The following is a 144179-nucleotide window of genomic DNA, read 5'->3' as shown; positions in this document are numbered from 1 at the left end:
ATGATGCCATCTTCTTTTCTTGCTCTTTATTTCTCCCTAGCCAATAGAGGCATTCTAAATAATTGTATTGGCTGTAAAGTTGCTTTACGTTTCTGTATACATTAACACTTTGTCAACAAAGTGTCAAAACTTTCAGAACAATGGACATTTCTCCACAAAGCCTTGGAAATGTTTACCACAACTTTGACATAGTCTTTTAAAGAGAAATTTCCGTTTCTTTTGCAGGATTGCTAAGAAGTACCTAGATTATATAAGCTCTTTTGCCTTCCTAACATTAATTAGAATTGTGGCAATTTATGTGTTAGCCAATGGATTTACTGTTAATGGTTACTTAGTAGATTCGTCCACAAACAGCTTCTGGAACAGGTTTGTCTCTCCTGAAGGTGCTTGGAATGTTTGGCTAATAGGTAGTCAAGAAGATGGCTTGCAGCACTTAGGATTTCAGCGAATGAACAGTGTCTTGATGTGAGGTCAATTGGGCTTCATCCTTACTCCTTGTATATATGCCCTGTGAAACAGGGGGAAAGTTAGGAGACATTTTCCCAGATTTCCTTATCTAAAGTGTTCCAGTTAGATTCTGTTGATGGGAAGCACTAGGAAACAATTTGCAAGTCGAAAGTTAAGGAGAAATAATTATTTTCTAGCAGCAACTGTGAGTAGGTGTACAATAAACAGAAGTGAGGCTTGTGGTAGCTTCTTGGAGAGGCCTGTGATGGGGCATGTCTTAATTTCATGCACTCTATCAGCAGTTTCCTTGAATTTTGTTCCCCCAGTCCTTCCTGTAGTCTTATAACCCCCTTCCTACTTGATACCTATAGGTTTTATATTTTTCTGATAAAATCTTGGAGTGATAACCACAAAACTTTAAAAATCAGGCATTGTTTCAACAAATGAAATCAGAATTTGGCTAAAAAGTACTTAGAAGTCTGTGTGATAGAGAGACTGCATTGATGCGCATTCCTTTTCTCTCACCATTGTCTTTGGTTGTGTTCCCCCAGAAGCACACTCTGAAACTAAGATTTAGTATAAGTAGTTTATTTGGAGGATAATTCCAGAAAACACTGGTAAAGGAATCAGGAAGTAACATGTAAGGGAAGGAAACTAATACAGGGTAAGTTTAATTAGCATGTTATTGTGGTTGGCTATTGTGGCTCAGTCATACTGGGGATCCCTATGTGTGGGTGTAGAGCATGCCTCAGAATTGTCCTACCCAAGGTGCAAGAAAGCTGGTGTATTAGTCACCAACTCCCATCTATCTTTGGTTGAGGGCTACTCCTGGGGGCATTAATTTCCCAGTATTTATGATCTGCTCTTCATGCTGATGGGTCAAACAGGCTTCAGCAGCCAGAGATAGATCTCAAGTAGAGAGAATCCAAGTTCTAGCAGTAAGACACCATTGACATGTATAAGAAATTGTGAGTGTTAAAGAGCTATGGATTCTGAAAAACGTCTGTTACAACCATTTTTATCTAAAAAACAAAAAAAGTACATACATGGCTACATTTGAAAGCTCAAATAGAAATTATTGATAAATAAGAGTTTGTAAGTAATCCCTGAGAAACTAAAAGCAGACAGGATCCAATTAAAAAATGGAAGTCAAGAACCTATGCAGGAACTCTTGCAGGATAATATTGGCATAAAAAGGGGGTGATATTGTGGCACTCTACCTACAGAATTAGTGGTAGCAGAGAACAGGGGGTATCCCAGGAGAAAGCATCAGAGGAATTAAGTAGGAACCACAGTGTTCTGACCCCTGTGGATTCCTTTCTGATCAGCCAAGAACCAGGCATCAGTGATGGAGCTGTCTATCTTCAGGCAGAAGCAGTGTTTGAAGAAAGTAGACAGTGGTACCCAGTGTGGCTAGTGATGCCCAAGGGAACTGGGATCAGCCAAACTCAGAAGACTAGATAGAGAGGTACTCTGCCTGCTATAGAATTTCTACCTCTTGGAGGTGGCTGATTGCTTCCTTGGAGATAGTATTTGGCTTGTTCTTCTATCCCCTATATTTTCTGTAAAGTAGAAATTAGATCTAAAGCCTTGACTAGATTCAAGTTAAACAGTTTTGACTAGGATCAATAATATCCCCAATGTATTAAGCGCCTAACCCACATGAAAGAGAGAAAAAAGTCAGCAAAGAACTTATACACACAAAAACTTACATACACCTCAGGGACGAGTTAATAGAGAAACCAGAACACTAAAAACAATGTATTTCATATTCTCAGATACAAAAGGCAAAATATAACATTTATGAAACAGGAAAAGAAGTTACAGAAATAAATTAATCATAGATTTAGGAAATAAAAATACCATTATTGACATAAAAACTAAAGATGGTCTGAAAAGCTGAATGAATACACCTAAAGATTGAATTAATGAGCTAGAAAATAGAGGCAAGGAATTCTTCAAAAGTAGAACAGAGAAATAAAGTTTTGAAAGGATAAAAGATATATCAAGTGATACAGAAATTCAAATCTGAAATTGCCAACTTTTTATTTATTTATTTCCATTACTCTAGGAGATCCAAAAAAACTTGTTGCAATTTATGTCAGAGTGTTCTGCCCATGTTTTCCTCTAGAAGTTTTATAGTATCCAGTCTTACATTTAGGTCTTTAATCCATTTTGAGTTTATTTTTGTATATGGTATTAGAGAATTTCTAATTTCATTCTTTTACATGTAGCAGTCCAGCTTTCCAGGTCCACTTGTTGAAGAGACTGTCTTGTCTCCATTGTATATTCTTGCCTCTTTTGTTGTAGTTAATTCACCATAAGTGCATGGGTTTATTTCTGTGCTTTCTATTCGGTTCCTTTGATCTATATTTCTTTTTTTGTGCCAGTACCATACTGTTTCAATGACTAGAGCTTTGAATTATAGTCTGAAGTCAGGTAGCCTGAGTCTTCCAGCTCCTTTTTTTTTTTTTTCCTCAAGATTGCTTTGGCTATTCGGGGTCTTTTATGTCTCCATACAAATTTTAAGACTTTTTGTTCTAGTTCTGTGAAAAATGCCATTGGTAATTTGATAGGGATTGCATTGAATCTATAGATGGCCTTGGGTAGTACAGTCATTTTAACAATATTGATTCTTCCAATCCAAAAACATGATATATCTTTTCATTTGTTTGTGTCAACTTTGATTTCTTTCATCAGTGTCTAATAGTTTTCAGAGTACAGTCTTTTGTCTCTTTAGGTAGGTTTATTCGTTGGTATTTTTTACTATTTTTGATGCGAAGGTAAATGGGATGTTACCTTAATTTCTCTTTCTGGTCTTTTGTTAGTGTATAGGAATGTAAGAGATTTCTCTGTATTAATTTTGTATACCAAATTCATTGATGAGGTCTAGTAGTTTACTGGTAACATCTATAGGATTTTCTATGTATAGTATCATGTCATCTGCAAACAGTGACAGTTTTACTTCTTTTCCAACTTGGATTCCTTTTATTTCTTTTTCTTCTCTGATTACTGTGGCTAGGACTACCAAAACTATGTTGAATAAAAGTGGCTAGAGTGGGCATCCTTGTCTTATTCCTGAGCTTACAAGAAATGCTTTCAGGTTTTTACCACCAAATATGATGAAACCATATAACTGACAAGGGATTAATTTCAAAACTATACAAACAGCTTATACAGCTCAATATCAAAAAAACAAACAAAACAAACAAATCAAAAAATGAGCAGGTGATCTGAATAAACATTTCCCCAAAGAAGACATACAGATGGCCAAAAGGCACATGAAAAAATGCTCAACATCACTAACTATTAGAGAAGTGTAAATAAAAACTCACTGGTCAGAATGGCCATCATCAAAGAGTCTACAAATAATAAATGCTGAAGGGGGTATGGAGAAAATGGAACCTTCCTTTACTGTTGGGAGGAATGTAAATTGGTACAGCCACTATGGAGAACAGTATGGAGGTTCCTTAAAAAAACTACAAATATTGTTACCATATGATCCATTGATCACACTCCTGGGCATATATCTAAAGAAAATGCTAATTTGAAAAGATAGATGCACCCCAGTGTTCATAGCAACATTATTTACAATAGCCAAGACATGGAAGCAATCTAAGTGTCCATTGACAGATGAATGGCTAAAGAATATGTGGTATATATACACAGTGGAATATTACTCAGCCATGAGAAAGAATGAAATAATACCATTTGCAGCAACATGGATGAACCCAGAACTCATCATACTAAGTGAAGTAAGCCAGACAGAGGAAGACAAACATATGATGTTGCTTATATGTGGAATCTAAAAAAATGATGCAAGTGAACTTATTTACAAAACAGAAATAGACTCACAGGTATAGAGAACAAACTTATGGTTATCAAAGAGGAGAGGAGGTGGAGGAATAAATTAGGAGTTTGGTATTAAATATTCACACTACTATATGTAAAAAACATAACCAATAAAGACCTACTGTATAACACAGGGAGCTATATTCAGTACCTTGTAACAACCTATAATGGCAAAAAATCTAAAAAAGTACACATATGTATATAAATTGAATCACTTTGCTGTACATCTGAAACTAACACAACATTGTAAATCAACTATATTTCAATAAAATTTTAAAAAAGAAAAAGTGAGTGAGTAGCACAATAGTAATGACTTGACCTTTTCATGAAGCCCTAGAAGAGGAATAGCTATTGAAAGACATAGAGAGATGCTGACCCACATATAATGATAGCTGCAAATATACTCAATGATTAAAAAAAGAAAGTGTTCACATTCTCTCAGATCCAGGTGGACTTGGAAAGAGAACTAAACCATAAAGCTTACCATACCAGGTTAGTTTGACCTTATTATTGATTATTAGCTGCCATATATATATATATATATAAATATATATATATATATTTATATATATATAAACTCTTATTTCACTTAATTCTTACATTTTTGCCACGCTGGCTGGCTGGTACATTTAACTAATCCAGCATATTCTCCAGTGGCCTTTGAAAGTTTGTCTTCTTACTTACTTTTTTTCAAAAAGGATGTTAAATAAGTTCTACACATTTTTTAAAACTACTAAGACAGTTGTTACTAATAAAGACAAACAAACATTATAGTAAAAGATAGTGATTTGACATCATATACGTGTAAATTAAACACAAAATATACCAGCCCAAGAATCCCCAAAATATATGGGTTTGCACAGAGATGAGAAGCATAGCCTTAGCATGAGCCTTCCCTGGATTCCTACTATTGACCTGGAGCAAAAGAGTGTGGAGACGGGTTCTGGAGGAGCTGAGCACTTTGGGGTAATGGAGAGAAAGAAGTATATGTCTGTTTTTAGATAGCTTTGTTCTGAATTTTGAGGATAGTGTGACCATTGCAATCCAAAGCAAAAATTAGTGAAATGAAGTTGTCAAAAGATTTGAAGAATAAAACAACTTCCACTCAGTATTTGATTAGGTTTTTAAATATTTGGGATCAGAAAGGCAGAACTGTGCATATACTTGCATATGCTATCACCAAGTGTTGACCTTTTATTTAATAAACAACTTTGCCAAGAGATTAACTTTTCCTCATTATTCTCTCTTAAGACAAGGAGAAGTAGAAGGTGTGAAAATACATGCTGTTGAAGCCAACACAAACTATGTCATTACGTATATATCTTTCAGGTTCTCAACAAGGAATAAATTGTGTTTTATTGTCCCACTTTTATAAAAGGGGACCATGTGGCTTAGAAATTTCTTTAGAAACTTGATTAAGATCATGCATCTAAAATATGGTAGAGTTAAGATTCAAATCCAGGTCTATATCACTGATTCATTCATCCAAAAGTATTTATTGACTATGTGCCAGGAACTGTGTTAGATGTTACAGACCCAAGAGTGAACAAAGCCAGGCATTGTCTCTGCCCGCAAGGAACTTACAGTCTGGTTGGGGAGATTAGCCTTAATCAAAGGATGACACAAATTATGTACATTGCTATGGTAATAAGTGTTCCAAAGGAAAGTTAAAGGATGCTGCAAGAGCTTATAATGGGGAGTTTGATTTCATCAGTGGGGGATAGGAAAGGCTGTTGTGAGGAAGTGGTGGCTGAGTTCACTCTGACAGTGAGTGCAGAGGCCAGTGAAGTCTGGTCCACGCAGATGCATCAACTTGCCCAGGGAAAGCTCTTGGGCTGAGGGAGCCTGAGGTTAAAGGAGAGGAGCCTTGTTGGCTTTTGGTCATTTGGTTAGGATTTTGGTCTTTATCTCAAGAGTAATTAGAAGCTATTGAAAGTTTCAAAGTTGATTTATGTTTTGAAAAGGCGCCTCTTTCTGCTTGTAAAACACTCAATTGGCCACATTTTCACTTACTTTTCAACTGGGAACTGTAGGCACGCTTGGGGAAAAAGAAGTTAGCTTACGTTTTTACCCCTCTCAATGTTTCTAATTTTCAGTTTGTAAGAAATAAAAAAAAATGAATTATAAAATTTCACCTCAACTCTTGAAAGGGAGATTCCATAATTTCAGACCTTGGATGAGAAGACAAAACACTAACAACGCGATGTTGATCAAGATCTTTCTTTGGCATTTCCTGTCGGCCTCCACATAGTCGTCAGACATTTGATCCTAGTTTTCATACAATGGGCATTACTAATTTCCTCTAGTTCCTCTATGTGCTTGCACGAAAGAGGAAAAACATGTCTGAAAGGCTAATAAAAAAAATAGTGAAACACATAGTTGAATGGTTAAAATATTAAATATTTCAAAATGGTAAAATGTGAAACTCTGAGTAAGAGACTGAGTATGAATGATTTAAAAAAATGAATACATTTCGATTTGTTTCTGAAAAAAAGAAATGGAAGCATTCTGCTTAAATATTTAGTTTCTCTTTTTTTCAAAATTTTGATATTTCATTGCTGAGTTATTTTTATTTTATTAGATAACATTTGATATTTCATTAACATTGAATATATTTTTTAAACATAAAATTTGTCTTTAAAAGAGTCTTCTGTGATACTGAAATGATGTAGCAATCAGTTGACCTTAAGTTCAAATGTAGACCAGAATATTAATTTTCAAGTTACAGAATTCCTAGCACAGAGGGGTGCGGTTATAGCTATGAAAACACTCCAAATATATGATAAACAGAAAGAAACAGTAAATATCAGCAGTAACAAGCTTATGAATTACTTTCATTCTATAGTTTTATGGTCAAATTTCCTGTTTTCTAAGAGGACCAAAAATATGTTAAAACATGACATGAACAGAACATTTACTAGTTAGTGAAAGTTATAATTTATATTTTGTAGAATTGCACAAAGAAACATGAATGGCAATGCAGACAAGCGGGTGATTTTGGGGAAACGATTAGACTTAGAATAAAGTGCTTGCAACACCGGGCTAACAGCATGAAGTTAGTTACTGTTAAAATACAAAAAAAAAAAAAAAAAAAAATTGCTTTCCTGAGGCTAGCTAAGTGACTAGAAGTGAGGAAACAGCTTGAGCCAAATCCAGATTAAAATCTTTGTGTCCAGACAATCTGAAAGCTTCCTTTTTCCTTTATTGCATATTTCATGAAAGAATAAGCTATATCATATGTTAAAATATCTGCTATTCCCTCTTTAAGAAGTCAGATTCAAAACCATCCATTGTCCACTTCCACTCAGAAATATTTAAACATATTTAGTTCACACCATTGCTCAGGTTTGTGTTCAAAAGTAGGTAATGAAGAAGCAAGGAGAAAAGAGTTCACTTGAGTTGATAACTATCACTAAGAAAAATTTGAGACGTATTCAAATTTATATGTAAGTTTCATTAATTTTTATTTGAATTTTAAATGTAAAAAATTCTGCTATTCAAAAATATTTCACCTCTAGAGTAAATAACATTCAAAGATTAAAAAATATTTACACTTTGAACTCTACAAATATTAGTCCCTTGAAAGATTTTTTCAGTTACAAAATATTTCTGTTACTAGTAGCAGATGTGCAGACTCTACAACAGTTGGGAACTCAGGAAATTAATTATTCGTGTACAAATTCCCCCTCATAAATTTTGGCTGCCTTCACGGAAGGCTTTCACCAAAGTGCTATCCAATTTTCACCTCTCCTTCATTCTCATGCTCTCTTATGAAAACAAAAGGAAGAAGAAAAAATAAATCTAAGATTAAATGACTCTTCCACAAATTCACACTCAAAGTTAAAAAAGAACATTTGGGGACCCCATAATACACCTATCTTCCCCCAAAAAAGTATCAAGAAAATTGGAAACAATTATTGTTAAACATAAAACATAGACCTAATTTCCTATACCTTTGCTGAAACACAACTGGTCTTTTAAGAGAGTGAAAATATAACTGAAAAATACAGTATTTGTCTTTCTCTTATTTCACTAAGCATAATAAAACAAACCAGTGAATATAACAAACTGAAGCACACTCAGAGATACAGAGAACAAACTAGTGGTTACCAGTGGGGAGAGGGGTGGGAGAAGGGGCAGGATTAGGGAAGGGGATTAAGTGATACAGACTGCTACATATAAAATAAATAGGATACAAGGATGTAATGTACAGCACAGGGAATATTACCAATATTTTATAATAACTTTATATGGAATATAATCTATAAAAATATTGAATCACTGTGTTATACACCTGAAACTAATATAGTATTGTAAATCAATTATACTTCAATTGAGAAAAAAAAAGAGAGTGAAAATAAATAGTTTATATTATTACAGGCTTTTGGGGGAGCATCAAGCATCACCTGTGGTTTTGCTCTGGTAGCAAAATGAAATGGCAAGTTTTTATTAACGCATGTGGGACTCTCTCACCCCCTGCCAGAATGCTTCAATCACCCCTCCACTTGCCTGGTGGATATTTATGATCACAATGTGTGATTCTTCTGGTGACGATTTCTGGAGATTTGTGATGGAAAACGGAACATTGAGGGAGTTTTTACCATGTTCTTAGAGATGAACAGGTCAGTACAAAAATTAAAGTATTGTTGAGGAGAAAGTCCTTGCCTATGGAAACCAGTTGCAAAAGACCTAATCATTCATTTCCTTCATCTGTTATTTTCAAACAGTTGTTTTACTTAACTAATAACATTGTTGTTGCAATGTTAATTTTAAAATTTAATGTTCAGCTTTCAACAAGATCAAAATAGCCTGGCAGAGTTCAGTGGAAGAAGAGAAATGCTATATGCATCATCAAGGCATTTATATGTTTAGAGCAAGTTACCAGCGACACATACAGTCACCATGTCTAACAGGTGTTCCAAGGGGATGCTTTTACCTGCTGCATTTTATTTGTCCTATAGAACTTGCTTTGTGTTAACAGATTTAAGAAAATAGACGTCTAAGGAAAACACAAGTAAATTTAGACCCCTTCTCTCTAGCGTGATTAAAATGTTTCCTTTACAACCGTAGGTTTTTACTTATTAGGACTATGACCGATATTCTTACTTTCTCCAGGAAGCTAGTTGAAAGTGTTTAAATATCTAAAGTTAGAACAATAAAAAAATTATCCAAGTATAAAATAATACTTCAATGGATATATTATAGCAAAACAAATTACAGTCTCCAGTGAGATTGGATACCATGACCTGAAAAATTATATACTGCATTCTAACAGTGAGAAAAAATTTTAATTAAATATTCACATTTTAATAAAAATATATCAAGCTACTTCAAACCTTTTCCTCAGCAACACTTCAGTATGTATACTGAGCTGGTCATCTTAAGATCATGGTAAGAAATCTTCTAATGCTCTGCTTTAATCACAGAAAGATTAAATAAATTTCACATAATTCATTTTTCTAATAAACTTAAATCAGAAAACAGAAAATTTCTTGAAAGTTTTTGTTATTTTTTAGATTATCTGATAATTCTTTCAAGTTAAGACCTCTGTATCTTTTTTTTTTTTTAATTTTTATTTATTTATTTATGGCTGTGTTGGGTCTTCGTTTCTGTGCGAGGGCTTTCCGTAGTTGTGGCGAGCGGGGGCCACTCTTCATCGCGGTGTGCGGGCCTCTCACTATCGCGGCCTCTCTTGCTGCGGAGCACAGGCTCCAGACGCGCAGGCTCAGTAGTTGTGGCTCACGGGCCCAGTTGCTCCGCGGCATGTGGGATCTTCCCAGACCAGGGCTCGAACCCTTGTCCCCTGCATTGGCAGGCAGATTCTCAACCACTGCGCCACCAGGGAAGCCCCAAGACCTCTGTATCTTTAAATTTATTCTTCACTGGAATATTCTATGCTGTTCAAATTATTGCTTATGGGTCTCAGGTGCCTTAATAACATACAATTGTATAAGATAGAAGATTGTTGATCATGGTATCTCATAGTTCTAGAGGGAATTTATTTTAATTGAAAAATGTGTTTACCCAGAATTAGCAAAATATAGGAAATTGAGCCCTGCCATCTACTAACTCTTTGATATGTTGTTTAATCTCTTTGATCTCCAAATTTCTCACCAAATGAGTGGAAATTGTAATAAGCAACATCATAAAGATGTTGTTAAAATTATGAGACTTATAAAGTACAATGTCTGCTACATGATTTATTATTGTAGTTGTTATTTTCACTTTTTGACAGTATAAATATAATATGGTATTTCATTTTGTTAATTTGCCTGACATATAAGAAACAAATAAATTTCTGGTACTATTTATAACCAAAATTTATGGAAAAACAGTTGTCTTGAAGTACATAAAGTTGAAAGACAGCCTTCATAACAAAACTGCATATTATCATTTCAGGAATAGTGAAAGCACATGGCTGGCAATAGAACACTAAAAAATGTCTGGTATTGTCTCATTCAGAAATAGAGGTAATTTTTCATAGTTCTGAAAACATCAAAGAATGGATGGAGTTAGGAGTAATATAACATATCCATTTCTATAATGTGTAGTTATAGACCAGTAAAAGTGAGTCTATACGATGAGGCAATTACATGGACATTTAAAAAAAATAAAAACTAATTTAATACCAAGGTCTTCTCTTTTTTTATCTAGATATTTTGACTAAAAGACTACCTCAGCAATGAATTATCTAATGTAAGTACATTATTTATTCCATTTTCTTTGCTAATATAGTATTTACCTATTGTTTATTATGATTGTTGAGTTACTGTTGAGATAATAGACAATATATATACCTTGATGTATAATATATTTCAAAGAAAAATACAAATTATTGAAAAATTTTGTTTTCTTCATGTAGTTTCTTAATCATGTATTTTGACTATTCCCCAAAGGAAATAATAATTTTAAAAACACACCTCAGATTTTCAGTTTCTATTTTTCAGTTTTTCCTTTGCTTATTTAGAACTGACCCTGAGCAAAAAACAAAAAACAAAAAAACCCAAAAAACAAAAAACTGTGGAGTGGATTTGTTCTGTTTTCCTCCTAGTTTCCTTTCCCATATTTGACACTCTTTATCCACAGGCGCCAGAGCATGTCCTTGGAGTTGTTTTTCCAGTAGTGGTGATGGATTTACATTGATTCATCCACACTCTTTGGCTCAGTCTCTTGTGGACACCATCCTGCCCCCGTTGGACACCAGGTCAACATCAGTGTTCTGGTTTTGCCTTGGAGCTGAGTAAAATGAACTGTCCCACATGTAGACTTCACTCAGCTCATCCCAGGTAAAACAAAAGTAGGGTTGCCCTTTTCCCAACCATCCTTCCTAACTCTTCTAACAAACTACCAATGTGCCTGAGCTCTAAGGATTCTAGGGAAGTTGTCTGTATTTAATCCTGTTCTCTTCTTTACAGGTAGGACTTGGAGGCCAAAACTTACGAGAAAAACCTCCAAGTGATGTGCATTTTAAAAAGAAAGCCCAGAAATTACAACTCCATACAAGTGAGTAAGATATCTTTTTAATGTTCTCTAGGTAACTGTTTACTTCAGCTGTTCACTGTTCTACTAAAGGTAGTGATGTCTTCAGTGTTATGCAAGAGTCCCCCTCACCTCATGTTGCCTTGTGTCATTTGCCTTTAAGAAATTCATATTCTTGCGTTCAGTTGCTTAACTTTTACATTTCCAGACAACCTAGTCATTGGAGAACTCATATTTCTGAGTTCCTTGCTTAAACAATATTTAGCCGGCTGAAGGGTCCAATTATCAGACTTTATATTAGCTTTAGGTGAAGAATTCCTAAAACAATAGAAGTATTATCAAATAATTCACTTCCTGTCTCTACAAAAGATATTGATTGTCCTTCCTAAAAACATAGACTGTTGTAATGTGTTCATCTTTGTATTTTCCTAATGTTTACATGTAGCCCATTCTTCATTCCAGAAGATGAAATCTCTTGATTCCATGATTAGGAAATAAGTTTTCTCATTTTCCCCTGAGTACATTTTACACTGTGTATATTTAATGCTGCTTGTAGAAAAGAAAGACCTAATTTTTTCATCAATTGGTAAAATAAAGAAAAAAATAGGTAATAATCTAAACACACTATGCTATCCCAGGCAAAATAATATAGGAATGCCACACTAGTCTAATCCATAGTTTGTCTAGCATAATGCTCAATTTCTTAGAGAGGAAATTTCTAACATAAATGAGTGGCATAGATGCATTTGATCTTTTAATTTTACTTTTATTTACTTTACTGGTAACATTATAACAATATAAAGAATAATCAAAATGGAGTATGCTTATCCAGGGTCTTTAATTCTAAATGATTAAAATGTATTTCACCTTTTACGTTTTAATTGTTATATTTGCTAATCTTTTAGTTGACAAGTAAAATCATTTAAATTAGCCAAAGACAGAAAATTAAGAGAATTTTTGATGAAATTTTTGATGAATTTTTGATGAAAACATTTAAAGAAATTTGAAACAATCTCAAACTTACAGAAATTTGTAAGTATAATACAAAACTTTTTTTTTGTCCTGAATCATTCGAGAATTGGTTGCTGATATGATATTATATCACACCCCAAATACTTTAGTGCAGCCATCCCCAGTCTTTTTGGCACCAGGGACCAGTTTCGTGGAAGACAATTTTTCCACGGACGGGGCGGGTGTGGGGCGAGGTCCAGGCGGTAACACGAGCGATAGGGAGGATGGTTCAGGAGGTAATGAGAGCGACGGGGAATGATGGGGAACGGCAGGTGAAGCTTCGCTCGCTAGCCTGCAGTTCACCTCCTGCTCTGTGGCCTGGTTCCTAACAGGCCGCGGACTGGGGAATGGGGACCCCTGCTTTAGTGTATATTTCCTACAAGTAGGGATATTCTCCTACACAACCACAATGCAGTCATCTAAGTCTGGACATTGACTTTGATAGTTTACTACCATCTAATCCTTAGACTTCACTCAAGTTTCCCAATTATCCCAATGTTCTTCATAGAAAAAAGACAGTTTACCAATACGTTGTATATTTAGTTGTGTCTCATATTATCCTTCAATTTGAAAGAATCTCCCAGTTGTTCTTTGTCTCTTATGACTTTGTTATGTTTGAATTTTGTTGTTACTTTGTAGAACGTCCCTCAACTTGGATTTAGCTAATGGTTCTTTCTGATTAGATTCAACTTCTGTGCATTTGGCAGGAATATGGCAGAAGTTATGCTGTGTTATTTTAATTGCCTCCTATAAGGTGGCACACATTTTAAAATTTTTCCTATTACTGGTAATATTTACTTTTATCACTGGAATGATGTGGTATCTGCTAGGCTGCTCCACTGTAAAATGACTCCTTTTCTCTTTGTATAAATAAATATTTTGTAGGAAGGTAGCATGTAACTATGTAATTATCCTGTTCTTTAGAAAACTTTCAATTTATTTAATTATATTAGTTGAATTCCTAGTTCCTATTTTGCTCAATGAGTTATAATCTATTACTCTAAATGTTTATTTTCATGCTCAAATTACCTCCAGTTTAGTCAATGGCTTCCATGAAATTTAGGCTTGCTTCTGGGTTCTTTTAAAAAAGTGCCCTTTGAGCCAAGAATGGTAAGTGAGGAAAAATAGTCTTTTCAATAAACAGTGTTGGGAAAACTGTATATTCACAAGCAAAAGAATGAAATTGGACTCCTACCTTACTAACTTCAAAAATTAACTTGAAATAGATTAAAGACTTAAATGAAAGTCTTGAAACCATAAAACTCCTAGAAGAAAACACAAGGAAAAAGTCTCTTGACAAGGGTCTTAGTAATGATTTTTTTTGGATATGACATCAAAAGCACAAAGGGAAAAAAGCAAAAATAAATAAGTGGGGTTACATCAAACTAAAAAGCTTCTGTCCAGGAAAGGAACCAATCAATAAAATGAAGGGGCAGCCTACAGAACAGAAGAAAATATTTGAAAACCATACATAAGATAGTGGGTTAATATCCAAAATACATCATGTACTCTTACAACTCAATAACAAAAAAAATAAACAAAAACAAGTCATCTGATTAAAAAGTGGGCGGAGAACCTGAATAGACATTTTTCTAAAGAAGACATACAAATGACTGGCAGGTACATGAAAAGGTGCTCAACATCACTAATCATCAGGGAAATGCAAATCAAAACTACAGGGAGATATCACCTCACCCATGTTAGAATAGCTATCATCAAAAAGACAGGAGGATGTTGGGGAAGATATGGAGAAAAGGGAAACTTTGTGCACTGTTGGTGGGAATGTAAATTGGTACAGCCATATGAAAAACAGTATGGAGATTCTTCAAAAAATTAAAAATAGAACGACTATACGACCCAGCAATTCCACATTTGGGTATATATCTGAAGGAAATAAAATCACTATCTCAAAGATCTATCTATACCCCCATATTCATAGCAGCATTATTCACAGTAGCCAAGGTATGGAAGCAACCAAAGTGTCATCAACAGATGAATGGATAAAGAAAATATGAGAGAGAGAGATAGACAGACAATGGAATTTCATTCAACCATAAAAATAAGGAAATTCTGCTATTTGTCACACATGGAAGGACCTTGAGGACATTATGCTCAGTGAAATAAGTCAGTTAGAGAAAGACAAATACTGAATGATCTCACTTGTATGTGGAATCTAAAAAAAGCTGAACCCATGGAAACAGAGTAGAAAGGGGGTTGCCAGGGGCTGGGGGTCAGGGGAAATAGGGTGATATTGGTCAAAGGATACAAACTTCCAGTTATAAGATGAATAAGTTCTCTGATCTAATGTACAGCATGGTGACTCTAGTTAACAATACTCTATTATATACTTGAAAGTTGCTAACAGAGTAGATCTTAAATGTTGCCGAAATATGCAGAAACAAAATTATAGTTATATGAGGTGATGGCTGTGTTGACAAATCTTATTGTGGTAGTCATGTCACCATATGTATATGTATCAAATCATCATGTTTTATACCTTAAACTTACACAATGTTATAAGTTAATTATATCTCAATAAAGCTATAAAAAAATAAAAAGTCCTCTTCATTCTTTGGGTATTTTCTTATTTTCTACCACCACAAAATGTTCGTTCTTAAATTTTCTGGCACAACATGGTCCATTCTGTATTTTCCCTGCCCCAGCTGTCAAGTTGGCTATTTCTCCAATGCTCCTTTGGTTGAAGAATGACAATTAGAAGTAGCAATCTGAGGGTTACATTTGCCTACTGTTATTGGGTGTTGCTGCTCCCAGGCCATTTTGGGGGACAAAGCTATATTAGCTTTGACATCTACCTATATAAGTATTGAAATGCATGAGTTTACATTGCAATATTCAATTTCAAACCAATGCTGCAGGGTCCGTCCTAGTTTTCTCACTTTCCATATTGTTCACCCACCATGAGAAATCTGACTACCATTAGCCTTAATGTATTGATTATTTAACCAGTCTCCTGCCTGTTAACCAACCTCCCCTTGCCAGTGCTTCCCCTCCCCTGCATAGATGCCCTCCCCACCTGCTCTGGGCTCCAACACAACCAACATGGGCACTTTTCTCACCACACTGGCCCCGACACCCACACTGGGCAGCCCTCCTTACCCTGCTCAGGCTTTGATACCCACCTCTGTAGCACTGCAGCTCCCCTGGCTTGCTTGATGCTCCCTGATGATTTGGGGTCTAAATTGCCTGTAAAAGAAAGGGAACAGGAAGAGGAAGAGTCATCTTTGTATTTTAAAAATCTAATTTAATAAAAGAACTTACTGTTTGACATTCTGTGGCACCCTTTGGGATGCCTTGTTCATCTTGATCTCACTACTACTGGACAGCTTAAACGTGTTTCCTCTTACTTCTCTCTTGAAACACTTTTCTCTCTTGTTTTGTAAGGCAACATCTTAGATAATTTTTCTTTATTATTATTGACCACTTTCCCCCAATTGCCTGCATTTATTTCTTTTCTTGTACTCATTCATTAAATAATAATGTTCTCCAGAGTCCTGTCTTCAGGTCTTTTATCCATGGGAGAGCTACTTGATAGGGTTCAGCAATGACCTATACTATTTAAGTGCAAAAACCTAATTGCAATAAAAAAAAAAAAAACCTAATTACTGGGCCAGACTCATACACCTCATAGCCTGGAGCCCAGGTGAGGCTCCTACTTTAGCAGCATAGCCCCATAATAACATGCATGGCCCCTGAACACTGTGTGCCCTTGGAAAGTAAGCTGCAAGTTTATCGGTGGTACAATGAGGTAACCCAAGTTCTCATGAGCATCGTTGTGGGTCTCAAGTACAGGCATAAGGTCAGAGCAGCACAAAGTTCTGGTAAGGTGTTGGCAAGGACTTAGTTGTATGGGCACTGAGTTTCAAAGTTGGTAATGTGTAGCCTGTGAGATGAGATGGCTCTTACCATAGGTTACCTAGCTCTTTGCAGAATTAAGAGAGTGGGTAGTAATCAAAGTTGTGTGAAAAGGGTGTGAGACCCTGATCAGGAGAGCCAAAGACAAATTCGGGGGTGCTGGCTGGCACTAGGAGTGTCCGAGAGGTGCTAAGCAAGATGGTGCTGGAATCCTGGAAGACAAGGCATGAAGACAGGGCATGTATGAGTGCCAGGGGTGAGAAAAAGTGATTATTTCACCCAGGCTGGCAGTTTGAGGTAAGAACGCACTTTGCCATCATGAGCTGGTCCCTGTTTCTCTTTACTATTTGGTGATGTTCTCTTTGTCTATCTAAAAAGGAAAAAAAAAAAAAAAAATTCCAAAGTAACTTTTAGAAATATTTGTGCAAAAGTTAAAATTGAGATGAAAGTAAGGAATTCCAGCAATATTACAAATTAATGTGTTAATCTCAACACAAATAAGAATATAACATTTCTATGTCTTGCATCAACTTTGTCATTGTTTTTGATGAATCAATTTTAGATTGTTTATTTACTCTCAAAGGAATAACATGTGATCTATTTCTTTTTTATTTGTTGGTTTTAAGAAAATATGCTTATAGAACCACTTAGCAATTTCAGGGAAAAATTTCTTCTTTTCACTATGAGGTAACTTATTTGTAGCTTTACAACTACATTAATGGGACTAAATAGCATATTTTAAAAGAGGTTGAACCAATCAAAGAAAGGACTTGCAAATTATTCTGGTCTTGTCCTCATTTCTTCTCCCTTTGGATGTAATCTCATTGATAGTGGAGTAAGGACAGAGTAAAAAGCCGATGTAGAGGAAATAATAAAAAGAAAAACAAAAAAGGCTGAGCTCATCTTCAGCCTGGGCTGCATCTCATGCGTCTCAGCACTGGTCATGTTTATCAGAGTTCCCAAGTGTGGCAGTGACAAACCCTTTTTCCTGGCTTCTTGCCTTACACAGGATTAATAAGTAATGAGTTCATTATCTTAGGAAAGAGTGGTTCCATTATCGTATCTTTTTAAAATCATTTACTTTGGTTACTAGCCATTATTGATTCATATTTGAGACACAATATTATGACAGATATCTATATTTATATCTATGAATCTCAAATCGAAGACAACATGGCACAGCACACACACACACATGCATAACATATGTCTATGTATGTAAATATATTGTTATTATGCAAATGAATGATAATCATTTTCTAATGAGAGCTTACCATTTTATTCTTTAAAATATTTATTTGATTTCATGGCTTGATTTGGAAAAGACCCATTGAAGGACGTCAACTGTAGAGGCTTTTTAGAAAGTTAAGTTTTCTGATTTCTCACATCCAATAAGTAGAAAGCATCATGTATGGGGTGGAGGCAGGGAGAGGAGTGGACAGAATGATGGAAGCTGAAAGCTGCTCATGGTCTGCTTGCCTTGAAAGGTAGCTCACAGAGAGGAACACTGGTTTCATAGCCATCTTTTCAAATCAGTCCTCCTCAGAGAACAACTGCCACCATTTAAAAATCTGCTATCTCTTTGCTGATTATCTGGGATAAAATCATCACAATTCTCTTCCTAATGAGCAGCATTTTTTTTTTTTAATGTCGAAGGAGCAGAATTAGCCACAGCATAGATGAAGGCATTTGTGTAATATCTGGTAAATATACCACCGTGCCTCATAAATATTAAGTTCAGGACAACTTTCATCCAAAAGTGGGATTAGTTTGATCCAAACCAGATGAATGAAGAAAGCAGCTACCGTGTAAATAGTTCACTTGTTACTTTTCCAGATAGAAAACCAGCTAACTATAAATAATTTGGGGGCTATTTAAAAGGCTTTCATAGTTTTGTCAGGATAACATTAATTTTTGGAATCTTTAGAATGTAATATTTTCCAGAGGTAAACTCTACAGGGTTAGATGAGCATATAGACACATCAAAATATTTAAAGTGATACAACGGCAGATTTCTTCCCTACATGTTTTCAGTTTTAGTTGGGGACTGGTTTTTCTAGGTAATGTTTTTAAGACATAATGTTTAAACAGGTATAAAGAAGGTACTTTGTTTGTAGACCTAGTGGACCATGACATGTCCATAACGGAAGAAGGAACGTCTTTGTGGTGTTTGCTTCAGACCACCGTTCCCTGGCTATGTATCCATTGTCTACTTCAGCAAAAAACAAGCAGTGATGTTTTCAGTGAAGAATGCCATTATATAACCATCCACCAATATGTGAATGGTCAGAGTGCTCTATCAAGTCCTACTGCCTGCCTTTCCGCCCTTACCTTACCATTCCGTTACACCTGTGATGAGAAAGAGAAAAGAAAAGAAAGGAGCAGAGCAATGCTTTAGACAAAGCTTGAATCCCTTCCTCTCCAAAAACAAAATTCATTTTGCAATTTGAATCCCAACATCTCATTTTTCTTCTTCTTCCTATTTTTTTTTTTTTTGTACTAACCCTCTTCTCTTTTAGGTTCAGAGCCTGTGCTGAATTTTCAACTCTCTCTACTTTCTCTTCCTGTCCACCCTTGCATTCTGAAGGCTGAGATCCTTTCAGTAAATGATAGTTTGAATTAGTTCTGTTTTTTAATCTTGAATCTTCATATCCACATGCCTTGGGATCCACATGTTTTATTGAACATTAGAATGAGGTATTATCTTGAGACTAGGTTCTGTTTTATTTATTTGTATCCTTCCCTCTCTGATGAATGGAGCAGCTAGCACAGTGCTTGGCACATAATAAAAGGTGCTCAATAAATAATTGCTGGAAAAGGGAGTCACATACCTGAGTTCTAGTGCTGGCCTTCCGTAATTAAGCCACAGGGAACTTTAGTTTTTTTCTGCTATAAAACTGGATGTGGACATTATGTAGTTGTTATCTTAACTAAATGAGATAACTTATCTAAAAAGTGACCTGCAGAGTTCCAAGGACACAGTAAGTCCTCAATAAATATTACTTCCAGTCTCTGTAGGCTAGTCATTTAATTTTCATGAACTGTACTCTCCTCTTTTGCACAAGAGGATTATAGTATTCCCTGGAACTTCCTGACAGGCGTGTTCTGAGGATTAAATAAGTTTAGGTTTGTGGAACTCCTTTTGCAATATTAAAAAAAAATGATATAAATTTTTATTAAGGTATTGAACATGTTTATCAAACAGATTCAAAAACTGATGGCTTAAGGAATTTAAGAACAAGACTGCTGTTGAGTGATTCTTCTCTTTCAAGGACAAATCAGTATTTATACTTTTTTAAAAGGTGTTTATGATTACTTGTGGTCCGTTTGTCTAAAATGCATAATGTGGTGACTAATTGCAGAGTTGTGAGGCAGTTCTGCTTGGGTTTCAGTTCTGGCTTTAGCACTTTCCAGATATATAATCTTAGGCCACATCTCAATGCTTTAGTTTCCCCACTTGTGAGATGGCCACAGTAAGAGTGCTGACATTATGGAGTTGGCATGACTAAATGAGATAACGTGTAGAACTTGCTTTGAGCAGAGACTGAGGTGTACTAAGTACTCAGTATATGTCAGCTCTTGCTTTAAATAGAATCATCACTTTTTCTTATGTTTTCATGTAACCCTGACAACTTTAAATTTTTGGTCAATTCCTTCACTTTATGCTCCAGCATGGAAGAAATATCACACTGCATTTTGATCCATACTGAAGAAGCATAAATAAAAATATATGGGGGCAAGGGGGATCTTTCACTTCAGTAAACTGACATTTTACATAAAAGATGAGATTTTGTAATAAAAAAATTTTAAGTGATTAAGACTCTCCATTTTAACTATCGATGATCCTAATAATATCGACGATCATTCTGCTGGGGAAAATGATTATGTCTTGGTCAATGTCCTCTTAGTTGAAATGAACAGGAACACACATCAAATTGTGTAAGCTACAAAGGGGCTTTTGTGGACAAATACTAGGTATTTCACAGAATCCAAGATCAGCTAGGCCATGGGAGAACTTATTCCAGGAGTACGTAGTACTCTCAGTTCTTTATTTCTACTTTTCTCTCTGTGCTCTGTAGTCATGTTTCCACTGAACTTGGTCCCCCTTGACGGGCCAGTACATGGTGTCAGGGAGGAAAGCATGGTTGCCGAGAGACCACCCTAACCCGCGGGGCAGAGCTTGGAGAGAAGGGCTGGCTGTGCGCTGAGCAACCCGGAAGGTCTCTACTGCAGATTTCCACCTAAAATAAATGTATACTATAATGTTGAACCAGGAAAACTTTCAGTGTCATACCTTTAAAAGAAAAGCACATTTTGATTTAAAAATATACCCAGAAGAGAAATAATAATGCTATCCTGCAATCCACTGCATATATTGTTCCCAAATGGGAAGGATTAATTTGTTTACTAACTGAAAATGTATGAGATTCAATGTGTTTCTGATAAGTCTGTTTTGAATGGAATGCTCAGTACTTTTTAATATTCATTTTTAAAGCCAAATAAAGTATAAAAATTATTTGAATTTTAACCGTGGGCCAGGAAAAGGTAAGTGGCAAAATTCCTATAAATTTATAAACCCTCTATATTTCAAGTTGATCATTTAGTCTTTCAAGTAGAATTTGTGCTCCTGGAATAGCTATAATAACTCACACATGTAAATTACCGTTTGGTCACATCTTTAATCTGCCCCCAAATTGTTTTTGGAGGCATCTTAATTTCTTCTGGCTTCATAGAAGTTGGCAGACAAGGCAGCAGGGAGCTATTGTGCATTTGTCTGTTGATATAAGGCCAGAGCTTCTGCTCCTGTCCTGAATTAGGTTCATTGACAATATTCCCCTCACCACCCCACTCTTTCCTAGACTTTATTTGAAGATTTTTACGGTTCCGTTGGATGCAAAGAACAGAGATTTGGGAAATGAGTAGAAAAAGCAAGATCTGGGAGAATGAGTGAGAGGAAGACAAAGGAAAAGATTGTTAAAGTTTAGGACTTTAGATAAATTTTCATTGGCCTGATAGCATCTTAGCACTTTAGTTCATAACCCAGAAATATGTATTATATGTATATATTTGGTAAAGATGTGTGTGTGTTCTATATATAATAAAACACATGGCATTATACCTTCGGTTTTTTTTAGTAACACTTATAGTTTGCAAAGAAATAATAATATATACTGTCTCTGGCTAAAATTACTAATATGGGTTTAGCAATAATTATTAGAACATGCAGTCCTTTGGCAAGCACACCATTAAACAAATTAGCAGACAGAGTCTCTACAATGGCTTATTTTCCATATTGATTTGATGGTTCATAACAAGTAGCACAAATAATTGATGATGTTGGTAAAATAAGCTGCCAGGGCCAAATTCATGAAGAATCTTTCATCAGGCATTTTAAAAGAGAGGTGATCATTTAGAAATATTTAGGCAGCCTTGGAGGAAACTTGCATTGGATAATTAGATCTGACACTTTTATTTATTTATTTGGTTGCGCCGTGTCTTAGTGGTAGCAGGCAGGCTCCTTAGTTGTTGCTTGCCAGCTCCTTAGTTGTGACACGTGGGTTCCTTAGTTGTGCCAGGCAGGCTCCTTTAGTTGTCGCTTGCGGGCTCCTTAGTTGTAGCATGCGAACTCTTGGTTGTGGCATGCATGTGGGACTGACCTCACAATTCTGCCCAGGATTATAAAAAATAAATAAATAGTCATAAAACAAAGCAGATATTTTTAATATTAAAGTTTAATTTCTTCCAACGTACATTAGTTTTACATGTTGCAAACAAAATGCCTATATGATGCTTCCTTAGTCTTTAAAAAAGCCCACTTTCCCATTTTGATTATTTCCTGTTTGAATCATTCAAAGTTTTCCAAAGATACAAATATCTTGTCAGAATAGAAGTTACTAGCCATTATATGTTTTATGGAGAAGTACTCTAATTTCATACATTTAAAATTACTATTTAGGAAGATTGTATGGTGGTTCCTAAACTCCAGAAAGATATTAAATTTAGAGAATAATAAGCTTAAATGACAAAGTTTCCAAGCTACTTTATAAATAGAACGATAACAAATACTTTCCTTGGCATCAACTCACTACTTTTGTAATAAATCAATTGTAAGTGAGTAAATCCATCGTTGGTTGGAAAGAAAGATTAGCATATCACTTTCTACAGTTCTTTTCAGTAAACAGGTGGATGGAAACAAAGAGGAAGGAATAGATGTGAGTGGGAGATAAGAAATGACAGTTCCTCCAGGATGAGAGAAGAGATATGGAGTATGTCCTTAGGTGCCCTGAAGACTTAGTTTAACCAGGTTCTTCCTCTCGCAGCAGGCTCATACCTACACAACCCATCATCTTCCCAGGAGCTCAATAACCACCTGGGTCTCACTTGATGAGAAGGATGAAGAAGAGAATCCAGTTCCTGTGGAGACCATCAGCAGGATAATGGCTTGTCATTGAATTCATCAGTCAGAGAGTCGGGGCTCCACCTATGATCATCCATAAGATATTCTTTCATGACAGATGAGATGAGAATTCAGCACCTAAGACTCCAATCATAGCAAATTCTGTGGAGGAACACAGCATAACTCTTTTTTTCCATGCCACCCTCTGAGGCTAGATAGGAAATATCATTTGCTCTCTTAGTAGAAATCCACTTTAATTAAGAGTCTATCTTCCTCAAACAGTCTTCCCTTGGGTTTCATGACACCTCATTTTCTTCATTTTTCTCTTAGTATTCTTTATGATTTATAAATACATTCATTATCTAGCTTATATTAATTTTTATTTCATATGGTTCAGTGGTCATTCATTAAGATACTTTTTTTCTCCATCAGATATTTGATGAACTTCATTTATGTTAAATTAATTCAAGGATACAGAAGACAATGGGATGAAGGAAATAAAACTAGTGTTGGGTGGGGCTGGGGGTCCAGAAGTGGTTCAAGTTGATGCTGATGAAAACTAAGTACTTCAATGAAATAAAAATTGAAGTTTTATTTGAGGCCTATGAAATCTTCCTTAATATAGTGCTGTCTGTTTTTGAAAGAGGAAAATGTTTCAAAGGGAAAACATTTAGAAAGAAAACAGTGTGTTTTCACATGCTGATGTCATCCTAGGAAAGTAAAATGCAAATGACTACAAAGGATTAAAATTTGGAGATCGGATACAGCATTTATCTGTTTGGACTAGGTAAACATGAGCCAAAGAGCAATATTTCTACATGATTTTGCCTGGGAGTGATTAAATTAGAGTGCTCTGTGACTTCTGAATTATGATTATTTTCTTGGTCTTTATTTTTGCCTGCAGAGTGCCAGGTTGCTATTCCCTTTCTTGGTGAATTACTCAAATACTCTGAGATCTTTCTAGACCTCTTTCTTGCTCCATAATAAAAACTGTTGTTCTTACACAAATTACAGCTTTAAGGAACAGATATATTGGAATAAAAGAGATGGATGTAGCTTGCAGAAGAGACTTATTAGATGGAGCAACACTTAAATATTTGAATGGTTGTAATTTGAGAGATTTATAATGCAGTTAGCATTCATTATGTGGTTATTATGTGGCAGGTGTTGTGCTCAGGCCTCCACACAAATTGCCCCATTTAAATTCAAATCAATATTATGATGTAGACACTATTGATTATATTATCATATTATCTCTGTTTTTCAGATGGAGAAGTCCAGCACACAGCAGTTCAGTAATTTTCCTGAGGACACACAGATACTGAAACATGAGTCCAGGATATGAACCTGGTATTCTGACCCAGGGCACTGATGAAAACACTCCAGCTCATTAATTCTTTGCTTTGTATACCTTTGGCCAAGACAAGAAACACTGACCAATGGAAGCCACAGCAAGGCAGATGCAAGCTGAATAAAAAGAACTTTCTAATGATGAGATCTGTGCAAAGTAGAATGGAGTGCTTTGGAAATGATTGCTGCCTCCTTGGTTTTGTTTAACTGGAGATGGAATGAAGGCTTTGTGGCAATGGATATTTTTACTTCATGACAAAGTTAAACTATTTTTCTTTTTTTTTTTCCTTCTTGTCCTAGAGTCTATGATACTATGAAAAAATTTCATGCGGATATGTCTATTCCTAACTTGCCAGCAAGAGAAGCTGTCTCTGTCTCTTAAGTTTCCTTTCACAAAATGCCTCCTCTGCTCACGTTGACTGGATCTTTTCCTCAATTTCCTTTACAAAGATCTGTATTAGATTAGAAATGGAGTCTGAGCATGGAAGAGGAATGCTAATGAAATTCAAAGTATGAAAAGAAGATGGAGAAAAAGAAGACCAAATGCAGAAAAATAAAAGAAAGAATGGCTAAGCCTCTCCTCTTTCTAAGTTAGTGGTTGAAAATTTCTTCTGAATTTCTTAATGAAAATGGGGTATGTAAGTACAGATACTCCTTAGTTTATAAACATATTAGCTTTCAAAAAGCTCCTTCTTAAGTCCGTTTTGTTTTTAAGCTCAAATGGACTTAAGAAACTGATTAAGTCAGGTTCAAGTCCAGAATATATTTTTATAAAATTGGATAGTAAATGAGTTCAAAGTTTTACAATTTGCATATTCCATCCCAATGATGTCTTTCTTGTTAGGGATCCTTTTACAAAACTGGTCATTATTGGGCATTTTCCTGCTAACAATAATCTACACACACTACTTGAACCCTTGATACCAGATGCCAATTATACTTGTGATAAAATTTTTATCAATAGTATTTTACCTGATCAGGCTTTAATTTCTCAAACTCCTATATTTCATCTGATTTAACAGTAGGTTTTTCCTTTTGTGAATTGCTATCTCTTGCTCGTTATCAATTGCCTGGACACAATTTTTCATAAGTGATATGATTTTCTTTATATCCTTTAGAAATATTCTTACAGTTGAAACACTCAACCAACATGTCTGTAAAATAGTTTCATTTCCTTATCACTTTCATTTAAAAATACGTCTATTTTTATTTTTATCATAATTATACATCACTTTTTACTGGCATTTTTAAGTCTCCCATTTTTTTTTTTTTTTTTACTTTATTGGAAAAGATGGTGTATAAGTCAAGATAGTTTATGCTGAGGTAACAAAAAATACCAAAATCTCAATGCCTTAACACAACTAAAGTTTATTTAGGTGCTTGCGTTGCATGTCCATTTTGGGTCAGTGGTGGAGCTGGGCGTTCTGCCCCAGCAAGTCATTCCTCGCTATCCTGAAATGCTAGCGCCTTTTCAGTGTGCTACTTCAGAGTTTTTGAAATGGAACAGGATCCTATGGGGACTTCCCAGGACAGACACCACACACACACACCCCATTTCCTCTGCTTGCCTTTTACCTGTAGAGAAATTTTAGCTGAAGATTAAACTTAATCAGAGAAGTGAGAAAATGCAGAAGCAAAGGAAAACAGTCAAACAAGACCAAATAAATAATAGTTTAGTCATTAAACAAAGTCAAGGACCTTTAGTTCCTCCTCAAGGGTTATAGATAATATTCTGAGCCATATTGTTTTAGCTGTTTTGTAGATGCTGAAACCCTCACTGGGTGGAAGAAGTTAACTACATGATGACCAGGCTGTAGCCATGACATAAGTTTCCACAATTCTGAGAACTGGCCTCAAGGAAATGGGAACAAACTGACCCCGGAACTGAAGATTAACTGTATTTAAAACAATCAAGATGACACTGATCAGACCATAGCATGACCAATTTCAAGATGATTGTCAGAGCTGACTGTGCTGTTCTGCTTGTAGCCCCCTTCCTCCACCTATACACCCCTGAAACTCTGCTTTAAAAACTTTTGCCCACTGGTCAGCAGCGGGGAATTGACCTTTGGACATGAATCCATCTTATCCCCTGGTTCCTGAATAAAGCAACCTTTCCTTTCTAACAACACTTACCTCTCGAGTATTGGCTTTTGAGCAGCAAGCAGCTGGACCTGAGTTCAGTAACATTTTCAGCTTCAGAGGAAAAGGGGGCAAGAGCAAAGCATTGAAAATTAAATGCTTCCTCCCAAAATGGCATGAGTTACTTCCACTCACATTTTATTGGCCAAATCAGGGCACATCATCTCTCTTAACTTCCAGGAGGTGGGGAAGCACAACCTTTTGTGTACTTATAAATAAAGAAGAACAGGCTATTGGTGAACATTGGTGGTAGCCTACCATACACTGGGATTTTAGTTTTCTTAAGCACTCTTAAATCTAAATCATGTAACATATACCCTAACAGGTTTGTATGCAAGGCTACAGCTGAGATTAAAATGACCACCCTTGCAATCTGTCGATGTGGGCAGAGTTGATGTACTTCGTTCTAGATGGAGACTTTGTGTATCTGTGAGGGTGCTTTAGTTGAAAATACATTGATTTCAGTAACACAAGGCTGGCATGAACTCCTCTGCCTGACCTTCAGGGGTTTCCTATGATGCAGGCCTCTTTCAGTAGAGCTGGTTGGGTCAGCAGTATTTCAGAGAAATTTCTGAGCTGCTTGCTGGGTTCCAAGGACTATGAATTGAGACCCCTCTGTAAAGGTGCTAGGGAAGCAATGAAGAAGATATTACTAATTTTACTAAAATAAGAATTATTTTTATAAAAGACATTAGCCCATGACATAACGTTACATTCTTGGCCATAGTCTCCACATTAAAAACAATCCAGAAATGGCACAATCTTACAAACCATTGTCCAGGGTTGGGTCAAAATGGTGTTTACAGAGCCTTCAAGGTCTCAGAAACCTTTCTGTAAATGAGTTTATTTCAGAAACTTAAATTTAGACATTAGTTATAGCCCTTCACCCTTTTCCCAAGAATTCAGATGCTCTCTTTGTACAATTTCAAACCTCTAACTAGCTGAAGATTGTTAAAAGTGAACAAGTGTTGTCTTAGAGTCAAGATAGTGGTGTGGGGAGATGCAGAGTTTGTGTCTCCCCACAACTAATGCAACTGTCAGACACTGGTGGGGAGCCCCAATGCCCAAGGAGATGGGAAGAACCCCCAAGTGAACTGGTAGGAGGTGGGGGAACTGAGGGGGGAGGAGAAGTGGACACCAGACAGGACTGGCACCCCTGAGGGGTGGCTAAGAAGGGAGAGGGGTTCCCACACCTGGAGAGACCCTCGGGGGCTCAGATCAGGGGGGAGCAGACCCAGCGTTTCCCCTGCCCAATCGGCCAAGGAAGTCTGCCCAGCTCTCAGGCTGGGTCCTATGCCATCAGAGGTCCCCTCTGGGCTGGGTTTGTCCTGGGGGTGAAGGAGGGAGGCCGGGAGAGAACAGGAGAGGCAGACAAGAGGGACCTTCCAGTACTAGAGGAGGGGGAAAGGAGCGGAGAGCATTTGCCTTTCCCAATCGGGCACTGGGAGCCTGCTGAACTCGAAGGCTAGTCCTCTGCCCTCCAAAGCCCCCTACAGGCCACATGGACCCTGAGGTCATAGGAGGGAGGCTGGGGAAATCAAGAGAGACAGGTGGGAGGGGACCTCCAGGACCAGAGGAGCACAGGGCATTTGCCCCGCCCACTAGAGCCCAGAAAGCCTGCTGGGGTCCCAGGTGGGGTCCCCCATAGTCTGAGACCAGAGGCAGAAGGCACACCTGGGCCCCTTCTGTTCTGTTGAGCCTAAGCCCCACCCCCCACAACCCCCTGACCTTTTCCAGCCCTGTGGGTCCTAAGCATTGGCCCCACCCACTGCCCAAACATCACCCCTGCTTAGGTCCTGCCCTCCACAGCCAAGGGCTTTTCCACCTTTTTTTTTTCTCCTCCTCTTTTTTATTATTGTGGTCTGTTTACCTTCTGGCTGTTGTTTCATCTACATTTTTATTTGTATATTTTTTCTAACATAGCTGCTAGTTTCCTAGTTTAATTTTATTTTTTACTTTACTATTGTTCTCCTTTTTTTTTTTTTTTTTTTGTTTTTGCCACTCTGCATGGCTTGCAGGATCTTGGTTCACGAGCCAGGGGTCAGGCCAAAGCTCCTGCAGTGGGAGCTCCAAGTCCAAACCACTGGACTAACAGAGAACCTCAGACCCCAGGGAATATTCGTCAGAGTGAGGTCTCCCAGAAGTCCTCATCTCAGCACCAAGACCCAGGTCTACCCAACAGCTTACAACCTCCAGTGTTGGAAGTCTCAGGCCAAACAACTAGTAAGACAGGAACACAATCCCCAAAATAAAAAAAAATTTAAAAATTGAGAGAGCAAAAAGATATGTCACAGATGAAGGAGCAAGGTAAAAACCGACAAGACCAAATATATGAAGAGGAAATAGATAATCTACCTGAAAAAGAATGCAGAGTAATGATAGTAAAGTTGATCCAGAATCTCGGAAATAGAATGGAGGCATGCATTGAGAAAATACAAGAAATGTTTAACAAAGATCTAGAAGAACTAAAGAACAAACAAACAGAGATGAACAACACAATAACTGAAATGAAAAATATACTAAAAGGAATCAATAACAGAGTAACTGAGGCAGAAGGACAAATAAGTGAGCTGGAAGACAAAATGGTGGAAATAACTGTTGAGGAGCAGAATAAAGAAAAAAGAATTGAAGACAATCTCAGAGATCTCTGGGACAACACTAAATGCATCAACATTCGAGTTATAGGGGTCCCAGAAGAATAAGAGAAAAAGAAAGAGTCTGAGAAAATATTTGAAGAAATTATAGTGGAAAACTTCCCTAACATGGGAAAGGAAGTAGTCACCCAAGTTCAAGAAGATCAGACTCCTATACAGGATAAAACCTAGGAGAAACACACCAAGACACATATTAATCAAACTAACAAAAATTAAATTTAAAGAAAAAATATTAAAAGCAGCGAGGGAAAAACAAAAAATAACATGCAAAGGAGTCCCCATAAGGTTATCAGCTGATTTTTCAGCAGAAACTCTGCAGGCCAGAAGGGGTTGGCAGGATATAATTAAAGTGATGAAAGAGAAAGACCTACAACCAAGATTACTGTACCCAGCAAGGATCTCCTGTGGATTTGATGGAGAAATCAAAAGCTTTTAGACAAGCAAAAGCTAAGAGAATTCAGCACCACCAAACCAGCTCTACCACAAATGCTAAAGGAACTTCTCTAGGCGGGAAACACAAGAAGAAAATGACCCACAAAAACAAACCCAAAACAATTAAGAAAATGGTAATAGGAACATACATATCAAAAATAACCTTGAATGTAAATGGATTAAATGCTCCAACCAAAAGACAGAGACTAGATGAATGGATACAAAACAAGACCCATATATATGCTGTCTACAAGAGACCCACTTCAGACCTAGGGACACATACAGACTGAAAGTGAAGGGATGGAGAAAGGTGTTCCATGAAAATGGACATCAAAAGCTGGAGTAGCAACACTCGTATCAGATAAAATAGAATTTAAAATAAAGACTGTTACAAGAGACAAGGAAGGACACTACATAATGATCAAGGGATCAATCCAAGAAGAAGATATAACAATTATAAATGTTTATGCACGCACCATAGGAGCACCTCAATACATAAGGCAAATGCTAACAACCATGAAAGGGGAAATCAACCGTAACACAGAAATAGGGGAATTTAACATCCCACTTACACCAATGGACAGATCATCCAAACAGAAAATAAATAAGGAAACACAAGCTTTAAATGACACAATAGACCAGATAGATATAATTGATATTATAGAACATTCCACACAAAAGTGGGAAAACACACTTTCTTCTCAAGTGCACACAGAACATTATCCAGGATAGATCACATCTTGGGTCACAAATCAAGCCTTGGAAAATTTAAGAAAATTGAAATCATAACAAATATCTTTTCTGACCACAACACTATGAGATTGGAAATCAGTTACAGGAAAAAAACTGTAAAAACCACAAGTAATGGAGGCTAAACAGTGCACTACTAAATAAGCAAGAGATCACTGAAGAACTCAAAGAAGAAATAAAAAAATACACAGAAACAAATGACAATGAAAACACAATGACCCAAAACCTATGGGACTCAGCAAAACAATTCTAAGAGGAAAGTTTATAGCAATTCAACCTCACCTCAAGAAACATGAAAAATCTCAAATAAACAATCTAACCATACACCTAAAGCAACTAGAGAAAGAAGAACAAAGAAAACCAAAAGTCAGTAGAAGGAAAGAAATCATAAAGATCCGAGCAGAAATAAGTGAAATAGAAACAAAGAAAACAATAGCAAAGATCAATAAAACTAAAAGCTGGCTCTTTGAGAAGACAAACAAAATTGATAAACCCTTCACCAGACACATCAAGAAAAAAAGGAAGAGGACACAAATCAATTAAATTAGAAATGAAAAAGGAGAAATCACAATTAACACCACAGAAATACAAAGGACTCTAAGAGACTACTACGAAACAATTATATGCCAATTAAATGGACAACCACAAAGAAAAGGACAAATTCTTGGAAGGTACAATTTTCCAAGACTGAACAAGGAAGAATTAGAAAATATAAACAGACCTGTCGTAAGTAATGAAATTGAAACTGTTATTAAAAATCTTTCAACAAGCAAAAGTCCAGACAAGATGGCTTTACAGGCGAATACTATCAAACATTTAGAGAAGAGCTAACAGTGATCCTTCTCAAATTCTTCCAAAAAATTGCAGAGGGAGGAACACTCCCAAATTCATTCTATGAAGCCACCATCACCCTGATACCAAAATCAGAAAAAGATATCACAAAAAAAGAAAATTATAGACCAATATCACTGATGAACATAGATGCAAAAATCATAAACAAAACACTAACAAACAGAATCCAACAACATACTAAAAGGATCATACACCATGATCAAGTGGGATTTATCCCAGGGATGCAAGGATTCTTCAATATATGGAAATCAATCAATGTGATACACCATATTAACAAATTAAAGAATAAAAACCATATGATCATCTCAATAGATTCAGAAAAAGCTTTTGACAAAATTCAACACCGATTTATGATAAAAAAACTGTCTAGAAAATGGACATAGAGGGAACATACCTCAACATGATAAAAGCCATACATGACAAACCCACAGCAAACATCATTCTCAATGGTGAAAAACTGAAAGCATTTCCACTAAGATCAGGAACAAGACAAGGAGGTCCACTCTCACCACTCTTATTCAACATAGTTTTGGAAGTCCTAGCCACGGCGATCAGAGAAGAAAAAGAAATAAAAGCAATACAAATTGGAAAGGAAGAAGTAGAACTGTCACTGTTTGCAGATGACATGATACTATACATAGAAAATCCTAAAGATGCCACCAGAAAACTACTAGAACTAATCAATTAATTTGGCAAGGTTGCAGGATACAAAATTAATGCACAGAAATCCCTGGCATTCCTATACACTAACAACTAAAATCAGAAAGAGATATTAAGTGAACAATCCCATTTACCATCACAACAAAAAGAATGAAATACCTAGGAACAAATCTACCTAAGGTGACCAAAGACTTGTACTCAGAAAATTATAAAACACTGATGAAAGAAATCGAAGGTGACATAAACACCTGGCGAGATATACCATGTACTTGGATTGGAAGAATCAACATTGTGAAAATAACTATACTACCCAAAGCAATCTACAGATTCAATGCAATCCCTATCAAACTACCACTGGCATTCTTCACAGAATTAGAACAAAAAATTTCACAATTCGTATGGCAACACAAGAGACCCTGAATAGCCAAAGCAATCTTGAGAAAGAAAAACGGAGCTGGAGGAATCAGGCTCCCTGGCTTCAGACTATACTACAAAGCTACAGTAATCAAGACAGTATGGTACTGGCACAAAAACAGAAATATAGATCAATGGTACAGGATAGAAAGCCCAGAGATAAACCCATGCACATACAGCCACCTAATTTGTGACAAAGGAGGCAAGAACGTATGATGGAGAAAAGACAGTCTCTTCAATAAGTGGTGCTGGGAAAACTGGACAGTACATGTAAAAGAATGAAATTAGAACACTCCCTAACACCATACACAAAAATAAACTCAAAATGGATTAAAGACCTCAATGTAAGATTGGACACTATAAAACTCCTAGAGAAAAACATAGAAAGAACACTCTTTGACATAATCACAGCAAGATCTCTTTTGACCCACCTCCTAGAGTAATGGAAATAAAAACAAAAATAAACAAATGGGACCTAATGAAACTTAAAAGCTTTTGCACAGCAAAAGATACCATAAACAAGATGAAAAGACAATCTTCAGAGTGGGAGAAAATATTTGCAAATGAAACAAGGGACAAAGGATTAATCTCCAAAATATACAAACAAACAGCTCATGGAGCTCAATATCAAAAAAAACCAAACAATTCAATTAAAAAATGGCTGGAAGACCTAAATAGACATTTCTCCAAAGAAGACATACAGATGGCCAAGAGGCACATGAAAAGATGCTCAACATCACTAATTATTAGAGAACTGAAACAAAACTACAATGAGGTATCACCTCACACCAGTCAGAATGGCCATTATCAAAAATTCTAGAAACAATAAATGCTGGAAAGGGTGTGGTGAAAAGGGAACTCTCCTGCACTGTTGGTGGGAATGTAAATTGATACAACCACTATGGAGAACAGTATGGAGATTCCTTAATAAACTAAAAATAGAACTACCATATGACCCAGCAATCCCACTAGTGGGCTTGTACCCTGAGAAAACCATAATTCAAAAAGAGACATGTACCACAGTGTTCATTGCAGCACTATTTACAGTAGCCAGGACATGGAACCAACTTAAATGTCCATCGACAGATGAATGGATAAAGAAGATGTGGCACATATATACAATGGAATATTACTCAGCCATAAAAAGAAACAAAACTGAGTTATTTGTAGTGAGGTGGATGGACCTAGAGTCTGTCATACAGAGTGAATTAAGTTAGAAAGAGAAAAACAAATATTGTATGCTAACACATACATATGGAATCTAAAAAAAAAAAAAATGGTACTGGTGAACCTCGTGGCAGGGCAGGAATAAAGACATAGACATAGAGAATGGACTTGAGGAGACGGGGGGAGGGGGAAGCTGTGGGGAAGTGAGAGTGGCATGGACATCTATACACTACCACATGTAAAATAGGTAGTGGGAAGCAGCCGCATAGCACAGGGAGATGAGCTCGGTGACCCCAAGAGGGGTGGGATAGGGAGGGTGAGAGGGAGGCTCAAGAGGGAGGGGATATGGAGACATACGTATGCATATGGCTGATTCTCTTTGTTGTACAACAGAAACTAACACAGTATTGTGAAGGAATTATACTCAAATAAAGATCTATTAAAAAAAAAAGTTAACAAGTATTGACCCTTAGAAAGAAGCTACCTGACTTTTATTTCTGCAGAGATTTGAATATTGCTTCCAAAGTCTTTAAACAACAACAGGGTTGACTAATCAGGATCAACCTCGCCTCCTGTCTTCCCTCTCTTCCTTTTTCTCACTTCCTCTTTTTCTCTCTCTCATTTGCTTGCTCTCACTTTCTGCCTCTCTTTCCCTCAGGTGACCTTTCTCTCTCTTTTTATTTATGTTGTCTTCTCTTTATTTTTTCTTTCATTCTCTGAATTAAAAAGAGATAAATAGTTCTCTCTGAAATGTTTTACTTAGCAGCCTAGCCCCTGGCCTGGTGTGATCTGACTAATCTCTTGGAGGATGGTTTAAGCAGTACAGAAGTATATGGAAGGCACTCAAATGAAACTGGTCCTTTCTTTAGATAATGATTAAATGTTTTGTCATTTGGAAAAAAGTGGAAATGTAAGCAATAATTCATTAACGTTCAATGTTTCTTTTTTCTTCCTTTAAAATTCCTTATTTCTTGGGAAGAATACAAGACATAATTTTGTACTGTTGAATAAATCCTGGTCGGAGGAACACTTAGAATGATGGCAATCATCTATGTTAATCGGATGAAACTTTGTAAACTCCTCCAACCAGGTTATTGTGGCATCTTTTCTGACTTAGGGAGCCCTTTTCTATGACATAACTTCATTCTCAACATAGCCCTCTAAACTTCCTAATCTTTCTGTCATAAAATAGATCTCACTGAAGCTTAACTATATAATTTCCTAAAACATTTTTTTTTCTGAAGTCATAGAAATAATTTCTGTTCACTGACAGGAAGTAAGTACATTTTTAAAGAGAAAAGATGTACAGCTACTAAACGGCCCAACTGTATTCAAAATAATTCTAGCACTTTTCCACCAGATGGCACCCCCTTTTTGAACTTTGGCAAGAGATTCTGAAGGCTGAGGAAAGCCTCTCTCATTTTAGAAATGGGGTTGGTTCTGGAAAAGATTTTCAGTCAGCGAAATTGAATTAATAAAAAATAATACTTAGACTTTTCTAAGATGCTTCCAAATAAAATGCATGATTAAATAATATGTTTAATTTGGTAAAATTAAATCTATGTAAATAAAGCCAATCCCAGTTTAACCTGAACTCCCCAGGACTTAAGTTCCATTAAGTTTTAATTTTCATATGATCTTTCTAAATGACTCTCATTTTGAGTGCCTCCTTTAACTTTTAAAAAAGCACAGCAACCGAGTATATTTAGCAATTGAGTGTCCCAAATGAAGACTTGACTTAATTTATAAATCAACCATCCACCTGCCCATCAAAATTCCTAGGTAAACACTTTAACATTTTGTTCAAAACCATGGGATTGGTAGTGGGATCTTCCAAGTTAAACAATATGGGGCCAAGTCTACTGGCTGCACACTTCTTCTCCATGTATGTGGCTCTGTCTGAATCTCTGACTAAAGCCTAACACTATCTTTGCTGCTCTTCTGTGGTGACCTTTTCAAGTGGATCAGGGCATGAGATACCTTCCCAGATGTCACCCCAACACAATGTCAGTGGAAAAGCATCTTATTTCACAGTCTTGTATTCACTAAAGACATTACATTTTACTGAATAGGATCCAAATTGGATGACGTCCTTTGTTTTTATTGGAGTTTTGCTCATTGATGATAAACAATCCCGCTGAGAACTCAGGAACAGATCTTCGTCATTTAGAGGGAAAAAGAGCCAGTGGGAGAGATCTATCTAAAAATACACATCTGAGGCTTCAAGGCCAGGCTTCTTGTCCCTCTTGCTTCTCACATGTGTTACATAGCCTATGTCTTGAGGCTGGTAAATTCAGTAAAGTTAATGAAGACTGTCAGGGAGGTGGGAGGGGGCCCAGCACAAGATAAACTGACTTAGATGGAACTAGAAAGGATTATCAGAACTGGTTTCTACGTCACTGGCTTTACACTTGCTTTAAAATGAGACGTTCACATCTTCCCACACTCCCCTACATACGGATGCTCAGCTTGATAATAATATTTTTCTCATCTCTGAATTTGCTCAAGATCAAGGTAAAATTAGTATCTCACCTTATGAGATGAAATTTCAAAAAAGAGAAATGTTAGGTTTTTATCGTGGTATTCTTTCACTAACTATTAAGTTATTTATTTCTTCTAGTATAGTTCATATTTTAGACAAATGTCACATTATTTGATTCCTATAATGAAACTATCAATTGTAATATTTGATAGGTTCAGGGAAGATGTATTTTTGATAAGGTATCTAAAATAATTCTTTAGGAACTTTTATTTGCTTCTGATATGATTGAGCATCTTAATCTGTCCACATGGTTGTCAGATTTAACAAATAAAAGTACAAGATGCCCAGCTAAGTTTGAATTTCAAATAAATAATACATAAGTTTTTAGTATAAGTATACTTCATGCAATATTTGGGACATACTTATATTTTTAAAAACTGTAGTTTATCTGAAATTCAAATTAACTGCGAAATTCAAAATTTCCTATCTTTTGTGTGTCATCTCCACCTAGTAAGTGACTCTTCTAGTGCAGCCTTCCTCCACAGTTTCCACAGCAAGGACTGTGGAAAACCTTCCCCATAGACCCACCCCTCAGGACCTCTCAACCTTTTTACCAGTATCTTACTTTCCAAGTATGGGCTCCTAGTTTTAAGAAATGAACCACTGCAGTTTACTATTCTTGGGAAAATTCCATGCCAACTTCATATGAAATTGAAGAGCCAGTACGATAGAAAGTTGTCAGAGAGGTTCCCGGATTCTCTGAAGGGAGTCTCCTGAAGAAGAGCTTTGCTTTTAGTAGTTTTCCGAACTTCCCTTCACAGTGTTATATTAAACTACCCAGGAACCCCTGGGTTGTGAGTAACCAGACTAACTTTCATTCTGACCATTCATGATCTAGCATGATGGGCATCATATTTTACCTTTGCCTTCTACACCCCATGCCTTGCAATGAGGAATGGCTGTGGAGAATATCAATTCATCACGCAAGTCACAGAGAGTTTGTCTGGGAAGAGTTCTGAAACCAGCTCTGTATTGTTCCTTTTCCTCATTCATGGAGGAGGTAGCATGGGACTTAGGCGTGTATTCAAGGTACATCCTGGTTCTCACAATTGTTTATCTCACTCAGGGTCACCTATAAGCCTTTAAAGAAGTCTTAAAATATAAACCTTTCTTGAGAAACAAGAAAAGAAAACTTGCAGCATTAAAAACCTCCCATATAAGTATATAACTTTGCTTTAGTACATACTAAAAAAATCTGATAGTCAGTTAAGTGTATAGCATTATGTTAGTAGGTATAACTGGGTACACAAACACAGAAAATGAGAATTCTTATCTCACCGAAGTTATAATCTCACAGGAGAGGCTGATATAGGCATATGAATCAGTTAAGCAATGATGCAAAGTCGTATATGAACAAGCGCCAAAGTTGACCGAAGAAAGAACAAATGCACAGCAGTTCATTGAAGTGGGAGATCCATGTAGGCTTGAGTGGACCTTGAGGGATGGGTACCACGAGGATTAAGGAAGGAGGTTAGGAAACAGCATGAAGGAAGGCTGAAAAGGAGCAGGAGCACTTGAGGGCCAAGGAGAACCAGGTATAGATGGAGGAGTGGATCCCTATGGAGGCAAATGTGGAGGTAAATTTACACGCGGAGAATGATGCAATATCAGAGCAGGATGTGGAGTTGGCACTTGGTCCCATAGGTGATGGGGAGCTACTGGAGATTTTTGAATCATGGAATGATATCATGAAAGTGCTTTGGCAACAGTGTAAGCTGGAAAAGAGGGAAAAAATATGGATTTTACACAGTGTTGGTTTGAGGTGCTTGTGCACTTTACCCAGCATTAGTCTAAAAGCGAACAAAAAGATTTCTTAATGCCTGTAAATCAGTAAAGGTAAAAACACAAATGTACACAGAGATGCATATAACATGCATGTAAAGTATAGTCTCTGCTCTCTGCTTCCCAAAGAATTACTCTTCTCTGTGGTACGCAATCCCCAGGAGAAGTTTGTGGAAAGTGGAGTGAATTTCTTTCGTTACCTTTGTTCTTTGACTTAACTGCATGTAGGTTGAGGTGTACATTGTGTTCATTCTGTTTCTTGGTATTCCGTCATCACTATATTGCAAAGGGGGAGAGGTGGGGAACTATAGTCCTTCTTGTGTAGGAATAGTCTTTGATTTTTTTTTGCAGATTCTTCAAGGCTTCATGATCATAGAAAAATTAAAACCAGAAAGAGTGGTGTCCCTTTGTCACATAATTAAAAATAGTCTTTCAAGTGACAAAATTAAATGTTAAAGGAAATTCTAGCCACAGTCAATTCCAGAAAAATTCCTAACGACCTTAGAAATGCAAAACCCATTTGTTGTATGCAAATAGAAAACAAGTTGTCTTTTTTTAAAAAAAACACGCATTTTAGAGAGAAACAAGTAAATCTAACACGGTGAGATGATTTCAACATAAAAAGGAAGTGTCCTGTAAATACCACACAGATTTAAAACTTGGTTCTAACTAGTTTTTCCTGTGTTGTAAGATATAGTTACAGAATCCTGGGAGAAAACAGAATGGGAATAATGTTACTCTTAAAAGGCTTTGATGTTCCAAAACAGATTTCCTGTTACTTTAGTACCTATAACCTGTTTTTATTACTGCTTGCAAGTTAATCTTGATTTTTATTGTCTAAATTCTAAAGTCCTTTGGGCTGTGTCTCTACATGAAATCAAAAATAGAGGATGAAACTGGATTAATTCACATACTTGCCTCAAGTCTCTGATGGACTTTGCTTAATCAAGAAGTCAATCTCTGTATTAGACAGGGTTCTTCAGAGAAGCAGAACCAATAAGATATATTGGTACCAGGGAAACCAACAGTATAAGTCCCAGTCTGAGTCCAGAAGCTGAGAGCCAGGAGCTTTGATGTTGGGAGGGCACAAGATGGATATCTCAGCTCAGGCAGAGAGAGCGGAATTTGCTCTTTTTCTGCCTTTTTGTTCTATTTAGGCCCTCAAGGGATTGGGTGGCACCCACCTGCATTGGTGAGGACTATCTTCTTTACTCAGTCTATTGATTCAAATGCTAATCTCTTCTAGAAACACCCTCATGGACACACCCAGAGATGATGTTTTACCAGCACTCTGGGCATCTCAGTCAAGTCAATACATAAAATTAACCATCACTATCTCTGTGGCCTTAGTGTGTAAGTAGCTAATTAAAATATGGCTCAAATGGTGACCTTTCAGGAGAAATTTAAACATCTCTTCTGCCCCCCAAAAGCATTCAGCTTTATTCAAGATTATATTTGGAAGTGGTGAGGAAGACATTAAAGAGAATCAATTAGTCCAATTTTAATGTACTTACTATTCTGGTAAGTGCTATTGAGACAGGAGATAGATGGGCTCCAGGCTAGGTATTTACAAGTGGCCTCCTGTTTACATTTCTTGGAGCAGGAAAAAGGTGGGCTTCAGGCTGGACACTTACAACTAGCCTCCTGTTTGCATTTCCTGAGACAGGAGGTAGGTGGGCTCCAGGTTCAGCCTTTACAACCAGCCTTCTGTTTGCACTTTGAAATAGAAATAACAACACAAAGAGGATAAATAGCCAGGCTTTGTCTCCTGAGGACACTTTAAGATAACAGTCACAGTCACGGCAGGAACAGAGAGGGGCTAAACCCTGTTTGAGGAAAAGATAAGAGGTCATAGACTTCCCATCCTTGGGGCAAGGGAGACATTGAACATGTGCGGAAAGGCTCCTGGGGGTCCAAAAGGAGGGGGCACCACCCCAGAATAGGTGATGGCAAGGCCCCCCTCATAGGACTCTGGGCTGGAATCCATCTTGGAAAAAAGTTGCACACGCAAGTTGGGGAGGGCCCTAGGGCAGGTCAGGTGTGGGAAAAGAAACCAGATAATTGGCCAAAGGTAAACAAAGACCCGGAAGCACTGCCCTATATACCTGATCTAACCACCTCTTTACTGCGCCCCTCCTCGTTAGGGAGGACGCCCACACCCTTCTCTCTGGGTGTGTATTTCTGCCTTGCTTCTGTCTTAAATAAACAAACTGCTTCTCTGTGTGCTCTCCCACTTGTTGTGTTGTGCCTCTAATAATAAACTTGGTACCTGTTTTTACAGTTTTTGCCTGCTTGAAACATTCTTGCTTTCAAATGGGGGTAAGAGCCAGGGGAATTTTGCTTCTAGCCTCTAGCCCCTGGTGGTCTAGTGGCTAGGATTCCTGGTTTTCATCTGGGCTACCCAGGTCCAATTCCTGGGCAGGGAACTAAGATCTCACTTCAAGCCACCACTCACTGCTGCTGCCTCTCCGAGATCACTATGAAGGAAAATGGTAGCATGCTATTAGACAACCTAAATAGGAGAAAATATATATATGTTTGGGGATTCCCTGAGGAAGTGGTATTTAAGCTGAAACGGAAAGATGGTTAAGGGAAGGAAGATGAGCGAGCAGAAAAGAGAGTATCCCCACAGAGGAAAGTGATTACTGGAGGACCTAAAAAGCAAGATAAAGATGGCACAGGAAGAGAAAGAATGACAGACGAGTGTTGTGGGAGCTCAGAGTATGGTGAGTGATATATTTTTTCGCAATTATTCATTCTCTATCTGCTCTTGGATGCCTCTTCCCCACTGACTTTGGAACTTGGCTATATGACATTCTTTGGGCAATGAGTATTTTTCACGTATAAGTTAAAGCTTTCAATGCACTGGTATGACTTAGCTGGACCTTTTTTTCCCCCCTTCTTTCTGCCTGGATAGATCAGCATGCACTGGATAGGAGCTGACTCCTTTGGCCTTCATCCCCAAACATAAAGACAGGGGTGAGGATCACATTTCTCCCACAGCCCAGACCAGAAATTTAGATGGTCACAGTTGACATGTAACTTAAGTGACAAATTACCCTGTGGGGTTATAAGCCACTGAGACCTTGGGGATTTGTTTGTTAGGCATCATTAATTCAATGAAAGCTGAATGATATTAAGGAAGGAAAACCCAGAGATATATAAAAAGGTCAGACCACGCAGGGACTTTTAGGCAATATTAAGGACTGCTTAATCACAAGAAGTCACTGAAGCAAGGTATTGACATAATCAGAATTTTATTAAAAATAAGAGAGAGAGAGAGAGAGAGAGAAGAAGAATACAAGAAACCTTTGTAGTTTACTGCACTAAGGAAGATTATCTAAAAATTTAAGTACTTAACATTGCCAGACTTTCATTTAAACACTTTACCTGTAATAGCTAATGAAATTCAAATGTATTAACCTTGGCTGAGCCAGGAATCAAACTTCAACAGTCTGGTTTCACTGCCACAGTCAGAGGGATCCAGAGGAGACAGGATGGTGGTTTGAACCAGGGTTGAGCAGAAAGATGGAGAGATTGCGATGGAAGTTGAGAGATACGCACAAAGTAGAAATATCAGGGCTTGATTTTTTGTCTGGCTGTAGGAGATTTCAAAGATGGCTTCCAGATTTGTGAAATGCGTAATACACCAGGAGAGGAGGTACTGGGAGAGGGTGAGTTGGGAGAATCTTAATTCAGATTGTAAGCTGCTTAAGGGTAGAAACTATGTGTTATCAAGATTTTGCCTGTGTGTTATAAAGCCTCAGTGATGACTTAGAAAATAAATGAAACATAGATTTACAAAAGTCTATTTTAAAGTATCACAGGACTTTAGTATAACATTTTCTTAGATGAAGATGAGTTTTTCTTAAGAGTTTCTGTTGATAGAATTCACAAATTTGAATCAGAGAGAACATTCATGTTTGGCATGAGTATTTCTTCCATACACTCAAGGTTAGTGCTTGTGTTGTAATTTTGCATTCCATTGTTACCTCTTTTTATTAGTGGAAAATGCTAATTCCTCAGGTGTAGCCACATGCTATTCAGAAACTTTATTGTCATATTAGAGCAAATTTAATGTGATTCACAGTTTTAACATAGAACAGCATTTGTATTGTAAATTCAGTAGTGAAGAAACAAGCATTTATTCTAAGACTGCTTTGTGCCAACACTGTTTCATTTATTTATTTATTTTTGGCTGCATTGAGTCTTTGTTGCTGCATGCAGTCTTTCTCTAGTTGCGGTGTGCAGGCTTCTCATTGCAGTGGCTTCTCTTTGTTGCGGAGCACGGGCTCTAGGCACGTGAGCTTCAGTAGTTGTGGCATGTGGCCTCAGTAGTTATGGCTCACAGGCTCTAGAGGGCAAGCTCAGTAGTTGTGGTGCATGGGCTTAGTTGCTCCGCGGCATGTGGGGTCTTCCCAGACCAGGGCTTGAACCCGTGTCCCCTGCATTGGCAGGCGGATTCTCAACCACTGCGCCACCAGGGAAGTCACGTGTGCCAACACTATGTTAACAGGTTATAACAAGATTATTTCATTTAGTCCTCACAGCTGTTCTGTCACAAATTATAAGTGTTTTTGCCTTGGCTACAGTTTCTTCCTATTGCATTACATTTCTGGATTTTAACAGTAATTAATTGTGTTTTTTTTTTGAGAAGTCTTTAGTATTTTGTAGCATTTATTATTAAGCATGAATAGTAACTAAAAACTTTCCTTAAATGCATAGATATTAATACAAATACTCTATGCCACACTCCTTTACAGGAGTCCATTAGGAAAGCTGGTGTCTTTCAGAATCAGCACTGCCAAGTTACGCCTTACATTGCAGGGCTCAAGAGACTTGCTGTTCTTACTTTTTAATGACACATACAATCCCTTTGTCTGTCTCTTTCCCCTTCTTGGCTGGAGTTAGGGTCACCTAATTGTCTTCTGCTGAGACACTTAAGCACAGTCTTCAAGCAACATAAGGGCTGTGCAAAGAAAGCCAGAGCCATGGTGCAGTCAGGCCAAAAGGAAATGGAGAATGGAGTAAGACTGATGTAGGAATGTCAGGAAAGAGATACAGTAAGTCCCCTACATACGAACCTTTGAAAGTTGTAAACTTTCAAAGATGCGAACGTGCATTCCATCATCAGGCATGAGTGAAATTGCAGCTTGCCCTCCGTCTCCTGTCTCCTATTGCTGATGATACTCCAGCTCTACCACCTCCCACCTCCTCTCCCTCCTCCAGTCAGTAAGTCTTCTTGCCTGTTCACTCGATGCCAGCCCCTGTATGCCAGCTGTTGTACTGTACTACTGTACTATTCAAGGTACTGTACTGTAAGATTAAAAATGTTTTCTTTATTTGTGGTGTTTGTTTTTTATGTATTATTTGTGTGAAAAGTATTATAAACCTATTACAGTACAGTACTATATAGCTGATTGTGTTGGTTGGGTACCTAGGCTAACTTTGTTGGACTTAACGAACAAATTGGACTCACAAATGCGCTCTCAGACGGAACTCATTCATATGTAGGGGACTTACTGTAGTGATTTGTGTATCCTCTTCTGTCTGAGGTAACTATGTGTGGCTAAGGTGACATATAAAATGTCCAACAACCAGTGTGGTCTAGTTACCTACAATCAGAACAGATGCATCACAAATTAGAACAGAAATCAATCACCAATCACCAAAAAGATATCAATCACAAATAGTCTTTAGGGCCTGCAGGTAACTTCTAGCTGAACATCAGTCTTGGCAGTAATTTTCTAAGTGTGGTGAGCATGAGTTGTTGGGTTTTTTTTAGATTTTTTATTTAATTTTAATTTAATTTAATTTTATTTTTTTGGCCACCCATGTGGCATGTGTGATCTTAGTTTCCCTACCAGGGATCGAACCTGTGACCCCTGCATTGGAAGCATGGAGTCTTAACCACTGGACCGCTAGGGAAGTCCCGAGCATGAATTTTAAGAAGGCTTGGGCTGCCTGTACTATATAAAATTATGTACTTATTTGTCTCGATAATAGGAAGTAATTGATTTGAAAAGGAATACAGTGGTATGTTTTAACAGTCAAATGTTTTACCCTCAATAAAGGTATTTATTAATAAAAATTAATATTTGCATTATCCCAGGAACTTGTGTGTATTTATTTAGTACCCTGTGATTTATAAAGCACTTCCAAGTCTGCAGTCTTACAAGACTCCTGAGAGGTGGATGGAGAAGGTGGGAGATGAATAGAGAAGTTAAATATTTGTCCAAGACCAGATGGCTAATATGCAGAGTAGTCATAATGAGACATGACTTTTAGAAACATGTGAAATTGTGAAAATTAACTATTGTATTTCTTATAAAAACATTGAATGGCTTCTGAACTGCCTAAGGAAGCTCAAAATTATAATGAAAATAAGTAGTAACTAATTTTTTTCTTGGGAAATAGTGAAATAAGGTAAGTTCTGGCATTGTTGTGTTTGTGCTTATGAAAATAAACAGAAGAGCACATATTTATTAGCCTCTCAAGACAATTGATCTTAATTCTGTGAAAAATCTATTTCTATCTATTGTCCAGCTGTTGATTTCTAAATATCGTTCTCCAGTAAAATGAACCAGGTATCCTTGGAGAAATCACCTATTCTAGAGCTAAGACAGAAAAAATACAAGATCAGTCTGGGCCATTTCACAGTGCCAGAAAGAAAAGAATTGGGGGAAAAAACTCAGAAAACAACAACAATAAGAAAGAAAAAAACAGAAACAACAGGATGGGGGCATGTTCAAGGGACACCAGGAACAATCTGAAAGCGTTCCTAATGGTCAAAGCTGGAACAATTCAAGAAACAGAAGTAGAATTAGATTATAATAGAAAATAGAAAATAATATCCACAAGTCCATATTAAATAACCCATTATTGAATAAATAAATTAGAACAAAAAGACAAATCTTCCTTACATAAAAATTCCAAATAATATATGTGCATAATCCTCTCTCCAGGAGAAGGAATTTACCACCCCTTCCCCGGTTTGAGTGTGGGCTAGAGTTAGTGGCTTACTTCCAAAGAACAGTGTATGAAAAGGGGAAAAATAGTAACTTTACAGTGAAGAAAACTGGCAAACACCATTTTAATCAAGTGATCAGGGTTAACCTCACTGGTGTTAAGCCATGTTCATATCATGGACCCCCCGATACCTTTTGATAAAAAAGCACTTTATCTTTTATTAAATCTTTCTAAAAACTTATAATCTCAGTCTAATTATGAGAAAAACATTATACAGACCCAAACTGAACTGCATTCTATAAAATATCTGACAGAATTCCTCAAAACAGTTGAGGTCATGAAAAACAAAGATCAAGAATCTGTCGTAGATCACAGGAGCCTAATTTGAGACATGACAAATAAATGTATTATGGGATCCTAGACTGGATCAGAACTGGAACAGAACTTGGACATTAAGGGAAAAACTGGTGAAACCTGTATACATTCTGAAGTTGAGATAATAATTTTAAAAATGTAAAAATGTTGGTTTCTTAGTTTTGCCAAATGTGCCATGGTAAAATAAGGTGATACATTAGGAGAAACTGAAACCCGGGCGTATGGGAACTCTGTGCTATCTTTGCAACCCTTCCATAAATCTAAAATTATTCCAAAATAAAAAAGCTTATTGAAAATAAACTACTCAGAACGTCCTTGTGTACACGTGGGTCTACGTATGTATCTGTATATGTAGGTACGCATAAATGTCAATCAGTAGAGCTGAGCACTTTACTGACAATTCTATAATATTGAGTAATAGTGACAACTATTTTTATCTTAGCGCTTGTATTACACTTTGGCTATTTTTGGTATGTGTTCATAAGCCAACATGGCATGGCTTGTGTGTGCATGCTGTCATGCTCACACATATCTTTACGTATGTTTTTTTTCATTCAGCTCTGAAATGAAAGTGTGGAAAATGACCAATTTTTTGAACATTAAGGAACCTTCTATCCAGGGACAAGAGCCAATGGGCAGCCAGAGCACATACTTGCTTTTATTTACTGTGATGATTAAAGGGATTCATTTTTCTAAAAGATCAGCCTCTGTATCCAGTGCTCATTCTGGTGGGAATCAAAAGTCTTCTGGGAGTCATAATGGATAGGACAGGATTACTGTCTTTCAGCAGCAGTGAAGCATCAGATCAAAGTTTTTACACTCCTCTAGAGCCCTCAAACCTCATCCAGTTTTGTCTCTGGTGATGGTCAAATAGTGAAGTCATTATAATGGCAAAGAGTATCTCTTGCTCAATGTAAAATAGCTTGGCATGTATCACCTTTCTGTAGTGATGTTAATGGGATGAATAAAAAAAAATTGTGAAAGTAGAACTGGCTATTTAGTGAAATAAGAAGAGAAATGTGGAAGACCAGTATTTTCTGCACAGCTTTGTTGTTCATCAAATTCAATTTGGTATCCTTGGAGGCAAGAGCAAGAAAGATGTACAGGTTTTCCCTGCTATCTGAAAGTAGAGCATTCCTATAAAGCCTTTTGTAAGCTGAGAAGGCATAAAGTGAAGAAGCAATTACCTTAACATACATCTTGCTAATGGACACACAGAATAAATCAAGATAAAGCACAGACGCTCACAGACACAGTTCAAAGCTCTGGCGGCTTGATGCTGAGATGCTGTATGTATTGATGGCTCCTGGGGAAGGAACTTGGCGGTGCCATTCTGGCTACTGGGCTGTGTGCGGCTCAGTGCAGAGCAAACGATGAATGTGATTTTCCCTTTTCACCTTTTTTTTTTTTTGGTTTTACTTGTTTATTACTTTTATTATTTTTTTAACGTTTTTATTGGAGTATAATTGCCTTACAATGGTGTGTTAGTTTCTGCTTTATAACAAAGTGAATCAGTTATACATATACATATGTTCCCATATCTCTTCCCTCTTGCATCTCCCTCCCTCCCATCCTCCCTATCCCACCCCTCTAGCTGGTCACAAAGCACCGAGCTGATCTCCCTGTGCTATGTGACTGCTTCCCACTAGCTATCTGTTTTACATTTGGTAGTGTATATATGTTCATGCCACTCTCTCACTTTGTCCCAGCTTACCCTTCCCCTTCCCCATGTCCTCAAGTCCATTCTCTAGTATGTCTGCATCTTTATTCCCATCTTGCCCCTAGGTTCTTCATGACCATTTTTTTTTTTTTTTAGATTCCATATATATGTGTTAGCATACTGTATTTGTTTTTCTCTTTCTGACTTACTTCACTCTGTATGACAGAATCTAGGTCCATCCACCTCACTATAAATAACTCAATTTTGTTTCTTTTTATGGCTGAGTAATATTCCATTGTATATATGAGTCACATCTTCTTTATCCATTCATCTGTTGATGGACACTTAGGTTGCTTCCACAGCCACTATGAAGAACAGTATGGAGGTTCCTTAAAAAACTAAAAATAGAACTACCTTTTCACCTTTTTAAGTAAAAGTGAAAATCCTCTTCAGATTTCTTTTGGTTAGTGAAAACAGGCGCCACTGTAGGTTTTCATAAAAGTGAAGGGGCATAAAGCAAACTTTTGAAAACCGAAGGATACCTATATTCATTCCTTAATGTTGAACTTATCAGTTTGGTTTTTTTTTTAATATTTATTTACTTTCCTTTTTTTTTTTTTTTTGGCCGCGTTTTTTTGTCTTAGCTGAAGCACATGGGACCTTTGTTGAGGCATGCGGGATCTTTTCATTACAGCGCATGGTCCACTCGGGCTTCTCTCTAGTTGTGGCATGCAGGATTTCTCTCTCTCTAGTTATGGTGCGTGGGCTTAGTTATCCCCTGGCATGTGGGATCATAATTCCCCGACCAGGGATCGAACCCACGTCTCCTGCATTGGAAGGCGGATTTTTTACTGCTGAACCACCAGGGAAGTCCCTATCAGTTTATTAATAACATCATCAGTGCAGGGCTTTTATAGCTCTACACTAAGCTGGCCTGATATGAGGAAGCTATTCATCCATTTTTCATGTATAAATAATTTCAAAATGACTTAATCTTTTGGTTTATATTCCCAGATTTTCTCAGTCAATTCCCCTGTCTTTCAGGCTGTGTTCCTAATATGCCAAATAAAATAGTAAATTCAGTGAAAAAAAACCACCAAAACTCCAACATATTCATCCTGTTGTTGGGTGTTGTTTTGACAATATGACTTGATGGATGATGGGTCTTATTCCAATCTGAGTAGTTGTGTAGACATAGCCTCTTATCCTGCCAAAAGACAGTTTGGGGAATTTTTTCTTGACTCAAATGATTTGCCAGTATCTGCAATGTAGATATAGACAACATCTTCATAATGCCAGGCTTCTAGATAACGATTGAAAAATCCACTCTAAGCATCCTAGAATTTGGAAATTTCCTGACAGTAAGTTGCCTTTTTTCAGTTTATATTCAATAATTTTGTATTGATTAAATGTTCACACATATTTATGTAAACTTTTAGGCAAAATAAAACTGTGAAATAACCTTACTTTCTTAAAATGGAATAACCAATGTTTTTAATATATAGAAATTAAAGTATTAAAATCCATCATCACATCTAAAATACTTTTCAAGTGGTAAATCTATCCCTAAACCATGAAGGGATGTATTCCTAATTGTGAATTATTAGGTCTAAATAGGTTACTAACAAAAATATTAAGATTAGTAGCTTTTGATTTCTGGTTTTACATATTTTTACATATTTCCTCAAATTTTACAGTATTTTACATATTTGCTCAGAAAATTATAAAATCAAATACAATAAGATCTCTTCAATTTTTTAAGAAAAACTATTATTTGGTAAGAAATAACTTCTCTGAAGAATATTAACTTATTTCCTGAGGATATGTTAGGCAGTTCTTAGTGCTTTTTTCATTTCCTCCTGTTGGGCTATGGACTTTCAAACCTGATCCTTGACCCTTGAAATTGAAAGCTGTTTCTTATCCACGTTGCCTGAACTTAGTACCTGCTGAGATTTGTGGGACAATGTTTTAGTGAGGAAACTGTGCACAGGTTGGGGTCTTCCACACAGAACTCTGGGGAAAGTGCCCACTCTCCTTAGCTGAGTGGAACCACAGCAATAAACCTTCGGGGGTAAGAATAATGGAGAAGGGATAGAATGGAAATTTCCAAGACTTTGCTAGCAATAAAATGTTTTAACAAGGACGTTTTCCAGAGTTATCTGATTCTTGGGTGTAATAAATCCTCTGCTAGGAGTCTGTGGAAAATGGTCTACAGTAGTAAGGGTTTGCGTTAATGGGTTCTGGAACAGAGGTGACAAAATGTTCTCTCTTTCTGTCTCTCTCTCTCTTTTTTGTTTGTCCCAAGTGTAATCTTTGGTCAGAATTCCTGCTCCCAACTTCACCTCTGAGTCTGTTTTGAGAGTGGGCTTAGTAAAAAATGTAATTTTTTTTTTGGCTTGCCTTTTTGTCTGATAGAGAGATCTTAAGGTGAATAATTTTTGGGCAGTTTCACTTGAGCAAGGTAATGTTTCTTTCACTTTTTTCAGGTATTATTCTTTACTACCTCAAAATCCATGTGATTCTTTTTCTAGAAATTGTTTTTCAAAAATAAAAAGAGATCATGCCAAGAATCTTGTAAAGTCATGTCTGAGGAATTCAAATGCAAGTGTCTTGATTCCAGCTCCTTGGGAATATGAGTAAGAGGAAGAAAAAAGGATGAGTCAATTCTGCCACCCAAAAAACTGAAAACTACTGAATATTTTGCAAAACAGCAGACGTCATTAAAATTTCTGAGAATATGTAATAGAATATACATGCTCTGGTTTTCAAAGTAATATGCATTCATTGTATTTATTTAGAAAATAAAGGATAAGAAAAAGAAGAAACTATTCAATCAAAACCTCACAGAGATAAAGAATATTAATATGTTAGACCTTTAAAAAACTTTTTTCCATGAAATTCTTTAATAGTTTCTGAAAATTCTTTTTCTTTTAGAAAATCTTTTGGTTCCTTTTGAACATTACATTAATTTTTTTTCACAAAATTCTTTCCATACTTAAATCTTTAAAATCCTAGAAGAAAAATAATCTTAAGGTAATTTTATGTATTTTGCTTTTTAAAAGTAAATCAAATGCTCTTTTTTTTTTCTTTTTGTACTGTTATCTTTGGTTTAGTGCTTCTTTGTGAGTGATACTTGATTTATTTCTCTTAAAGGTCAACTTCTTAAGGAGGAAGTCTACCTAAATTTTTCTAAATCATGCTATTTCTTTAGACATAGGATTTTAAATCTCAACCCAATCTTCATAATCTCAACCCAATCTTTATAATAAACTCAGAGTTAAGAAGTCAAGATTCTGTGGCATTTGTCTTTTTAAAAGGGAGACAATGATGGATCAAGTTAACACTGATTAAAATAAAATGGGAACTCTTTGAATTCTGCACGTTCTTAGTCAAGATTATTCCATGGGCTTCAGTATGTTTTGTAAAATCATCCTGAATCTTAGACTTAGTTGGAGTTTTTCTCATCAGTATGAAGAATCATTGATCGAAGACATCTACTCATTTTTCTCTTGGGTAAGGGGAGGGGCAAAGTGCTCTTGAGTCCAGTGTTTTGGTCCAGTTATCATTAGTTTTTTCAGTGACCACATATTGAACTTCTAATTGCAGCCAACTCTCTCAAAATAGTTGTTTTGGGTTACAAAGGGAAATAAAATGAGGGTACATGAGTCATTCTACATTCTTTCAAATGACTAGCACAACAATTTTCCTAAGGAAGGGCAGTAGGGTCATGTTCATCTTGAAAGGATACACCTTAAATAATTGAATAATACAGTGAAACTACAATAAAAGATGATGCATACATTTCCATTTAAACAGGGATTCTACCTGTGTCCTCTTTTATAGCTAAGATCCACCAGCCAAGCAGCAGAAGTTCTGGAGTTTACTGGACACCCCTGAGAAATACAGCTGTCATCAACAGCTTGAGGCTTCTGTACCTGAAATACAGCTGCTAGCTGTCATCTAGAAGCAGGAGTTTTTAGGGTGGAATTAGGTGAAAGAAGACAGTGCTTATGAAGAGGGCCAGAAAGAGGTTCCCCTTGAAAAAGATGTGAAAAATTTGGGTCCAGGAGTAATCAGATTTATTGGAAATGCTTATTCAGGAGCCTGGTGAACCAAGCCAGAGCCTGCCCCCTTCAAGTCTCTGAAGAACTAGCCCTTAAGGGAGAGGCAATCTTGAGCTCAAGAAGTTCTCTTTCTACACAGGCTCAAAATATGCTGTGCAGGGCAGCCAATGGGTAGCTTCATATTAATAATTATCAGCCTCAGTTGATGTTGTTACTTATGTGAATTATAATTGGATATAGCAATTACAAAAGAGCAATAAAATTTCAGAGTCATGAATTGATTAGAAAAAAGAAGTAAAAAAAAACCCAAAATAATGAAGCCCATTTTATATTGTTTCCCTACAAAAGAAATGCAATCAAAAGAAAGGAAGTGTGGTTGAAAAGTGCCTTGTTTAAGTATATACAGACTAGGTGTTTCCTATATTAGATGAAAATAGGTGTATATTCCACTTTCTATTACCCGAGAAAAATCAGACACATCTTTTCCCAAAGAAAGAAAAGGTTAGACAATGGGATAGGCTAAAACCCATAGTATTATAAATTAGATTTTTATTTTGATATCAGTAATTTTTTTAAAAGGAAAAGGGAGAGCAATAAGGCTGATCTTTTCTCCTATGTATGAAATAAGCTTTCCCGTGCAATTCGTCATAGCTTTGAAAAGTTGAAAACTTTTTGTTTTTAAATATACTTGGCAAAATTCTGCTCAAACCTAATAATAATAAGAAACCATCTTTTTTCCTACTGGACAGCTGTTAGCCATTAAAATAATGGACTTTGAACTTTAATCTTTAAATCATGTGCAAATATTTATATATCTGCAAATTAGGAAAAATATTTTCCCAACACTGCTTAACAAAAACGTTTAATCTCTGCGTTATTCTTATATTATTGTAACATTTCAGGTGTCTCTTAAGAGACAGTTTAAGCTTCCAGCTTACAGTAATATTAACTGTGTCCAGCCAAAATCTGAAGTAGCTTAGTGGCTACCGATTACTTAGTCAAAGCTGAATACTATGCATTTAACTGTTCATCTTTTAGGGCATGTTCTTATTATAGCTTCATTTATTACCAAGTAATTATGAAATATTATATCATCAATTGAAAAAAAGGGCATTTTAACTTGAAATAGGAATTTTTAAATCACATAATAATCTTGATTTCACGAGAGAGTCAAGAGAGATAGCCCATTAGAATTACATTTTGTATCACGCAGTGCTTAGGGTCTATCACTTTACTCATTTATTACACATTCTGGAGTGTCCACAAGAGGCCAGACACTAGGTTAAGAGGTAAGCTTACAGAGAAAACATGAAATAGTCCTTGTCCCTAAGCAATTGAGAATAAATTATAGTAATATTGTATTATAAGTGCTATAATAAGTGTCTGCAGAGGACATCATTGGAATAAAGTAGGAGTCAGAACAAGGGTATTTGGTGCTACCTGGGTATAGAGGTAAGGACACAAGTCTAAGAAAAGGTGACATAATCTGATATTTGAAATCTGAGTGTAACAATTTGTTATGGCTAAAGGTCAAACTGAAGTTAATCTTCTCCATGCTGGAAGAGGCATTTACACGTGTGTTTTGTGTAGATCTGGGTGCCTGTCCTCTAGACTCACTCTCCTCATTGATAAGTCTTCCTGCTTACCTTTGATCATATAATTACCTAATTTCAAAATTGACAGGCCTCTTATTCATCATCTATCCCAATGGTTCTCAAATATGTTGTGCATCAGGATTACCTGGAGGGATTGTTAAAACATAGATTGCTGGGCCCTACTCAGTGTTTTTGACTCAGTAGGTCTGGGGTGGAGATCGGCAATTTGCATTTTTACGTTCCCAGATGACTCAGACGCTGCTAAGCCATGGACCATACTTGTCCTATTATCAGAATCATCTGAGAATGTTTTAAAAATACATGGGGTCCATTTCTAGAGATTCAAATTTAGTCGAACTTGGGTGAGAACGAGGAATCTGTGTTTTTAATATATCTCCCCAGTTGATTCTGATCATCAGTGAAGTTTGGGATCCACTGACACAGTCCAGTTCTCTCATTTTACAAATGATAAAATTGAGATGTTGAAAAGTAATGACAATTCACCAAAACATACACAACTAACAAGGATCAGAGAAAGCTCTTGTCCCCACTGTACCTCCATTTCCTTTCCCTTCAAGAAATCATAATGAGAATTTGTTCTTTACTGAATCAAGTCAATACTCTTATTGTAATATTCAGTGATTTCCAAAATCTCTTCCTTTTAACTTATAGTCCCAATAGTTAGTCTTGGATACAATTAGGCTGGCCCCAAATCAATGAGCAGGAGAAAAGTGTCTACTATATTCTATGGGAGGGGTTGGGGTGGGCTCAGATTAGAATATAACTCAGTCACCTCTTTCAAGGAACTTCCAGATAAGTAGCAGACACCACATTCCCAAACATGCACAAATACACACCCTTGCATAATGGTAATAAAAGACAGATTTATAGTAAATACTATTGAAGAAGTACAATGTATCAGAAGAGCCTCAGCATGATGAAACAAATATTTATAAAGATCTACTTGCCAGACACTATGCCAGCTTCTTAGGGTTGCAAAAAGTGTTAAGGCTTAGTTTTCTACTGAATGAAATCATAATAAAACTAGGCAAAACACAATTGACTCTATACTGAAACATAGTTAAACTATAAAAATGGCATGAGTAAAATGCTATCAGAAAATAGAAGTGGGAGTGATTAATTCAGCTGAAATATGTGGAAATGTCCACAGAAAGGGTTATAGAAAAGGCATTTACACGTTTTGTTTAGATTTGGGTACTTTTCCTTTAGTTTCTCCTCTTGATTCATTTTTACTTGGCCGGGTGAAGGAGAGGGCAGAGCAAAAGCACAAAGGTGAACTTGTAACATGGATTTTTTCAAAAATAGGTAATGGACAGAGAAGGCTAGAACACAAAGCATGTGGACACAGAATAATATTCATGAAGGTGAATTTAAGCTAGGCTTTGAAAGATACATAGAATTTGGTAAATAATACTAATTTTTGCACACATTAATTATATTATTTTTTTAGAATTCGTCCCCATTTATTTCCAAACTACCAAAAGTTTTACCCATTCCCTGGGTTCAAATCAAGGCCCTTAAAATTTACTACTTTGGTGCTTGTGAACCCTTTCTGAGAATCACAGTTACCTCTGATGTTTAAAAAAAATACAGAAGGTCTGGCTCCACTTGAGAGGTTTTGATCCTGAAGATTTCAATTCAGGGTGCCTGATGGTTGAACCCTGGTATTTCTAGTAGGTAGTTTTTTAAGCTAATTTTGATCTGAACCACTGGCTTACCGAATGCCAAAACCTAAGATGGGTTCAGTGGATAATTGCTAAACTGAATGTTTCTCTGCAATCTAAATGCTTAGATAAGTTCTCTTCACAATTTTATTATCTTTGTCCCAGGAAGATAGTTTTAAAGTATATACCCTGAGATCCTAAGAGATCAAATCAGGGACGAATAAGCTATGCAAATATTTTGGGAATAAGGAAACTCAATATGTCTAGTTATCTGCTCATGTTCACACACATGCTTCCATAAAGAAATACCATCCCGCTGGACTAGTTTGTTCTGTAACCAAACAAAGATTCTAAATGTACACGAATTTAAAGTCAAGAATATTCATACTTAACTCTAAAATGAATTTTAATTCACTATCCAAATTGAACCAAATTGTTCAAATTGCATAAGTGTTACAGAAAACCTCAGGAAATAAAAATGTCTAATTGATCCCTATTGGATATTGAAGAATTAGTCATCACTGAGTAGTGCTGCATTTCTAGAGTCTGCTTTCGATGCTCACTCCCATTAGTCATAGAGCCTTGTGTGGGTGGATATATTGTGGTTAGAGCAGTTGCTGATGACTTGTTTTTCTTAGACCATTTAGTAAGCATTTTTATTGAATAAGGTTTGAATTATTTGTATGTCCTCACAGGTCATAGTGAATGTGTCGCTTCAAAATATAAATAAAATATTTTTTACTTCTGAGACATGATGTTCTGAAGAGTCAAATCCCATAGCTGTCCATTTAATTAGATCTTGCTGGATTGGGATTTTATTATTAGGCATTCCATTAGCTCAATACTCAAGGTCAGTGTTGTTAGGACTAAAAAAATGTGTTTTCTCATGGACAAAGGATGTGACCTTGGAAGGCAAAGCAAAGATATTTAACATATGATGACATTGTAAAATATTTTATAATTTTTTTCTGAGTACTACAGATACTATACTCTCCCCCCTTCCAGTCCCTCAGTGAGAGAAAATTTGAGCATATATGATACATAAGGACTTACATTTTGAGATTTATTTTAAAATAGTAAAAAAAATGCTATTCCAAAGTATAGTATTTGTAAGCTGTATCATATGTGATATCATTTCTTCTCTCTTCATAGTACGTAACTTTTCATCTGTGTGAAAAACTTATGCACATCAGGTATAATATTTCAATATCATGTTTTTTAAAATGAGATTTAGTATGGCATTTACATTTTAAAATCAACATGGGTACAAATTAGTAGAACCTAAGGTATTTTATAAAGTGACAGTAAAATAGGCAATATTGTTGCATGTAAACTTTAAATACTACTTGATAATGTGTGTGGTGATGAGGACTGAAAAATAAAGGAAGAAGCCTGTTCTGACCCAGCGCAGGTAATTTATTAGGAACAGCTAATTTGATATTTATCACCACTTTAAAGTAGATATTATTACACTACAAATGAAGAACTTGAAGTGAAGTGTTTAAGTAGTTTAACTCATAGTTGAATAAGTGGAAGAACTGATATTTGAACCTAGGTGATCTACTCCAGGATTTCTGATCTTAATCACTGCACTATACTGAGAGAAGAATTTGCATATATAACTCTTAACATTATGATTCATGCTGGGAAGAAAGCCCCTTAAAAGGTGAAAGAGAAAAATTCAGCAGCTATGTAACACACAAATTATTTTTATACTCTGCCTGATACATAAGAAACTTCATTTGCTAAAGTAGAAAAAAAAATGTTTAAAAATTTGAAAAGAAACAAAATATATTGCCCATGAATTTTTAATATAGTGGAGAGAACATTGGACTTAGAATTAGGGATTTTGAACTCTAGATTCATCCCTATCTTGGTCTAGACCCATGGTTCTCTAACTGCACCAAAGCACCCTGGGATACAGGCAGTGAACTCACAGAGTACCATGAGGTACTTTAACAGTGACACTTGACATATGTTGGGCACTGCACAAACTACTAGCTCAAGATAGTTCATGGTTTTGATATTATTTCACACTACAGTCCTTCAATTACATAATATTTTTGTGAAGCTCATGTTTCAACAATCACTGTGATAAAAAGCAAGTAGCACTTGAACGTCAATATGGAACAGGAAAGGTGATGGCAATATACAACCTGATTCCAAGGTCTGAGAAATCAGGCAGTGCCTAGAGGGAGCATATATCCCATCAATAAGTAACTAAGTAACTAACTGTGGTTAAGAATGAAGTAAAGGTGCTATTTTTTCTTTCAATTAGCATGCATGATTTTGTTTAAATGGCTGCTGAGTTGTTAGAGTGCAAATAATTTATTAATTTGTTTGCATTAATTACTTAATAAATGGGACTGATAAGTATTTATTTTGTACTAAGAGCATCATAAAAAATTTGCTGGGGACCTAAGGGCTTCATGAACTAAGAGACTTTAAGAAACTCTGGAGTAGAAGTTTGGTATATTGAAGTTTTGTATGTTGAAGTTTTTGTTCTAGCTTCAGTTTGCTTTTCTGAAAAAGTCTCAAATTCTAGTCTAATTCTAAGCAATGATTCTATGGCAAGACAGAGGGTAATTTAGGCAACTCTGAGAATTCCATACCCCATTCACCTACAGTACTTAAGTATTACACTAAATTGGGAACATTTAATGATTTTCTAATGCATTTTAAACCAGATCTTTTAAAATAAGTTAACTGTTAGGTATAAATGAGTTAATTATTTTACAAACATATCTCACCTACCTCTTTAATCCATAGAGCTTGTGGTTTGGGGGGTTTTTTGTGTTTTGTTTTGTTTTGTTTTTTGGCATTCAGGTGTTTTCTCCATCTGTTAACACGTTGAATTAGAAAATTCCCAGATTAAGTGAAAATCTGTACTTTGTAAATATTAGAAAATCTAGAGTGTCTGAACTACCTAAGAAAATATTGTTACGTGAAAATTTCAAATCAAAAACAAATAGCCCACTGTTTTCAATAAAAATTCTAGTTAATAACCACACCAGAATTGCAGTCTTTTATATTGCCAACTTACACAAGGAAATGCCCATTTAGAAAATATTTAAATATGTGTCTATAAAAAAATAATATTTTTGTTACATGGAAAAGTATTAATCATATTAGGATGCTTGATTCTTTATTTGAGGTACAATAGGTTTGTATTTACTTGGTTGGTATTTTGGGGGGCTGTTTTTGGCTAAAAAAATGGGCCAAAATAGGTGTTATGTTACAGCCAGACGATTAACACATTTGATTTTATTGGCAATACCTGAAAGAAAGAAAATTGCAAAATATTTGTGAGAGACTCGTATCCTTGGGTTAGTGAATTTAGAAATACAGAAAGAAATCTTTTATTTTGGACAACTGGGTAGTGACAGAATGGTTCTGTGAATGGAGTGTGAGCTCTTGGATAGTACTTGCTTAATGAGTGTTTATTGAATTAAAACAACACCCTAAAATGCCCCCAACTGCCACCCATTGTTTTAATTCTATAGTAAAGTGCATATATGGAAACAAGTAACTCAAATCCTTTGTTGGTCATATGGCCACAGAGACAGTTCATAGTTAGTCTGAATAAAGTTGTGGAATATTTCAACAAATATTGTCAGGGTTCATTTCCTTTTTTAATAGGAATAAAGATTTCCTCAACGAATGGATATAGAAAATGTAGTATACATATACAATAGAATATTATGTAGCCTTAAGAAAGAGGGAAATCCTTTCATTTTTGGCAACGTGAGTGAACCTGGAGGGCATTATGTTAAGTGAAATAAGCCAGGCATAGAAGGAAAATACTGCCTATATGAGGAGTCTAAAATAGTCAAATTCATAGAAGCAGAAAATAGAATGCTGGTTAGAAAGCAGAGCATAGGGGCTGGAAGGTGGAGGAAATGGGGAGGTATTAGTCAGAGGGTACAAATCGTGAGTCGTATAAGATGAATAAGTCCTAGAGAGCTACTGTATAGCTCAGTGCCTACAGTTAACAATATCATATTGTATGCTTAAAAATTTGCTAAGAAAGAAGATCTTATGTTAAAAGTGTTTGTATCACAAAATAAATAATAAAGAAGGCAGGAGAAAACTTTTCAAAGTGATGTATATGTTAACGGCAAAGATTGTGGTGACAGTTTCATTTATCTCCAAACTCATTAAGTTGTACACATATATACACCTTTTGGTATGTCAATCATACCTCAGTAGAGCGATTTATTTTTTTCAAAGATTTCCTTTAAGTAGCAAAGAGAACACTTGGTGATTTAAAATAAAAATGAAGACTCATAAATATGTAAAAGCTTAGAGGTTATCTACTGTTTCCAAACAAAATTTAGATGCATTATAAGGTCTTGGTTGGATCACAATAAGGGTATCAATCTTGGAAACAAACCAGCAATTGTTATTTTTTTACATGTGAACTGAAGTGGCAGTAACAGTTCTGCCCATTTTTGTGAGCAGCCTATTCAAGTGTTTCTATACATTTGTTTCAAATATTTGCTCTTGGTATATATTGATTTAATTAAGTGTATGCATTTCCTACTGCCGGTGTAACAAATTACCAAAAAGTGGCTTAAACAACACAGATTTATTATCTTCCAGTTTTGGAGGTCAAAATTCTAGTGGACTAATATAAACAAAAAATGGTACAAATGAACTTATTTACAAGACAGAAACAGAGTCACAGATGTAGAAAACAAACTTATGGTTACCAGGGTGGAAAGGGGAAGGATAAATTGGGAGATTGGGATTGACATATACACACTACTGTATATAAAATAAGTAATTAATAAGGATCTACTGTATAGCACAGGGAACTCTACCCAATATTCTGTAATGGCCTATATGGGAAAAGAATTTTAAAAAGAGTGGATATATGTATATGTATAGCTGATTCACTTTGCTGTACACCTGAAACTAACACAACATTGTAAATCAACTATATTCCAATAAAAAAAATTCTAGTGGGCTAAAATGTAGGCGTCAGCAAGGCTGTGTTCCTTCTGAGGCACTAGGGGAGAATCTATTTCCTTGCCTTTTCCAGCTTCTAGAGACTGTTCTCATTCCTTGGCTTGTGGCCCTCTCCATCTTAAAAGTTTCGCTCTGACCTCTGCCTCTGAAGTTACATCTTCTTTGCTTCTCCTGCCTCCTTCTTTCCCCGATAAGGACTCTTGTCATTACATTGGTCCCACCTGGATCTGTGCAGTCCCTTTTCCATGTAAGGTAACATCTTTGGTGGGAAGGAGAGGTAAGGGATGTTATTCTGCCTATCACATTAAGGTATGTTTTGCTTCATTCAACAAAGTATTTTAGGAGACAGTATGAATATTCTATGAAGGCTCTGAATTTAGTGGATTAACTCCCCTTATTTGACACATACAATTCAAGTTAACATTTGATAGAATAATTATAAATCAAAACCAATCAGCTACTAACACATATTTCATTAAATGCAGTTATAAGTTATAGCAAAAAAGTGAAATGATGAGACTTGTAGTATAAAATATTTTCTACAATTTGAAAACAGTTTTTAAATCTAAAATTTATATTAGGTTTCTGTTTACCTGAAATAAACCTAAAGAATATTTACAAATATTTTTATAGTAAATGAGCAGGATAAATAAATGGCCCTGATTAGAAGTTAATTCTTATCTTTAACGATGGAGCACATCTTTCTTGTGTTCCCAGAAGAAAGCTCTTTCACACCAAAAAGGGCATAAAGTAATCCACCTTTTGGCTCCATCTATGTGGAGCTTGTTGATTTCACACAGAGATTTTGGCCGCCAAGAACACAGTACCATTTGAGAGAAACAGCTGTAAAATCATACAGCTATTTACTTGTACAAGAAAAGCAGGCAGCAAGCATTTTTTAGGACAGAGGTTCCCAAACCTTAATATGGATAAATATCACGTGGGGAATCTTATTACACTGTAGATTCCAGTTCAGATCTGGGGAGTCCAAAGATTCTGGGTTTGTTATGAGATGCGAAGTGATGCTGATTGGTCTCTGAACCACATTTTGTATAGCAGGGTTGTAGAACATTCTGGGAAGGAGCAAACGCTACTATGGAAATCATCTTAGAAATACATGGTTCTTAACACATTACCTTGAGTAAGCATTTAAGTGACAACCAAAAACTTTTTGGGAGTACTAATAAGAAACAAGAAATGGACATCTCAGTAAAGGTTGGGTAGGATGTATGATTATCACCATTTCTTTAATGAGGAAGAACTAAAACTGTGTTTTAATTAGAATCCTCTGTATATACTTTCTAGTCAGTTGTGAGTAGGGACATGTGGTAAAAACATTGTTCATATTATAATGTATGAATTTACTTATTCTCACTAAATCAATTTTTTTCATTTAAGTAATACCTTATATTATTGTTCAATATATATATATATACATATATATATATATATATATATATATATATATATGTATATATATATTACTGATACCACTGTTTTTTTCTATTTCTGGTATCAAGTTTTGTTGCTCAGAGTGGGAAAAACTGGGTGAGCCTTAAACTTTAATAATTTCATTCTTATTTTTGTAGGTTAGTATAGAGCTCTGTATTTAAACATATTTGTTTCCCTTAATTGAAAATAATCAGATAATAAACAAGCAAACAAGTAAACAATACAATTTCAGATAGTTAAAATGGTGTAGAGAAAAAGAATGGAGGGTGAGAGACCTGTGGAACAGAGTTTGGATAAAGTCAGACAAAAGTGTGGAGTAAAGATTCTAGGTTGAGAGGAATAACAAATGTAAAGACCTTGATCAACAGAACAGCTAGGCTCATTCAAGGAATGGGAAAGACTGGAGTGAAGTGAGTGACAAAGAGCACAGAGGAAATGCCTTCAAGAGTTTGTTGGGGAAGAGCTCCCTTTGGGAGCTAGGGAGTTAAGACATTTGGATTTTATTGCAAGTGTGATACAATACACTTGCATCAGTAGAAGACAGACAGTGGTGAAAGGAACAGAATAATGACCACAAATCAACACTCTCCTGTGATGTAAGCTCCTATTTTTCTGTTCCCCATCAGGACACCCATCACTCTATTTCTTTCTTATTTATTTATTTAATGTCTGTCTTTCAATACGGAATGTAAGGTCCTTGAATTTTCACATTGCTATCACTGTATCCCTGGGTTACATCGCCTGACTTGGGACAGTATCTTAGTAATTTGTTGTTTTCCGAAGGTATGGGTGGGTAGGACTTCTTGGTTGATGAGTTTGAGGAGAAGATACAAAAAGGAAGAGTCCAAGGTAATGGATATTTTTTCTTTTTCAGAGAAAATGGATACAAAAATGGCACAGTATATGACAGCTGAAAAAAATACTGAAATTAGAAAGATAAATTCAGTTCGGAAAGAAAGAAAAATTGAGTTTAACTCGAAATACATTATTTCTTAGCTTGAAATACCATTATCCTAATGGTGAGCTGTTCAAGGGCAAAATGTTCTGTAGCAATTTGGAGAAGAGAGACTTCTGTAGTGATTCTCATTCCCACAGAACACCAGTTCCATGTGATTTAATAGGTGTTCTGCCAAAGAAAATTTACAAAGTTTGCATCCACCCACTGGATCCTTCTTTCATCTTTTTCTTGGCTTTGGTACTTCTCCAGGTCTTCATTTTAATCTGTTTAGCTGTTTTCAGTATGTCTCTATAGCTGATTTTCTTCATTATAATGATTATTTATTGTAACAATTATCTCAAAATTTATGTATTTCGTATTTATTTTTGTTAATTGTATGCATTTAAATTTAGCATGTTCTGTTAACTAATTTTCTAATTTTATTTAAAATTTGTATTTTAATACCATATGCTAATGCATATATATGGAATCTAAAAAAACAGTACTGATGAACCTAGGGGCAGGGCAGGAATAAAGATGCAGACGTAGAGAATGGCCTTGAGAACACAGGGGGAAGGGGAAGCTGGGACGAAATGAGAGAGTAGCATTGACATATACACACTACCAAGTGTAAAATGGATAGCTAGTGGGAAGCTGCCGCATAGCACAGGGAGATCAGCTCGGTGCTTTGTGTCCACCTAGAGGGGTGGGTTAGGCAGAGTGGGAGGGAGGCTCAAGAGGGAGGGGATATGGGGATATATGTATACATATAGCTGATTCACTTTGTCATACAGCAGAAACTAACACACCATTGTAAATCAACTATACTCCAATAAAGATGTAAAAAAAAATTTGTATTTTATCTTTTATTGTTGTTGTTCTAGAAAAAACAAGCATAGCATGTAGATGTGTGATAGGCATCTGAGAGGAACACCTGAGGAATTATCATGCCCTAAAAAACAGTGTTTTCATATTCAGTCTCCCATTCCTACTATTACTAATTAGAAAGCTTTCCTGGACTCTTAGTTTCAGTCCTGGTGAAATAAATGTGAATTAAAATAACAGTGCTCTTTTTTAGATCTCATGTTTTCTGTTCTAAATAATGCTGGACACTATAGACTCGATTTGTATCCCCTTCAAATATCATTGTTGAAGTCTTAACCCCCAATGTGGCTGGATTTGAAGATAGGGCCTTTAGGGAATAATTAAGGTTAAATGAGGTTTTAAGGTTAGGCCCTAATCCAATATGACTGATGTCTTTAGAAGAAGAGAAAGAGACACCAGGGAGTCAAACACACAGAGCAAAGGCCATGTGAGGACAAAGGGAGAAGGAGACCATCTGCCAGACATGGAGGGAGGCCTTAGGAGAAACCAAACCCACCAATACCTTTATCTTGGACTTCCAGCCTCTACAACCGTGAGAAAATAAACTTCCACTGTTTAAGCCACATGGTCTGTGGTATTTTGTTACAGCAGCCCTCGCAGAGTAGGCTAATACAGCAGGTTCTAAGCTATCACTGCTGTGTATCAAGCTGACAGAGACACACATAGCTTCCTCTCCTATTCCAATGGGCAGAACAAGACACATGGCTCTACCTCACATCAAGGGGCAAGAGTGAGGGGCGTGCACAAAGGAGAGCAGATGTGCACCACACGCCCAGTTGTTGGTTGTTTCTCTGAACAGGTTACACTGATTTCTCACCCTCTTCATATCGCCTAAGACTCGGTGCTCCCATTGACTTGCACTCACATTTGATTTCACTTTTTCCAGTTACAGAAAGTAAGTTGTTCATAACTGGCTATTCAGACCCATTGTTACATAGGTGACCTGCTCTACGAAGCCTATTTCTCATCACAAGATGGCTCATATTCAGGAGATTAAAATTAAAATTACTGTAAGAACACATGCTTAATTAATAAAGATATAAGGAGCTACATTGTGTATATGTAGTGTACACACATACATTTCTCGGTTACGACAACTGAGAGGGCCTAAAAGAAAAGATACTCCATAGCAACAAGCACACCTAGTGCTCAGGTCTTGGTTTCTAATACCATTCTTCAATAAAAGGAACCAGGGATCTTGAGAGAAATAGTTGATTATGGGACTGGGGCGGAATATATACAAGATGAATCTGGAGCAACTAACTTAAAAGAAGGAAATCCACAGTGATGGGGATGACGGGAATATGTCAGAAGAACATAGAAGTCAAGTGAAAGAGCTATCAATGGCCAAAACTGGAACATTTTGAGCAAAAAATAAATAGTATTAGATTATAACCGAAGGTATAAAATGAATATCCAACTACATGAAGAAGAGAAAAGTCTCCTGTGTAGAATTCCAAATAAATTATGTAGTTACTCTTCCCTAATGGAAAGGGAGCATAAGTCCCCATTTCTTAAGTGTGGGGTGTACATAATGACTTTCTTACAAAGAGTACAATATGAAGAGGGGGGAAAAGAGTAATTTAATAATGGAGAAACCTGACAAACACGACTTCAGCCAAGGTCAACATCAACAGTCACAAATTATGTTGATAGCCTTAATATGATGTGATGAAATGATACTCTACCTATACCTGTGTGACATTCCTCCCCCAAAACCCAGAACCCCAGGCTAATAGTGAGAAAAACATGATTTCTATAGAGAGGCGTTCTACAGTGTACCTGACCAATACTTCTCAAAGCTGTCAAGGTCATCAAAAACAGTCACGTGTGCGAAACTGTCAGAGTCAAGAGGAATTGAAGGTAATATGACGACTAAATGTAATGTGGTACACTGGATGGGATCCCAGAACAGAAAAAGGGTATTACATAAAAACTAAGGAAATCTGAATAAATATGGATTTTAGTTGATAATAATATATCAATACTGGTTTATTAATTGGAACAAATATAGTAGCAGTAAGATGGTAATAAAAGGGGAAACATATTTTTACTACCTGTACAAATTTTCTGTAAGTCTAAAACTGCTCTTTAAAAAGTACACTACTAATAAAAAATGATTGGTGGAAAAAATTTCAATTACTGATTACATCCTATGTGCCTTTGTTAATCTTAGCTCAGGGAAACATCTGAATGAATACAGTACAGTCTTCTAAAATGTTGCTAGAGGAGACAGTTATGTTAGAAAACAAAATCCCACATGTTCAAACTTTAGAACCTTTTTTTCTCTTGCCATGCAGCAAACTGATGTTGGCATAGATAAGAATGGCTAAAATAACTTAGTCATATTTAATGTTAAAACTATGATTTTTAATTACCTGGAACATGTAAGAGGAACTTTTTTTCATCTGATGCTGATTTAGCAAACTTCAAAATGAACATGGTACGTCATGGCAATTACATTACTTCTGCCAGGGTGCATGCAAATTTTTTAGATATCTGGTCTCAATTTGACAGTCTTTTGAACTTTACATATCTGCCATGCACCATCAGCTAACATCATAATTCTAAGAGATCTGATAATCAGGTTGACAATGTTTCCACTATCTCACTCATAAAAATAAACCTCAACTAGGGATAAATGTATTCCCTGGGACCATTAATGAGGTATTGTGTAAATCAATTAGGAAAATAAAAACACCTGGCTAAATTAATTTATGAACAGAATCTACTAATGTTGAATGGCAGTCTAGCATTCCTCCTCAAAACACCAGTTCCATGTGATTTAATAGGCATTCTGTGAAAAACCGTTGTCATATAAGTTTGGGAAAAGCTAGGTTTAACTAAATTAGATAGGATATCTTTTCCAAGACTTCTCATAATATACTGGTATTTTATGATTCCTCAAATGTGCATAATTTCCCAAGATTTTTTGAAAAAAAACCCACTTTCAAAGAAAACATGGTTATTCTAAGAAACCACTTTCTATGGAGCTCCAGTTGGGAAAACTTGGTCTTGGTCGATGTTTTTCAAAAGCTGGTTTCGGAATCAACAGCATCTGCATCAGCAGGGAAATTGTTAGAAATGTAAATTCTTGTGCACTACCTTACACATTCTGAATCAGAAACTGGTTGGTTTCTAGAACTCTGTGTTTTAACAGGCCTTCCAGGTGCTTCTGATGCATATTAAAATTTGAGCACAATTAACCTAGAAGAAACTTGCGTCTTGAATTTACAGACCAATGTTGTTGATTGCTTAATATCTACAATATGGTTGTTCTCCTTCAAAGGATTGATGTCTTCAAATAGACTGAAAGCCATTACTTCATCTTGACTTTCAAAGGAGCTGTATATGACTTCTTAGTTCACAGAACTGGATCAGTGGGATGTATTAAGAAGTCTCAGATGAACCAAAAGAGTTCTTCGATTCTTACGTATCTGAATTCTGTTCAGTGTGGAATGAATGAATGAGGAGATCCTACTTCTTTCGGTAGGACTTGAAAGAAGGATGACATTATGGAAAAAGAGACATAAATACTTTATTGTGGACTATGAGAAACAGCTTTTATTTCAAGGTTCAATTACTCAGTAAAGGTAAAGAAAGTGAATTAGATTGGCAATGAAAAATCTGTGCAGTAAGGCATCACATATAGAGTAATTGATAGCCTAGTCTCTGGGTCCAGATTGCTTGGGTTTAAAACCCAGCTCTACATTGGGCAAATAATTTAATCTCTATGCTTTAGTTTTCTTGTCTGTAAAATGGGGATAATAATAGTACTTATCTCATAGGATGCTAAAAAGATGAACTAAATGAGGTAATGTATTTTAGATGGTTTCTTTTTTTCCCAGTTTCCTTAATAAAACTTAATGTACCTTAATATGTGATTGACAAATAAAATTGTATATGTTTAAGTGTCTAATACAATGTTTTAATATACATATAAACTGTGAAATAGTTACCACAATCAACCAGTTAAAATATCCATCACCTCACCTGCTCACATAGTTACCTTGTGTGTGTGTGTGTGTGTGTGTGTGTGTGTGTGTGTGTGTGTGTGTGATGAGAACACCTGAGATCTACTCTCTCAGAAAATTTCAAGTATATGTTATTATTAACTATAGTCATCATATTGTACATTAGGTCTCCAAAACTTATTCATCTTGTAACTAAAAGTATGTACCCATTGACAAGCATCTCCCTATTTTCCCCACCCCATGGCCCCTGGTAACCAACATTCTATTCTCTGTTACTAGGAGTTCAACATTTTTTAGATTCCACATGTAAGTGAGAATAGGAAGTGTTGCCTTTGTGTCTGGTTTATTTCACTTAGCATGATGTCCTCCAGATTCATCTGTGTTGTTGCAAAGAGCAGAGTTTCCTTCTTTTTTAAGGTTGAATTGTGTTCCATTGCATAATTATACCACAATTCTTTATCCATTCATCCACTGACAATTAGGTTGTATATATCTCAACTACTTAATAATATTACAATAAACAAAGGAGTGCAAATATCTCTTTAAAATAGTGTTTTTCCCCTTTGGATAAATACCCAGAAGTGGAATTTCTGGGTCATATGGTAGTTCTATTTTTAATTTGGAGGGGGAGATCCTCCATCCTGTTTTCCATAGTGCTTGAATTAATTTTTCCCACCAACAATGCAGAGTTCCCATTTTTCCACATCCTTGATTTTCTCGTCTTTTTGATAATAGCTGTTCTAACAGGAGTGAGGTAATATATCCTCGTGGGTTTGATTTGCATTTCCCTGATGATTAGTGATGTTGAACATATTTTCATGTACCTGTTGGCCATCTGTATGTTTTCTTTGGAAAAATGTCTATTCAGATTCTCTGCCCATTTTTAAATTGTATTTTGTTTTGCTATTGAGTTGCATGAGTTCTTTATATATTTTGAATGTTAACCCCTTATCAGATATATGATTTGCAAATATTTTCTCCCCTTCAGGATGTTGCTGAAAATGAAAAATTGTGTTGATGATTTCCTTTGCTGTGCAGAAACTTTTTAGTTTGATATATTCCAATTTGTTTATATTTGCTCTTGTTGCCTTTGCTTCTGGTGCCAAATCAAAAAATTATTGCAAAGACCAATGACAAGACTTCCCCCTACAATTGCCTCTGAGAGTTTTAGAGTTTCAGGTCTTACATTTAAGTTTTTTAAAAATAAATTTATTTATTTATTTTTGGCTGCATTGGGTCTTCATTGCTGCGAGTGGAGGCTACTCTTCATTGCGGTGCATGGGCTTCTTATTGCGATGGCTTCTCTTGTTGCAGAGCAAGGGCTCTAGGCACATGGGCTCAGTAGTTGCAGCGCATGGTCTCAGTAGTTGCAGCTCATGGGCTTCAGAGCATGGGCTCAGTAGTTGTGATGCATGGGCTTAGTTGCTCTGTGGCATGTGGGATGTTCCTGGACCAGGGATTGAACCTGTGTCCCCTGAATTGGCAGGTGGATTCTTAACCACTGGACCACCAGGGAAGTCTTACATTTCAGTTTCTAATCCATTTTGAGTTGAACTTCTTGTGAAATAAATGTCCAATTTCATTCTAGTTTGTTCTTTATATCTTTATATCTGTGAGTCTGTTTCTTTTTTATGTTCACTAGTTTGTTTTCTTTTTTATATTCCACATATAAGTGATATAATACAGTATTTATCTTTCTCTGTCTGACTTATTTCACTTAGCATAATACCCTCCAAGTTCAACTATGTTGTTGCAAATGGAAAAATCTCATTTTTTTTTGTGGCTGAGTAGTATTCCATTGTATATATGTAGCACATTTTCTTCATATATTTGTTTGTTGATGGACACTTAGGTTGCTTCCATATCTTGACAATTGTAATTAATGCTGCTATGAATATTGGGATGCATGTTATCTTTTCAAATTAGCATTTTTGTTTTTCTGGATATACATTCAGGAGTGGAATTGCTGGGTCATATGGTAGTTCTATTTTTAATTTTTTGAGAAACCTCCATACTGTTTTCCACAGTGGCTATACCAATTTACATACATACCAACAGTGTGCTAGGGTTCCCTTTTCTCCACATCATTGCCAACATTTGTTATTTGTGGGTTTTTTTGATGATAACCATTCAGACTGGTGTAAGGTGATAGCTTATTGTGATTTTGATTTACATTTCTCTGATGATTGTTGAGATTTTTTTCACGTGCCTGTTGGCCACCTGTATGTCTTCTTTGGAAAAATGATTATTCAGACCTTGGCTTTTTTTTTTTTTTTTTTTTTTGAAGCCCACAACATTGGCAACAGGTCACAGGATTTAAAATGTGAAAGGCATCATCTAGTTCAAACTCCACCTTTTAACCTTGGCTCATTTTTAATTTTTCTTTTTTTTGATACTGAGTGGTAAGAGTTCTTTTTATATTTTGTGTATTAACCCCTATCTGTCATATCATTTATAAATATTCTTTCCTAATCAGTCTTTTCATTTTCTTGGTGGTTTACTTTTCTGTGCAAAAGCTTTCAAGTTTAATTATGTCCCATTTGTTTATTTTTGCTGTTGTTTCCTTTACCTGGAAGACAGATCCAAAAACTATTGCTATGATTCATATCAAAGAGTGTTCTGCCTATTTTTTTCTAGAGCTTTTATTGTCTCTTGTCTTACATTTAGGTCTTTAATCTATTTTGACTTTATTTTTGTATATGGTGTGACGAAATGTTATAATTTTATTGTTTTACATCTAACTGTCCATTTTCCCCAGCACCACTTATTGAGGAGACTGTCTTTACCACATTGAATGTTCTTACCTCCTTCATCATAGATTAAGTGAGCATAAGAGCATGTGTTTATTTCTGGGCTTTTTATTCTGTTCCATTGATTGATGTGTCTGTTTTTGTGCCACCATCATACTATTTTGATGACTGTAGCTTTGTGGTATAGTCTGCAGTCAGAGAGCATGATACCTCCAGCTTTGTTCTTTTATCACAAGATTGTTTTGACTATTTGGGGTCTTTTGTGGTTCCATATAAATTTCAGAATTATTTGTTATAGTTCTATGAAAAATGTCACGTGTATTTAGATAGGGATTGCATTAAATCTTTAGATTGCTTTAGGTAGTATGGACATTATAACAATATTAATAATTCCAATCCATGAACATGGGATATCTTTTCATTTCTTTGTATCACCTTAAATTTCCTTCATAAATGTTTTAGAGAATTCAGAGTATAGTTCTTTCACCTCCTTGGTTAAGTTTATTCCTATGCATTTTGTTCTTCTTGATGTGGTTTTAAACGAGATTGTTTTCTTCATTTCCGTTTCTGATGCTTTAGTATTAGTGTATAGAAAAACAACAGATTTCAGTATATTAATGTTGTTTCCTACAACTTTTTGTAACAGTTTTTAATGGAAATTTTAGAGTTTTCCATATATAGTATCATGTCATTTGCAAATAGTGACAGTTTTACTTCTTCTCTTCTAATTTGACAGTGGCTTTGGTGGGAGAACTCGATCTGAATGAGCATTGGTCATGTCTTCCCCCTGGGTGTGCTTGTAGCTATCATATTTGTGGGTGGTGGAGCTGGAGATGGAGGGGCTAGAGCCAGGGCCAGGTGTGAGCTGTGGCTTCTTTTATGCTCAGTGGCTGTCACCACCCTATTGGGGTTGGAGGTATGTCTCAAGGTGCTGGAGCAGAAGCCCTGACAGCTGGATCTGAGCTGGTTCCATTTCACGTGTGTGCTCTCTTCCCTTCCAGCTTGGCAGCTTTGCCCCAAAGGGAAGCAGCACTGAAGCAAGAGTGTCTGTAACAAGTGCCTGGTGTGGGCTGGATTGTGTACTGCAACAGTTCCAGCATGCCAGTCAGAGCTCCAGACAGCTCCCGATTCACTGTCTCCAAGATTGCCAGCAATGGCTGCCCTCACCCCATTCAGAAGCAATTCCAGGTACAAGCCAGGTCTGTCCCTCCCAAGTGTGCACTCTCTTCAGCAGCAGGCTTTGCCCTACTGAGGAGCTGCCCCAGAGCTAGAGGGGTTAAGGTGTGTGCACAGTGCAGGCCAGGGTACATGCCAGGATGGTAAGATGAAACTGGCCAGAGCTCTGGGCCATTTCAATCTGCCTCCTCTGCTTTGTTCCCAAGAGGAAGCAATCATGTACATGGTCTTCACTAGCAGAGTCTCATTTTTTATGCCCTCTTATACATCCCACTTGTTTTCAGACCAGATGAAGGAAATTGCCTTCCCAGGGTTGGATCCCAGGGCTCGGATGCCCTATATGTGGTTCGGATTTCTTACTCCCCAGGGAGGATCTCCAAGCCCCTGATATTTCCCTTTTCTTTTGTGTTTCCTTCTAGGGGTGCAGGTCTCGACATTTTTGTTTTTCCTTCCTTCCTACCTGACTCCATGTGAATTTTTCTTTGTAGTCTTGGTTGTAGAAGAGTCTTTCTGCCAATGTCCAGTTTGTTTTCAGTGAGAATTACTCTGCATGTAGATGTATTTTTGAAGTGTTCAGGGTGGGAGGTGAGCTCAGCATCCTCCTACTTCACCATCTTCATCTCTTCCCTCTTTGTTCTTTACATAGGCACTTACTGCTATAAATTTCCCTCTTAGAATTTCATTTGCTGCATCCCATAAGTTTTTCTGATAAGTTTCCATTCTGTTGTTTCAAAATATTTTTTTTTACCTTTTGATTTCTTCTTGAACTCATTGGTTTTTCAGGAGCATGATGTTTAATTTAACATATTTGTGAATTTTCTAATTTTTAACTTTTTACTGATTTCTACTTTTATTGTTTTCTTACCACCAAGAGATGTGAGAAATGTCCCCCTCTGCTTTACAAATTTTCAATCTTGACTTTTGACTTCCGTCTTTGTGCAGCTTCAAAATTTACTAAACATCCAACAGTGCACACCAGCTACATGCTTGAGACCCCAAGTTTTTTTTGTTTTTTTTTAACATCTTTATTGGAGTATAATTGCTTTACAATGGTGTGTTACTTTCTGCTTTATAACAAAGTGAATCAGTTATACATATACATATATCCCCATATCTCTTCCCTCTTGTGTCTCCCTCCCTCCCACTCTCCCTATCCCACCCCTCTAGGTGGTCACAAAGCACCGAGCTGATCTCTGTGTGCTATGCGGCTGCTTCCCACTAGTTATCTATTTTACATTTCGTAGTGTACATATGTCCATGCCACTCTCTCACTTTGTCCCAGCTTAACCTTCCCCCTCCCCACATCCTCAAGTCCATTCTCTAGTAGGTCTGTGCCTTTATTCTCATCTTGCCCCTAGGTTCGTCATGACCATTTTCTTTTCTCTTAGATTCCATATATATGTGGTAGCATACGGTATTTGTTTTTGTCTTTCTGACTTACTTCACTTTGTATGACAGACTCTAGGTCCATCCACCTCACTACAAATAACTCAGTTTCATTTCTTTTTATGGCTGAGTAATATTCCATTGTATATACGTGTCACATCTTCTTTATCCATTCATCTATTTTGTCTGACATGAGAGTTGCTCCTCCAGCTTTCTTTTGATTTCCATTTGCATGGAATATCTTTTTCCATCCCCTCACTTTCAGTCTGTTTGTGTACCTAGGTCTGAAGTGGGTCTCTTGTAGACAGCACATATACGGGTCTTGTTTTTGTATCCATTCAGCCAGTGTATGTCTTTTGGTTGGAGCATTTAATCCATTTACATTTAAGGTGATTTTCGATATTTATGTTCCTTATACCATTTTCTTAATTGTTTTGGGTTTGTTATTGTAGGTCTTTTCCTTCTCTTGTGTTTCCTGCCTAGAGAAGTTCCTTTATCATTTGTTGTAAAGCTGGTTTGGTGCTGCTGAATTCTCTTAGCTTTTGCTTGCCTGTAAAGGTTTTAATTTCTCCATCAAATCTGAATGAGAATCTTGCTGGATAGAGTAATCTTCATTGTAGTTTTTTCTCCTTCATCACTTTAAATATGTCCTGCCACTCCCTTCTGGCTTGGAGAGTTTCTGCTGAAAGATCAGTTCTTAACCTTATGGGGATTCCCTTGTATGTTATTTGTTGTTTTTCCCTTGCTGCTTTTAATAGCTTTTCTTTGTATTTAATTTTTGATAGTTTGATTAATATGTGTCTTGGTGTGTTTCTCCTTGGATTTATCCTGTATGGGACTCTCTGTGCTTCCTGGAATTGATTAACTATTTCCTTTCCCATATTAGGGAAGTATTCGACTATAATATCTTCAAATATTTTCTCAGACCCTTTCTTTTTCTCTTCTTCTTCTGGGACCCCTATAATTCGAATGTTGGTGAGTTTAATGTTGTCCCAGAGGTCTCTGAGCCTGTCCTCAATTCTTTTCCTTTTTTTCCCCCTTTATTCTGCTCTGCCGTAGTTATTTCCACTATTTTTTCTTCCAGGTCACTTATCCATTCTTTGGCCTCAGTTATTCTCCTATTGATCCCTTTTAGAGAATTTTTAATTTCATTTATTTTGTTGTTCATCAGTGTTTGTTTGCTCTTTAGTTCTTCTAGGTCCTTGTTAAGCATTTCTTGTATTTTCTCTATTCTATTTCCAAGATTTTGGGTCATCTTTACTATCATTATTCTGAATTCTTTTTCAGGTAGACTGCTTATTTCCTCTTCATTTGTTAGGTCTGGTGTGTTTTGACCCTGCTCCTTCATCTGCTGTGTGTTTTTCTGTCTTCTCATTTTGCTTATCTTACTGTGTTTGGGGTCTCCTTTTCACAGGCTGCAGGTTCGTAGTTCCCGTTGTTTTTGGTATCTGTCCCCAGTGGCTAAGGTTGGTTCAGTGGGTTGTGTAGGCTTCCTGGTGGAGGGGACTAGTGCCTGTGTGCTGGTGGATGAGGCTGGATCTTGTCTGGTCGTCAGGTCCACGTCTGGTGGTGTGTTTTAGGGTTTCTGTGGCTTTATTATGATTTTAGGCAGCCTCTCTACTAATGGGTGGGGTTGTGTTCCTGTCTTGCTAGTTGTTTGGCATAGGGTGTCCAGCACTGGAGCTTGCTGGTCATTGAGTGGAGCTGGGTCTTGGCGTTGAAATGGAGATCTCTGGGAGATTTTTGCAGTTTGATATTATGTGGAGCTGGGAGGTCTCTTGTGGACCAGTGTTCTGAACTTGGTTCTCCCACCTCAGGGGCACAGTTCTGATGCCTGGCTGGAGCACCAAGAGCCTTTCATTCACACAGCTCAGAATAAAAGGGAGGAAAAAGAAAGAAAGAAAGAAAGAAGATAAAATAAAATAAAATAAAGTTATTAAAATAAAAAATAATTATTAAAAAAAATTTTTAAGTAATAAAAAAAAAAAGAAAGAAAGAAGAGGGCAACCAAACCAAAAAGCAAATCCACCAATGACAACAAGTGCTAAAAACTATATTAAAAAAACCCAAAAAGCAAAAAAACGGATGGACAGAACCTTAGGACAAATGGTGAAAGCAAACCTATACAGACAAAATCACACAGAGAAGCATACACATACACACTCACAAAAAAAGAAAAAGGGGAAAAATATATATATATCATTGCTCCCAAAGTCCACCTCCTCAATTTGGGATAATTCGTTGTCTCTTCAGGTAATCCAGAGATGCAGGTTACATCAAGTTGTTTGTGGAGCTTTAATCCGCTGCTCCTGAGGCTGCTGAGAGAGATTTCGCCTTCTCTTCTTTGTTCGCACAGCTCCCGGGGTTCAGCTTTGGATTTGGAACCGCTTCTGCTTGTAGGTAGCCTGAGGGCGTCTGTTCTTCGCTCACACAGAACGGGGTTAAAGGAGCAGCTGATTTGGGGGCTCTGGCTCACTCAGGCCGGGGGGAGGGAGGGGTACGGAGGAGGCGGGGCGAGCCTGCGGCGTCAGAGGCGTCGTGACGTTGCAGCAGCCTGAGGCGCGCCGTGCGTTCTCCCGAGGAAGTTGTCCCTGGATCACAGGACCCTGGCAGTGGCGGGCTGTACCGGCTCCCGGGAGGGGCGGTGTGGAGAGTGACCTGTGCTCGCACACAGGCCTCTTGGTAGTGGCAGCAGCAGCCCTAGCGTCTCATGCCCGTCTCTGGGATCTGCGCTGATAACCGCGGCTCGTGCCCGTCTCTGGAGCTCGTTTGGGCGGCGTTCTGAATCCCTCTCCTCGCGCACCAGGAAACAAAGAGGCAAGAAAAAGTCTCTTGCCTCTTCGGCAGCTGCAGACCTTTTCCCAGACTCCCTCCCGGCCAGCTGTGGCGCACTAGCCCCCTTCAGGCTGTGTTCACGCCGCCAACCCCAGTCCTCTCCCTGCGATCCGACCGAAGCCTGAGCCTCAGCTCCCAGCCCCGCCCGCCCCGGCGGGTGAGCAGACAGGCCTCTCGGGCTGGTGAGTGCTGGTCGGCACCGATCCTCCGTGCAGGAATCTCTCCGCTTTGCCCTCCGCACCCCTGTGGCTGCGCTCTCCTCCGTGGCTCCGAAGCTCCCCCCTCCGCCACCCGCAGTCTACACCCGTGAAGGGGCTTCCTAGTGTGTGGACACCTTTCCTCCTTCACAGCTCCCTCCCAGAGGTGCTGGTCCCATCCCTATTCTTTTGTCTCTGTTGTTTCTTTTTTCTTTTGCCCTACCCAAGTACGGGGGGAGTTTCTTGCCTTTTGGGAAGTCTGAGGTCTTCTGCCAGCGTTCAGTAGGTGTTCTGTAGGAGTTGTTCCACGTGTAGATGTATTTCTGATGTATTTGTGGGGAGGAAGGTGATCTCCACGTCGTACTCTTCTGCCATCTTGAAGCTCCTCCAAGACCTCTGGTGTTGTTACAACCATCCCCATGACTCACAAATGTGTGTTGGTTTCCCTATACCTCACAGCAACCTCCTCCCAGGGGCCAAGCCTTGATTCTCAGAGTCTAGCTACAGCCAGAGTCTGCAAGTAACCCAAGAGGTAAACTGGATGCAGTTGTCAGCAGACTATCCGCCACCCACCCCCTCCATCCAGTACTTTTACATTTCTCTTGCTCTCTTCACAGGGGCCTCTTCTCATGGAGGGTCTTTGTCTCTTCAGAATGAAAAGACTCCTATAGTTTCTGCTTTGATTTTCAGAAGTTTTGCCTTAGCTTTTTATCTTCCATCTTGAACAGCTTCAACTCTGACAAATATTTTGAAGGGGAAAACTGCCTTTGCATGGAGACCCATCAAGCCTCTAATTTTATCACTCTGGCACTGTGGGAGCACAAAAGTTCTACTGGTTTCCTTATTCCCCATCTAAAGTGCTCTACCAGGGGTTAAATTTAAATTCTCAGAGAACATCTTTGCCCCATATTGGCATATGCTTCCTCTCTGAATTTTTAGTTCCCCTAGTCTTCAGTTCTTCCACAGCTCTCAGGTAGCTTTAAACACACTTATTTCACTCAGGCTTTAATTGTTGTCTGTTGTTGAGTGTTGGTCGGCCACAAACTACTCCATATAACTTAGCAGTAGAATTTTTCTTTATTGGACTTTTATCTCCTCTGAGGCAGAAACAAGAAAACAGATTATCTGCTCCCAAAGTACAATAGTGGGACAGGCATAAGATAACAGCTAAAACCATTCACATTTAAAAAAGGAAGAAAGTAGAATGAAAAAAAAGAGTCATATTCCTAAGAAATCTCAAAATCCACTGGGGAAAACTCCATTAGGCTGTCAGGCATGGGAATAACACTCTGTGTCCCACTTTGCTATCTGTTGGGCCCATGGCTCTGTCCACTGGGTCTGCAGCTCTACCTTCAGATTATCTTTCCTTTTTCAAGAAGGGCAATATTTTTTGACTGCTGAGTAGTTTTATCAGCCTGTTTCCTGCCTATAGAATTTGGGAGGTTAACAGCCTTTTTCAATTTTGTCCTTTCTCGATCCTTTTCAGTCTAACTTGGCACTGTTTCTGCTGATATATCTTCTCAAGAATCTTGTAGATCTCCCATGTATATTACAGGGATTTACTCATTAGACAAAGTGATCCTCCTCAGATGTTTCCTGAGTAATCTCATCTTTACTCTTTGATTCTTCTTAGATAGCTGAGGAGGTCCATGGGTCACATGTCTAATCTCTTCATGGAGTCTTCTGTAAGAATGAATATTCTGATCTTTTGACCCTTTTGAAGTCCTGGTAAAAGGGTTCACAGTCTTAGGTTTCTCTTCAGAGGACACTTTCCTAACAATGAATCTCATAATTTTAACATGTTTTGCAATCTAGATAGGCTGAAGATTCCCCAAATTATTAAATTCATATTCCTTTTTGCTTAACAGTTTTTCCCTCAATTTATTTCCTTTCTCTCACATTATATTACAAGCAACAAGGAGAAAGTGGGCTGGACCTTCAATACTTTGCTTGTAACTCTTCTCAGTTAAATATACATGTTCATCCATTACAAGTTTTGCTTTCTGTATAACTGTCAGACATAATTTAACTAAACTTTCTGTCCCTATGTAACAAGGGCCCCCTTCCAGATAGTTTTAAATAACATGTTCATTTCCTTCTGAGCCTTTACCAGCACACTTTTAAAGTTCATATTTCTGACAACAGACTGTTAATGATGATTTGAGTATTCACTAAGATGATATAGGATTTCTCTACATGCTCCTTACTTCATTCTGAACCCTCACCAGCAGTTCCCAGTTCCTTTAACCATATTTCTACCAACAGTGTGTTCAAGGCAATCTAGAGTTTTTCTGTTATGCTCCTCAAAATTCTCCCAGCTTCTACCCAAAACCCAATTTCAAAACTATTCTACACATTTAAGTGTTTGCTCCAGCAGTACCTCACTCTCAGTACCAAAATCTGTATTACTTATTTCTCTTGTAACAAATTACCACAAATTAAACAATACAAGGCTTAGAACAATACAAGTTAATTATCTGGAGGTGAGAAGTGCAAAACAGATTGGCAGGGCCACAATCCTTTTGGAGACTCTAGGGAAGAATCTCCTTGTCTTTTCCAGCTTCTAGAGGCTGCCTGCATTCCTTGGCTCGTGGTGCAATCTTCCATCTTCAAAGCCAAAATCATAATATTTTTCTAGCTCTGGGCCTCTGTCCCATCATAACACCTCTTCTGACTCTAATCCTCCTGCATCCTTAATCACAAGGGCTCTTGTGATTACACTGTGTCCATCAGGATGATACAGGATAATCTTCCTTTCTCAAAATCCTTAGCAGAGTCATATTTGCCTTTTGACATGTGAGGTAACATACTCAGTTTCTCAAGATTAGAAGGTTGATGTCTTTGGGTGGCCTCTGCTCTGATTAACACATGCACCTAATTTGGGGGCATAAATTTCAAGCCCTGAGTCCTACAGGATTTTGAATTTTTAAATTTAAAACTTTCTTTTCCCCGCTTAAGCTATTGTTTATTTCTGAGATGGTAAATCCCATACTGACCATTTTTCTTAGTATTTCTGCTGTGACCTTCCTTCCTTTAGGCAGAAAAGGCAGAATGCCTTAGATTCTTGCAGAGCCATGGAGTACAATGGGAATGGGAATTAGACACAACTCTTGATACCTCCACTGTAATTCCATTTTTTTTTTCATGCTGTAATCTTCTAATCTTCTCTCCAAACGTCCATTCTTTACCATATATAAAGAGAAGTAGAAGTACTTCTCCAGGACAGTGTTAATTAAACTAACAGAATCATAGAGCAGGAGACTTCTGTTACGTATTAAACAAAATGAAGAGAAAGAATGCTTTCCTCAAAAGGTGACATCTGGGGTACAGTATCTGAGAAGAATAAACCTGAAGGGCAACAAAACCTCATTATCTAGCTTTTTCTGATAACATACTTAAACAACTTTATGTTTGAAGCATAACTTTGATAGTTGATGTTCCTACTGATTTGCAGTACTACTGGTTAACAGACTCTTGCTTATGCTTTAGCATGCACAGCTGGTTAAGATGCAATGATTCTTATAATTAATCTAACTATATCTGTAATTCTCCTTTTTAGTGTAAAAGTCACTCTCTGGAAGAATTTTCTTTTTCTTTTTTTTAGTAAAACAAGCTCTTTTGTGCAAAAGTGAAAATAAAAATTTGACACCTTTGCATAATCAAATAGTCTACAAAGATTGCTTTCGAATGCCTTTGGGGGAAATCAACTGTGTAAGACTGTATAGAAAAGACATATTTTAAGCCTGCTGGAGATTGTTGAATTTGGCACAAAGACAGAGAAGTGTAAAGTCGGTGGTTTATTATCCTGTAATCCTTGGAGCTCTGAGGATTTCATGGAAGGGCCCCAGAGACTGCTGCAAAGTGTAAAAGGGCCAAAGAGGCAAGTCTTCAGCCAGAGTGCTCTGTTTTATCTGATTTATGTGTTGGTTCTGGATATCTTTTGATTGAACAAAGGCTTTTATTCGGCTAAACAATTGGATACGAATTGCATCAAATAACATGACCTAAATCCTGGTCAGTGGGAAGCAGGGCCAGGACTAAATCCTACTCATTTCATTCTTTCACTTAAGTCCCTTCAGTGGCTCCCTGTCAACTTCAAGATAAAATATATACTCTTTCACCATGGTATTCATATTCTTACTGACCTGACTCTTGTCTATTTCTTTAGTCTATTTCTTGCTTTGCAGTCTTCTAAATCCCTTAAAGACTCTCCACAAGTTATGTTTTATACCTAGAGTGTCCTAATACCTGGCAATCTTCATAATCTTTGAGATTCTTTACTTCCTACTTCCTTGATTATCACAGTAAGGTTTAGGGCCCTCTTCTATACTCCCATAGAACGCTTTACATACTCTATTATGGGGCTTAAATAATGTAATTCAATTGTTGGTTTGTTTTTCTCACCCAACTAAACTGTTCATAGTATGCTTTCTAAAGATTTCATCTCTGGATGTCTAGTGCGTGGCATAGGTATTGGGCCACTTTGATGATGAAATAGGCAAATCTCAATTTCTTTCTTTCTCCTCTATACCATGCTATGCAGAAATATTCCTGGGGCATGAGGAATTAGGATGGTTACCTGAGCCAGCACTTAGAAATACTCTGCAGCACTGACAGCTGGATTCAGGAGCAATACCAGGGAGGAAAGAAATGATTCCAGCTGGCATTAAATAGACTCTCTAAAGATACTTATTTAAATAATTAAATAATTAAGCTCATATCTGTTAAGTATCCTCTATATAGCCCCAGGCACTATTCTAAGTGAAATACTGTGGATACAGCAGTGAAACATAGAGACAAAATATTTACCTTGAAGCTTCCATTCCAGTGAGGGTGAGATAGGTAATCAGCAATTACATAAAATGTCAGGGAGTAATAAAACTTCTGAAGGAAATTAAAGCAGGGTGAGGGAAATAGAGAGTAAATAAGAAAGGAAATTACTCTTTTATAGAGCAATATTAAGAAAAAGGCCTCCCAAAAAGGTGAGGGGTGAGAACTGAATAAGTTCAGAGGAAAGTAAGATTGAGCCATGCTGGTATTTGTGGGAAGATGCTCCAGCCAGGAGGAGGTCAAGTTCAAAGGCCCTGAGGCAGAAGCATCCTTCTTGTGTTGAAGAAGAGGAAGGAAACAGGGTCAGTGCGGCTGCAACATAGTAGAGAAATGAAGCAAGGAGGAGATGAGGTCAGACAGGCCATAGAATTGATCTGATAAGTCAGGGTAAGAATTTTAGTTCTTATTCTGGGTGTGGTGGAAAAATCATTGTATCATTCTGTCTAGAGTTTTGATCTCATCTGATTTGAGTGTTTAGGGGATCTCTGTATGAGAGTAGAATACAGGGAAACAGAGGTAAGAAGCTATTGAAATAATGCAGGTAAGAGATGTTGGTGATCTAAATCAGAGTAGGAGTCACGGAGGCAGTGAGAAGTGGTTGAATTCTAAATACATTTAGAAGGTATAGCTGACTTGAGGTTGCATTGGATGTAGAGTACGAGAGAAGGGAGGAGACAAGTATGACCCTTGACCAATTGGAAGAATGGGTCATAATTTCCAATACTAAAGTAGGAAGAATTTTAGAGGAGCAGATTTTGGGAGGAAATCAAGATATTCTAGATATGTTGTTTGAGATGAGTATTAGAAATCCAAGTGGAGATGTGAAAAATGCAGTTGAATATTTAACACTTGGATTTAGAGGCACATTCAAGCAGGAGTGATAAAGTTGGAAGTCATCAGAGTATAGAGAGCATTTACTGCCATGACTGGATGAGATCACTCTAAGAGTAAGTGTCAAAAGAAGTTCCAAGGCCTGAGCCCTGGAGGCACTTTATTGTTCAGGAGTCAGGAAGATGAAGAGGAATCAGCAAAAGAGATTGAGAAGAGGCCAGTGGGAAAAAACAGAAACAGTAATGTCCCAGATGGGAAATGAAATACAATTTCTAGAAGGAGGAAGTTGATCAACCATGTTAAAAGTTGTTACATCACATAAAATGAGAACTGAGAATTATTCACTGGGTTTGGCAACTTGAGGTTAATTGGTGAGATAGTAGGGAAAAAGTTTCACTGGAGTGGATTCAAGAGAGAGTTGAAAAGAAATTAGATCCTGAGAAGTTTTTCTATAAAATGTGGTGACTTGAGGGGAACATGGGGTAAAGGGATTTATTTTATTTTATTTTTTTGTAATTTAAGTCAAGAGATACTGTAGCAGATATTTAACTCAGTCTACAGATCCTAATAGGCTGCTGGCTGAAGTCTTTGGAACTGTTAACTGGATCTTTGAGGACATAAGATACTGGATAGCTTTCTAAAGATGCCAACCATTGGCACATGTAAACAACATGCCAAGCTGGGCCAGCAGCAGCTGTAGGTGTTATTGAGGTAGTCCTCAGTACCTGCCACTTTTCAAGAACACCATCAAGCAGGTAATCAGTTTCAATCAATGTCGACAAACACTGGACTCAAAAATTAAATCCCACAGACTTTAAATACAGCACACTGGCAGTCCTTGTAGGATTCCCTGATATCTTTGGGATTTCTATTTTTAATAGAAGATTTAAAAGATGATAGTTTGCTTTTTAAAATTAATCGTAGGGTCCAAAAACCTTTTTGAAAAGAAAAATGTGAAGATTCAACCTTTCCTCTTGGTGAGGAGCACCCGAGGAGAACCTCCTCATTTTAAATGTAGAAAATGGTCAATTCCTGATGTGTCCCTTTGGGCAAATTTTAATTGTAGTCTCAGAGACTTCTTTTTTCAGTTTATTTTTTATTGAGGTAACATTGGTTGATAACATTGTACAAGTTTCATGAGTACAACATTATATTTCTACTTCTGTGTACACTACAGTGTGCTCACCACGAAGAATTTAGTTTCCATCCATCACCATAGAGTTGATCCCCTTTACCCATTTTGCCTTCCCCCTGCCTCTTCCCCTCTGGTAATCACTACTCTGTCCTCTGTTTCTAAGGGTTTGTTTTTGTTTGGTTTGGTTTGTTCTTTTACTTTGATTGTTTTTTTGTTTGTTTATTCTACTTGTGAGTTAAATCATAAGTTCTTTCTCCATCTGAATTATTTCACTTAGCATAATACCCTTCAGGTCCATCCATGTTGTCACAAAGGGCAAGATTTCTTTTTTTTTTTTTTATGGCTGGGGAGTATTTTATTTTGTATGTGTGTGTGTGTGTGTGTGTGTGTGTGCGTGTGTGTGTGTGTGTACCACATTTTCTTTCTCCATTTATCTGTTAATGGGCACTTAGGTGGTTTCCATATCTTGGTTATTGTAAATAATGCTGAGATAAACATAGAAGATCATGTATCTTTTTGAATTAGTGTTCTCGTATTTTTAGGACAAATACCCAGAAATGGGATAGGTGAATCATATGGTAGATCTTTTCTTATTTTTTGAGGAATCTCTGTACTATTTCCCATAGTGGCTGCACCAGTTGACACGTCCAACAATAGTGCATGAGGGTTCCCTTTTCTCCACATCCTCACTAATACTTAGTATTCCTTGCCTTTTTTTTTTTTTTTTTAATTTTTATTTATTTATTTATTTATGGCTGTGTTGGGTCTTCGTTTCTGTGCGAGGGCTTTCTCTAGTTGTGGCAAGTGGGGGCCACTCTTCATCGCGGTGCGCAGGCCTCTCATTATCGCGGCCTCTCTTGTTGTGGAGCACAGGCTCCAGACGCGCAGGCTCAGTAATTGTGGCTCACGGGCCTAATTGCTCCGTGGCATGTGGGATCTTCCCAGACCAGGGCTCGAACCCGTGTCCCCTGCATTGGCAGGCAGACTCTCAACCACTGCGCCACCAGGGAAGCCCCTCCTTGCCTTTTTGATAACAGCCATTTTAATGTGTGTAAAGTGATATATCATTGTGATTTTGATTTGCATTTCCTAATAACTAGTGATTTTGAGTATGTTTTCATGTGCTTGTTGGCCATCAGCATATCTTCTTTGGAAAAATGTCTATTTAGATTCTCTGCCCACTTTTTAATTGGGCTTTTTGTTTTTTTGTTGTTGAATTGTATGAGTTCTTCATATACTTTGGATATTAAACCCTTATTGGATATATCATTTGCAAATATCTCCTCCCATTCAGTAGGTTGTCTTTTCATTTTGTTGACAGTTTCTTTTGTTGTGCAGAAGCTTTTTAGTTTGATGTAGTCCCATTTGTTTATTTTTGCTTTTGTTTCCCTTGCCTGAGGAGACAGATCTGAAAGACATTGCTAAGACCAAAGTCAAAGAGCATACTACTTATGTTTTCTTCTAAGAGTTTTATGGCTTCAGGTTTTACATTTAAGTCTTTAATGCATTTTGAGTTGATTTTTGTGTATGGTGTGAGATAGTCATCTGATTTCTTTTCTTTTCTTCTTTTCCTTTCTTTCCTTTCCTTTCCTTTCCTTTCCTTTCCTTTCCTTTCCTTTCCTTTTCTTTTCTTATGTGGCAGTCCAGTTTTCCCAGCACCATTTACTGAAGAGACTATCCTTTCTCCATTGTATGTTCTTTGCTTCTTTGTCATAAATTACTTGTCCATATATGCATGAGTTTATTTCTGGGCTCTCTATTCTGTTCCATTGATCTACGTAGCTGTTTTTCTGCCAATATCATGCTGTTTTGATTATTATGGCTTTTAATTAATTAATTTATTTATGGCTGTGTTGGGTCTTTGTTGCTGTGCATGGGCTTTCTCTAGTTGTGGCGAGCAGGGGCTACTCTTCATTACTGTGCACGGGTTTCTCATTGCAGTGGCTTCTCTTGTTGTGGAGCACAGGCTCTAGGTGCGAAGGCTTCAGTAGTTGTGGTGCATGGGCTTAGTTGCTCTGCAGCATGTGGGATCTTCCCAGACCAGGGCTTGAACCCATGTCCCCTGCTTTGGCAGGTGGATTCTTAACCACTGTACCACCAGGGAAGCCCTTAATGTATTGTTGTACTCAGTTTGCTAACATTTTGTTGAAGATTTTTGGGTTTATGTTAATTAGAGATATTGGCCTGTAATTTTCTTTTTTTGTGTTCTCTTTGTCTGGTTTTAGTATTAGGGTGATGTTGGCCTTGTAAAATGAGTTAGGAAGCATTCCCTCCTCTTCAGTATTTTTGGAAGAGTTTGAGAAGAACAGGTATTAAATTTTATTTGAATGTGTGGTAGAATTCACCTATGAAGCTGTCTTGTCCTGGACCTTTTTGGAGGGGGGAGGTTTTTGGTTACCATTTCAACCTCTGTACCAGTGATTGGTTTATTCAGGTTTTTTTATTTCTTCATGATTCAGTCTTGGAAGTTTTTATGATTCTAAGAATTTGTCGATTTCTTCCAGGTTATCCAAATAGTTGGCATATAACTGTTCATAATATTCTCTTATAATCCCTTGTATTTCTGTGGTATCCATTATTATTTCTCTTCTTTTGTTTCTGATTTTATCAGAAACATGTCTCTTTTTTTCTGAGTCTAGTGAAAGGTTTATCAATTTTGTTTGTCTTTTCAAAGAACCAGCTTTTAGTTTCATTGATCTTTTCTATTGTCTTTTAGTTTCTATTTTATTTACTTCTACTCTGGTCTTTATTATTTCCTTCTTTCTGCTAACTGTAGGCTTCATTTGTTCTTTTTCTAGTTCTTTTAGATGTAAGGTTAGATTGTTTATTTGAAATTTTTCTTTTTTTCTTGAGTTGGGGCTGTATAACTATAATCTTCCTTCTTAGTAAATCTTTTGCTGACTCCCACAGATTTTGGCATGTCGTATTTTCACTTTCATTTGTCTTCAAGTAAGCTGTGATCTCTCCTTTGATTTCTTCACTGACCTAATAGTTGTTCATTAGCATGTTGTTCAGTCTCCACATTTTTGTGATTTTTCAGCTTTCTTCAAATAGTTTATTTCTAGTTTCATACCATTGTGACCAGAAAAGATGCTTGATATGATTTCAATCTTCTAAAATTTATTGGGACTTGTTTTTTTCCCAACAGATGGTCTATCCTTGAGAAAGTTCCATGTGCACTTGAGAAGAATGCGTATCCTGTTGCATTTGGATGGAATGTTCTGTACAAATCTGTCAAATCCTTCTGGTCTAATATTTTATTTAAGGCCACTCTTTCCTTGTTGACTTTCTGTCTGAATGACCTCTCTGTTAATGTAAATGAGGTGCTAAATTCCCCTACTATTATTTTGTTGTTGTAAATTTCTCCCTTTTGTCCTGTCAGTAATTGTTTACATATTTTGGTGTTCCTATGTTAGGTGCTCCTATGTATATTAATAATTGTTATGTCTTCTTGATTAATTGTCCCCTTTATCATTATATACTGTCCATCTTTGCCTCTTTTACCTTTTTGGCTTCAAGTCTATTTTGTCTGATATGAGTATGGCTACACCCTCTTTATTTTGGCTGCCATTTTCTTGGAGTATCATCTTCCATCCCTTCATTCTGAGCCTATGTTTGTTTTTAGAGCTGAGGTGAGTGTCCTGAAGTCAGAATATAGTTGGGTCTTATTTTTTAATCCATCCAGTCACTCTGTGTCTTCTGATTGATGAATTACATTTATTTAAATTTAGGGTGATTATTGATAAATGAGGACTTAGTATTGCTATTTTATCTTTTGTTTTCTGGTTGCTCTATGTCTCCATTGTTTCTTTTTCCCTGTGTTTCTGTCTACCATTTTGGTTTGGTGGTTTTCTATGATGTCTTTCTCAGTTTCCTCTTTTTCTATGTTTCACATCTCTGCTCTAGATTTATGTTTTGTGGTTACCATTAGGCTTGAAAATAACTTCTCATAGGTAAAATAGTCTTTTTTCTGCTGATTGTGTCTTATCTTTGTTTACCTATATGGATTCCATCCTTTTTCTCTTTCCCTTTTGTGTTTTTCTTGTCTCAAATGATGCATTTTTATGTTTGAGGTCATTACCAAATTGAAGTAGCTATAGTTATTTTTTCTGTTTTTTTTCCCTTTAACCTTTATGTTATAATAAAGTGTTTAAAACCTACTCTAATACGGAGTTTCAATTTTCTTATTCTGTCTGTCTATTTATCACCTTAAAGTTTTGTGTACTTTTGCCTTTTTGTGTTTGGTAGAAGAACTCCTTTCAACATTTCTTGTAAGTCAAGTCTAGTGGTGATGAACTCTCTCATGCTTTGTTTGTCTTGGAATGTCTTTATGTCTCCTTCATATCTGAATGATAATTTTGTTGGATAGAGTGTTTTTGGGTGACAGTTTTTCTCTCAGTATTTTGAGAATGTCTTTCCACTGTCTCCTGGCCTATAGAATTTCTGCTGGGAAATCTGCTGATAGCCTAATGGGAATTCTTTTGTAGGTTACCATCCTTTTTTCCCTGCTGCCTTTAAAATTCTTTGTCATTGACTTTTGACAATTCTAATATAATCTGCCCCAGAGAAGGTCTTTTTGCATCGAGGTAATTAGGTGTTCCTTTAGCTTCATGAATTTGTATACCCAGTTCCTTCTCCAGGTTTGGGAAGTTCTCAGCTATTATTCATTTAAATAAACTCTTTTTTCCCTTCTCCCTCTCTTTTTCCCTAAGATACCCATTACTCAAATGTTGCCCTTCCTAAAAGAGCTGAATAGCTCTCATAGAATTTCCTCACTTTTCTATGTCTTGATTCTGTTTACTCTTCTACTTGTATTATTTCTATTTTTCTATCTTTGATCTTGCTAATTCTCTCTTCTATGAGGTCTTCTCTCTTTATAATGCTTTCTAATGTATTATTGTCTAGGTTATTGAGTTCTTCAGTTCCAGAATTTCTTTTTTTTAAATAAATTTATTATTTTATTTATTTATTTTTGGCTGCTTTGGGTCTTCATTGCTGCACGTGGGCTTTCTTCAGTTGTGGTAAGCAGGGCTACTCTTTGGTGTGGTGCACAGGCTTCTCATTGCCTTGGCTTCTCTCATTGCAGAGCATGGGCTCTAGGTGAGCGGGCTTCAGTAGTTGTGGCACACGGGCTCAGTAGTGACTCGTAGGCTCTAGAGCGCAGGCTCAGTAGTTGTGGCACAAGGGCTTAGTTGCTTCCCAGACCAGGACTCAAACCTGTGTCCCCTGCATTGGCAGGCAGATTCTTAACCACTGCGCACCAGGAAAGCCCCAGAATTTCTGTTTCATTCTTTTTTAGAGTTTCATTCTCTTTGGTAAAGTATTCCTTCTGTTTATTAATTTTATTCCTGAGCTCAAATTCAAAGGCAATTGAATTGCCTTTCTGACTTTTCTTGTACATCATTGTTTCTTTATGACAGCTATTTTGAATTCTCTATCAGTTAGATTTCAATATTCTGTGACTTTAACTTTGGTTTCTGGAGAACAGTCATTTTCTTTTTGTGGTACAGGGTTACTAAGTTTCTTTATGGTGCTTGGTAAGTTGTTTCACTGCTGGCTAACTTGATGTAATGGTCACCTTTCTACTTGATTCTAATGATTTAATGTTAGAAATTAGAGGCCTTTCATTTGTTTTACTCTAGGTGGCGCTGTATCACAAGTTTTTGGTTTCTCTTGCCTAAGCTGCCTCTGGGTATATTTGAGAGTCAGCACTTTCCACTCTCCGCTGCCTCTGTCAAAGCTGTTGCCCTGTGGTTTCTTGTGCCTCTGGGGTCATTGATGCCTTGCTACTGCCAGTGTTGCTCGATCATCACCTGGGGCACTGTTACGGTGAGCTCTTCCTGTGCCTCCAGGATCCCCTGAATCGCAAGCTCCACCCATGGAGGGAGGGAGTAGGTGAGGGGGGAGCTGTGGTTGCCCCAGCTCCTCTGCAGTGGCCTATGTTGAGAGGTTTTCAGGCTCCACCACTGATAGTGGGGTGGGGGCAGGGACCCCCAGAGTCATGGGCACCTCAGTGGCTGGAGAGATGGGGTCCCAGGCCCCACTGCTATTGCCGCCCAGTTACCTGTGGCTATGGGTGCTGCTGTGTCTGGAAGGCTGGAGTCATGTGCGTCATCTCTCTGCTGCGACCAGGTTCTCTGGGGCTGTGGACTCAGCTGCCATAGCTGGAGGCCGGGATCAAAGGAACTGCTTCCACTGTTCCCCTGGTTCTACCTCTTTTATGTTTTCCAGGCCACCCACCTTTACATGCACAGATTTATGGAATTCTCTGGCATCCTGGTGTGTTGGGCAGGAGCACCTTTGATGCTTTACTGGTTGTAGGTAGAAGGGGAGAGACAAAACAAGTGTCTCATTTTGCCGTGCTACTGACATCACTCGATTAGAGACTTCTACGCCTGCCTGCCTTCTCTTGTTCTTTTCATCTTTCCACTGTACTGTTATTTTGGCCTCTTTCTCTCTATTACACCAACACCTCATTCTTCCCTTTTGTCTGTGTGATTCACCTGTTTGACACCTCACCCAGCTCTCCCTGCTCTTAACTCACATTGACTCTCTGATTTCCTTCTCTAAACCAAGTGGGAACCTGGGGTGCCAGTCTTGGTTTTGGAGTGTGAATCTTGAACTCCTAAGAACTTCTTTGGGATTTCTGAGTTGGTCATGCAGTCCAGATCCAGGAGATAAAGACAGGACAATGCAAAAGGGCCCAGAGACATGGAGACAGGATGTGGGAAGTAGGAAGACAGTACTCTAAGGAACTTCCTGATCCCACAGGGCTACAGAGCAACTCTTCTGAACATGACTCCCAAAGCCTGCTCTTAGGGTTTAAAAGAACATGTCCTATACATCAGACTGCCGATTTAATATCTCCACTTGAATGTCCAATGATCACCTCAACTCATAATTTCCAGAACCAAACTGGGCTCTTTTTACTCTACAAATCTACTTCACCTGAAGCCTCTCTCATTTCATTTAATAGCACTACATACTTCTAGTTTAGGCAAATACTGTGGAGTTATATTTGAGTGCTAATTCTCACCCTACATTCAATATGTCAGGAAATTCTCATTGAATTTATCATCAGAATATATCCAGAATTTGTCTACATCTTACCACCTCCACTACAACCGCCAAGGTGAGAACCACCATCATCTCCTGCTTGGATTACTGCAGAAAAGCTCTATTGTGTCTTCTTGATTTTACTATGGGCCACTTAGAATCTATTCTCAATAGAGCAGCCAGAGTGATTGCTTGAAAATATAACTTAATTTTTGTCAGTTCTTCTACATAAAATTCTGCAAAGTTTCTCATTTTTAGTAGAGAGCAATTCTGTAAATATATATTTGGGCTACTGAATCATCTGGGCTAGTTGTTCAAATGAAAATTACTGGGTCATACCCAGCAATCTCCCAAAGGTTTTCTATGCATAAGAAGAAAAACCTAGGAAAATTTCAAGGAGGAGATAGGACTTAGATGATGGACTGAATCTGCATCAGGAAAAAAATGGAAGAGGATGAAGAGCTTCTGCACTTTAAAGGAAACCAACGGGCTGTTGTTTATAACTTTCCTACAGGTACCAGCAGGTAGATATGTATGTGCTGGGCAGTCCCAATCTATCCACCATAAGGTTGGATTTGAGACCCCGTAATGGCTGTGGATTTGTCAAACCAGACTGTCAGCAAAACTGTACCTCCACGACATTGACAAGTGCTATCCATGATGCAGGCCATCAGTATACCTGTAATTCCATGAAGGCATTCTTGCTCAGTCCCATGCAGGGGCAAAGCACACTGCTAAGGTTGTGGTCCCCTTGGCTTTGAGGACTTGGAGGCCCAATACGGTCCCTGCTCCAACAAGTCCACTGACTTGTCACTTCACATTTTATTATCAACTGAATAAGAACCAAAGCCCATTTATCCTCCTCCTGTTATAATTTCAAGAAAAAAATGTTTTATAAACACGTGGTATTTATAGGTAGCATACCATATATGATTTAAATTGTACAATTTGTAAATGATAGATGTTGCAATATGGTGTATATAGTTAAACTATTGGGTGGACTTGATATTATTTTTATTTCCTTAGCATTAGAGAATATAGAGATCAGAAATGTTATGAAATTTTCTTCCCTTCCTTCTATTTCTTTTCCAATTATTTTTAAAGAAAATGAAAACTATTAAATTTTTGGCTATTACACATTCTCTAGTTTTATTTAGATTTCCCACCACCATAATTCACATGAGCAGCACACGTTGCTCTGAATGTCAGGGAAATGAAACTTCTGAATGTGGTTCATAAAGTAGTTGAAAGTCTTTTGACAAGAGACACCCCTCAGAGAAAATTGTGTGCTCCTTTCCCTTGAAAATGACTCCCAAAGAATGCTGACATTAACGTACACCAAGACCCATTAACAAGGTTCCTACCTGCAGATTCTTTAGAGTAAACCTAATTAACATATGGGGAGTGGCTGGATGTAGAAATTGTCACTATTAAATAAATGTAGGTAGAAACAATTTTTCTTGGCTACATTTTGAAATGATTTCCAAATGATTAACTTAAGGAGAAATTTGTTTCATCAGTAGAACAATTCTATAAAGGAATACTTCAAACATTTAACTCCTAAGTTAATAACTTCCTAAAGTTTTAAAGGCTACATATTATTATAATGTCACAGTAAATAAGGAATATGTATGTCATAGTAAGGCCTCATGTAGAATGTTGGTTGTGTATTGAGGAATATCCTTCCCAGTGCTATTTGAAATACTTAGCTTAATTCTATTACTATTTATTCAACAGTATTTCATTTAATATAATTTTTTTGTGAATTAGAGAATTTTTAAAAAATTCTAAACTAAATTAGTAGTATAATATAAGCATTTTTTTCTAAATAAAGTTTGCACTCAGTGAATTAAATAATACCTAATTTGATTTTCTGTAACTCTGTACATAAGGAATATTCCAAATAACTAGAGATTGTGTTGATTTCTCTGTAGATTCTGGAAGCTTACTTTACTTGAGAGTTTTCTCTCCACTCACTGTAAAAGCTTTTACTTTGGAGGGAAAGGACCTTTTTTTACTGTAAACTATAAGATATACCAATATATTAAAAAGGAATGTTATTATAGATTTATGAGGGTAAGTCAGATGCAAAAAATTGAAAGTCATAGTAGTCTAATGATTACTCATAAAACCAAAGCAGGTTATTCACCTATTCTTCATCTTGTCTTCACAACTGATTGAGTATCAGCTACCTAGAAATAGTGGTTCTGCTTCACAATGAATAATGATCTTAACCAACAACGTGTTAACTCCAGTGGATCAAGGGCAGATGGATAGATACAATCACCTTGCTTTCTAGGATCAGACTCTGGGTGGAACATCTTAAAGAAAGACCAACGTCAAAACAAGGGCATTTCACTTCCTTCCTCATCTGACTTTACAGAGCAGTATGACTTCTTATTCCCATGGCTATGTCACATTCTGAAATCTATTAAAACCATAACAATAAACTCCTAAAATTTCATGTCAGAAACATAGCATCTAAGGCTTAGTGATGAAAATTTAAAAGGGGTAGCTTGTGTGTTAAAATAACAATAACAAAACTTGGCATCACTTCTCACTCCTTCTTGTAGGAACTGTTTCAAAGAAATTCTTGTTTAAAGGAAATGCACATTGTAGAAGCTAAATAATAAATGTGGTATGAATAAATAGGATTAAGGTTAATTAGGACTGGGGAAGTTTTCTGAGCATAAAAACAACTGTGAAGAGAAGAACATAGTTTTGAGTGCCAGGAGATCTAGGCCCTAGCTAACTAACCAGCCCTGCCTTACTAACCTGCTGTGTGTCCTAGAGATTCTCACATCAATCTCTGGGCCGAGATGGCTTAAAAAGTTCTTTCTAAGTGTATTATATTGGCGATTCTAAATTTTTTAGAAAACAATTTTCATATCTAGCAAGATATTTGTATGTACAAACAAATAAGGTTTATAGATGTTTAGCTTTTCCCTGCATCAAATGATTTTTTTCAGTTATAATCATGGAGAAGGGGGAACCCAATCACCAAAGATTTGCTAAAGTGACTGCCCATGAAGCAATTTTGCAAATGCCTGAATGATATATTGCATAAAAGACCTATAAGCAATTAACAGAGAACTTATTAAAGAGTGAATTTTTAAGTTCAAACACCAAAATATTCCTTTAAAATAAACATATGTGCATGTAATAGAAAAAAAGCTGCTTGATGTTACTATGTCAAATTAGCTTTCAGTACTAATTGGAAGAAAGCATGGAAATCATCCTTGGGAAGGATGCAAAAAGCTAACTCATTTACTGGAACTGAGAAAAAGTTCTTGATAATATTTATTTTCACATAAACAATTGAATAGTTGTTTAAGAATTCATATGTTATTTAAAAATCCACAGGATATTTGCCAAATCATCAACATTTTTCCAACTTTCTGTCTTTTATACTTCCATTTTCTGCTGTAATTTCTAAACCTGATGGCATGAAGTATGATTTAATAGAAGAGTAGATGAAGCACAGTGTAGCCCGGACCATGATTCTGAGGAGAAACGTAGTCCTGAATATATAGAGAACACTACTTGTTGCTACTAAGAGAGAGAATTACTAAAACATAATATCCATTTGCCTCTGTTATGTATTTTTATTTTTTAATTATTATTTTCTTCTTATGATATTAATTAGCAATCGGTAACAAATATAAACATCTTAGAAATATTTATCGTAAAAAGTGAGAAGCCCCTATAATCTCAACTCCTGGAGCAATCTAGCAGATTAGCAGCCTTCTGTACTTGCCTCCTAGAACTTTCCCCTATGAATATATTAACGTATGCAGTACATTACTTGATCATTTATATGTTGGGCCATGGGGAGAGGTGATAGATAATTGTGCTGGGTAGCTGAACAAATCTGAGTAGTTCTTAAAATTCAGTGCATATAACATCAGCAGAAAACAGGTAATTATAGGTTATGTTTAAAGTACTTTAATGTTAATAATAACGTGCTCTAAATGGTGCAAGATGTGGACTGATTTGGAAGATCTAAGATAGTCTCACGTCAGTTCAAATCAATAGAATAAATTCTTTCTAAATGTGGGACATGAATGCTTTACACCATAGCATCTTAGAATTGGAAGACACCCTAGTACTCTTCTAAAGCTTAGGCCAACAGGTTTGACTCACTGACCAGGCCAGAGAGCAGGTTCAGCACAGCTCAGGCCAGTTCAGTGGATTGTCTTGTGAAAAATGAGATTCTAGAAATTGAACATATAAAGATGATACAAACTCTATCCTTTCCCTTGATAAGAGACAGGCATATTAACCGTTAAATGAAAAGCAAAATAGAGTTATGATGAAAGCAGGAAAGGCTTGTTGTGGGATTAAGGAATTAAAACCTGGCTCTAGCTTTGGGATACAAGGAGCTGATGCTCAGGGAAGAGCCCTTAGTGATACAGGAAGGAAGGGGGCAGAGCACAACCACTCAAAGAATGGCACAACCATTAAGAAGAACAGGATACCACAAAAACCGGTTAGAACTTACTAGGCCCAAGACGGTGGATGAGTTGACTTCCAGTTGACCTTGAGCCTCATTATATGCTCATCAGCATCTAAATGACACACTCACAGGTGCCAGGACAGTTCTGATGAGGTCGACCATAGAAGGCCAATAATTGGGCAGTGGCCCAATCCCTGGAAAACCCCACCCCTTCCCCAAGATAGTTAGAATACCCCTCCTACTCGTTAGCCTACGAAATTACCCAGCTCATAAAAACTAACCACCGGCATACCTCCTGTCATTCCCACTTTTCTAGATATGACCCCATGCCCTCTGGCCTCTCACCTTCTGAGATGGCCTACACTGCCTATGGAATGTGCATCTCTATAAATAAACCTGCTTTCACTTTACTGTGGCTCGCTCTTGAATCCTTTCCTGCCTGAAGCCAAGGACCCTCACTTGGCGGCCCATCCCAGGGACTCACTCAAGACCTGGGATGTGACCATCTTCTCTCGCTCCTTTTTTCCTACAACATTAGGAGAACTGGCACCTGCATTGGATCCTGAAGTATTAACAGGAAGTGCAGAAGCCATGGAGGGAAAGACAGACAGTGAATATGGGCCACAGGAAAGCCTGAAACAGAGTCATGCATTGGGGAAGCTACATGCAATTCTGTGTATCTGAACTGTGAAATGCAAAGTAAAGAGGTGGGACAGTGGGCTTGAGTAGCAGCAAGGGTTGTGGCCGGCCAGCCTACCATGCTGATGGGCCTGGATGAGGCTCTGTGGTGACACGGAAGCCTTGGAGGGCTTTCATCTTGCAGATTTATACTTCAGGTATCTTATTTTGTGGGCAATAAATAGAAAGTACCCCATGCTTAAAGTTTTCCTTCAGTCTGTGTCCTCTGCAGTGGTTTCCCTTCTCCCTGGCTGCAGTCCATGAAAGGTGCCCAGCATGAAGGGGACTTAGGCTGCTTTCTGACAAAGTGCTAATTCCTGTCCTTGAAGAGGTGCGGTGTTTTTGTTAGGTGCTTTTATTTGTCTTTGTACAGGTGGAAATTCTTTCATATCACGAAACTTTCTTTCTTTTTTTCAAAGTTGCTTTTATTCTTTACTGATATAATGACACACAGAAGGCAGATAGATGAAGGAGTAAATACTGTTTCCTAATCAACTATCTCAGGACAACAGTGCAGCTATGACATCAGTGTTTGGAATGAAAAATCTCCTTAATCAGGAAAACAGAGTGACCTTTTCTGTTTTTATGATGGTAATGTCTGAGAGGCATCGTGTTTCTTTTTCAAAACTCTAATTTCTAGATTCTTTTCCAAAAGTGAAGTCTGTTTTTTTCTTTCTTTTTTTTTTTTTTAGTTTTGAAATTTAAAAATTATCATCAAAGCATTGTTAGTATTTCATGAATGTGTGTGTGTCTGTGTGTGTCTGTGTCTGTGTGTGTATGTGTTAGAGACAGGGGACTTTCTTTTAACAACACCAACATGACAATATTGTTGGTTGAACATTGAGTACTATATATGTGGAAAGAAATTACGATATTAATGCCATTTGCTGGCAGTGACTTGTAAATGTGAGAGAAAGCAAACTTTAAAATAAAGATATCATTGTATATCTATCATCTTGAAATACACACTCAGGATGTGCATTCTAAGTCATAGTCATCTTATAGGTAAAGAGGTAGAATGGGGAATTGGAACCTTTATCTCCCTAATATGAAGAGAGAAATAAGATAAAAAAATAATGTGTTCACTCTCTTCTGAAGTACCTACTCATTTAAGAATGCCTAATCTATTTTCTACCCAGTAGAGAGCAGTAAAAGCCCATGATGCTCTCATAAAATCTACACCTCAGAATCACAGGCACATGACTGTTGGTACTCTCATCTGGGTTCTAGCTGAGTAAGGGCCGTCTAGGACACTGGCCTCGTGTACTTTCCTATATGTCACATTCCTTCTCATACTTGTTCTTAATATTAACTAAAACATTTATATATCAATTTATATGGACGTTTATTTGGATACAAATGAAGACATGGGTCAAGCTTGTGGTCAAGTAGCATGCTTTAAAGATCTGTAGGTATACAAAGTATGGTGTTGGAAGAACTTGTAGACACAGGGGAAACTCACAGCATGAAGGTAGGATAAACTTAGGATTCCTGAAAGAATACCCTAAGTGCCACTAGTTAGGCAAGCCTCATAATTACCAGCAACTAATATGCGACATTCTTATGGCAATATTAGTGAAACACAGGGATTTTGACTGGTAGACAAACTGAGGAAAAATTAAACTAAAATCACCAACAGAAGGTGTTGTGAGGGATACGTATGTGGGTTTCACCAGACTCCATCTTTGTTACCTTTCCCTTGTTCTTTCAGTGTTTCCAGAGGGGATTAAAATATGGAGGGATGCTATCTAGTTATACAGATAGAAAGTACATCTCATCATCTTTTCTTTCTTAGTTATCTGCGGTTTTGATTTGTATTGTAAAAAACCTTTGAGTGTAGACATTTTGGGCTTTTCAGACGTGTGTTCCCAGAAAACAGTTCTGAAGGAGATATTTTTGAAAATGCAGATACTGTAGTAGTTTCTGTTTAGCCTCATTGACAGAAACCAATATACAACTGAGTAAGTAACTGAGTAAGTAACTGGAAATAAAGAATTAGATGCATTAGAAAAGTGTCAGAATAAAGACTTTTTATATATATATATATATTTTTTTTTTTTTTTTCTGGGCACTGAAAAATATGTTCATCTTTTCTTTTTATAAAAATAATGTGCACCAAGGGTAGATTCAGAGAGTATGTTAAAATGTCATCTACATTTATGCATCAATGACGTTATTGATTCATCATCAATAAGGCGTAGAATTTAAGGTGGTTTTTTCCCAGTAGCGATGCTGTCACAAGATGCTACATTCTTTGATGTGGCCATCCTTACAACCACAGTCATACACTTTAATTGGTAGACAAGAGTTAGGTGTGCAATTTGTGGCAGTGGAGCAGACTGGAACTAACTACCCAACATGTGGTAAGCTTGAATGTCACCCTGATCAGCTCTACTCTTGCCAGCTGAGCTAGTGAATCACAGCAACCATTGTTAAGAATGATTTAATCACCACTAGTAACAACTTCTTGTACTTTCTTCCAAAGTGTAAGCATCTATTGAGGTTCAAAGTTTTGTCACTGAGGAATTAACAATGTTTGAATTTGGCTGTAATGTTTTTCTCAACATGTCAATATTCCTCAACAATGAAATAAGAACTATTTTTTGAGTAAGCTTGCATCTTTTTCCATCTATTATGAGATTTACTAAAAGTGTCATTTCAATGGTCAGTATGTATTAATTAAAAACAATTACTTTTTAAAATTATAATTTAGTCTTACCCTAGGTTGATTAGTAACCAAATAGTTTTATTTTAGAAAAACAATACAGAGATACACACTATCATGTCTCTTTGTGTTTACACTTGAATGAGACAATGTAGTATAGCCAGAAGAACTTGGACTTCAGAGTTAGGAGATTCTGATCCTAATCCTGTAATCTAAAGTCCTATGCTCTTAATACACCATGCTTTGCTCTGCACGAATAAGAAACTGTGGTCAGTATGTGTAGAAATAGGGCAAATTGGATCCTAAGTATCAGTGGAGACAAGGGGTGGCTTTGGTGACTTTTAGCTCTTCGTCATCCCCATCATTTCCATTAGCCCTTCAACCTACTCTTTGATTTAGATAATGAATATTTTTGCCTGGCTTTGTTTAAAATGCTATACACATGAAGCCTTAAAATAAGTCCTCTAGCCCCTCCTTCCAATCAGATAACTGCTCTAAGCCATTTCTACAGAGACATAATTCTGAGGATAAAAGTGATGATAGAGTTCAAGAGGCAAGGCCATGTTCCAAACCTCAGTTGTGGTTTAGAGTCAAACTCTAGGGGCCACCATCCCATCTCAGAAGAGGAGGAATGTATGGTCCTGATGTGAAATGACATGGATCTAGGCCAAGTGGGAGCTCTGGGACAGAGATAAGGACTAAAGCCAAAAGACATTTCAAGGAGGCAGGCTGGGTGGATCCAGTGCGTATAAGAACATGCAGCACAGTGAGAAGAAAGCATGAAAAGTGATTGCACATTTTCTAGTGTGTGAAGGGGACCGTTTTGTGGAGGAGAAAAATGAATCCAACTGTCAGTGTGTTGAGACCTGAGTGGTCCCATGGTATCTTAGGATGTTCTTTATATATCTTCAGACATGGGTTGAAGTGCAGGTCAGAGATTAAACTGGAGACATAGATTTAAGTGTAGATGAAGTATAATGCTGCTCATCTTTATCTTTTCTCTTACTACCGTACTTATGACTCTCTTTGCTCCTTCGACAGAAATGGGGGTTGGATTTTGCAGTTACTTTCAGTTCAGTCTATTGCAGTGTTTCCACAGTTGACAATGTTTTCTATAATGTAGGCCTCTTACACTTGAACATGCATATGCCCACAGATGATTCAAGGAGGTGTGTTTCCATCACTTTAGAGCAGGCTGTGCTATTCATTCTGCCCTCAGAAGTTAATGCAAAGCTCTATGGCATGTCTGGCTGGTATTGGAAATTTGATGGAAATAAAAGCTAAAAAAAAAACTAAACAAATCTCTTTTACATATTATATGGGCAAAGCAACCAGATAAAAGAAAGGATTTTTAAAATTTCCCAGTAGCAATTTTTGCCACCATCCAGGTGTGATTATATTTAATCTCCTCTGGGAGTTTATATTTTGCATTTAAATGGTTTGAATAGTTTGTTTATTCTTTCCAGCAAATATATGAGGAGCTCTACTATGTTCCAGGCAGTTTTCTAGGAGCTAAGGATACAGTGGAGAATAAGACAGGTAATACTCCAATTTACATACCAAGGAGGTAGACAGGCAAAATACACGTGAACCAATATATAGAAGGTGATTTTAGATAGAGTTAAGGCTATGAAGAGTATGAAATGGGGTATTGTAATAGTGGGTTAGAAGCATGTTGGGTTTCACTTGGAATGGGCAATCAATGAAGAGGTATGTTTTGCATTCAGAGTTGAAAGGCAAGAATGTATTAGCAATGTGAGGACATGGGGTCAGCATTCCAGGGAGAATGAAGAGAAAGTGCAAAGACTCCAAGGCAGGGAAAAAGTTGGCCACTGAAGGACTTAAGGAAGGACAATGTGGCTGAAGTGTGATGGGAGAAGAAGAGAGGCCAGAGATATGGCTGGGGAGGTAGTTGGAGACAGGTCAAGTGGGGCTTTGTGGGTCACGGAAGAGTATTTGGATTTTATTCCTAGTGCATGGGAATTTATGCAGAAGGGTGAGATGTTGTACTTAATCACACTCTTTGTAGTATTGGATTGGCCAGAAAGTTCATTTGGGTTTTTCCGTAACATCTTACGGAAAAACCCAAACAAACTTTTTGGCCAGCCCAGTAATACTGCCGTTTTTCAGCATTTGTGCATCTGCATTTCCATTTTAATGAAAAGTTAAGCAGTTTCTAGGTTCTAGAATTTTTATGTTAGAGTATCCCAACAATAAGGTAGAAATGTACATATGCTAGTGTGTTAAAAAGGTATGCAGGAAATATAATAGACCCAGTGTCCTCATAGTCAATATATACTTGTACTTGAAGGCAGGTTTGTTGGCCCAGTGACTCTGTGTGGGAGACAGTACACCTTTGCCGGGCAGATCAGTATCACTGTCATAAAGGCAGAGACAGGTCAAGGTAAACATGTTTTCAGCGTATCATGCTGCTGACCAATGTCTCTCAAACACCCAAAGCCATTAAATGGATGTTTTGAAAACTATCATCTGAACCTGAATATGAATTAAAATGTTTCTTAAGGCTGGCTCTTGAAATGTGTAGGACTTCACTTCCTTTGGACTGTAATATGATTCCCACACATGGTCTGACAATAGCTTTCCCTTGAAAAACAACAACAAAAAACCACCCTGCCCTTAGCAAAACATTTTTTTTTTTCTTTTGTGTTGTGTTGGAGCCAACACCTTACAATTTGAATTTGGAGAATTATGCCTTCCATTTGAAAACAAACAGTGCTGAGGGTGTATCCTCTTTTTTGGAAACATTGAGAGGATTTTACATGTTCATGACTATGATGAGGGTGTATGATGGGTTTCCTGGATCTTGAGGAATCTGCTTGGTGGCCTCCTTGAGAAGAAAGAGTCTTTGTGAGGGCCATCCTCTGACCTCCTTCAAAAACAAGATGAGGATCAGATCCTGGGGGTTGTGTTTATGGAAAGTTCTTTACTTGTATTCTCAAGAACCTAGAGGTGAAAGGACGAAGGGAAGAAAACGACTCTTCCTTAAGCTCTCTATTCCCTGAAATGATCTCAGAACAGCCCTGAATGGAAGCCTAAAGGTAGAGAGTACAGTCAGACGAGATTTATACCATGAATAGTATCTCTTAGATTTCATATGCTGAGTTAGAGGTTGTGTTTTATATATACGCTTGTGTTTGTGTATATACCTGTATGTATATTTGACTCTCATTATTCCCAGTGGTTATGTTCTCTGGAATTGCTGTGGACATGGAATTAGTGAATCCTGAACCAACCATTGCTCCTAGGGGAAATACAGGGTTAGGGTCCCATGAGCTTCTGGTTACATTTTTTGTCAACTGATGAGTATGTAACTTTTTAATGTGTTTTTCTGTTTAGACACCTTATAAAATATGTTATTGGTTCATTTACACTGAATGAGATTAAAACTCATGCCTTGAGTTAAGTTTGCCGACACACATATTGTTCTCATAAGGTACATACATCACAATCTTTCTGCACTTAGGAACACTAGACAGCACTTCGGCACTACTCTTGGTGTCCATTTTAAACAACGAAATCACCAACAAAAAGCACAAAAATGTTCTGGCAGAAGAGCCAAGTGTACGGATTTTGCCATTACAAATAAATTTTAGAGAGGAGGAGGTGAATTTGCAAATATGGGATTCTTGAATAATAAGGATTATAAATATATAATTTTTACTATTGCATTCAATTTTTCCATTAGTGCTACACAGGAAAAAGTTCTTTTTGTTTTGACACTTTCTCTGCATCATTTTCCAAGAGTAATACTGATAATGATTGTTGTAAACACATAGTCTGAGTGAAGCTTTTCATCTTTACTTTGAAATTGACATTTCATTTTTTCCAAAGTGAAAAGTGTCAATCAATCAGTGAAAGAATAGCCAGAAAGTGTCAGTTCCCATCAGCGAATGCATAAAGCATGCTAGTGTGTTTTTTCTCAGAACCTGAGAGAGAAATTCAGAAATATCTTAAGTAGATTTTTCTAGCAGAAAATGGGAGCATATTGATTTTTAAACTCCCACCTATAACTATTGAGAATATAATGCAACCGGAGACAACTTGCTTTTTAACTTGGTGGTTATTTTTTCTCTTGAAATACAAATATGATTTCATCCTCTATAAATCAATAAAAGCTTGAGTTGGTCATATTTTCTAAACTTTGTAAAAAGGAAATTGCATCATAATAGCAGTCTTCAGATAAATAAGAAAAGCTCATTCCCTAATGTCAGCATTTAAACCACAAATTGAATATCAAGACCTTAAATTGTTGTTTTCATTTCATTGTAAAGTTATGAAAAAAATTCAGAATGATTCAAACCAAAAAAAATATAAAAACAAACCCAGAAAACTACATATTCGATTGTTTTTATCAGGACAATACATGGAAAAATTCTTAGTAAGAAATAAGTTGATGGAAACATGTAATCTTGACTTATACACTTGAAAATTAAAAGAGCATAATAGCAAAATATAATTCATTTTAGTTAGAAATGACCATCACTTTGAGTAGAAAGCTTGTACCTGAAGCCTGGTGTATGGGAAAGACGATTGATCACCTTTAGGAGAGTGGAATTCCCAGACCCGGCTCTGCTACCAATTAGAGGCACGCACTTGGGTTGAACATTTAGCACCTCAGGTTTTTGCTTCTTAGCACTAAAATGTGGAATTTCGCCTACAAGGTCTCCATTACCTCTCTCTCGGCCCTGAAATTTTCTGGGGCTCTAGTATCAATACAAAACACCTATAGTAGACATTTACTTGAATTTCAGAAAATTGCTCAAGAATTGATTATGAATAAAAAGGAGTAACAGAGTAATTCTAAAAAGCACTATGACTATGTCAATCATATAATTTACCATAAAGCCAGAGCATTTTTGAGAGGGATGCTAAAATAATTTAAAATACATACGCTTTTGAGATATTTATTAACAAATTGTTTTTATTATATTTGTGGACCAATAAAACAGTTCTTTTCAAAAAGTGCTTGAAAACAAAATTCTTTTAAAAAGTAATATTTTATACATAAAAACAATATAAAACAATTATTCATATTGCTTATTTTAATTTTAAAAATTGCATAAGTAGGGTATTTATTCAAGAACTTTAATCAATATTTTTAAAAAACCCATATCTATCTCTAATATAACTGGTATTTTCCCAATGAATGTAGTTTTTATACTACATGGGCTTATTTTTTATACATTTATACTACAAGGGCTTATTACCTTTTATTCATGAAATCGCATGTAATCTTGCTCAAAGTTATATTTATGGTTAATAAATCTGAAAAGCTTTTTTATTTTAGACATTTCTCTGTATAACCTTAATTGAGAAAATATTTTCTCTACAGATATTAAATTACCTGGAAAGTTCAGAGCAAATTCTTGCTAAATATAGGCTATTCTCATTTCCAATTATTTAATTGAAATATGTAAATATTTCAGTCCAAATACTGATACTGTTTTTTATTTTAAACTTTTATTTAGATACCTCAACAAATATTTTTATAAGAAAATCAAAGTAAATGTCTCTATTTATAATCCTTTTGACTTTTGCCAAATTCAGATGCTGCAAAATCATAAGCATATACTTGTATCCAGTGGAATATGGGAACTGTATCAAAAGATTTCTCCAAAGAGAAATTATAAAATTTCAAAATTAAATTTTGTGTACTTTTGATTGTCATCATTTAATTGATTCAATTCCTCCTGTGTTTTAAACGGATACATTTTGATGCCTTCTCAATTGCAAGCTTGATTTCCAAGAAAAGCAATTCACTAAAATCTTTAAATACTATTTTGTTGGTACTTCATTTTTTGAATAATTTAATTAGAGATTTCCAGCTAATTTTGAACACAGTAGAAATATAAAGGACTCATTTGTAAAACGTTTCACATGAATTGTAAGATATGTTGACTTACAGAATAATTCTTTAAAATTCCAACCATTTAAAAATCTGATTGGTAGCAAGTAACAGAAAGTAAAAGTACTCTTTGGCATGTTAAACAATTTTTTTTTGTATTCAACACCTGCAACAGAATTTGCAACAGAATTTTGAGGTAATAGTTGCTCTGTAAAAATATATAGAAATGTAAATTTTGACTACAGTTTCCATTTAAATTGACAGAGTCTTGTTTGAGCACAATTGTGAATTGTGTATGTGCCACAATCAATTCTAGGTGTATTTCTGATGTTTGTGTTTCTTAGTAAAAGAATAGTATTTGTACCATTTTGCTCTGTTCCCCAAAAATTAATATTTGTATTATTACTGCAAAATATTATCTTCTGTGTAAACTTTAAAAAGAAAGATCTGTTAAGTCTCTGCATACTTCATGTGTGTCTCAGACACAAATAGGTAAGAGGTACCTTGGAAGAAGTTAGAACTATCAAGTGGAGTAGCATCAAACCCATGAAAGCTTATTTTAATGTAAGTGTTAATAATCAAATCTGGTTAAATTTTTTTTTAAATCTGGAACAAATTCTTAATCAGATAAGACTTTAGGAAAGTAAATATAAATCAGAAAAACTGGCATGTCTGGTTATCCTGAAAATGACTAAACTTATAGGAACTTGACCTTATTGGAAGTTTTGGGAACTATGGCAATTCTTAAAAGCAGTTCTTTAACATTTTGCTTTTTGTTTCCATGTTTTCGTGTGATCCTTGAGCATAGTCATAGGCAGAACAAATGAAACAAATTACAGAGTTGTGTTCTTACAAGACTGACATAAGAATATATTTGTAGGAAATTAGTAGTTTCTTATGCCTATAGGGTTTTAAATAAATGTTATTTACTTTTAAAACTTTTATCTTGCTGGCTAGTTTTCTTAAATTGCTAGCAATTGATTCATTTATCCAAATCACATTAGAGGGATATTTAGGATATTTATATTTTTTTATACATTTATATCCTAAATATAACACAGTAGACAGCATAACAGGCAAGACCAAAATTAAGCATGGACCTTACCTTCAAGAAACTTACATGGTGGAAGGAAAGATAAAACATCTGTTTTATATTTATACATGAGTCCACGCACACACACTCTAATACCAGCCTTATTGATATTCTTTTTATCACTGCTCATGTCATCATTCTTGCTGTTGGCTTCCTCCTTTATGGTCTACTTGATATTTTGTTCACTCCACACTTAACTTCCTCACTCCACTGGTGTTATTTTCTCTCACCCCACCTCAGCACCCCACTCCCAAGGTCTTTTCTGTAACTCTGTATCAGTAACGACTATGTAAACTCCAAAATCTGTGTCAGGATCTTGATCTCTGGCTACTCCCCTCTATCCACCTGGCTTACTTAAATTGTACCAGTACTGAGTCCAAGCTAGTACTGCTCACCGCACAACAGACCACTAAATCTAAAGATGAGTCACTGGGGCAAGAAATAATGACTTTATTCAGAAAGCCAGCAGACTGAGAAGAGGGTGGACTATTGTCCCAAAGAACCATCTTACCCGAGTTAGAATCTGGACTTCTTTTATACTTAAAAAGGGAGGGGCTATGGCTGGTTGCTCCAAACTTCTTGGTGCTGGAATCCTTTGTTCTTGCAGCGGTCTATATAGATCTGGTCACAATGGTCCTATAAACCTCCAGCAAGACTATTGTTATTTCCAGTTTTGCAACTTTTTATCTCTATATGAATGGGAAAATGTTATGCCTTTAACAGTCAGAGCCTTGAGAATGGGCTATCATGCATATTTCAGGCTAGAGATAACATTCTTTTACAGAAGGTGCAGAGCCAGCATGACTAAGCACAGGCAACACAGCACAGGGTTAGAGCTAAAGGAATAGATCTGATACAGAGTCAGGTTTTTTCTTCTCTGTTCCAGTACTCCTACACCCACAATTCTCTGATCCCTCTTTGAACCCCATCACTTTGGTTCTCCTTTTCACTATATAGCATCCTCTTTATAGTTCAATTTCCTCCTTACTCACTGTGAAGTCCTTGGCTCCATGGTCCACTACTATAATCACTTTCTTGTAAACAGTCTTTCTCCTGTTTCACTTTATTGTAGGTAAGGCCTCAGATTTAGACCTAGCTCCCTGGGGAAAAAACCTCAATGTTCTCATATTAAATTAATGATCACAAATCCCAGATGGTCTCCAGTTTTGGCTAATAGTTCTCCATTCTTCTACTAAATTTCCATCCCCACATTCTAAGAAAGTTATTCTACACCTTTTCTTCTTCACAACACTCCCAACTCTGACATATGACCTCAGACCAGATACCACTGATAAGCTGTAAACTCACTGACAAGACCTACCTCACCTCACCACCACGTCTTCAGACCAGCCTTCATCTGTTCCAAGATTCTTTGCTTCACCTCTTGTTAAGAAGAGTCTGTGATCTTACTGAGGACAAAGACCCTACCCTTGTCTACTCAAGAACTTGACTCATGTAATAATTGTGTCTTGCTCTTTTTTGCAACTTCAATTTCACTTACATTGGATGGTTTCTAATGGCATATAAAAAAGCCTTAATATCTTTTATCTAAGAAAAAACCCACACATTTAAAATCCTTCTCTCATCCCATATCTCTATACTTCATAGAAAAACTTCTCAAAAAGATTGATTACTCTTTTATTTTCCCTTTCTTCCCTCTCTATTCTTTCATTATTCTATTCCAATCAAGCTTTCTTCACCGCTCCAAAAAATAACCCATTTTCAAGGTAATCAATGGCTTCTACCTATCCTGGCAAGTCCACTGGTCATGCTGTGTCCTCCTCTTACATGATCGTTCAGCGATTTTTGACAAAATGGAGCCACCTCTCCTTCTTGAAACGTTTTCTTGTCTTGACTGACATCAGAGTCTCCCGGTTCCTTTCTACTCCACTGACTGCTCCTTTTCATTTGCCTATGCTGGTTCCTTGTTCTCAGTCAGACCTCAAATGCAGAAGTACCCTTTCAGCTCAATTCTGAGTCCTCTATCTTTTCTGTGTCTCAGAGACGGTTTTGACCTTGCTTCAGAATCACCTGAACATCGATCAAAACACAGAGTGCTGGGTCTCACTCTCAGAGTTTCTGATTTGGTAGGTCTGGAGTAGGGTCTAAGAATTTGCATTTATAACAAATTTCCTGGTGATGGCTTGTGCTGCTGGTCTAGGGACCACTCTCTGAGAACCCCTGGTTTAGTGACTCAATTACACCAAATGGTTTAGAATCGGCCTGACTTTCAATTATACTTCCATCTTTTATTATCTGTGCAAAACTGGGCAAATTATTTAACCTTTATGTTCCTCAGTCTGATTGTAAAATAAAGATAATACAAGTTGCTATCTCAGGTGTTGGGAGAATTAAATGGAATAATCACATGACTATAATACTTTTTAAAAAAAAACTGTTCTTCCTACTTATACTCTTACCTCTCTAAAATCTGTTTTCTGAAAAGTAGCAGAGATGTAGTTTTAAAGCTGTATGTTAGGTAAGAATCACACTCCCTCTCCAATCTTGTCATTCAAGGGAACCCGGAATAAAATGTCTGGTCCCCTTCCAGATCACGAGCTCCTTGATGCATCATGCACCTACCATATACTGTTCCAGTTACTCTTCACTGTATAACAAACTTCTCCAAAATTTAGTGGCTTAAAACAACAACCATCTTATCATTTCTCACATGTTTGTGAGTCAGGAATTCCAATAGAGCTTGGCTGGGTGATGCTTCTATTCTTCACGGTGCATTCAAACGGCCGCCGGCCTGGAGAGGTCAAAAATAGCTTCTGTCATGTGTCTGGAGCCATGAATGAGTAGCCAGGAAGGCTGCACTCAACAGGACCCCTCTCCATCTGCCCTTGCTTTTAGTCATGTCCTCTTCCTGGGGTCTCTCCAGGAGGGTTGCTAGAGCTACCTATCTGCTAAGGGCTCTGAGAAACCAGGTGGAAGATTCCAGTTCTCTGAGAGACTGGCCTGAAATAAGTACAGCCTCACTTCTAACACTCTTTGGGTCAAAGCAGTTGGAAGCCTGCCTAAATTCAAGGAGAGGGAGAAAAGATGCCACCTTGCAATGGGAAAAAAAGCGTCTAAGAATTTGCCACATTTAATCTACCAGGGGAGTACCCCGAGATCATTCCTGCTAAATGCCTTTCATACCTGTTCCTTCCTCCGGGAATTCTGCTTCCAAATCCTTCCATGACTGACTCCTTCAAGTCTCAGCTCAGCCATCACCTCTTCATTACAGAAGAGTTCTTCTGACTGCCTTATATAAATGCACTTCCTCCCATCGTCATGTACTCCATCAACCGTTTATTTTCTTCTGAAATTACTGTATTTATGACCTGCTGTCTCCCACTGTAATGTCAAATCCACAAGCATAGAAACCCTGTCTTGCTCGTCAACACTATGGTTCTAGAACTCAGAATGATGCTTGACACATAGAATTTTCTCAATAAATATTTTCTGAAAGAATGAAGTAGTGATGACTATATAATTCATTCATAGAAATGTAAAGAAAATTTATAATTACCATAAAACCAGTTTTAGTATTACTATCTGTACCTGAATTTTCTGAGTGTAAGGTATTTATGTGTATAAAAGACTTTTTTTTTCTCTAAATTGATTCCTTTTGATCATAGATAAAACTGACCTATCAAGTGAGAAGATGGTATTTTTGCAGTTCCATAATGGTACCGTTTTCTTCATTACATTTTTGAGACGCGTTCATTTGAATGACACTTTTACCTAGAATTACTTTTGCTTATCCAAGAGATCTTCAAGGAAATTAAACAGATTTCTACTGACTTACTAAAAACAATGTCATAAATGTCAAACCAAGTAAAACTTAACATTAAGAGCCATCTATACCTACTATGTTTTCAAGTTTCTTCTTACTGTGTTAAAGAAAACATTAGTTTCAGTAAAGAAACTCAGTCTCTCAGTATAGTAAGTAGTTCTTAAAAAGCAGTAGGAATTAAATGAAAGAGATTGGAAAATGACTTCATGTTTTTTCAGTATAACCAAGCATTTGATGTTTTCTGAGAAAATAAATTTAGATTTTATAGACCCAAAAATGTTTGGAAAACATTTTAAGTTGCTTAGTCCAACATGCATCTGATTTCACCTTTTTCTCTAGTACATCCAACATTTTCAAGATTATCTAAACAACCAAGTAATAAATTTGAGAGTAAATTTATAAATAGGAATATTTTTTTAAGTTCAAGACCAAACATTGGTAAACAGAGAGATAAACCATTTTTTACTTTGTTATACAGCCAAAGTCATGGCAAAACACTAACCTTTTGTAAGTTTGTTAAAGAAATAGATTCAAGGGCTTTTTTTTTAATGGCTCCTCTAGTGGATTCTGCCTTCCCATCTTCAATCGTTACTCCAATATAAGTGCTCATAATACTCTGCTTTACATATGGGAGTCTGATATGCACATAGTCAAGACTCAGTACATATTCATTCCAGTGAATAATTATATTATAAAAGTACCTACAAAAACTTCAATGCATTTATAGCAAAACTTACATATATGCTTTTACAAATAATAGCTAATGTAGCATTAAAATATGTCTATTTTCTTTATTTTCCCCCAACTTTTTCCAGTCTTTATTCAGGAAAGGATAATGAAGTAAAAAGTATGGAAGCACAAAGTATAGCAACAAAACGTAGAATAAAGGAAGAGAAAAGTTAAAGGTAAGTGGAATAAAAGAAAGCGGGTGATGGGCCTCAGTAGTAAAATGTGTATGCCAGATTATTCCATTCCCTCTAAGATTTACTATTTTCTATATTTGTGTTTATGATTTCCTATAAGGCAAATGAAGCAACTGAGGTAAGTATTTTTAAAATATTTTTCTGCCTGGTATACTCATGTCATGATTTCTGAGTGTGCTGGTCCTAACTGCTGCAGGGTTTTAAGGCCCTCAAGAAGAGAATGACACTGCAGTCATTGTGGACACATCATGTTAATTGTGGTTCCTTAATTAACGATAAATGGGCTAACTAGCTTATGCTAAGTACTGTATTCAGTTCTCCAGGAAAAGCAAAATAAATATAATGGCCTCTGTCTCAAAGAGTTGGCAGTCTAGTGAGGAAGTAAAATTTTTTATAGATCTGGGATAAAATGTGTTGAGATAATAAGTAATTGACTTGGAATTTAGATCTAAAATTTAAATCTGATCACAAATTACAGGTATGCATTTTTTTTAAAGAACATGTATAATACCTTCTCCGATATGTTAGACCTTCCTGTCTCCACTGAATCTTCTATTGCTTTGAGTGATTTTTAGGTAAAGAAAGTCTTTGATGTTTATAATTTATCTCAGGATGTGTCTGAATATGAACAAATCAAAAAAACAAAAAACAAAAAACAAAAAAACACAGACCTTTCTGGTTCACATTTTTTTAAAAAAAGGTTTATGTTGGGTTCTTGAAATGACATACCTGGATTACAGTCATAGGTACATTTACATTAACATAGTCAGAGCTTGGATTACCTCTATCTCTAATTTTGTGAGACAACTAAACGTTCAATATTTAACTAATTTTCTTCTGACTCATTTCACTTTTCTCTTGAGCTCCTCAGTCTACATTTTTTCCTCTTCTGTTTTCCCCTTTTAACCTCCTTTAAAATTTGTCTTTCTTTACTAAGTTACCTTGATGTTTAGCTTAGGTTTAACATTAAATCTTCATTTTTAGTGAGTCTTTGAGATGGATCTGAAACATGACATAAGATACTTCAGAAAAAGATGAGCTCATTAACGTTCATTTAAGTAAATGCTAGACATGTAATCGGTCAACAGCTTCTTCTGGCTTAATAAGAAAAACAACCTGGAGTTTTTGTTTTAAGTTAAGTAAAATTTGCAGGATTACATCCCCATAAAATGTTGTACTAGTTGGCCAAGGAAAATATAGTATAATTTACAACATTTCTTTTTGTTAGATATCTATTGGAAAAATGCTTTTGCAATTAGAAAGAAGTAAATGGACTCATTCTTCCCTCATTAATTTGGCAAACACTTTATTAAACTATTGAAACTAAAAATGGTCACTTCTAGTGAAATCATAAGGTTCAAATGAAAAGCACCACTACAATGGTGCAATATTCTTATATTCTGGGAAAGAAGAAAGAGAATTAATATTTTTGAACACATAATGTAAGCCATACCTGAGCTGGGAAATTTCTACTACATTCATAATATTATATTTTTACAACATTATTGTAATCAGTAGCCCATATTTCATGTAAAGAGATGTGAAGTAATTTGTCTAAACCCGAGATATAGCATATGGCCAAGCTTCAGTCTGCCTTGTTCCAAAGCCAGACCTCTTTCCATAAATCAAGTTATCTCCAATTTACTTCATAAATAATAAATCTTTTTTATTATTCTTGTGCATGATAATCTACACAATTATTTATCAGTAAAGGTAATGCCAAAAATTCAGACAATTTCCATAAAAAATGAATGACAGATAATTTTAATGCAGATGTAACAATGTTCTTGAAAGTTATTTTTATAATGTTCAGAAATTACAGCAAAATTTATAATAAAAAAGTATTTAAAAAGCTGCATAAAAATGAAAATAAATTACAGTGAAAAAATGATCAATTTGTATGTAATAGCATTCTATATACAAACTGAAATTATTTTCTAAACTGAATGAAAATATTTCTCTCAGTACCAAAAACTAACTTATGTCATGCCTAAGTAGCACTTACTAACTGTAGAATTTAGTACAAGAATATTTAAGCAAATGATAGGATTCTGCAGTGGCTACTGAGGCTAGTTCATTTGCAGAAGAGGTTCTTTGAGCCAAAGCTGGGTTTTTTCTAAGTGCTGGACCAGCCAAGTTTTAGACAAGTTTTTCTGTCCTTGAGTTAATTGATATGATGTAATTGATTTCTGAGCCAGAAACCAAGATTATTTCCAAGACAAGAGAAAGAATCATGATCTCTTTCAAACTGATTTATAAGTCAGGGCTATAACTTTCTCAGTAGACTAAGGATTGAGAGCTTTGAGTTTCTATAGCAGGTTTGAGTTTCTATAGTAGGTTTGTTTCTTCACAAACAAACCTAAAAGACATTTTACCTGTATCTCAGTATTTTCATCTTTAAAATGGGCATATTTCTCTAAGGAAGTCCTCTGATCTTTGAAACTGTTGAATGTAGAATTGCTGAGGAAGCCATTTGGGATAAATGCTTAGAGATGAAAAATAAGAAGGGAAGTAAGTGGGCAGAGAGAGACAGCAAGAGAGAGAGAGAGAGAGAGAGAGAGAGAGAGAGAAAGAGAAGTAACAGGTGAATTTCAAAAGGAATTTATCTATGGAAATAAGAATTTCTCTATCAAAACAGAGACTTGCACATTTCACTTAAATGTTATCTTTTCAGGAAATTAAAGCATTTTGCTATTTTCAGAAGCTACCACTAGAACACTAAATAATTAGAAAAGGGGCTTAAAATTTATGAAAAGTGTTTATAGGGACAGGAGGCAGGTAATATAGAGGTCAATTTTAGGAGTAATATAGCAGATTAATCAACACTCTGACATTCTTTAACTCAACTTCACAGATAAGTCCAAGATGATCCTTGTTCTTCTTGATAAGGCTGAACCTTAATGGTGAAAACTCCTTAAATCCAGTCTCAACAAGAAGGGCACAATCAGGGCCTTGAAGGGCACTCTGTAAGCACAAAGGCATAAAGTGTTTGAAACATCAGAACCACAAATTACTTGAATCTAATTTTCAGGTGTACAAGAGGCCATTGTAACATGAGCGCTACAAGAAATGGAAAAAGTGAGATGTACTGCAGAACTTTGGATGGACTTAAAGCATGTGATGGATGAATGGAGAAGGGCGGCCAAGGAGCTGTTAAGTGAGGACTGAAGCCCGAGCCAGAATCTTGGCAGCCAACAAGTGAAGACATCAGCAGATTCTGAAAAGATTAAACAGATCACAATGAGAGGATACTGTGGTGATAAGGTTTCCCCAATAACTGGTGATAAACAGGATTTCTCAGATTATGAATGTCTAAACAAAGAGCAGGGAGACTATCAGCAAATCACTTATTGTTATTATTATTTGTTTGCTTTTGTTGTTGTCATTTTGTAATGAATGGAGACCTGATCGTTTCTCTGCTAAGAATCATTTTTCTTGGCTCTCCTGTTTACTAAATTAAAATGAACTTCTTAGCATGCAGTTATAAGCCCTCCATGATCTGGCTGGCTCTGACCTGCCTTCCCAACTCTTGACCTGACTACCACCTCACGCATTCTCCATTACCCTCTGCAACGTTGACCTGGTCAGTGCTCACTGGAAAAGTTCTCTCACTGACCACCTCTAGGCACTTCTTTCTCAGAGCATTTCTTTCATTTTCTTATGCCTTCTTCTGCTTTTTTTCCCCTAATTTCTAATGACCATTTGAAACCTCTGGCATGAAATCTTCCTTGATTCTTCCCCAAAGAAATTATCCTACATCTTTCGTTCCATTGTGAGACTTTGGTTTCTGATTATAGCACCTTAGAGATGATCCCCATATATTTCCTTCTGACAGACTTTGTGCAGCTGTCAGTCTCTCCACATGGGCTGTGTTTTGCTTAAGGCATGACTTGCCTTGTTTGTCTCTCCATCCCCAAACGCATAATAAACATGTCTGCCTGATTTTTGCTTCAATTGGTATGGAAGACTTTTGGTTTAGGAGATGACAACTTAAACTGGAAGAGCAAGAAGCTATGGTTACTATTATGGCTTTGATTTGTCATGCTGTAATCGCAGCATGTGGCAAAATATTAAGCACGCAAGGTGACATCAATGTTTCCAAACCCTTAGAAAACAGACCAGGGTGTATGCATGTGTGTGCAATTGAAAAAATTGAACTAATACTTTTTATTGACGTTTTCTACAATAAAAATTGTTGTTTAAAACATAAAATGAACTGAACAAAACAGATTGACAGAGTATTATTCCTGTGCCTATTTCTACCCTGACGACGTGAATTTAGGGCAAGCTATCAGCCTTTTTGAGATTTATTTTCTTCTGTTATGGAATAAAGGTGTTGCAGCAAAGGTGATCTCCAAGCTACAGCTCAGCTTTATAGCTCCATGATTCTGTTATACCCCATACTAACAGAAGTAGCAACTTATGACTTATTTTCATCTTCTCGGTTTGTGTATCATATAAACGCTCATGTCTATCATTCCTGATTAGAGGGGTTTGGTTAGGAAGAGTAATGGGCTGGGCATGTGGATGATGACAGCCAGCCCCCAGCTAATAGTCCTCGGGAGAATGAGGGTCATCCCTGAGTATTCAAGGCATTGACTGAAAGAGACATTTAGGGTGTCCAAGCTGGATGAGGGAAAGTGCTCTCGTCTGGCACTAGGCCTGTTCTGTCTTAGTTCAGGCTGCTAGAACAAAATGTAACATACCGAGTGGCTTAAACAATGAGACATATATTTCTTACAGTCATGGAGGCTGGGAAGTCCAAGATCAAGGTGCTGGCAGATTTCATTCCTGGTGAGAGCTCTCTTTCTGATTTACAAATGGCCCCTTCCTGCAGTGTCTCTTTTGGTAGAGAGATAGGTAGAGACAGAGATAGAGAGAGAGAGAGATCTGGTCTCTCTTCCTCTTCTTGTAAGGGCACCAATCCCATCATTGGGGCCCCACCATCGTAACCTCATTTAAACTAATTACCTCCCAAAGGCCAGATTTCCATGTGTCATCACGTTGGGGGGTTAGGGCTTCAACATATGCATTTTGGGGGGACACAAGCATTCAGTGCATAACATTCCACGATCATTTCCTTTGGATTAATCAGAGTCCCAGGGCTAGGGGGTTGTAATTAAAACAGAGAAAAACCAGGTAACTGAGGAGGTTTGGTGGGACGTCAAGAACCCAGGGTGAAGCTGCTGCATCTCACCCGCAGATGGCAGTAAGGCTGTCTGCAGCAGATTCTCTAACGGGTGAGCCCCATACAATATTGAGATTGGTTGCTTTAGGGCAATGACCAGTGAATCAAGAGGCCAAGTAAGAATGTGGAGGCATTCTAGTTCTGAGACTTTGCATTCACCTTCCCCACTGAGCCAGAGACTCAAGCAAGAAAGAGGTTCAACTTTCCAACAAATGTGCAGCACCAGTGAGCAAAGCAAAAAGAAAATCAATGTTATTTTTGATCAACTTTTTAATCAACTCTTTTGATTTTTTTCCTGCTCTATTATTCATCTGTGCTGGTAGCACTTAGGGCAAAGGATGATAAAACATTTATATGGATGATTTTATGGTTGCTTTCAGCTCTAATTTTCTATATCTTTACATACAAATAGAGTTTAATAGAAGAGTAGAGGAGTTGTGCTTTTGGCAGCATAACTAAATTTACTGGAGCTGTGAAATTTGGTCTTTACAAGTGGGACAGAATAATGAGGGAGGTGAGTTAAAATAAGGCTGAATATAAGAGAGTTGCCTTGTATACACCACACTCTAAAACCTGATAGCTCTTTACTTCTATATGAAGCAAAATGCACTTATTCAGAACATGAGTTTTAAAAGTTTTTTTAAAGAAATCTCTTATTTATGTCCTTGAAACATAAAAAGACCTCACTTTGGAGGAAAAAAAACCTGAGTAATATTTTGTGCTTATGGTGTGTATGTTTATAAAACTTAAAAAAATAAACCTATTCCAAGAGATTAAAGACTTAAGAAAACTTCACCCCCTTCCATAACAATGCAGTGTCGTATTTTTATTCTTGGTCCCATGTCTGACTTGATTTGTGAATTACCGTTTGTTAAAGACTTCAGATATCCTGGACACCCAGAAGTTGTTTCCATGTTCTATAGTCAGCATGTGAAATGTTATTTAAAGCCCACATTTTTCTTTTAAATATTACCCCGTGGTTTCAATTCTACAGAGGTCGAATTTCAACCCAACTCCTTGGACTTCCAGGCCTGGAAACCTTTTAGCACACTCTGTCTCTGTTTCCATCTCCTGAAAAAGTTGTCTCTGCAGACAGAGGTTTGGCATCTGCATACTTCCTTCACATATTATATATGACTTATGGAACCTGGGGAAACCAAAAAGCCTCATGGATGGAAAACATGGAATGTATAAGAATCCCCGGATATCTGCATTCAGTTGTTTAGTATTTCTTCATTAATGAAGTTAAAATTTAGAAATTAAAACTCAAAATCAGATGTTTTAAAGAGGGTTAGAACATAACACATTTATTTATTTATTTATTTATTTATATTGGAATATAATTGACATACAATATTATATTAGTTTTAATTGTATTGTACAGTGATTTGACACTTACATTATGAAATGATCACCACGATAACTCTAGTAACCATCTGTCTCTATACAAAGTTATTACATTGTTATCGACCATATTCCTTATGCTCTATGTTACATCCCAGTGGGTTATTTATTTTAGAACTGGAGGTTTGTACTTCTTAATCCCCTCCACTTATTTCACCCATCTCCCCACCTCACTCTCCTCTGGCAAGCACCCATTTGTTTTCTGTTTCTATGAGTCTGTTTTTGTGTTGTTTTGTTTGTTGGTTTGTTTTGTTTTCTAAATTCCACATATAAGTGAGATCATATGGCATTTGTCTTTCTGATTTATTTCACTTAGCATAATATCCTCTAGATCCATCCATTTGTCTTAAATGGCAAGATTTTATTTTTTATGGCTGAGTATTATTCCATTATATTTCCAAGCAATAACATTTCTTCTTTATCCATTCATCTACTGATGGTCACTCAAGTTGTTTCTATCTCCTGGCCACTGTATATAATGCTGCAGTGAACATCAGAGTGCATATATCTTTTCAAATTTTTGTTTTTGTTTTCTTCAGGTGAACTCATACAATGCAACATCAAAAAATCAAACAAACTGATTAAAAAATGGGCTGAGAACATGAAAAGACATTTTTCCAGAGAAGACATATAGATGGCCAACAGGCATAGGAAAAGATGCTCAACATCACTAATCAGGGAAATGCAAAGGAAAACCACACTGCTGTATCACCTCATACCAAGTCAGAATAGCTATCATCAAAAAAAACAAGAAAAGACAAGTGTTGGCAGGAATGTGAAGAAGAGGGAACACTCATGCGCTGTTGGTTGGATTGTAAATTTGTGCAGCCTCTACGGAAAACAAGATGAAGATTCCCCAAAAACTTAAAAATAAAACTGCCATATGATCCAGCAGTTTCACAACAAAATGTACTTAAAAAGCTAGGGAATTCATTGTGGAATTACAGGACAAATCTTGAAACCTGTGCTACAGTGTATGTCAAAGCATGTTTTCTGAATGATCAGATTTTTTTTTCTGGTCATCCCAAGTCAGTTCTAGATTTGATATAGTCCTATATTTTTGCCACATTAGGTGAAAACTCAGTTTATTATTGCTGTTTTGGCTCCGTAGTGGTAAAATACTGGATACAAAACCCCCAGAGTCCAGATCTACTCATGGTTGAATAAGCAATTCAGTGTGTGGCAGATTCTATTCAGCATGTTACATAGCAAGGTTTGGTAACCTGAGAGTAAGCACTGAAAAAGTCAATTGTGTTTATGATTGGAAATGGAAGTACAGTAGTATTTTCAATTATCTCAAAGGTTATATTCAATATTTTAAAGTGCATAATTCCATTTGCTGTCTTTATTAAGTTTTATGACATAGTTTTTTTTACTTAGGGACAACTGATGATAAAACATTATTGGAATGATTTTGAAGCTTCTTCCAGCTCTAATACAATATATTAAAAAATAAGAGAATTGCCTTGTATATACAACACTCTAAAACCTGATAGTACTTTACTTCTATATTAACCAAGATATACTTATTTGGAACATGATTTCGAAATTCCTTCTATTCATTACTTCTTTTCTTATATTTTCTGTTTTATATGTTATATATGTGTATATATATATATACTTATCTCCTAGATATATTATCTAGCTCCTAGCATTTTTAATAACAAAAACACTTAAGGCTATGAATTTGCTTTTGGGAAAATCTTTGACCATATATTCTGCTTCTTATATAAATTGTTTTTTAAAAATTATTTTCTAAATATCCTATAATTGCAGCATAATTTCCTATTTCCTCCAGAAACTCTTTATGTAAGATTTTCTTATTTTTGAAAATTTAATTTCCAGGGCTTCCCTGGTGGCACAGTGGTTGAGAATCTGCCTGCTAATGCAGGGGACACGGGTTCGAGCCCTGGTCTGGGAAGATCCCACATGCCGCGGAGCAGCTAGGCCCGTGAGCCACAACTACTGAGCCTGCGCGTCCGGAGCCTGTGCTCCGCAACGAGAGGCCACGATAGTGAGAGGCCCGTGCACCGCAATGAAGAGTGGCCCCCGCTTGCCACAACTAGAGAAAGCCCTCGCACAGAAACGAAGACCCAATACAGCCAAAAATAAATAAATAAATAAATTAATTAAAATGAATAATGCTAAAAAAAATTTAATTTCCATATAATTAGTCTTTTATATTCTAATTTATTTTTACCTACTTGTTCTGTGTACTGCTACATCGTTTCCACTGTATTTCTTGTATTTCTAAATATTTAAAAATTTTTGTTGTTCAATTTTAATGCTACATTATCCATAAAATTTGATCACTGTTGTAGACATAGTTATAGATTTTATATAAAATAATATAAAAAATAAAAAAAACTTATCCTTGCTTATTTCACCTGAATCCTACTTGACCAGCTACTCCTTCTGAGATTCCTACTTTATTTTGTATTTTCTTCAAATATATTTTCAGAATATTTTACTTTGAAACATTCCAAAAAACTTATTTTAGATTGTCTGTTTTACAAAACACATGGTTAGAGAATTTTTTTTGTTGGGGAGCTCAATCTAAGAGTCCTCGTCTTTTGATAGAGGAATTAAAACATTTGTATATATTGTGGTAACAGATATATCAATTTTTACTGAAATCAATTTATTCATAATTTTTATACTCCTTTTTTGTTCCCTGTGTTTTGTCTCTTTTATGTTATAAGCTAAGTTTTTTCTTTCTCTTTTGAAGTTTTCCAATAGTAATGTAAAAGAAATTGTCCTGTTTCTATTCTTTGTTACCCTTAAGTGTTTGAAAAAAGTATTGTACTAATCTTTCAATTATTAGCTGATTCTTATTTCATTTATCACTTGAGAATGTTATCACTTGCATTTCTCATTTGTTTTTCCTGCTCTTGTTAGTATAATCCCACATCCAAAATGAAGTTTTTAATTATTGGGTTTTGCAATTTATGTCTTCTCTTACAATTTTTCAAAAACATTTGAATAATTTTATAATTATATTCACAGAAACAATTTAGTTTTAATTTCATAATTAAGCAGTTTTAGTGTTCAGTATATATTTAAGAAACATCTTCAACTTGGGCCCACTGGTAGAATATTTCTTTAATTCTTATATATCTGAGAATGCTTATCATTTTCTTCAGAAATTAGAAAAACACAATTTCTGCATTAAAAAAATACTGGTTTATAAACATTTTTACTCAAAACTCCTCAGTCACTCATCTATCTGTTTCAATTTTTTATGTAATAAGAAGTAAATAAGAAGCAGCTTTTTTTTTTCCAACTAATATTTTGTATTTTTCTGGCTTGGATGCCTATATTTATTTTCCTTGAAATAATACAAAAATAATTAGATTAAGAATGGGATACTGAATAGACTATAAAACCTTTACACTATGAAAAGGAATCAAATTCTCATCCAAGTTGTGGAATCTTATATTAAGAAAATAAAGTCAAAAAGGAGGAAAATGTATAATTAAGCAGAATTGCATTTAGCCAGTTGACCTTAATTACAAGCTTGAAAATGTGTTAAATGAGTCCAAGAGAAGTGATTCCTGGAAAGAACAATGAAGAAAAAACATCTGAGTTTTCTTCCTTTATTTATGTACTCTGGAGTGCAACTGGTATGGGATCCCACGTGCTAGGCTGTGTGCCAGGTGCTTGTTATGTGTTCTTTTCCTCAGAAAGTTAATACCATAATAGAGGGAGACACGTCTTTAAACAAGTGTGAAAAAAAAATGAAAATATTGTCAATGTGATAATAAAAGCCTATCAGGGATAGTATTAGACCCAAAGGAAAGAACACAGTCAATTCTGAGCTAGCAGGTCATAGATCTCAGGGAAACTAGTGACTATGCCTGAGGTTCCTGCCCCATCCCATTTCCTTAAGAGAAATGTTGCTCCTGATGATGCCCAATGCTTCAAAAATGAAACCAGGGTTGTCTGTGCTCCATGGATTTAATCAACACGATACCATGGTTGAGGGATTGGGTGACACAATTCGGGAAAACATGTTTGTTTTGGTTTGATTTTTTGCTTTATTTTGTTTTGTTTTATTCTGTTATTGGAAACAAATTGTATCCACATTTCTAAAGGCAGAGAGGACAAAGGAAGGGAGGACTCGTGATCCATATGAAACCACAAATAAAATAATTTTAAAATGTTTGTTTTGCACTTTTTGCTTTGTTTTTTTATTGTAAAAATCTGCCAGTATTAAGAAAACATTTATTGGAATTAGTGAGAGGAGAAAATGTCTCATTGAAGTGTTCTTTGGAAGAATTCAACTGAATGTTAACTGGACGAGCTCACATAAGTCAGAAGGTGGGAGAACTGATTGACTTATTCTGTCCCCAAACATAGGTAGAAGTATACAAATTATGGTATAATCATTTAAAATTTGAAATTATCCTTTTTGTTTTCATAAACATTATGCCCAGTTAACTAACCCAAAAGTTAAACCACACGTAAGCAACTATTCCTTTGCTGTAAACTGTCTGTTCTAACCCTTTCTCAAACCAGGTCTATGATTTGGCACTTCCATATCATCAATGGTCTTCTGTTCTGGCTCTGTGTTCCCAAGACCTGGGAAGCTTTGTAAACAGCAGAGCCTGCTCCCCCACCCACTTCCAAAAAGAAAACAAAAAAAAAAGATTCTAATTTAACAGGTCTGCTCAGAGACCTGATAAGGGTATTAAAAAATTCCTCCTATTTATGAGGCTGTAAGGCACAGCCACTGACCTACTGAGAACCACTAACATTTAGAAAGGGAATGAATACCTCCAAGAAAAAGGAAAAAGAAGGATGGTGATATGATGTAATTTTACTATTGTTTTTAGCATCTGGCTATTACTATTATTACTACCAGTCTATAATTAATATTAGTATTTCTTTTGTACTTAGAGACTGTGAAGGTATATTAAATTATATAAAATATAGTGGGACTTTTTTTTTTTAAGTTTTCTTCAAGGAGCTTATATCTATCAAGGAATAAATGTAAAAAATTCTATTCTATTCTATTCTATTCTATTCTATTCTATTCTATTCTATTCTATTCTACTCATGTTGAGAGTAGAATGTATGAAGTGCCATTGTTCTACAGTAGTTAATTTAGTTCACGGGGTAGAGGTGAGGTTGAACGAATGCTACAGAAACAAAAGGGGGCATTTCAGTCAGACTTTATTGGTTAGAATTTTCTATGTAGGAAAAGGAGGAATTGGGAAGAGGTTGAATACTGGCATCCAGATGAAGAAAGCAACACAGGTGTTTGTTTGATCCATTATAGTGAGGGGGGAAATTGAGACTTAGACTAATCAGATGGCTTACCAAAGACAGTATTTGCTGTCAGAGCCAATATTCCCCTCCTCCTTTTTTTAAAAAGAAATTTCCTGTTTTAGTGGTCTTTTCACTGAACTATGTCACTAAGGACTGGGAACCACCCAAGTCTCAAGAACCTTTTCTCTACTTGCTAAGTTTTCTAGCCTTTTAAAAAAATGTATTTTAAGGAAATACAGAGAAATAGATGGCATTTTATGAAGATATATTGGTCTTGTTAAGACGTTCAGTTTAAACAACAATTCAATAATTAATCAATACTATTGTTATTTTGAGAAAATACAAGCTCATTTTGGGAAATAACTTGCAATTGGGAAGCTGTAGATTACTTGATGTTGTTTAAAATTGTGCTTATACTAGAAAATATATAATGTACTTAAAATCTTCATGTAGGCAAATAACTCTTTAAATTCCCTTTTCTGTATTACTTTTTATTCAATGAAATAATTTTATTTAGGTCTCTGTATCAACTGTATGAAAAGTTGATCTAGAACTGATTTTAGTGCCAGATTCTACAATGAACTTATTGACAAGGAATAATATTTTGAATTTAGTTTTTGAATTTTAAAAATTTGCCCAGTGTTTTTTTGAAGTAGATTTGTCCTTTGAAGAAACAAAGGCATCCATATACTTGAGATGAGAAAAAGAATTATGCAATAGAAATGATTACTCTTACAGAATGAATTGTGGAATATTTAAAATGAAGTGTATGTACTTTGGATAAGTATATTGTGAAGAGTGAGTTTTGTAGCTGATCTTTCAAAGGTATTTGGGTTTAAATCCCAGATTCATCACTCTATGTGAACCTGGATTAGCATTTAAAATTTCTAAGCCTATCTCCTCAACCTTAATAAGAATTACATATGGTTATTTTGAGGATTTAAATCCCTGCCTGGTACATAGTTAGAGCTTAAGAAAGATCAACGATCTGTTTCTCTTCTCCTTTGTTTTGTCTTCTGGAAGAAGGTTCTGATATCAGTTTCTGTTACAACTTGTGGTTATGAAGGGAAAGGTATAGTAACAACTCCTTTTCTGTGACCCACCAAGTTGGTATTCACAGTCAGCTGGCAAAACTATCACTGTGTTTGTTTGCACCATTGGAAGTATTGCTAATGCACCAGTTTTAAACATCTGTCAGCTCTGGGCACCAACAGCATGGCTACAGTTGTTAAGTCTTGGTCAAGTTCAAACATGCATTTAAAGCAATGTCTGAATGAGTGACTTAATACAACTCTTTATAAATACAACAGAATACATTCATTAGAAATGGCTGACTGAGAAAGGCAAATATTGAATGGTATCACTTATATGTGGAACCTAAAAAAGCTGAACTAATAGATATGAGACTGGAATGGTGGTTACCAGGGGATGGAAGGTGGGGAAAAAGGGTAATTGTTGGTCAGAATACAAACTTCCAGATATAAGCTGAATAAGTTCTGGGGATCTAATGTACAGCATAGTGATTATAATTAATAATACTGTATTATGTTCTTGAAAGTTGCTAAGACAGCAATTATTAATATAATTTAATATTCTCACCACAAAAGGGAACGGTAGTTATATGATGTGATGTAAATATTAACTAATGCTATGGTGGTAATTATTTTGCAATATATATGTGTATCAAGTCAACACGTTGTACATCTTAAACTCACAATACTGTATGTCAATTATATCTCAATACAGCTGGAAAAGAAAAAAAAAGAAAAAAGAAATGGCTGATCCACTTCATAGATGAATAACTATATGTTAATTACCATAGTGTTTTAAGCATAATTACAAATAGCAAAACACATTTTAAAAACCTGATGGTGGGGTTCTGATATGAATTTATAATTCATCCTCTAGAAATTGGTAAAACTTCTATTTCAATATAAAGCTGAGGTGTTTGTTTTGTTTTGTTTTGTTTCCTGGAATGACTGCAACTTTGCTGCTTCTTTACTCTTCTTAGTTTGGATGATTCTCTGCTCTGTGTCTCACCCTATTTTTCCTCTTCCCGGACTGTGCTAAAGTCACTTTCTTATACTCATTTATTCACTAAGTTTTTACCCAGTCCCTATTATGTATCAAGCACTACTCTAGGCATTGGAATGCAATGCAAAAGGAATGACAAAACCCCTGTACCCATAGGAATTTATAGAGCAGGAGACAGAAAACAAAATCCATACATAGTTGTTTCAGGCAGTGCTCTGTGCTGCATAGAGAAACAAGTACTGTAAGGAGTTGGGCAGAGAGAGTGAGGTTGTTGTGGTTTAGTGGGATATTTGGAGGTCTCTGTGAGAGGACACTCCTTGACTAGAGACCTGCTATAAAGTCTGGATGTTAAAGGAAAACTACAGAGAACTTTTATTCTCTATCTGCAATTGCCTTAGATTTCAAAGAGTCTTTATCAAATATCAGATCAAAAAATTGCTTTCTAAAATATATTATGGGGGACTTCCCTGATGGCGCAGTGGTTAAGAATCCACCTGCCAATGCAGGGGACACAGGTTCGAGCCCTGGTCTGGGAAGATCCCACATGCCGTGGAGCAACGAAGTCCATGCGTCACAACTACTGAGCCTGTGCTCTAGAGCCTGCGAGCCACAACTGCTGAGCCCACGTGCCACAACTACTGAAGCCCACGCACCTAGAGCCCCTGCTCCACAACAAGAGAAGCCACCACAATGAGAAGCCTGTGCACTGCAATGAAGAGTAACCCTCACTCGCCGCAACTAGAGAAAACCCGCACGCAGCAATGAAGACCCAACGCAGCCAAAACTAACTAAATAAATTAATTAATTAAGAATAAAATAAAATATATGGTGTAAAGCTTGATAGCAAGTACTTACTACTGGACATGGCTTCACACTCTGTATTTGCCCCCCACCCCTTTTCTCACTCTGTCTCTTCCTCATCCTCTCTCTTCCCCTCTCTCCCTCCTTTCCCTCCCTTTTTTCCTTCCCTTTCTTTCCCTTCCCCTCTCCTTATATTTCTCTGGCTCCTGTAGACTTGGAATTCATTGATTATCCATTTCATAACTCCTGTTTATAGGATTCGCCATCAGTAAAGGAAGGATTTTAAAGGTGTGGTGGAAAAGACTGAAATATTTATTTCAAAAGTGACCAATATAGAAATAAATATAATTGACATGATTATCTAATTATAAATCTTTTAACTGGTCATTGTTTTGATACATTTTGGATTAAGCTCAAATAAAATTTTAGTTTTGAAATTATAGGAACGATCTACGGAGAAGAAAAATAAAAGCAAATTTCTGCACAAAGTCTAGTATTTTTAAAGGTTATCTACAGAAATTCTAGATATGTGTTTTCCTACAACATAAATAAAATAGATTTATCTTTTCTACCCACCATGACTATTTAATAAATATAGTGAAGAAAAAAGCTTATATATTAAAAAAAATTTTATTTTTCTATACTGACTCTATCAAGCCTATCCCAACTGTATTGGGATAGGAGGAAAAATAACTACATGAAATATGAAAAGTTCAGTAGGTAATTTAAGATTACCCAAGGTAGAGAAATGTTAACATTTATTGTATATCTGACACACACACAATAACATTTCTGTAATATTTATTTATTAAAACAAACCTAAGAGGTTATCCATGCCACTACTTTACAGATAAGGAGTTTCACAGGGTAACTTTCCCAAGGTTAGTTACATATCAGCCCCCTCAAAAGTCGGGATTTTTAAGGTCTTTCTAGATTGTAAAAAGCGTGCTCTATTCCTTGTAATATGTATCCTCCCTAGAAAAACAATCAGGCATGGATGGGGTGCTCAGAGAAGATAGGAGTAGACATGAAATATTGAATCAGCCAACTGCTATTTTTCCTAGAATTGACCCCAGATGTAGATAAAGATTCAGAGTTTCCATCAAAGTAGTATTTTAAATTTAGATGGTGAAACTTCATGCAAAATCAAGTCAGTTATATTGATTCCCATTTTCTACAAATTAAGATAAAGGCATTTTTGCTTTTTTTACACTCCTTTCATGATCTACTAAAGACATTAAGAACACAATATTGAAATTTACTGTGGACTATCCATTTTCACAATGACATCAATTCTTTAGCCTAATATTTAAATGCCAGATCAGTCCCTAGTAATGGAATTGTTGGCTGATATAAGAAATTGCTTAATTAATTTTACTCAAATTACTTTTATTTTCCATTGCAATATAAGTTAATAAAACGAAAAGGATGACACATTTAAACTCACTGTTCATTACGCAGGTGATAATGATCTTATATACAGAAAATTCTGAAGACTCAACCAAAAAACTGTTGGAACTAATCTATGAATTCAGTAAAGCTGCAGGTTATAAAATCAACATACAGAAATCAGTTGTGTTTTTATACATCAATAGCTAAATATCTGAAAAAGGAATAAAGAAAACAATTCCATTCACAATAGTATCAAAAGCCATAAAACACTTAGGAATAAATTTAACTAAAGAAGTGAAAGATTTGTACAATGAAAACTACAATACTTTGATGAAAGAAACTGAATAAGATACAAATGGAAAGATATCCCTTGTTTATGGATCAGAAAAATTTATATTAATAAAATGTTCATACTACACAAAGCCATCTATAGATTCAATGTAATCCCTATCAAAATTCCAATGGCATTTTTCACAGAAATAGAAAAAAAACCTTTAAATTTGTGTGAAGCCACAAAAGCTCTCAAATAACCAAAGCAATCTTGAGAAAGAAGAATGATGCTGAAGGCATCACACTTCCTGATTTTAAATGTGCTACAAAGTTATAGTGAGCAAAGAGTATGGTACTGGCATAATAACAGATACATAGATCAACGAGACAGAATAGAGAATCCATAAAACCCTCTGCATATAAGGTCAGTTGATATTTAATAAGTGAGCTAAGAATACTCAATGGGGAAAGGATAGTCTCTTCATAAATGGTGTTGGGAAAACTGGATAACCACATACAGAAAAATGAAACTGGATCCCTATCTTATACCACTCACAAAAATTAACTCAAAATATTTTAAACCCTTAAAAATAAGACCAGAAACCATAAAAGTTTCAGAAGAAAACATATGGGGAAAGCCTATTAATCTTGGTAATATTTTTGAGGGTATGACACCAAAAGCACAAGCAACAAAATACAAAAAGCAGCAAGTGGGACTACATCAAACTAAAAAGTTTCTGCACAGCAAAAAAACCCCCCAAAACAATCAGCAGTGTGAAAAGGCAACCTATGGAATGGAAGAACATATTTGCAAACCATATATTGTATAAAGAGTTAATTTCCAAAATATATAAAGACTCATCAGTTGATGAGGATGACGAAGATGAAGATGACGATGATGAAGATGATGAGAATGACGAAGATAAATCTGAAGAAGAAGCTATGGAGACTGCACCAGCCAAAGGAAAGAAAGTTCCAGCAAAGGCTGCTCCTGCGAAGGCAAAGGGCACTGCTGAAGATGAAGAGGAGGATGACGAGGATGACGAGGAGGAGGAAGAAGAGGAGGAAGAGGAGGAAGAACCTGTCAAAGAAGCACCTGGAAAACAAAAGAAGGAAATGACCAAACAAAAACAGCTCCTGAAGCCAAGAAACAGAAAGTGGAAGCCACAGAACCAACTACATCTTTCAATCTCTTTGTTGGAAACCTGAACTTCAGTACATCTTCTCCTGAATTGAAAACGGGTATCAGTGACCTTTTTGCTAAAAATGATCTTGCAGTTGTTGATGTCAGAATTGGTGTGTCTAGGAAGTTTGGCTATGTGGATTTTGAATCTGCTGAAGACCTGGGAAAAGCCTTGGAACTCACTGGTTTGAAAGTCTTTGGCAATGAAATTAAACTTGAAAAACCAAAGGGAAAAGGCAATAAGAAAGATCGAGATGCGAGAACACTTTTGGCTAAAATCTGCCTTATAAAATTACTCAGGAAGAATTAAAAGAAGTGTTTGAAGATGCTGTAGTGATCAGATTAGTCAGCAAGGATGGGAAGAGTAAAGGGATTGCTTATATTGAATTTAAGACAGAAACTGATTCAGAGAAAAACTTGGAAGAAAAGCAGGGAACAGAGATAGATGGGCGATCCATTTCCCTGTACTATACCAGAGAGAAAGGTCAAAGTCAAGACTATAGAGGTGGAGAGAATAGCACTTGGAGTGGTGAATCAAAAACCCTGGTTTTGAGCAACCTCTCCTATAGTGCAACAGAAGAAACTCTTCAGGAAGCATTTGAGAAGGCAACGTTTATCAAAGTGCCCCAGAACCAAAATGGCAAATCTAAAGGCTATGCAATTATAGAATTTGCTTCATTTGAAGATGCTAAAGAAGCTTTAAATTCATGTAATAAAATGGAAATTGAGGGCAGAGCAATCAGGCTGGAGTTGCAAGAACCCAGGGGATCACCTAATGCAAGAAGCCAGCCATCCAAAACTCTGTTTGTCAAAGGTCTGTCTGAGGATACTACAGAAGAGACACTAAAGGAGTCATTTGATGGCTCCATTCATGCAAATATAGTCACTAAACGGGAGACTGGATCCTCCAAGGGGCTTGGTTTTGTAGACTTCAACAGCGAGGAAGATGCCAAAGCTGCCAAGGAGACCATGGAAGATGGTGAAATTGATGGAAACAAAGTTAATCTGGACTGGGCCAAGCCTAAGCGTGAAGGTGGCTTTGGAGGCCAAGGTGGTGGCAGAGGTGGCCGAGGTGGATCTGGTGGCAGAGGCTGGGGAGGCTTTGGAGGGTGAGGAGGCTTCCAAGGAGGCAGAGGAGGAGGAGGAGACCACAAGCCACAAGGAAAGAAGAAGTTTCTTCTATCCCTGTCTTTCCCTCTTCCAGTTGAAAGAAAAGACTCTGGGGTGTTTACTCTGTTACCTGCTCAGTGACAGAGCCTTCTGAGGACATTCCAAGAGAGTATACAGCCCTGTGGTCTACTTGGAAATCCGCATAGATAACATTTCAAGGGAGATGATCCTGTTGGTGTTCACTAGATATTCGTATAAACTTTTTAAAGAGATGAGTGATGGAGCTAACCCTTATCTGTAAGTTTTGAATTTATATTGTTTCCTCCCATGTACAAAACCATTTTTTTCCTACGGAATTTTTTGGTTTTGGTTTTTTTGTTTGTTTGTTTTTGGGTTTTTTTTTTTTTTTTTTTGCGTTGGGGGGTTATAAAGGAAAGCAGAATGTTTTATCATGATTTTTGCTTTAGCAACTTTGGGACAAATTAAAAGTCCCAAAACTCATACAGCTCATACAATAACAGAAAACCAATCTAACTGAAAAGTGGGCAGAGGAACTGAATAAGAAGTTCTTCGGATAAAACATGCAAATGGTCAACAGGTACATGAAAAGATGCTTGACATCACTAATTATCAGGGAAATGCAAATCAAAACCATAATGAGATATCACCTAACACCTGTTAGAACGGCTATTATGAAGAAGAGAAGAGATTAAAAAGTGTTGGCAAGGATGTAAAAACAAAACAAAACAAAACAAAACAAAAAACAAACCCAAAAGCCTTTTGTACTGTTGGTGGGAATGTAAATTGTTTTGACCACTATGGAAAACAGTATGAAATTTCCTCAAAAATTTAAAATAGAACTACCATATGATCCAGCAATTCCACTTCTGGGCATATATCCAAAAAAATGAAAACAGGAAATCAAAAAAGAATCTGCACCCCCATGTTTATTGCAGCATTATTCACTATAGTCAAAATATGAAAGCAACATAAGTCAACAGATGAATGAATAAAGAAAACATGGTATACACACATATATATGTGTGTGTGTGTATATATATATATACATATATATATATATACGCACACACACATATATGTACAATGGAATATTATTCAGCCAGGGGAAAGAAGAAAAGCCTGCTATTTTCGACAACATGGATGGACCCTGAGGGCATTACATTAAGTAAGATAAGTCAGACAGAGAAAGAGTTGTGTGATGTTACTTATATGTAGAATCTACAAAAAGCTGAATTTACAGAAACAGAGAGTAGAATGGAGGATACCAGGAGCTGAGGGTAGGGGGACAGGAATTGGGAAGATGTTGGTCAGAGGGTACAAACTATATATTTTCATAGTTTGTTGTAATTAATTAATTATTGATAATATTAATCTGTGCTATACATTTTCTTCTGTTGTTAATAAATAAAAATCCAAGAGCCAGCCATTATTTTATTTTCAGATGTTATATAATGCAGGAAAAAAATAAGGAAAAGTAATCATCCCATTAGAGGTTTTCCTCAAGATTATTTTTTATTAATGTGCCTAATAGACATCATTAACTATGATTTCTGGCATTTTAAGGTTAACAAAAGATATGTGAGACTCTGGATATGATGATAACCAATAAAATTTTTTAAATGTAACTTTTTAGATAAACTAGAACCAAACAAAATATCTCGTCATTTTAAAAAATTTTTTGCCTGGCACCATCATCTGTTAATAATGCCACTATAAACAAAGATGGTTGCCTGGGTACCAAAAATAGGAGACCTGGTCTGGTTAGGATGATAGCACAGTCACTCATGGAAAGCATATGGTCACTGTGAAGAAATATTCACCCCCCCCATATAAATAAACTGGGGCAAGAAAACAAAAGAATGTTTTTAGGAAAATGAAAGTAATCTGGTAGTAAAGAGGATAAAGCTTCATTTAGTACAAGACATAATTGAAGTGTTAAAACATTAATATTGAGCAGAAAGATGTGTACCTTGTGAAAAAGTTAGCTGCCAATTATAAATGTTTACCTGTGCAAGTACTATTTTAAATACTTTACCTTTAAGCCTCATCACAATTCTATGAGCTAGCTACTATTATCTCCCCACTTTACAGACAAGGAAACTGAGGTACAAACGGTAAGTATCTTCCTCAGTCTTCCATGGCTAATAGATGATAGAGTTGGGAGTTGAACCCATGCAAAGAGGTTCTGGAATCCATGCACTTAAACAAAGTATTGTGAGATACTGAGGTTTGAGAGGAAATTAAGGTTCAATGATAGCGTACCATTTCAATGATATTTGACACTAAATTGTGCTTGGGTTATGCCACATTTGCTGTGAAGCTAGGCCTCATTTGAATTTATTTAGCACAAGTTGTGGCCATCCATAGGACCACTGATGCTACACAATAAATACTCATTACTATTATCATTAAGAAAAAAAACGTATTGGAAAACTTTTGGTCTCCACATCTTCAATTAAAAGAAGGACACAAGTAAGTTCCAATCATACATCTCATCCAGAAAGGACTGTCAAGCTTTAACCACCAAAATTAGAGTCCACCCAGAATTTATAAGATTGGCATTTGGAAGAAAATGCAAATGTTCCGCTGTTTTATGCCACTCCCTTTGGCAAAATGCAACTTTTATTCTTGAAAATAATTATCTTTGCCAACGCTGCTTGCAAAAGTCATGTAGAAGTTAATAGAAATGACAGACAACATAGTTCACATAACTGAAGTGACTGTGGGATAATAGCAAAAGGTTATTAACAAGTATATTTTTAAAAATTTAGACAACATTCAAAGCAGCTAGATTTTTTTGGTTTATCCATTCGTGCCTTTAAATTTAAACCTCATTTGACAAAAATCTACAAAGCAGTAAAACTGAATTAGAAGTAGTTTATTAAAGGGAATTTAGTATCATCAAACTATATATATACTCTTTATATGTACTATGAATATAGTAAAGAGATTATTTTTAAAAGCAAATTTAAAAGTCTACTGGGTGAGAATTTATTTTTATAATATTTTTATTGTCAAAAATTATACCTTGTATAATATTGACCATTTTAACCATTTATAAGTGTATAATTCAGTAGCATTAAATACATTCTCAAACTTGTATAACCATCACCACTACCTACACCTAAAACCTTTTTCATCACCCCCACCAAAACCTCTGTACCCATTAAACGATAACTTTCCCCTCCTGTTCTCCCCAGTCCCTGGGACCTCTATTGTACTTTGTGTCTCTATGCATTTTACTGTTCTAGGTACTTCATATAAATGGAATAATATAATATTTGTCCTTTGTGTCTGGCTTATTTCACTAAGCATAATGTTTTTTTTTTAATTTAAGTATAGCTTACTTTCAATGTTATATTAGTTTCAGGTGTACAAAATAGTGATTCAATAATTTTTAGATTATACTCCCTTTAAAGTTATTATAAAATATTGGCAATATTTCCTGTGCTGTACATTATACCCTTGGTTCTTATTTATTTTATACCTAGTAGTTTGTACCTCTTAATCCCTTCCTCTATCTTTCCCTCCCCCCATGACTTTCCCGTCCGGTAACCACTAGTTTGTTCTCTGTATCTATAAGTCTGCTTTGGCTTTATTACATTCATTCTTTTGTTGTATTTTTTAGATTCCACATATAAGTGAAAACATACAGTATTTGTCTTTCTCTGCCTGATTTACTTCACTTAGCATAACACACTCCAGGTCCATTCATGCTGTCACAAATAGCAAAAGCTCATTCTTTTTTATGGATGAGTAATATTCCATTATGTGTATATGTACTTCCATATCTTAGCTATTGTAAATAATGAGGCTATGAACATTGGAGTGTTAAGGTGCATATATCTTTTTGAACTAGTGTTTTCATATTCTTCACTCATACACCCAGGAGTGGAATTGCTGGATATGATAGTTCTATTTTTAATTTTTTGAGGAATCTTTATACTGTTTTCCAAAGTGGCTGTACCAACTTACATTTCCACCAACAGTGAACTATGGTTCCCTTTTTCCCTCATCCTTGCCAAATTTATTATTTGCTGTATTTTTGATGATAACCATTCTGTCAGGTGTTAGGTGATAACTCATTTCAGTTTTGATTCACATTTCCTTAATGATTAGTGATGTTGAGGATCATTTCATGTGCCTGTGTTTTCTTTGGGAAAATGTCTATTCAGGTCTTCTGCCCATTTTTTAATTGGATTGCTTGTTTTTTTCATATTGAGTTGTTCATATGAGCTCTTTATATATTTTGGATATTAACCCTTTATCAGACATATCATTTACAAATATCTTCTATGTAGTAGGTTGTCTTTTCATTCTATTGATGGTTTTCTTTGCTGTTCAAAAACTTTTATACACAACATTGTAAATCAACTATACTATAACATAAAATAAAAATTAAATTAAAAAAAAAGCTTTTAGGTTTAATTAGGTCCCATTTTTTAATATTTGCCTTTGTTTCCCTTGTCTGAGGAGACAGAAGCAAAAAAAGTATTGCGTAGACCTATGTTAAAGAGTCTACTGCTGGGCTTCCCTGGTGGCACAGTGGTTAAGAATCCACCTTAACCTGCCAAGGCAGGGGACACAGGTTTGAGCCCTGGTCTGGGAAGATACCACATGCCACGGAGCAACTAAGCCCATGTGCCACGACTACTGAGTCTGTGCTCTAGAGCCTGTGAGCAACAACTACTGAGCCCACGTGCCACAACTACTGAAGCCTGTGTGCCTAGAGCCCATGTTCTGCAACAAGAGAAGCCACTGCAATGAGAAGCCCGTGCACCGCAACGAAGAATAGCCCACATTCGCCGCAACTAGAGAAAGCCTGTGGACAGCAACGGAGACCCAACACAGCCAAAAATAAATAAATAAAATTTTAAAAAAGTAAAAATAAAAACGAGTCTACTGCTTATGTTTTCTTCTAGGAGTTTATGGTTTCATATCTTATGCTTAGGTGTTTAATTTATTTTGAGTTTATTTCTGGTGTGAGAAAATGTTCCAATTTCATTCTTTTGTGTGTAACTGTCCAATTTTCCCAGCATCACTTACTGAAGAGACTATCTTTTCCCCATTGATATTTTTGCCTCCTTTGTCATACATTAATTGACAATAGATGTGAGGGTTTGTTTCTGGGCTCTCTGTTCTGTTCTATTGATTTATGTGCCTGTTTTGGTGCCAATGACATACTGTTTTGATTACTATGGTTTTGTAGTGTAGTGTCAGGTCAGGAAGCATGATACATCCAACTTTGTTCTTTTTTCTCAAGATTGCTTTGGCTTTTTGAGGTCTTTTGTGGTTCTATAGAAATTTTAAAATTATTTCTTCTAGTTTTGTGAAAAATGTCATTGGTATTTTGATGGATTGAGTTGAATCTCTAGATTGCTCTATGTAGTATGGACATTTTAACAATATTAATTCTTCTAATCCATGAACAAGGGATGTCATTCCATTTATTTGTATTGTTTTCAATTTCCTTCATCAATGTCTTATAGTTTTCAGAGTATAGGTCTTTCACCTCCTTAAGTTTACTCCTATGCATTTTACTCTTTTTGATCCATTTTTAAATGGGATTTTTTTGCTTTCTCTTTGATATTTCATTGTTGTATAGAAAATCAACAGATTTCTATATATTAATCTTGTACCCTGCAACTTTACTGAATTATTAATTCTAATTCTTTTTTGGTGGAGACCTTAAGGTTTTCTATATGTAGTATCATGCCATTTGCAAGTTGTGACAGTTTTACCTCTTGTCTTCCAATGTGGATGCTTTTTATTTCTTTTTCTTGTCTGATTGCTGTGACTAGGACTTCCAATACAATGTTAACTACAAATGGTGAGAATGGGCATCCTTGTTCCTAACTTTAGAAGAAAAGTTTTCATTTTTTCACCATTGAGTGTAATGTAAGCTGTGGGTTTGTCATAGATAACCTTTATCATGTGGAGACATATCCCCTCTATACAAATTTTGTTGAGAGTTTTTATCCCAAATGGGTGTTGAATTTTGTCAGATGCTTTTTGTGGGTCTATTGAAATGTTCATGTTATTTTTATCCTTCCTTTTGTTAATGTGGTGCATCACATTAATTGATTTTGGGTACTGAACCATCCTTGAATCCCTGGAATAAATCCCACTTGATCATGATTATGATCCTTTTTATGTATTGTGGAATTTCATTTGCTAATATTTTGTTGAGGATTTTTGCATCTATATTCATTAAGAATATTGGACTGTAATTTTTTTTATAGTATCTTTATCTGGTTTTGCTATCAGGGTAATGATGGCCTCAGAATGAATTTGGGAGTGTTCCCTCTTAAATATTTTGGAATAGTTTAAGAAGGATAGGTATTAACTCTTCTTTTATATGTTTGGTAGAATTACCCTTTGGTGGGAGGTAGGGCTGGAGTAGGAGGGGCTAGAGTCAGAGTCAGGTGCAAGCTGAGGCTTCTCCTATGCTCAGTGGTGTCACTGTCCTGGTGCACTCTCATCAGCAATAGCAGCCTTCACCCTAGTGGAGAGCAGTGCTGGAGCAAGGGGGGCTGGAACAAGTGCCTGGTGCAGGTTGGGGAGCATGTTGGGGTGATCCTGGAAAGCTAGACAAAGCCTCAAGCAGTTTTCAATCTGCTGCCTCTGCACTGTGATTGGGAGTGGGAAAATCCATGTACACTCTTCAAGAACGAAGTCTTAGTTTCTTACAGCCCTCTGGTAAGCCCCCAGCTAAGGGGGCTTGTCTTCTCAGTGTCAGATCCCAGGGCTGAGGTAGCTAATATGTGTCTTGAACCCTTTGCTCCCCAGGGATTATCCTGGAGCCTATGATATCCCTTTCCTCTTCTGTGTTCCCTGCTAGGGGTGTGAATTCTGACCAGATTGCTTCTCCTCCCTTCCTACCCGACTCCATGTGGTTCTTTCTTTACAGCCTTGGTTGTAGTAGAGCTGTTCTGCTAGTCCCCAGGTAGATTTCAGTGAGTCACGCTATATGTAGTTTTAGTTTTGATGTGTTTTTGAGGGGAGGGGATCCCAGCATCCTCCTACTCTGACAACTTTATCTCTTCTCTCAGCATAATGTTTTCAAGATCCATCCATATTGTAGCAAAAATAAAAATTTCATTCCTTTTTATGACTGAATAATATTTCAGTGTGTGTGTGTGTGCATGTGTGTATCACATTTTGCTCATTCATTCATCAGTTGATGGACCCATGGGCTATTGTGAAAAATGTTGGTATGAATACTGGTATATAAATATCTGTTTGAATCCTTACTTTCAATTCTTTTTGATTTATTGCTTGGAATGGGATTGTTAACTTTGTATAGTTTGAGGAACCATATATATGGCTCTAGGAACCACCATACTATTTTCTACAGTGGCTGCACAATTTTACATTGCCATCAGTAAAGCCCAAGTGTTCCAATTTCTCCAAATTCTAATCAACACTGTTACTTTCCATTTTTAAACAATTATTACCTTCCTATTAGGTGGGAAATGCTATTTCTTTCTGGTTTTGATTTGTATTCATCTAATTACTAATGATGTTAAGTATCTTTTTATGTCCTTATTGCCTATTTGTATATCTTTGAAGAAACGTCTCTTCAAGGCCATTCAGCTGGGTTTGTTGTTGTTGTTGAGTTGTAAGAGTTCTTTACTTATTCTGAATTTTAATCTCTTACCACATATATAATTTGCAAATATTTTCTCCAATTCAGTAAGTTGTCTTTTTGCTTTCTTGATAGTATCCTTTGATGCACGAAAATGTTCTTAATTTTGATGAAGTCCAGTTTATCTAGTTTTCTTTTGTTGCCTGTTCTTTTGGTGTTTCTATCCATGAACATGAGATATATTTCCATTTATTTAGTTCTTCTTTAATTCTTGCAACAATAATTTGTAGTTTACAGTGTACAAGATTTTCACCACTATGGTTAGACTTACTCCTAAGTATTTGATTTTTTTTGGTACTATTATAAACGTAATTGCTTTCCCAAATTCCTTTTTGAATTATTCATTGCTGAAGTAAAGAGCCACAGATGATTTTATGTGTTCATCTTGCACCATGCAACTTTGATGAATTTGTTTATCACCTCTAACAGTTTTTTTGTGGATTCTTTAGGATTGTCTGCAGGTAAGGTCTTACTCCTTGTAATCTGATCTTTACTCCAACACTGTAATTTCATCATTCCAAGAATGTCATATAAATGGAATCACACAGTATACAATCCTTTGATATTGGCTTTTTAAATTTAGCATAATGCCCTTGAAATCCATAAAGTTTTTGTGTATATTGGTAGTTAATTTAATTAATGAATATTTTTTCGTTGTATGATTATATCACAGTTTGTTTCTCTATTCATCTTTTGAAAAATATTTGTGCTATTTTCAGTGTTTGGCTATTACTGATAAAGCTGCAATGCACATTCATGTACAGATTTTCATGTGAACATAACTTTTCATTTCTTTAACATATATACCTGAAAGTGCAATTTCTGTGTCTTATGGTAAGTGTATATTTAGTTTCATAAGAAACTTAACTGTTTTCTAGAGTGCTGTATCATTTTATATTATCACTAGCAATTGTAAAATATCTGTTTGTTCCTCAACAGAACTTGATATTGCTAGTATTTTTTATTTTAGCTACTGTAGTTGGAGTATATATCATAGTGGTTTTTATTTACAATTCTCTAATAGCTAATGAAGTTGAACATCTTTTCACGTGCTTATTGCCATTGGTATGTCTTCTTTGATGAAGGGTCTGTACAAGTCTTTTTACATTTTATAATTGGATTTTTTTGTTTTTCTACTATTAAGTTTAAAGAGTTCTTCATATATTGTGATACAATTCTTTGTCAGATATATGATTTATAAATATTTTCCTCCAGTCCATGGCTTGTCTTTAAATCATTTTTACAGGTTACTTAATAGAGAAAAGTTTTTTATTCTTTAATATGAATGATATCTATTTTTTTTAATGTATAGTGATTTAGATGTCTAAGTATAGTGATAGTCCTAAGAATTCTTTGCCTAGTCCCTGGTCACAAAGATTCTTTCCTGTTTTTCTTTCTTTTTTTTCTAAAAGTTTTATAGTTATACACTTTTCTGTGAGATCTATGACCCATTTTGAGTTACTTTTTTACAAGATATGAGGTTTAGGTCTAGATTTATATTTTTGCCTGTGGAATCCCAATTGGTTCAACACTATTTGTTGAAAAAAATCTTTTTTCTATTGAATTATTTTTGTATTTTTGGCAAAAGTCAAAAGCAGACCTACTTGTGTAGATCTCTTTCTGGACTTTATTCTGTTCAATTGATGTGTGTGTCTATTCTTTATCAATTCCACATTTCTTTGTTTTTATAGCAGAATAATAAGTCTTAACATTATGATTCCTCCAAGTACATTCTCTTTTTCAATATTGTTTTAGCTTTTCTAGTCCCTTCATCCTTCCATATAAATTTTTGAAACTGCTTGTCTATAGCTCCAAAAAAGTTTGCTGGAATTTTGATAGGCATTGTTTACACCTGTAAATCAATTTAGTGAAAATTCACATCTTACTGTGGTGAGTCTTCTAATCAATGAACACTGTGTCTTTCCATTTATTTATAAATTATTTTAATTATTTCAGAACTGTTTTGTAGTTTTCAGCATACAGACTATGCACATGTTTTAATAGGCTTATATCTAAGTATTTCTTTTTTGTTAAGCTATTATCGATGATATTGTATTTTAAATTTAGGTTTCCAATTATTCATTTCTATTGTAGAGAAATACACAGTCTTTGTAGATTGACCTTTGTTTCCTGTGACCTTGCTACATTCACTTGTTACTTATAGGAATTTTTTTGTTTTGGTTTGTTTTGGTTTTTGGTAGATTCCTTGAGACTTTCTACATAGGCAATTATCATCTGCAAATAGGGCAGTTTTATTTCTTCCTTTCCAATCTATATGTCTTCTATTTCCTTTGTTGCTTTAATGAACTAAGACATCTATTACTATGTTAAACTGCAGTAGAGAAAGTGGAATCCCTAATTTTTCCAGACTTTAGGGAAATTATTCAGTTTTATACCATTAAGTATGATATTAGCTGTATGTTATTTTACGGATGCTCTTTATCAGGTTGAAAAAAGTTTTCTTCTATTCCTAGTTTGTTGATAGTTTTATTGTAAATGGGTAATGTGAATTTTGTCAAATGATTTTTCTACATCAATTGATATGATACTGTGGCTTTTATCCTATAGACTGTTTATATGGTGATTATATTGATTGATTTTTAAGTAACTCTTGCATTCCTGGAGTAATCCCCATTTGGTCATGTTGTATTTTTTGTTTCATATATTGAAGGATATGATTTACTAATGTTTGTTGAGGATTTTATGTCTATGTTCATGAGAGATATTGTTTATAGTTTTCTCTACTTGTTCTATCTTTGTCTAGTTTGGGAATTAGGGTAATGCGAGCCACATAAGATGATTTGGAAAGTGTTCTCTCCTATTTTTCGGGAAGAGACTGTGTAGAATTGATTTTATTTCTTCCCTAAATGTCTTGTAGAATTCACCAGTAAAATCATATGGAACTGGAATCTCTCTTTTTGAATATTTTAACTAAAAATTTAGTGTATTTAATAGATATAGGACTATTAAAGCTATCTTTTTTTTTTTTCTTAAGTGTGTTTTGGTGGTTTGCATCTCAAGAAATTTATTCATTTCATCTAAGTTGTTGAATTTATGGGTTTCGAGTTGTTTGCAGTATTTTCTCATTATCACCCCACATGATTCTCAGGTCCCTATTCTCAGGAGAGGACGGAGAGTTGACTCTGCTCACAGTACTGGAGGTCCGGGATGACTGACAGGCTCCATCCCACAGTCTCTACAATTCCTAGTGGAGAGTGGGAAAGTAGACATAGGTGAAAAGTTCCATTATACAGATTTAACTTCTTCCTGGTTCTTGTTTTATGTGTGTTTCTGTTAAAAGACAACCTATTTAATATGTATTATTGATTCATTAACATTGAAGGCATGGCCCATGGCACTATAACTCATGCCTAAACAAAGCTTACCTCAAGGCACGTTCTCTCCTTAAGGCACATTGCAGTATTCTTGTGCTTATAAACTCTAGAAAATACTTCAGCAACATGCTTGGCGGGGAGCCTTTTAAACAACAAAACCACCAACAGAAAGTATGAAAATATGAAAAATATGGCATTAAATAGACTGAAAAGGACACACTTGTTTACAGTATGAGATCTGAAACAAGAGGGCAGAACAATGCTTAGTTTGATCTTGGCTGATAAAGTGTGTGGTGGGTGACTCAAGATTTTTGCAAGTCTGCACATGTCCATGAATGACCTTGAAACCACTGCCAGTATAGATTTGGGGGTTACAAAGAAATTTTAGGAAGTAGGCAAATTGGAAAATACAAAATGGATGAATAATAAGGATTGTATTTGAGCTCTAAACCTAGGATCCTAAATACCATGAGAAATAAAGACGCTCACTGACAAGTTACTTAAGAAAAGCATATAATTTGACAGTCATCCTTGACATGTATGAACATACTTAGGTAACAAATATTACAATAATTTCAGGTGTTAGGAACTTGAAAGATTCCTGTAAAGACCCCAGCTTCAGAAGTCTTTAGCTTCTTCAGTAACTTTTAATGGAAAAGAATCCTAGGAATCCACATGCAAGGTGGAGATGCCATTTCTCACTCTCCCGTGTAAGAAAAAATATTCTTAAGAACAGTGGTGTCAAGGTGGGAGTTTTTTCCTTATTTTAGATTTCTACTGGATAATTGTTATCAATCAATGTCAATTTAAAAGTAAAGTTAGTGAAGACAGATTTTTTTCTTTCAAAAGTAAAGTGAAATAATTTGTAAATAAAAAATAAAATGCAAATAAAAAAAGAACAAGTGTCCAGGAAGAAACTGCACAGAACAATAATATAAGTCTGTGGTCATTACAGAAAAAAGAGACAAAGTTCACAATTTCTGATTGCATAAATTAACAAAAAGAGGCTCTGTCTGCTAATGATGAGAGAGCTTGGCATTCAATGTTAAATGTCATAAACTTTGTTTCTCCTTTTATTTTCCTTTTTGGTGCTGGTTTCCATTGGTACAGCATGTCATCTGTAAGAAATGTCAATGCATTTCACTGAAAATAGGACTCTGAAAAATGTTTTCTCTTGAATATAAATTTAAAAACAGCCAGTCATTTAGAAAACAAAAATCAAGTTCTCTCTGGCAGGACTTACATTCAGTAAAATTTCCTACACAATCTCTTGGAATTAAATGCTAATTTTTTAATTACTTATAATTATTGCAAAAATGGTCTGCTTTGAAGAAGAAAGCCCCCAGAACTACATAAAAGGAATCAAAAGACTATTTGTCTAATCTAGACCAAATCACTTAGCTTCATTTAAAAAGTAAGGGAGGAAATAATGAATGATAGTGTTTATTGAGTAATTACAAAGCACTAGACACTGTTCCGGTCCCTATGAGATAGGCACTGTCATCATTACTATTTACAGATCAAGAAACGAAGCCTCTGAGAGATTAAGTATCTTGCCGTGTCTTACAACAAGTAGGTGGCCGAGTTGGGATGGAAAACCAGGCCATCTGATTCCAAGACCAAAGCACTTGATGCTGCCTCCATATAATGAGAAATGTTGCTTCTATGAGAAGAAGAAAAATGAATATGAAAGTATTTTTTACTTTTTAAATTTTTTTTTTTAATTTTTATTGAAATATAGTTGATTTACAATGTTGTACCAGTTTCAGGTGTACAGCAAAGTGGCTCAATTATACATATATATATGTCTATATATCATATATATATATATATATATATATATATATATATATTCTTTTTTTTACATTCTCTTCCATTATAGCTTATTACAAGATATTGAGTATAGTTCCCTGTGCCATACAGTAGGTCCTTGTTGCTTATTATATAGAAGTATTTTTTAAATGATGAAGTAATACACACAAGTTAGGAAACATGATGATAATTGTGGGCTTTATTGAATTTGGTGTGACTGTGGAGACGTGAAAGATGAATACTGACCAGTCAGGTGAAGTGTGTGCATGTGTGTGAGTGTATGTGTTATTCCTGGCAAAGAAAACCACTTGTGAGAATATCCTGGGATTGAAAGGAACTGAAAGGAAGCCAGTGTGACTGTATTTTAGTGTGCAAGTCTAGGGACAGTGGTCAATACAAAGAGGCAAAGTGTATCTAAACTATAGACATTTTACCCATACATTGATTTATTTGTTCCAGTAAAACACTAATACACAGTGTAGGGGTCTCTTTTTGCCATTGGTTGATTGATTGTTTTTGATTGGTTTCCAGGTTAGAGATGGGCACGTTCAGTGACTCTGGGTGCATGAATGCTGTTACCTTTTTATTTCTAAAACAAGCGCTTAAAGAGACTCCGCACACTGTAATTTTCAAGTGTTTTGGGCTCAAATCCCCAGTGAAGTAAACTGAATGATGTTTGAGTCTCAAAATAAATAAATAGATAGATAGATAGATAGATAAATAAATAAATAAAAGGGATTTAGCCCATTCAGTTGGATGCTGGCTGAATGGTCTCCTTTTGTGACAGAGAACAAAGCTGCCTCCATAGTGGATCTACTTCTTTAGCTCTAACGTCTGTGCTCTGCTGCCTGTGCTTAGTCACTCTGGCTCTGCAATTTTTGCAAACTAATGTTTCCTCTAGCCTGAAATGTACAGGATAGCACATTCCCTAACCTTTAAGAGTATAACACTTTTTTATTCCTATAGAGACACAAAGTTGCAGAAGAGAGAATAACATGTGTCTTGCTGGAGGTTCACAGGAACATGTGACCAGACCTACGTGGACAACTGCAAGAACAAAGGATTCCAGCACCAAGAAGTTTGCAGCAACCAACCACCACTGTGTCCCCTTTTAGTGTAAAAAGAACCCTGAATTCTAACTCAGGTAAAATGGTTCTTTGGGACACTAGTCCACCATCTTCTTGGTCTACTGGCTTTCTGAATAAAGTCACTATTCCTTGCCTCAACACTCCGTCTCTTGATTTACTGGCCTGTTGTGCAGTGAGCAGTACAAGTTTGGACTCGGTAACATTTTGACCCTTTCCCCTGGATCTATGCTTTTCAAATTGTGGTACTTATATTCCCTGGGTAAGAGGAATTATACTGGGGACACAAAAACGTTTAGGGAAAGAAGTTTTAAAATTTTTTACACTTAAAATATTGCTTCAACTCCATTCAGAAGGAAAATTGGAAGCACTCATATTAACCAATCTCACATTTACTTGTAAATGTCCAGATAACAAATAAATTTTATTTTATGTTTAACGAGTAATTAGAAGATTTACTATTTTGTTAGTGGGAGATCTTATAGCTTTAACCCAGTAGACATCGTGTTTACCATTGTTTACCATTATAATATGAAAAGATTATGCTTAAAGCATCAGAAATGCATGAAAAGGGCTTGCTGATGAGAGCAGACAATAGCTACATGCATGAGTTCAGAGAGGATTATACAGCTGTTTTTGAAAAACAAGTCTGTCATTAAAAAAATCAGAGATTTTTTCTTTTTAATTTTGATTATATAAACACGTATTTTCTCCTAAAATTAGGTCAATTTCCAGCCACAATTTTCTTCATCAGCATGTTTATAAACAAGTTGAAAATACTGGGAGTTTCTTGATGAGATAAAAATTAAAATTCTGAGTACTTTCTGAGTGTGATTTTGGATTGCTGTTTACTGATAGTTTTAAGATGTAGTCTTTATAAATTTATGGTTTCAATTGGGAACATGGCTCCGTAGCTAAAAACAGGAGGTTTGTACTTGACTTTGAAATCAGAAAAATATTCAAGTGAAGTAAAGGATCAACTGAATCATGGAGGGCTGCGGCAGGAAGGGAATGCTGTGATAGTGAGCTTCCCAAAGTGAATTCAAAGACTGTGCTTCTCCAACCGTAACTGATAAGTTGGTAGTGAGCAGCAAAAGTCAATGTAAAGGTATAAAACATATGCAAATGCTTATTTGTTTATTTTATGCTAGTGTAGAGATACAGGTGTATCTTAATTTTAGTGACCTGCTTGAGGAAACATGGACAATGATACATGAAACCATCACTCTTTCAAATGACCCTAAAAAATCATCCATGCAAATTTGAAGGGAACTCAGCAGGAATCTTTAAAAGGAAAAGAGAGGTAGTGCTGAGTAGTAAGAAATAGGATAAAAAGTAAAATCGAATAATAAAATAAAGATGTTTGAAACTTCTTTTGAAGTCATTTTAGTTTGCAGTTATCTTGGATGGAGAGATCAAGAAAGAATAAAAAAATTGACAAAGACATGGGGTACAAATGTGAGTAAATTTGTTTTTAACAAATGATATAGTTAACCTATTTAGAAGACATGATTTAAAAACCACTTAAGAGGTTGAATTATTTCTCTCAAGTATAAACCGTTTATTATTTTTATTAAAAAATTATAACATTTAGGTGGCACAGTGGTTGAGAATCTGCCTGCCAATGCAGGGGACACGGGTTCGAGCCCTGGTCTGGGAAGATCCCACATGCCGCGGAGCGACTAGGCCCGTGAGCCACAACTACTGAGCCTGCGTGTCTGGAGCCTGTGCTCCGCAACAAGAGAGGCCGCGATAGTGAGAGGCCCATGCACCGCGATGAAGAGTGGCCCCCACTCGCCGCAACTAGAGAAAGCCCTCGCACAGAAACGAAGACCTAACACAGCCATAAATAAATAAATAAATAAATAAATAATTTTTAAAAAATTATAACATTCCATATAAAAATAAAAATAATACTGAATACAACAAACAGCTGAACAATAAACAGTGTTATTATTTTGTGTTCATCTTCCAATTCAACTTTGTGTGCTATACACAGAAAGATACATATGTAAATATGTGATAGATAAGTACACAGAACCATAATTATTATTCAAATAAATTAAATTATGTGTAGTAGAAATTAATAGATGAAAAGAAACCCATCGAAAGAACTGGGCAAAATCTGATAAAATTTCCTTACTCAAGTTATATTTGCCCTAGTAAGATTTAACTAGCATTAAGAAAATTAAAAATAGCTAGTAGGTTGTTACTTATTTTAAAATATTTTTGTAAATAAACATTTTAGTGAAAGTAGAACACATATGGAAAAATAAACAAATTATAAGTGAACAAATTATAAACAAATCATAAGCAATGTATTTTCACAGGTGAGCACATCCAGATCACCTCTTCTCAGGGAGATAAATAATAAATGCTTGCCAATATCTCAGAAGATTCCTTCATACTGCCTCATAGGACTTCTCTCTCTTTTCCTCAGAGGCAACATGATTCTCACTTCTAACACCATTGAAACCAAAGGCTAGTTTTATCTGTTTTAGAACTTTTGCAATGAAATCACATCATATGCACTCCTGTATTTGATCTTTAAGATTATTTTTGAGAAATTAATCCATGTTCCTGGAGTAGTATTAGCTTTGTTGATGTACACCATTCCATTATATGAATATACCATATATTTTAAAACTCTATTTTACTCTTTCCAGTTTTTCCTATTACAAAAATCACTACTATATTTCTGTATGTATCCTTAAATAAACCTATGTGTTTCTCTGGGAAAATTGCTTTGTCATACATTTGTTCACCTTTAGGAGATTCTGACAAATGGTTTTCTAAATTGTACCAATTTAAACATTCACCAGCAGCATATAACTGTTCCAGTTGCTTCACATCTTCATCATTGTTTAATGTTGTTAGTGTTTTTAATTTTAGGTATTTTTGTGGATGTTTGCTGGAATCCTACATTTACTTAATGATTAATGGGGTCAATGTGTTTATTGTCCATTTTGATATCCTCTTCCATGAATTGCCTTTTAAAGTCTCTTCCTCATTTTTGAAATTGGTTTACTAATTTTTCATTATTGATATGTAAGAATTCTTCACATACTCTAGATACGAGGCCTGTCTTAGTTCATTTGGACTGCTATAACAGAAAAACACAGATTAGTTAACTTATAAACAACAGAAATTTATTCTTTACAGTTCTGGAGACTGGGAAGTCCAAGATTAAGGCACCAGAATGCTTGGGTGAAGGCCCTCTTCCTGGTTCACAGCCAGCAACTTCTGAGTCCTCACATGGTGGAAGGGGCAAGGGTTATCTGTGGGGTCTTTTTTATAAGAACACTAGTCCCATTCATGAGGGTTCCATTCTCATTACTTAGGCACCTCCCAAAGACCCCACTTTCAAGTACCATCACCTTTGGGGGTTAGGATTCAGTATATGAATTTTGGGAAGACACATTCAATGCATAGCAAGGTCTTTTACGCATTAAAAATTGCTAACATCTCCCACTCTGTGGTTTGCCTTTTACCCCTGTAATGGTAGATTTTTATGAATAGAAAGTCTTCATTTTATGAACAGAAAGTCTTCATATTTTCCTTTATGGCTTGTGCATTTATTGACCATTTAAGAA

The 144179-nt window shown here is 36.3% G+C and overlaps 1 protein-coding gene across 1 annotated transcript; it reads left to right on the top strand.

Moving 5' to 3' along the window:
- The first annotated feature begins 37563 nt into the window (after positions 1-37563).
- Positions 37564-126826, top strand: LOC132376121 (nucleolin-like). The gene is given in 4 exon segments (XM_059941645.1): positions 37564-37732; positions 125249-125521; positions 125524-125847; positions 125850-126826. Coding segments are annotated over 4 exon segments (1743 nt in total).
- Positions 126827-144179: the final 17353 nt, after the last annotated feature.

This window comes from Balaenoptera ricei, chromosome 12 (assembly GCF_028023285.1).
Source record: "Balaenoptera ricei isolate mBalRic1 chromosome 12, mBalRic1.hap2, whole genome shotgun sequence".
NCBI classification, from domain to species: domain Eukaryota; kingdom Metazoa; phylum Chordata; class Mammalia; order Artiodactyla; family Balaenopteridae; genus Balaenoptera; species Balaenoptera ricei.
This window is presented reverse-complemented; position numbering and strand designations above follow the sequence as displayed.